The 143,586-nt window shown below is 41.9% G+C and overlaps 2 protein-coding genes and 1 long non-coding RNA gene across 3 annotated transcripts; 1 reads left to right on the forward strand and 2 right to left on the reverse strand.

The window, feature by feature from the left end:
* Nucleotides 1–11,069: 11,069 nt before the first annotated feature.
* On the reverse strand, nucleotides 11,070–113,875 carry LOC120434731 (butyrophilin-like protein 2). Its single transcript, XM_039603042.1, has 5 exons — nucleotides 113,045–113,875; nucleotides 25,642–25,968; nucleotides 19,763–20,089; nucleotides 11,113–11,223; nucleotides 11,070–11,074 (listed from the first exon to the last, which is right to left on the reverse strand). Exons 1-5 carry the CDS (start codon nucleotides 113,394–113,396, stop codon nucleotides 11,070–11,072), a joined length of 1,122 nt encoding a protein of 373 aa, XP_039458976.1. The 5' UTR covers nucleotides 113,397–113,875.
* On the forward strand, nucleotides 23,420–24,907 carry LOC120438496. The gene is made up of 3 exons (XR_005611947.1): nucleotides 23,420–23,445; nucleotides 23,731–23,795; nucleotides 24,160–24,907. It is a non-coding gene; the product is annotated as an uncharacterized LOC120438496 (long non-coding RNA).
* LOC120438478 lies at nucleotides 44,459–52,859 on the reverse strand. The gene is made up of 4 exons (XM_039608880.1): nucleotides 52,699–52,859; nucleotides 46,321–46,671; nucleotides 44,772–45,107; nucleotides 44,459–44,681 (listed from the first exon to the last, which is right to left on the reverse strand). The coding sequence occupies exons 1-4, from the start codon at nucleotides 52,733–52,735 to the stop codon at nucleotides 44,554–44,556; spliced, it is 852 nt and encodes a 283-aa protein (XP_039464814.1). The 5' UTR covers nucleotides 52,736–52,859; the 3' UTR covers nucleotides 44,459–44,553.
* Nucleotides 113,876–143,586: the final 29,711 nt, after the last annotated feature.

The raw sequence follows: 143,586 nt of genomic DNA on the forward strand, positions 1-143,586 counted from the left end.
TATCATCTGGAATAAAACCCTGGGGTTGTTCATCTTTCTCCCAGTTCCTCTCAGCTCTTCTGCTTTGTGTTTTTATATCTCTGCTGTATCACTGAGCCATGGAGGACATTATATTTCTGATGTTTCACCTTCAAAGGGGCGAAGTCATCAAGGACAGATTTCCATGTACATACTGAAATAATCTAAGAGTCCCTGAGATCAGGGCTATGAGGGCAGAGACAGCTAAGAAGCTGCTGCTGACTTTGAGTTTAGACACTGAGATGGATGCAGGTTTGTGAGCAGGAAACAGAAGCAGGGATGGAAGATAAGATCCTCGTGACCACAGACAACCCTGAAATGGCGAACCGGCTTTTTAAATTTATCCACATCTGGTCAGAAAAAAGGTGTTTACAAATCCTGGTTCTAACGACGTCTCACCAGTCATTTTATTTAAAAAACGGCTCTAAACCGGTTTTCTTCTGTATGGGAAAATTTGTGTTTCATGACTGTTCATAAGAGCTTAATTTAATCACACCTCATTTTACGGATCTACATTGGTTTTCCCATCTCTAGGTGATTAGATCATTTTATTTAAAAAAACGACTCTAATCGGGCTTTTCTATCAAGGCTGGCGGGGCGAGCCATGTGGAATTATTAAAGGACCAAAGATGCAGGCACTACTGATGTGAGGAAGCTTTATTTATGGAGGTTGAAAACACAAAAGGCGAGGGTGGCGAGAAACAGAACTGAGAAAACCTAAACTGGGAAAACTAAGCATATAACAAAACTGAAACCTAGAGACACAAACGGAGATGAAGGGAGACGGGGACAGATGTAGGGAAATCACTCAGGATGACGGAGGGGAATAACGCAGACAAACCAGCAACTAATGATGGCCCGCTTGAAGCTGACGCTCCGGAGCGTGTGTCGAAAAAAACAACACACTGGTTCAGAAGCACCGTGTCGAAGCTTGATTCGTTTAGCCAAAGTCACGTGACCAGTGATGTCCGAAGCTTCATTTCGCACGTAACTGCTTCGGCACCTGATTCAAATAGATATAAGGAAGTGAATCATTCATGGGATTTGTGGATTGTTTTGATGGTGAGTGTAGATAACAGTAATGTTATCTTTGTCCATACTGCCTGCCGTTGCTGCTGTTACGGAGGGTTCCAGCAGGTGTCGCTGTGGTTCTCTCTCGGTTATGTGTACTTCCTGTTACGAGTGTACGAATGTTCATGTTGGCTGCTAATAAATGCCTGGCATACAGTTACAGCAGACTGATTATTATAAGCAAACCTACAGTGAGAGATAGCAAACCACTGATCGTTCTATTGAGAGAAACAGAGCCAGGGAGGAAAATGGGAGGTTTTGTGGTGTGTGGGAGTATTTTGAGTTGATTTTGGTCAATTTATTTTATCTGAAGAAGTGGAAAACTTGAAATGTCCAAAATCATCTTTTCATAATGTAAATATCATTGCAGTAAATGACTTTAGAAACACTTCCATTTGACTTAAAGCTAATAAAAACAAAAAAATGTATTTTAAAGTATACGTAAATTAAATTGCTGCACATTTTAGAAAATCATTTTGTTTCTTTTTAGGTGATAGTCTGTAGGACCCAGGAAGACTGTATACCTGCATATCTACCAACTTGCAGTGCAGTTTCTGCACTCCAGCCTCTTCTGTTCCATGCAAGAGGATTTTCTCTCAGGCAGGAGAAATTATCTCCAAGAAAAAAAAACAGACTAAGCCATCGCACAGTAAAACAAATTCTCTTATTAAATAATATAAACTGAAAAAAGGGCTACCTTAAATGGATCATGTTTTTACTTTGCAAGTTCATGAGTAGGGTTTTGATTATCGACTTTCTGATTCGATTCTAAATTGAATAAAGTCATATTGATTCATTAAAATCCTGAATCGATTTTGAAATATAAATTTATTTTTGCCTGAAACGCTACAATCTCAGGTTAAACCTCACAAAATTTCCTCAAACACCAAACAGCTAAAACAGTAAATGAGAGCAGGTTTACGGATTCTACATAAAAACGTAAACACAGAGCGTTTACGTTACGGTTGTAATATAAAGCAACGCATCAGAATCAGATTTTGATGCGTCGGCGGGTCTACGCTCTGTGTTTAACTCTTTTTTTTCCCCGCTAGATTCTGCAGCTGCAGGTTTCATCACTCTCCCAAAAAATTGACTGAACCTCCAGCAAAAGAAGATCCAAACCACATTTCACATTTCGCTTCAGATAAACATCGTCATGAATTCCCTCTTACCTTTTCTGTTTTGCTTCCACCACGAAAAAATCACACTTCATGCACAGCTCTCTCTCTCTCAGTGTACTTCAAGAACTGTCTCCCATCTACAAATCTCTGTTTTCTGCATTTTTCGCTTGCTTATTACCCACCGGTCTACAGTTATGTACTGACATCCGACAACGAAGTCTCATTTCTGCTGTTCAATACTGAAGAAATTTAAACTTTTTACAATCATGCGAAACTGCAAAATGCTTAGCTGTGTCTCTAATTAAACCTCTGTAACTTTGCTCTCCTTTACTTCAGCAGCATCAGGTAATGTTCACATGTTGATTCATGGTTTTCTTCTTTTTTGGTTCTACTGCAGAATATTTTTAAGGAGGTTTCTTTGCTATGAAAAGCCAGGCCATGTTTTTCTGTTTTATTCTGAGTTACTTTGAAACAAAGGCATCTGCTGTGATGTTTACACCTCTGATTAAGTCTCACAAGTGTCAGCTTTCTTTTTATAGATATAAAAATATGGATATATACTGATAAATGATCAGAATTATAATATTTCTGACTGTCTGAGGCAAAACTTTCCCGATTCAAATCGAACTGAATCGAATTGTGGATCGAATAAATATGATTCTAGAAACCAGTGACGATACCCAGCCCTACTCAGCCCCCCTAAGCATTTTCACTTTCCAGTTCCCAATCAATCCTACCCCTAGGTCAAAAATATGTATAGGAAAATTGGCCTAATATAATATTTTTCATAAACATACCTGTCCAGCTGTCCAGTGATTATTTGCATAAGTACATGGAGGCAGGACCTCACAGCAGAAGCATACTCCATAATGTGATGTACATTATCATATGTATATTATATATACTTCTCACTTATTGTATTTACCAACATCAAGAAGTCATAAGCAAAGAAAGACCACACCATGGTGCATGTTTAATTAAGGAAAGTATATTGATAAAAATTATGTATTAAGCAAATAAACATAACAATTTTTTCAGCCCCCCCCCAAATTACATGTTCAAAGCAACGCAACGGTGGCCCAATATCAAACAGAACTCCACTCTGTAGAGTGAGCAGTGATAATGAAGCAGTCCATTTTATTTTGTAGATTCAAGCTGCTCTTCATAATTTTTGCCACCAGATGTCACCAGAGAGGACTGTGTTGAAAAGCTTCGAGTAATGAACCGTTTTTCAATACAAGCTTCAGTGCTTCAGAAAGCTTCATTTGGCCATCACTACCAGCAACTAACAGAGGCAGACACAGAGGAATAACGAGGGAATGAGACACAGAAGGAGGGCACAGCTGGGAGTAATCAGACATGAAGAGACAGGGGCCGTTTCTCAATTCTCAAGTACGCGAGTACGTACTCGTGTTCTCGGTGAGTACGTACCCGCCGAGAACGCGAGCACGGACTCGCGATTTGTACAACTGGAACACCTGCGTACGTGATGATGTCACAGGTCCGGAGTTTTTACTGCCGTCCCCTCTTAATTTAACTGTGAGTAACATGTTAACATGTAACAATACGATAGACAGCTGCTGGGGTTTCTTTAACCTGAGTAGTGAGAAGACCGCGAGCGGGGGGGTTGAAAACGATGTGCCGGGAGTCCGCTGTTGAGTTTTGGACGAAATGCATTCTGGGATATTTAGCTGTACCAAGTCCACACCGATGCATGCTCGATAAAACGGGCGGAGCGAGAACACATCCGGGACTTTTTCGCGTTCTCGGCTTGATGCGTACTTCGAATTGGAACAGTACTTGGTCTCCGACTGATGACGTATCACGAGTACACGAGAACGCAAGTACGCACAAGTACGCATATTGAGAAACGCCCAGGGGAAACGTAACCTGGACACACTGACATCAGACACGGACCTTCAAAGTAAAACGGGAAACTCACACACACAAAGACACAGACTCAGATACGCGGGCTTAACACAGACCTGACTACACTAGAGGGGATACACGGAACCAAAACGTAAGAAAAAACAAAGATACATCAAGAAATCAAAGATTAACAATACAGAACAGAAAACACTGGGTCACAGACCCAGGACTGTGACATTTTCTTCTTTATGGGAAAATTCATGACTGTTCATAAGGGTTTAATTTAATCAGACCTCATTTACGGATTCGTTACTCATCACGAGGAGATCCGATCATTGTATAGAGATTGACAGATCACGTGACTTTCGCACATTGCATGCCAGGTACTCGTGGCAAAACAATCAAAGCAATGCATCAAACGCAAGCATTTGCAGCACCGCAAAACGTTCATTCTCCGGTTCCAATACCTTCTTGCTTTTTCTTTGTCCCCCCAAAAAGTTATGTACAAAACGAAGGAAAACAATGCCGGTCCGTACAAAGACAGACTTGATGAAAAGTCAAAGAAAAGATATGAGGAAAAAATCAAACGAGTGAAAGCGTTAGACCCTTACGAGCACACACAGTGGACGTTAGCGTGCTGCCCAACTTTTACCACGCTCATATTTATAATTATACGGTTCTTGGAGTGAGTGCATACACTCATGAAGTTTAGTAACTTCAGCTCACTGCAACAAGCCCAAGTACAGTTTACCGACGGATGGGTACAGGACCTTGAAATGCACCATGTAGAACGAAAGACCATGCACAAACAAAGGCAAATTTACCAGTCTCACAAATCATCTTCATAAATACACAATCGTTAACCGTTTATTAATAGGACCTTTAAGCTCAACGGTAATTAATTAGTAGTGGAAATAATTTCTGGTAGGCATTACAGAAATGTAGCAGTGACAATAATATTGTATGCTGTAATTGTACTGGGCAATATGTGATACAAAACAACTGTTTTATCCTGTGAATAAAAGTATATGTTTTTGTCAATGTACCATGGCAATAACAGAAGCGAAACGCAATATTCTGTCAGGACAATTCACTATTTATGCACAATAAACACGGGAGCATAGCGCGACAATTTCTGTTCAGCGCCGGACTTGCTTGTAACTTATATCACCAATTATGTTATGAAAAATGACGTATTAACTACTACAAAACACTGACCTTTGTGGGAATGCTTGGAGCAGACTAACATGTGAGCTGGAGTGTTCTGGGACGTTATATTTGGTCTTTGAATGGCTGCAATCCAGGCCATCCATCGCCTCTTTGTTACTTCGGAAACATGGCTCGAACAATTTCTCTTCAACGACGTAATCCGATAACAACCGATCTCTTTACCCGTTGGCTTCCTGTTGCTGTCATGCGACCGGCTTTTGCAGTTAATAATACAACAGCTTCTTGCCATTTTTTGTGTTTCTTTTTATCGCTGTGTGACTGATTTCAATTGAAAGCCTGCGTGCGCTAGTACCTCTTGCCATGAGTTCCCAGAATCCTTTGCGGTTTTACCCCTGAATGACGTCACATTTTCAATCTCTATTAAAAAAATCGGGATTTCAGAATGGTGATCCAAGAGGGAGACAGAGCACGTCAGTTTTTAAACGCAGCAGAATACCGCAAGTAATATTCACCCTATAGAAATAAAACACTGTTGCGACACTTCTAAAAAACCCAACATACCCTTCTTTATTTTGTCTATGTAGAAAGCAGGGTTTGTTTCAACCGAAGGTTTCATTGTGTTACCGCGCCAGATCCGCAGTCCCGAACCGTAGTAAGGAAACCTCTGGCAGTTACTTGAAGGTTCCATGACTGGCTCGTAGCCGGTGTTGTGCCAAAAAGTGATTGTCTGCCAAAAACTGATTTCCGGTATTTGCCAAAAACTGATTGCTTGTATTTAAACTGCTATATGTGAAACATATGTCAAATGTTTCCCTCATGAGTGATATCACGTCATATTGAGCCACAAACAACATTCCTGTAACAAGGTAGAAGCCGCAATCAGTTTTTGGCAGTGAGTTTATGTATCCTTTATGCAGGGCCGGCCCGTGGCATAGGCCGTATAGGCAAATGCTAAGGGCGCCGTCCATCAGGGGGCGCCACGCCAGTGCCACAAATGTTGAAAAAAAAAAAAAAAAGTTGGTACTATTATTTCTAAATACAAAAAATAATCCCACGTTAATTAAAATGCAAAGTAAAGCTTATTTAATAGAAATATTATTTGTTACAACATTACGCCCCCCGCACGGTACGGTGCCCCTCTCCTTCCCGTATCATGGTTCCTTTTGGACGTCACCACATCAAAAAATCAACACAAGATGTCAAAACGGCCAAAACTGTCAGGTGCCCAGGGAAGAAAAAAGAGAAAAGAAGAGGAGGAGAAACGAGAAAAAGACAGAGGTAGGTAACGTTAGCCTACATGAAATTATTTGTCTGAATGTGATAGTAACCTAAATTTTTAGCATTAAGCTAATGTTACATGATTCGCTAATTGCTAATCAATAAATAGCTAGTTAACTGTTTTAACGGCAGTTAATATTGTGGAGGGGGCTAAATTGTTATGGAAAATAATAATGTAACGTTAGGTAATTACAGTACTCCCACCTTTCCCACCATTCCTCATTTGTATTCATCTTTTAAGCAGGTGTTTTTTGTTTACATTGTTATTGCCTTCTGGTTAGCTAACGTTTACCCTGCAGGTAATAGTCACTTTTCCACCCCTGTATATATTATAGTTGTAAGCCTAATTGTTAAAGTGCACATCATTAATGTTAATTAAGCAATATCTCATGAGAGGAATGCTGTTTTTAATATGAGCACTGCTGTGATTCGGTCAAAGATAATCATAACATAACATTCTCATATGACATTATACTGTTACTTTGCATTCTGCTATTCAGCATTTCACTGTAATGATGACAATAAATTGAATCTAATCTAATTTGCATATCAGTTAACATCATACATATATCTCTTTGGTTTTTCATTTATATTATATCATTTCATTTTATTCCTGGAATCATATGTTTTTATTATTAGACTTTAATACTCAGTGGTGTCACATACTCCTCTCTTCAGATGCACTGTTGAAGTTTCTAAATCCCACCCTGGGCCATCTACCACATCTACCGCTGCTGCCTCCACTTCAGCAGCACAACCCACCAGTGATGCAGCATCAGCAGCACAACCCAGCCATGATGCAGCAGCATCAAGCGGTCTTTCTGTTGCCTCCACCTCTGCAGCACAACCCAGCAGTGATGCAGCAGCATCAAGCGGTCTTCCTGCTGCACCAATAGACCCTGCTGACTGGCCTTCTGCTTTAACTGAAAAGGTACGAACAGAGTTAGTTCACAGAGGTCCATTTGTAATTGATAGTGACTTCACATTCCCGAAACAGAAAGACAGACGAAGGTGTCAGCATGATTATTTTAACAGACTCTTAATCATGTGAGTATGTGAGTAAACTCATGCAGTCGCCTCCATGCAGCTAGATGTGGCTGTCGACTTGCTGAAGAAAACCAAAGATTCCCTCACCAGCTACAGAAACACTGGATTTTCTGATGCACAGACAACGGCAAAGGAGATGTGTGAAGAAATGAATGTGGAGGCTGAACTCAAACAAAAGCGATTGAGAACCACCAAAAGGCACTTGGTTATGAGTCTCCAGATGAGCCCATACAAGATGCACTTAAAAATGGAAACCACATTTTTAATGTGGTAGTGGATACAGCCATCTCTTCACTTGATGAGAGATTTCAGAACCTTGGAGAGGTGAATGACAAGTTTGGAGTACTCCTCAATTTCCACAACTTACAAAAAGAAGAGCTGCTACAGCAGTGCCAAACACTGAGTACTACTCTGACCCATGACAGCCAGCCGGACATTAATGGCACAGAACTTGCAATGGAAATGTAGAATTTCCCACCATTGCCATCAAAGAACATGACAAACATGGAACTCTTGACCTTCCTGCATGAGAGAAGCTGGCAGAAATTTACCCCAACATGTGGGTTGCTCTGAGAATCTTTGCCACTCTTCCTGTTACAGTGGCTGCTGCTGAAAGAAGCTTCTCTAAGCTCAAACTCATTAAAACCTACCTGAGATCTACTATGATGCAAGAACGTCTCAGTGGACTTTCCATCATAAGCATAAATCATGTGGTCTCAAATCAGTTGTCATATGATGATGTTGTAGATGACTTTGCTGCAAGAAAGACTAGGAGAGTAAGGCTGTAGCAGGTGATGTGAGGTTGATGAGGGGTGGTGTACAGTAATTTGTAAGTCATTCTAGTTAATGCAGTATTAAAAAGCACAACGAGAGAACTCTGTAGGATCCCCTTTTTGTAATATAGTTGTTAAAGTCATACTGGTTTATTTAATATCTTGTTTTGTGCAGTGCCTTATTTATATTGTATTTTTAATTTATTTTATCCAACTTGTTGATACGTTTTATTGTGTTTATGTATGTAAAATTTATTGTATTTCATATATTCATTTTTTATTTTTTGTATTCATTTATTTATTCATATATTTTTTTATCTTGTTAATTATTCTGATTGTGATTTTGCTTTCTTTAAGTAAAAAAAAAAGGTCAAAGACAAAGCTATTCGGTTTCTTGTGAGTACATACACTACACTGCCGATGTAGGGGGGCGCCACCTAAAATCTTGCCTAGGGCGCCAGTGAAAAATGACAATCTGGACAAATGAAAAAATCCACACTTTTTCTTCTTTGAGTCAGTTCCTGAAGAGGGTCTTATATCTGCCAGACTCCCAGAAACTCAGTGTGTTCAAGAGTGAGCTGACAGTCAGAGTTCCTTCAGTCTCAGCGTGATCCAACCATATTTGTGTGATCAGCATCACAGAGGATTCAGCTGCTTTAAATGGGACAGTGTGAGTAAATAACAGGGACTAGAAAGAGAGAGCAGAGTTCTCCTCAGTAACACCAGGATACCTGACCCCTCTGAGTCTCGCTTCCCGCCTCCATCATTTAGTGACGGCCTTCTCTACCATGTCTGTGCCGAGCGCTTTGGTCAGGGCCAAACCTTGTGTAACCATGGCAACTACAACATGACAGCATCCAGAGAGAAACTTGTGAGCCCACGACTACATTAGATGTTTGCTCTGCTGATCCAGCCAGCCCCTACCTGGCTTTAGTCATATGGGATAAAACGGTGGGGCCAGAGGTGGAAGTAACAAAGTACAAATACTCTGTTACTGTACTTAAGTAGGATTTTCAGGTATCTGTACTTTCTACTCCTTACATGTTCAAACAGGCTGGTTACTTTAGGTTTAACACATTTGAGGGGAGTTATTATTTCATCAGTGCGAGTCTTCAAACATCAAAGTGATTTGAGCCTAAACAGAAACACATGAAAGGAAATCCTGTTCATTTATTAATCACATAAAAAGAGACCAAAGAGTCAAACTGTGAGTCACAGTCAGGGCTTAAAGTGGGCCATGTTTTTATTTGATATGTTTTTGGGACGACACCTGAACGACTGCAGGTGTCTGTAAGTTGTGTTAGCGCTACTTTAGCATCTAGCTAGCCCTGCTGAAGAGGAGCGAGCATAAAGGGAGGAACGTTTTTGAAGTGTCAGCTAATTTCAAATGCAGCGTTTCTATCAGCTCAACAAACATCAGCAAACACACAAACTGTTTGTGTGCAGTTTGTCTCACAGTGTGTTGCAGCTAAAGGTCCAGCTGCTGTATTTCACAGGGAGAGAAAAGAAAGAAAAGAAAAGCTGCTGTAGGAGAGGAACCCAAGCTTTGGCATCGCTCTGAAAACTGTCGCTGATCCTTTTACTCGCTGGCTTTCAAATAAAAGCTGAAATGAAATTTGTGGCGTTTGCAGGATCTAATCAATCACACAGGATCAGGGGATAAGACAGCAGAGCAGCTGATTTTACACCTGAAGATAAAACTGTAATATTAGAAACATATGAAGATATTACACACACAATACAGACTGCAGCTCAGACAGCTGCTGGAGACAGATGTGTGTGTGTGTGTGTGTGTGTGTGTGTGTGTGTGTGTGTGTGTGTGTGTGTGTGTGTGTGTGAGAGAGAGTACTTTAACTCCTTTATTTCACACAGACAGCTTCAGCATTTGTTCTGCTTTCTCTGCTTTTATTTGAATGTAACAAAAAAAACACGAATTTAGAATTTACGCAAACGTGTTTACAGGCTGACTTTAATGTGTTTCTACACATGCTTGTCCTCTGGTCATGTGGTTTGTAGGAAGGCTCCTCTTCCTCAGAGGATCCACCTGTGCTTCCTCTCCTCTCTCCTCCACCTGTTACAGTGAGGGAACGTCCTCCATGATGGAGGAGCTGCTGGAAAGTGCTGAGAGTTTCCTCCAGAGTGAGACCTCTGTCACAGTTCAGAGGATCTACGGCAGCAGAGACCTTCATGGACACTAAAAGTCTCAAACACACAACAACAACATCACACTGACTCCACTCTGACATCACTGATCAATAATCAAAGAACACACAGATCAAACTGATTGATCAGCCATCAGAGGAGTCGGATCAATGGAGCTGCTTCTGTTCCTGATGTCCCCTGTTTGATCCTGGACCTGAACTCTCCCTGCAGAGGAGACACAAGACAGTCAGAGAGACACACACACACACACATGTCTGGTTTGCTATCCTCGTGGGGACATCCCATTGACATAATGCTTTCCCTAGCCCCTTACCCTAACCCTAACCATCAAAAATGAATGCACACACAGAGAAACAAATAACAAAAGAAAGAAAGAAACAAACCTTTAACTTTGAGCAGCACTGTGTTCCATCTGATGATGTCTGCCTTCCTCAAAAATAAACATCTGTATCTCCCACTGTCTCTCTCTGTGGGGTGTTTCAGGGTCAGACTGAGGTCTCCAGTTTTCAGCAGGTCTTCATTCATCTTCGTTCGGTCTCTGTAAACCTGGTGCTGTTTGTCAGGCTGGTCAGAGCCGTTCTTATACACGTGGAGAATATTGCCTAAAAATTTATTTTCCCTCCACCTCACTTTAGCATCTTCAGGCAGGTTTTGTGTGGTTCTGAAGGGCAGCTGGACAGACTCCGCCCCCTCCTCCACCTCCACCTGACAGACTGAGAGGACAACAAACACAACATGAGCTGTACAACGTGTGATTGGTGTTGACAGAGCAGCATCATGTGACTCTTGTTCTGCACTAAATGAAGCGATGGAGTGGCGCCTCCTTCAGGCAGAGAAACAGCTCATGGAGAGAAATAATTATTAGAGCAAAAACAAGAGTGGAGCTGCAAATAAGGCCGAGAGGAACGCTGCAGAAAACTGTTCATGTGTGAATTCATCACTTCATAGATTTATTTGAGCACTAAAATCAGAGCTGCTTCTATTTCTAATATGACAGCTGTACATTAGAGCTGGAACACTTTAAATGTGAGCCATAAAACATGATACTCTACAAGTGCATTCAGCTCTGACACTGTCACATCATGAAGGAGACGTGGAAATCACTTTGTTACACAAATCAAAGTCAAATCAATTCTATTGATGGAATATTGTGTGATCAATAGACTGATCAGTTTCTAATCTGTCATCTATCAGCTGGAAATCCAGCAGTGTCAAACAGACTTGGCAGCAGATTAGGACCAAACACAAACACATTGAGACTTTTTCTTCATCAGCAGTTGCAGGTAAATTGCAGCAACAATGCGACTCAGACAGTTTCTCTATAACTGCAGGGCTTCCTGCGCTGCTGTTAGTCAGATACGGATCAACAGGTTGTGGATAGAAAGCAGATTCCTTCAGCAGAGGATCCATATCACACTTGAAGCATGTCGTCGGGAAAACAATCAGTGAAAATGGGACACTTTGAGCCAATTTGAGCCTCAAACTCTGAACATAACCTGCTGCAGACCAGCTGATGTGTTCAGTTACCATGGTGAGGAATTTCACAATAAAGGAGGCGACGCTCTGTCTTTTCCGGCCCGACGCTCTGGGACATTTTAGACAAGTTTCCTGGCAGAATACGATCCCGTCCGGAGGCCGACACCATCCTTATCCACATGGGCACAAACCGGATTCCAAACAGCGCTCCCACTTCCTCAAACTGGACTTTGTGTGTCTTTGTGAGGCTGTGAAACAAGCCCACCGGAGTGTTTGTATCTGCGGCCCCACTCCCACCTGTGGCCGTGGGGCGTTTGGGCGGCTGCTCGGCCTCCACACCTGGCTCTCCTCTGTGTGTGACTCCCACAGCCTGGGCTTTAGAGACAACTTCGATGTTTTCTGGGACAGGAGGCATCTTTCTGCAGCAGATGGGCTCCACTTCAACCAATCAGGAGCCAGATACTCTCTGCTAATATATAATATGGAGTCCAGCGTGCAGGAAACACTCCATCAAGTACCTGTCCACACCTGCCCACACCTGCTGACCGCTCCGTCACTGACTGACGTCCCCCAGGTCCTAGTCCCTATCATCTCAGTTCCACTCTAAACACTAATACATGTTCAGCTGGACTCGGAGCCTCTGGAGACATTTTGGATATTCCAGTCATAATAACTAACAGGACAGTTTGTGCAAGGTGGAGAAAATCTGCTGCATCATCCCATTGATGAAGCATTCAGCTCCACCCTACAGTTTCTCTGCTGCCTCCATCCACCTTGGTTCACTTTGCTCTTCTTAATGTTGGAGCTCTGAATAGTCAGGCTTTTATTCTGAAGGATTTTACAACTTCCCCTCAGCTTGATTTGATGTTTTGAACAGAAACATGATGAAATCTGGAGAGGACTGTCTAGTCTGTGAACTCTGACCCCACATATGATTGTTTCAGTCAGCCCAGAGAAAGTGGCTGGGTGGGTGGAGCTTTGGCTTCAAATGCTCCCCTATTAAGGTGGATGAAGGGTGTAGTTTGGAGGTGCTGCTTGTTAAAGTGTGAAACAGCTGCTATCTGTGCAGGTATCTCCGCCCTCCTAAGACTCCATCAGAGTTGGAGCTGAACTCTCAGATGTTTCCTGCTCCATGGTTCTTATGTGTGATCACATGATCTGAGCTGCTGATTTTAAGATCCATGTTGATGATCTTACTGACTCATTTGCCACAGAGTTCCTCAGTACAGTAAATTCATTGGTTTCAAACAGCGTGTTGTTGGCCTACATATAACTGTGGGCTTCAGTATGAACTCCAGGCTTTGAGCTGATGTGTTTCTATCTGATCATTGATGGATTCTGTTTGAGATCATTTTCCAAGTGATCAAGCAAAAGAAGCTGTGTCAGTACGCTGATGCTCTTTTCATGAGGAAACAGGAGAAACATGTTCATCAGTGTTTCCTACCACCACTGGTATTCCTCCTCCTCACACACACAAACACTCTGAATGATCTGAACCTCCTTTGTACATCCACTTTAGATTCAACTGCACCTTTTAAGATCAGGACTAAACGTGGTGCTCGCTCGCTGCCCTGGATTCACAAAGACATTCACAGTCTGAAAAGACAATGCCGGAGGGCAGAAAGGAGACGGAAGAAGGTGAATCTTCAGCTCCGTCATCAAGAAATGAAAGCATGAACGACTGCTTTCAATGAACAGGTGAACGAGGCGCGAGGGCGGCTATTTCTCTCCTTTAATTCATTCTAATAAGCACAGCCCAGAGCTCTTTGGAGCTCAGTGGAGCGTCTTTGAAATCCTGCAAGTTTTCATCAGATTACGGCATCGAGTGAGGAACGTCTTCACTTTCTAAACTTTCTGAAAGATCAAATGAATGAGAGGAAATCCAAAGCAGCAGCTCCTGATTCTTTTCTTGATGTCCCCGACCCCAGCCACAATATCTGATCTTCTTTTCTGCCAGTCTCTGTGGAGGAGCTTTGAAGGACTGTGGCACAACTGAAACGCTCATCAAGCTGTGTAGATATGATTCCTCCAAAGTTCCTGAGTGAAGTTTGGGATGTCCCTGCCCTCGGCTGCTTCCAATAATGAACACTTGTCTGTCCTCTGGCTGTGTCCCAGAATACTTAAAGACAGCCTGTGTGCAAGCACTCATCAAAGATCCAGCCTCCATCCTTCTGACTACAACAATTACAGAGCCAGCTCAAGTTTCCTTTTAGAGCAGAACTTTTGGAGAACACTGTCTGTCTGAAGCTTCTTGAAGCGTTACGTCCATGCTAGAACTCCACTTTGACTCTGACTGTGGATCCTGCTGAAGCTTCTCCAAATAGTGGAGAAATGAAGACCTCCACAAGATCAGCAGACCCAGCTCAACAATGTCTGCAGGTGCTAACAGGTCAATCTTTGAGACGCTGAATGTTCCCAGTTTCCTGCTGTGAAACTAGAAGTGATGACTATTATTGTAACAGCACTACAGCTGGAACTGCTGACAGGGCTGGAGATGAACTGGATTCTGATTTCAGTCACAGTTTTGGCTTTCAGTCGTCATCAAAACACTTTGTTTCATTCATGTTGCTCTGAAGCTTTCCTTTCTTCTCATTGATGTGTTATGAACCAATCACAGCCCTTTCCTTTACAGCGCTCTGCTTTCACCCCTCCCTAAAAGCCCAAATTCACTCTCAGTTGAGTTCAGCTGGAGCCAAGATGACACAGAGAGCCTTTGGTCCATGAGATCTATCTAGGAGACATCAGTAACATCAGGTTTGTGTGAGCCGTCCTGTAGAACGCTTACATACAGCTGCTTCTGTCTCTGATCTCTGAGTATCTCTCAGCTTCAGCTGGGACTCCACCCAGGTGTTGGTTGGTTGTTGGCACAGGTGTAGAGCTGCTGCAGTGACTCACAGCTGCTTTCATCCAGTTTCAATTCAATGGTGACTTTAAGCGTGTTTCATGTATGAAAGCCAATAAAGACAGAATGAGTGGTCAGAGGTGTCATAATGAGATTCATGGTCAGATTTACTAACAGTTCAAAAGCTGCTGTCTGAATTTACTAAAGAGCTGCAGGTCAGTCTGGGACTGAAACACGAGGAGCAAACTGGTGCCATGCTGCAGTCACAAACATGAGCTGATGGCTGATCTACCAGCAACGTCCTGCTTTATATACAAACATGCAGCCAATCATGACTCTGTCAGAGCAGCCAATCAGAGGAAAGCAGCAGATGAGGGAGTGTGAGGCAGAGAGTGATGGAACAACCAGAATAATCCACAGTAAGCTCAGGTTTCACTGATGAGTTTCTCTGTGGAAACAGTTCAGGTCAATGAGAGGAGGCTGAAGGAGGATCAATATGTTTGTGATATCAGGGAGAACTCTGCTGATAGAAGCTGCTGGGACTGTGTGAGGTCCTGAGGACTGAGACTCAGGTGGAGCTCAGGATTGATCAGAGGAGAGCTGCATGATTACAAAGTGAACTGTGAGGATCAGCTGACTGTACATGAACATGATTTAGCATCAGATCTGATCAGTTACACACTCTGATAACATCTCCCCCTCTCTGTGCAAATACATGAACACTGCTAGAAGCAACAATCACAACCACATCAGGATCAATCACATTTTGATTGCTTTTTGTGTTCCATTGAGAACAATCTGCAGTAAAGTGTGCGTCACAGACCTGATTTATTTCAACACTTTACTCCAAACTTTGAAAGTGAAACTCCTACAAACACATATGAAATAATCCAGCCACAGAAACTGTCCACAGCTTTCAGTCTCCACATTTACTGTGAACCGCTGCAGGAAACCCTGACAGCAGCTTTTTAGCTCCACAGCAGGTTTAGCTCTGGTGCAGAGTGTTAGTGACTCTGCCCGTGGACACAGTTATTTCTGCAGGTGACCTTGTTACAGGTGGATTTGGAGGAGATTCCCTTTCAGAGCACTCAAAGCTTTGTGGCAGGGAGTTTACTGCAGACTGCAGCATGTTTAATACCAAGCATGATGTGAGCCTGATGTGGCTGATAGCTGCTTCTAGCAGTCTTCATGTATGTGGAATGAGAGGGAGATGTTATCAGGACCAGTTGCTGATTGGACGTCTCAAAGCTGTGAGCGCAGTGCTGAAACTTTGGCTCTGTCCTGTAGCTCTTCACTCAGTCCTCACCCTGAGTGTTTAGAGCCCAGCCCCACATATTCCTGCTCCTCAGGAATTCTGGGATTTGGAGGAAACACAGCTAAACTGACCTGAAACTAACACGGAGGTCAAGGGGGAGGAGCCACAATACAAGCTGCATCCAGCCAATGGGTGCACTGTTGAGCCTGAGCCCATGGATGTGCAGAGGGTCCCATGTTTAGTCCCATTTGTAGAAATGTGTCCATAATGAAGACAAATGCAGTCACACAGCTCTGCAACAGCACAAATCACTTTGATGGAGTTTGTTTGTGCTGCTCTCAGATCTGTACAACACTGACATGTGTGTCAACATGCTGCAGACTCACAAAGATGTGCCGTGTTAGCTTCATGTGTCCATCTGACACTATATTATAGTGACTTGAAGAAATCCCTGCAGCATCACATGCAGAACAAACAGAGGCCACGTGTGGCACAGTTCCTGTAACGGGATGAATCCGTGGATGTGTCGGGATCTGACGCTGAATCATGTTGCTGTTCTTTTCCACATGGTACAGGTCAGCTGTTCCACACAGATTTCAGCTTTCTAGAAGAGTTAGTCTGGAATAAAGCAGCTCTCCTCTGGACCAATCCTGCCTCCAGCTGAGCCGTCACACACACACATTCACACACAGTCCCAGCAGTTTGTAGCACAGCAGTGATCCTTCTATCAGAAACATGCTGCTTCTCCTTCATCCTCCTCTCATTGATCTGAATCAGCTGTTTTCACAGAGAAACGCTGCACAAATCCTTCACTCCACTATTTCTGTCAGCAGATGACTCGCTCTATCATGGCTGCTGCTCCTTTTCACTCATTTGTGCTTTGAATCAAATCTGTTTCTCATCATCACCATGAACAGGCTGCTCATCAATCAGCACATTAGCTGTAGATCAGCTGCACACTGATGAAGATGCTCAGACAGACGGGCACACAGAGGACTTTATGATCTGTTCTTACATTCAGTCCAACATGGATCATTTCAGAGTCCAATCATCTCTGGAAACTTGTGCTTACATGGCACACGGTGCGCTGGGCTACTTCAACAAATAGCACTACACCTCTGGTTGTCAGCTTCATCTCTCCATCGCTCTCCCGTGGCTACAGTACAAGTGAGCTGACACATCCATCAGTGGAGACTGTGGGCCAGTAAGGAGCAGCAGCTGCCTGCAACATGGGCTTTACATTGAAAACAGCCACAAGTCTGGGCCTAACCACGCCTTTGGACTTCTTCTTCATTTCCATGAGAGTTACATTTCAGGAGTTCCCCTGGAAAAGAGCCATTTTGAAAGCTGTTTGCTGACTTCATCAATAATCTGCTTCAATCATCCAGATGAGAATCCTGAGAATGGAGCAGCCCTGATAGCAGCTCATAGGATCACAGTGTTTTCATTCAGCTGATTGATTTCACAGGTTAGGAGGTGAACAATCTAACTGTGCTCCTCCTTCCACCTTTGGACCACTCATTTAGTGACAGCCAGGATTTGACAATCAGCTGTGACACAGGAAAACATGAGGTGGGAAACTCTGGAGAAGATTTGCTTTTCTCTACAGGGGAGGCTCGCACATCTAATCTGCTCACAATCACTCAACTCACTTCAACAACATGCTGACTCAGTCATTTCTGCACGTTTCCTCATGTTACAGCCCTGACTTCAGTTCAGCTGAGGAGGAGATGAGGGAGGAGAGAGCAGTGGTGGAGGAGGCAGATAAGGAAGAAGAGGAGGAGAAGATCCAAAGAGGAGGCAGGGGAGAGGCTCAGGAACAGTTAGGATCAGAGACTTTGAGCCATCATGGACTCCCACTCCTTCCATCCAGCCCTGTGTGGATCAGCAGCTCCAAAATGTCTGCTCACTCATGTTCTTACTGTCTGTGCTCTTCTTTCATTTCACTCATTATATATGAACGGCTCCTAAATCACACTGGATATGGATTTTCTGTCCATCCACACTAATTCTCTTCATTCTCACCTGATTGTTTGGATGCTCTTTGATAGCACATTGAAAATCCTCACAGTGACTTCTATTGCCACACTGACTGGACAAATACAAAGTTGAAGGCTTCATGTGTTTGGCACCAATAATACTTTGGTAGGTCTGAATTGTGTTTTGAACCATCTCTCAGGACCAAAGTCTTTTTGCTTCATTCACAAAGAGCTGAAGGCTTTTTACCTCACAGTTTGTCCTCTGATATTATTGGATGATGGACTATGGAAAACACAAATGTGCACTTCTTAATGGCTCATATGTGCTGTGAAAGAGCTCTTTGTCATCTTGAAGCCTTTTCAATAGTTTTTCTTTGGCTGTTTGTAAAGTTTTCTGTGTGAACTCTCAGGAATCTGGAGCAGTCTAATAGAAGTCTACTGGGGTATAGAGGGAGGAGCTTCTGTCAGACTCTTTCTGATGAGGAACTGAAGCCGCTCTCACGGTCTCATCAAATCCATCAGACTCTGCTGAGAAAAACAGTCATGTGACCTCTCAGAACAAACAGCCTGTTAGTTTCCTGCTGCCTCCATCACTCACTTTCATTCACTCTCAATCACACTAACATGTTAAAGCAGCGCTATAGCTCACCTGGCTGAGCAGGTGGACTGAAGGCGGGGCTTACTACAGGTGCCTGTGTGTCCCTCACTCTCTCCCACTTTCCTGTCTACTCTCTGCACCTATATAATAAAGGCAAAAATGCCTCCAATAGAAATCTTTGCAAACACAAAGTCCCACAGCAGCCCGTGTTCTCCTGCTAAAATGAGAGTTTTTGTCAGTGGAGTCTGGTGGCTTTAACCACACAAACATTACAGCTGCGCTCAAATATCACAAAGAGCTGTGACAGCAGAGAAACACATGAAAATCCTCCAAATATCAATCTAGAAATAGAAATCTGTCCACTGTGGGACATGTGAGGCTGACATTAATATGTCTTAAAGTGGGAGATGAAGAAATGATTCCAGGGCCCAAATCATTGAGACAAACATCAATCCACACTTCACTTTGTTTCATGTCTCTAAAGTGGGAATATTTCAGTGTGATGAACAAACGGCCTCCAACAAATAAAGCTGATTTTCTTTTCCTGTCTTTTCTCCAGCGGCCTCAGCTTCTTCCTCTTTCCCTGTCTTCTTCTGCAGACGCTCCTCTGTAGCTTTAAGCTGTTTCTCTTTACAAGGAGAGCTACAAACCTTTGCATCCAGCCACAAACACCCCATGGGCTCCTCTGGATCATCACACTCATCATTTTCACAATAAAAGCCTCATATTTATGGCTGCTCCACCCTGACATGTGACAACATCCAAATGACTGGATCAAAGTGTTTGAATGATCTCAGCAGCTTTAAAACTATTGATATTTATACATTTACATTGATTTGGACTAAACTAACAAAACTATTGATTTGATCCAAACTCAAATCATGCCAGAGGCTTTATTTTGAAGTTAGGATCATTTTTAATGGTCTTCTTAGTCTGTTCATTTAAACACACAGTTGCTCCGCCTGACATTTTTGGCTTTTAGATCAAAACATCAAAGAATTTATTTTATTTGAATGAACTGAAAATAGATTCAAACTAAAAGCTTTTAGAGAATAAACTCCTACATGACCTCTGACCTTTGACCTGTATCTACAGCACTGACCTCTGACTTTCAGCTCCACCTTTCTCTTCAGCAGGATGTTTCCCTCCCTGCTGTAGACGGTGCAGGTGTAGGTCCTGTTGTCTCCATCTGTGGGATATTTCAGGGTCAGACTGAGGTCTCCAGTTTTCAGCAGGTCTTCATTCATCTTCGTTCGGTCTTTGTAAGCCTGGTGCTGTTTGTGAGGCTGGTCAGAGCCGTTCTTATACACGTGAACCTTCCTGCTGCCTCTGTCCTTCCACTCCACTTTAGCGTCTTCAGGCAGGTGAAGTGTGGTGTTGAAGGGCAGCTGGACAGACTCCACCCCTGAATCCACCTCCACCTGGGGGACTGAGAGGACAACAAAGCACAACATGAGCTTGGATGGAGACATTTGTGTTGACTCTAACAGGCTGAATGCTGCTGCTTCACTGGGAGCTCACTGTTAGATAGAAAGTGGTCAGTGTGAAGAGGAGACGCAGCAGAAAGATGAAGACTGACAGGAAGAAAGCAGTGAACAGACTGTTGGAGCTGCTGTTAGTGGGACAGGACTTTATTCAGTCTCTGAGGACCAGATTTGACTTGATGAAGCAGAGAAACACAGTCTGAGTGTTTCTGTCACACTCACTTCATCACACAGCTCAGTTTGACAACATTTGGAAGAATTTGATAGAAGCCTTCCTTTAGTAAAAGCACCAATAAAACACCATGAAAACACCTCACTACACACAAAACTGCAGTACTGGCAAATTGGACATAAAGTATGAAAAGTCAAAGTACTTATTGTGCAGAAAAATGTTCCCATCAGTGTCTATGGATCAATATTACTGCTGCACATGTTTAAGGCTGAGCTCATTTCAAATCCTTTCTATTGTGTTGAATCTGCAGTAATGCATCATATTCTATATCCAGCCACACTGTAGCCGTCTGTCTGCATTGTAATCAGGCTGCAATGTAGGGAAGTGTCTACAAAGAAGCTCCAGCTGAAAGGATTTACAGCAGGTTAGTGTGATGACAGATAGAGGTGTAAATGTACTGACATGTAAAGAGTGTGTTGAGAAGGTGGAAGAGTGACGTGTGAGCAGTAGGATGGCTTCATGACAAGAACAAGCACTTCAGATGTACAGAGAAGGTCAGGAGGAGCTGCACTGTTTCTGTGTGCATGCAAACAATGGTTGGTGCAGTACATGTATGAGGACAGAGAGACAGTGGGAAGGTTTGCAGTAGCAGGGAAAGATGGGTTCCTGCTGGGGCTGGGATTACATCAGAAATCCACTCTAAGCCCCTTCTTGTTAGCAGTGCTGATGGACAGGCTGGCAGATGAGCTCAGGCAGGAGTCTCAGCAGCTCTGTTTGCTGAGGACATTGTGATCTGTAGTGAGAGCAATAAGCAGGTGGGTGGAGGAGAGCCTGGAGAGGTGGAGGTATGCTCTGAAGAGAAGAGGAAGGAAAGACAGAATACATGTGTGTGAAGAAGCTGCAGATACGACAGTGAAGATGAAGGAGTCGAGGTGGTGATGGTAGATCAGTTTAAATACATGAAGTCCTCCATACAAAGCAGCAAAGTCCAAAAGAAGTGAAGTGACAGTACAGGCAGGATGGAGTGGGTGCACACATGTATCAGGTGTGATCTGTGACAGGAGGACAGCAGCTAAAGTCAATATGAAGCTTTACAGCCTAGTGAGGCTGTGATGATGATTTGGAGACATGACACTGTTAGGTAATAAATGTATCATCTTAAATGTTTATTTTGCTGATTATATTGTTTTCAACCAGAGTGAAACTAAGTTCAGACAGGTTGCCCTGGCAACAGACCTTAGAAAGGGGAAGTTATTGCAAGCTGCACAGGAAGTTTTAGTGCACAGCCATATTAATAAACCAGACACAGAAAAGAGGAACTGAGTAGAAGTTTGTTTGTAATGAAACTGTGTTTGACGTGTTTAACGTCAAGATGGAGTATATAAATATAACTAGCCTTCCTGTTTGATTTTTAGACCTGAGGTTGTGTTCGTGTGTTCGAGTCTCCATATTCCGGAATATGTAAAATTAAAGATCATTTTAAAGTAAAAGACCACTTTTGAGCCGTGTCTTTTTCGCCGTAAAGAATCTAAAGAACTGGATTTAATACTTGGTGCCAGTGACCCGGATTCTTGTGCGGCTGAGGGGACTAATTTGGACCTTAAGGTACGATCTGATATGAGGTGGACAACAGACCGGTCTAAAAGATTTATAGGTAAGCGCAAGCCTGTTGAAAATTGTGCACATTGGATGAATTCTAAATTAGTTGTCCACTGAATTGATGATTGTTACCATTAAAGTGGCTCACTAGTGGAAATTAGATTTAATTGTAAAATCTGTTAAGTAGATTTTCACTAGTGACATGTCCATGATAATTTTGGGTAATTAGAAATAAAGAAAAGTAAAGTTTGGGGATATTTGATGAAAGCGCATTGTTGTTAATATTGAGGTGGATTTTTAATTGTTGCGGCGTATGTTTGAAGTTGGTGTGTTATACTTGTTGATTGTGACGTCAGCCAAGAAAAGAGATATTAGATTAGGGTATTTGGTCAGGGAATTTTATTCCCACATTGATTATAGGGTGCGCCCCGGACATCAGATAACAAACTGGTGGTTAGAGTCCACAGTGATGTTTCTAGAATTATTTAAATTGTAGGACTGAGACGGCATTTCTCTAGGGGTGCAAAATGTTCTGAGGGTTATGCCTCCACTCTGTTCCGGACGCGGAGCATTGTCCTCCGGCGAGAGGGTTAATTCAGTTGGCTGCTGCGACAACTGGGGACGGTCGTTAATGGCTAGTGGTCAAGCACCACTTTACTTGCACCGTTTGACTGACAGGGCGGGGTCCTGGCCGTGACCATTCAACGTGACTGACAGGTGAGCTTTAAGTAAAGCTGTAAGGCGCAAGTGGGATACTTAGACGGTGGAGGTGGAGCTTCCTGTCTAGCTGCGGGAAGCGGTTATAAATTAAGATAGGACTTAGTAATCGGGCCACTGTCCCGGACAGATAACGGCTATAAATGACCAGCAAGGTGGGCGAACCTGGGCTAAGATACTTTTAAATTAGTCGAAACGGTAGGATGACTAGTACTAGAGGAAGATGAAGTGAAGATGTGATATGGTAATATATATATGGTATGGTAAAGGAAATAATTTATCTTGGCAGTTACTGGCAGTCTTTTGTTATATATAAATGTGTGAATGTATAAATGAAGTGTAAAATTGTCATTTGGATGAATGATTAAAGGTGCACATTGTTTTGAGAGAAAAGGCGGTGTCTGTGAGACGATGATGAAAGTATTGTGTGGATGATGCTAGAAAACTGAACTGAAAGAATGGTGATGTGTGTGCGGAAAATTGTTAATAGTCCTGATGTCTGAAAGAACTCTGCTGAAGATGCTGAAGATTGTGATGTGAGTGCTTGCAAAAACCAAAGAGCTTAGTATATTTAAAAGTGTGTGCATGAAATAAGGGTGTATTGTTTTTAGATGAAGACTTAGTAGAACTAAAGAGGGTTTATAAACTGTATGTAACAGAGTTAGAAAATAGCTTAATGAATTTCCTCAAAATTGATGTGCTTTGTGAATAGTTGGAGCCACCTGGTGGACAAATACCGCAACTGCAACTGTTAAGGTTCCAAATTGCTGCACAGCGCATGCCTCAGCAAAGGAAAATACTCCCAAGCTGGTGGTAGGTGCTTGTGAGCGACACTGTTGTCAATTGTGTATGTGTATTAATGAAAACATTCTTATAGTGGTAATTGTCAACATGTATTTTGATTGTAAGTAGTACTAGCATGTATCCTGAAAGTTACAGGCATTTTGATGCATGGGTAGTAACTTTAATCACGAGTAGCATTTTTAGTTAGCATGCTAAGCTAAGCTAATACTCGTTAGCTAGTTGGGTGCTTTTTGACTTGCACTCAGCTCTAATGTTTCTCTGTGTGATTGTAATTGTTCTAATTCTTTTTAACAGAACTGAATGTTGCAGTTGCTTTGCACACTGTTAATGACGACTGTGTGCTGTTTTCTCTGTACCAGGTAGGCGCTGTTAAGTATAAGTTTTAATCGATGCTGTTGTATAGGGAAAAAAATGATGAACAATGATGATTGTTTTATAATAGAAAAGCTGTTTTATATGTTATTGTTGTTGTTGGTTAGGAAAAAGGAGAAAAATAAATAAATAAATAATACTGCTACTATACGATCACAGGTTTGGTTTCAGCTAGAACTTTTAAAAGAAAGACTTTGTTGATGTTGTGTTGTATAAATATATCTTAGTCATTTGTTAAGTGTTATGTTTGAAAAGAAAAAAAAAGGAAAATACTCCCAAGCTGGTGAACTGAATGTTGCAGTTGCTTTGCACACTGTTAATGACGACTGTGTGCTGTTTTCTCTGTACCAGTTGCCAGAATAAAGAGGGAGCCCAGAGTAAGGGCAAGTCCAGCGTTGCAGTGCCGTCCTTCCTACATGGGCATATCACACCACTTGCACGATAGACTCACAGAACAGCAACAGCTACATGTAAATATAAAAAACAAGAGTTTGATTAATCTGTAGAAACAGGAAAGAGAAACAGAAAAATACTGCGCTGCTGTGTGTGTGAGAGGAACTTTGCATGCCCATAGAAGGAAACTGGTTGATGTGTGTAGTGTGAAATCAGAGAGAAAAGCTCAGAAATAAAGAGAAAGGTTGGTTAAAGCAAAGAGAGGCACTGGCAGCATTTAAGACACTAAACAAGAGAAACAGATCAGAGAACATCAGACTGAATAAGTGGAATAAAGTGAAACAGAGAACTAACGCTCCCTAAGAATGGAGCTGTCAGAGGAAGAGAGCAGCAAACTGAAAGTCTCTGTTAGCTGCAGAGCTCTGAAACTTCACACAGCTTTGGATGATAACATGGAGAAAGGATGTGGAGATTTTCACAGATCTGCTAGAAATCATCTTCTAGTTATTGTGACTCAGATATGACTGATTATAGACGAGGACCAAAGAAGGTTTTTACTGAGATTTGAACTGACTTAGCTTAGCCTGTGTTTTAGCCACATGCTAAACAAACACATGTTCAGAAACTAGAAGATGTTACCTTTCAGATGAAGTCTCACACATGAACTTTGCTCCTACAGTTCATCTGCTGAAGCTTTTACATTTGGCTGGAAATCAAAACAGCCACAAACATGAGACATGCTAACACTGTAACATTATTGGATGGAGCCCACTGAGACTGAACCACCATCATGAGTCTGACCTCTGACCTTTGACCTGTATCTACAGCACTGACCTCTGACTTTCAGCTCCACCTTTCTCTTCAGCAGGATGTTTCCCTCCCTGTTGTAGACGGTGCAGGTGTAGGTCCAGTTGTCTCCATATGTGGGGTGTTTCAGGGTCAGACTGAGGTCTCCAGTTTTCAGCAGGTCTTCATTCATCTTCGTTCGGTCTCTGTAAACCTGGTGCTGTTCTTCAGGATGGTCAGAGCCGTTCTCATACACGTGGACCTTCCTGTAATTGTCCTTCCACTCCACTTTAGCGTCTTCAGGCAGGTGAAGTGTGGTGCTGAAGGGCAGCTGGACAGACTCCACCCCTGAATCCACCTCCACCTGGGGGACTGAGAGGACAACAAAGCACAACATGAACTTGGATGGAGACATTTGTGTTGACTCTAACAGGCTGAATGCTGCTGCTTCACTGGGAGCTCACTGTTAGATAGAAAGTGGTCAGTGTGAAGAGGAGACGCAGCTCCTGCTTCTCAGGAATTCTGGGATTTGGATGAAACACAGCTAAATTGACCTAAAGCTATCAAGGAGGTCAAGGGGGAGGAGCCACAATACAAGCTGCATCCAGCCAGTGGGTGCACTGTTGACCTTTGACCTGAATCTACAGCACTGACCTTTGACTTTCAGCACCACTTCCTTCTTGATCAGGATCTTCTTCCTGTTGTTGTAGGCGGTGCAGGTGTAGGTGTCTGTGTCCCAGTCTGTGGGGTATTTCAGGGTCAGACTGAGGTCTCCAGTTTTCAGCAGGTTTCTCCTCAGCTCTGTTCGGCCTCTGTAACTGTGGTCCTGGTCTTCAGGCCAGTCAGAGCCGTTCTGATACACGTGGACCTTCTTGGAGCTTTTGACCATCCACTCCACCTTTGTGTCTCTGGGCAGGTGAATTGTAGTTTTGCAGGGCAGCTGGATAGACTTCACCTCTGTAACCACCTCCACCTGGGGGACTGAGATGCAGAGGAGGAGGAAGAGTTTGTGTAAGAGAAGCAGGATGAGGAGAAAGAACTGTGATAGAGTTTTTACTTATTAATGAAATCACAATCTTAGAGAAAATAAATGGAAAAATAAAAGTATGGGCGCTGATTTATGCACAGCTCTCTGAAGCTCCACCACAGCATTTCATCAGGCGAAGGTCTGGACTGTTGAAACACCTGCATTCTTTTGTTTTTCAACCAGTTTGGTGGACTTACAGAATGGTTTAAATTATAATTATGAGAAACAGCCACTGAAAAGTGCTCGGGGACATGGCATTAGCCAAAGTTGTGTGAGATGGGAGTTTGCTCATTATTTGTAAAAATGCAGAACAAAAAAAAAAGCTCTAAAACTACAAGTATTGTGCAAAAGAGAAGTACTGGAAAGGAAGACTGTTGGAGAGAAAAGTGGAGCAAGAGGAGGGATTTCTGGGATTCCTGTGGGAGAAAATCTGGAAGAAGTGAAGAAAGTAATTAGAGAAGGAGACTTTACAGGCTTAAGTTGACTGCAGGCTTTCAGCAATGGAGAGAAGGTGCACAGTACATTTGTTTTACTGGAATTTAAAGATGAAGTGCTCCCTGATAAAGTTATGATGGGCTATATGAGTTTGTATGTTGTAACTAGGGATGGACCGATCCGATATTACGTATCGGTCCAATACTGACCTAAATTACTGGATTGAAATAAAAGGAGAAATAAAAAATGTAATCTGATCCATTAACTACCACAAAAGCACGTCACAAAACTTGTGACATGGCGTAACCGAGCTCACGACACGATAGAGCGGCTGAGGCGTGCGAGACCTGTCGGCGGTCTGGTTGAGCATTTGGAGCCTCGCTGCGTGCTTCAAACCGGCATTTAATGAGGAGGATGTGAGATGAAAACCAGCACAAAGAGACTTTAAAATGGTTGTCATGGTGATTCTACTGTAGATACACTAACAATCATCCTAGATCATTGGGGAGGAAGGATAGTTTGGTGTGGGGACTTCAACTCACATAGCACTTTATGGGGGAATCAGGATGACAGTAATGGGATTAGTAGCAGGAATAATTGAGGATAAGGAGTTTAAATACTGGATCAGGTACACAGGTGGATTTTATGAGGGGATAAGGTATCAGCAGCTGATTTTACATTGGTTTCTCAGTCTCTGGCTGGAATTTGCTGGTATTGAAATTTTAAAAATATTTTATATTTTTACATTTTTGAAAGAAACGGGTATTTCAAAAAGAATCTAATGGTGGTACGGTAGAGTCTGATCCTTACTCCAGTCTACAAGGTGGCTGCAGTGCACCTAGAAGCTGTTTGCCAACCGGTATAAAAAAGAAGAAGCAGCAGCCTCACAGTGCCTTTCCAAAATGTTCAATACATCCTGTCAGTAGAAATTACTTCTTCTATGGTCCATGGTCTGTGACCCAGTGTTTACATTTTGGGTGGTGGGTTAATTTATATTCTAAGGTTTAGTGTCTATTTCGTAGTTCTGGTTCTTTTAGCTGTTTTTCTGCTTGTGTTATATTTGTGGTTTCTGGTCTTTAGGTTCTGTTCCCATTAGGGCTGCACGATTTTGCAAAAAATGAGAATCACGATTTTTTTGCTTAGAATTGAGATCACGATTCTCTCACGATTTTCTTTTCCAATATAAATATTTATAGCACTTATTAACTGCACATCAACTTCGTAACAGTTGAAACTGAACATAAAAACAATAAATAAACATAAAAACAATAAATGCCTCACATTTTGTCGTTGCCGCAAAATGTTGTACTGCTTGAAATTCCGTCTCCACTGTTGCTCGACACTGCGTGTATAGAGCAGGTAGTGCAACAATAGAAAAATAGTTGCGGGACGGCACTGTGTAGCGTTTGTCTAGGGCAGGGGTCAGCAACCTTTAACACCCAAAGAGCCATTTGGACGCGATTTCCACACGAAAGAAAACTCTGGGAGCCGCAAATACTTTTTGACATCTAAAATGAACATAACACTGTATATATTGTTTTTTTTTAACCTTTATGCTTTGTGTGAACAACTGAGGTGTGTTGCTTAAATGCATGAAGTGCTACAGAGAAAATTACATTTTATTTATGTAATTAACACATTTTGAACTTTGCCAAATTCTACCTAAGTATGTATTTTACCTGGTTAATGTGTGTGGCGGGGCGTGGACTGCAGCGCTGCTGCAGGGGAGGCGGATGCACCTTAGCGGTACCCGCAATCACGCCTCGCCGCCTTAACGTTTGTGCCACCTACGCTGTTGTGTTGGTGTGTGTCGGGCTGCGAGCTTTAACACCGGCTGTATGCGTAAAGCAACCGTGTGTGAAAAGTGGTCAATAAAAAGATGCTGAAAAGCGTGTTCATGGAAACATAGTCGGGTCTGCCGTGATATGTTTACAATGGGACTTCCGCTCCTGAACGTCTGTGCACAGCGTCTGTTGTACGATCGGGGCTGTACGAAGTCACTTTCATCTTTACGCACGACTGTAAGCTGTCGTCTGTGAGGCGTGAACGTGTTTGTTTTTGGAGAACAGCTGCTGACATAATGTGGATCCGAAGATCCATAATTGGCCTACCTGGGGTTGGCGGGCGTTTCAAGGGTATATAGGCTTCCGCAAGTGTGACGCTTATTTTGATCGTCGTCAAAACTAATAGAATATAATTTTATATTTATATTTCAATATCACAATAATCTTCCAATTTAGAACTACGAGTTAAAAAAAGAACTAACATAAATAAAATAGACTTTAGCTAATTACTTACAAAAAATTATTTATTTCCCCAAACCACGCGGAGCCGTAGAAGGACTAAAGATCCGCATGCGGCTCCAGAGCCGCAGGTTGCCGACCCCTGGTCTAGGGTGTTGATCATTTTCCTAAATCCTTCGTTTTGCACAGTGTTGATGGGAGCCATATCTTTGGTCAGGTGATAAGTAATAGCCTCCGTAATTTCTTTGTGCCTGCGGGAGTTCGACATGTATAGGGAAGCGCTGTATAAGGTTCCCGTTATTGATGTTAGGGTGGTTGACCGGGACAGATTTTCTCCTGTCACTTTCTCGTCATCCCTGACGTGTTCTCCGTTGTTTCTTTCCTGCCAATTTGAGCATCACACGGCACAGCTTCTGTATCACGTGGTATAAGGCTCCGCCCTTGTCATTTGTTGAGCAGGAAGAGTGAGCGCTTGTTTTCATGCAGGTTATGTCCCGGATCAAAATGCGGTACAATCGTCGTCGTCTTTTTTTTTTTTTTTTTAAATCGTTGTCATTTGGAAATGAGATCGCACGTAAGTATGAATCGAGATCGCGATTTTTCTAACGATTAATCGTGCAGCCCTAGTTCCCATGCCTCCTCTGTTCCACATTTGTCACTCCTGTCTCCATGTCCCTTTTCTGTCTCCTCTGTCTGTCTTAATCCCATGCCTGTTTCTCCCTCAGTCCCAGTGTCAAGCCTGTGTGTCTTAGTCTGTGTCTCAGTGTTTTCTCTCGTCCTGGGTTCAGTGCGTTTCGTTTTCCTTCCCCTGCCTTGTTAAGTTTAGCTCAATTCCACTGCTGAGAGTAAAGAGACCTTTCTAACTGTCATTCATGGCCCCGAGTCTGTAAATAAAATGCCTGAGTGTCACATGTCTGCTGGTAATCTGAGTGTGTTTTTCCCATCTGTAAACCTGAGTCAAGTAGCCACCGGCCTCGTTTTCTGAAGATGATTATTGTAAGAGAGCAAATGCTGTGATTTCTGTTTTTGAGCCTGGGAATAGTAAAGACGTGTGTTCAGTTCCAGAGTTAGCAAGGACTGAAACTGTGTTTACTGCTCCAAAGTTTAAGCGCAGTAATGAGTGGGTTTCTGTGCAGCTAAGCAACGACGTGGTGTCTTTTAAGGCTGATGAAGTCTCAGTGTGTTGTTGCATTTTTCTATTCCTGAGCCAATCCTGAGCCCACCCCCTGTGTTAATGACACCACCCATCTCAAGACTATTAGGTGTGCTGGTCAAAGAGCTAATTCAGAGACTGTAAATTTTCCACATCAACCTGCACTTCCTCAGGATTGTTTTGCTCGGCCTCCCGGTCGACGCCCTAAACCGTTTCATTTCCACCACCGGCCACATTGTTGGCCTCCTAAACTGCTAGTCCCTTGTTTTGGGTTCTTGAGAGTCCTCCTTACAGGCCCACTTCCACTTGCCCGGGTCAGGTTTAACTGTGTTTTTGTTTGGTCAAGTTGTTTTTTGGGTGGTCATGGTCCAACCTCTGCCTGCCACACACGGATACAACAACTTCTGCAAATTTTGAAGTTACACTTTGATTTAAGTTCAACATGATATCACAAAGTTCATGGTTCACAGGAGTTCATGGTTAACTCACAAAACAAGCCACATCATCAGCCCTCCATCACCGTGCAGGAACCTTTTCATGATATGCTAATTTTTTGAGATAGGAATTTTTGGGTTTTCATGAGCTGTATGCCAAAATCATCAATATTAAAACAATAAAAGGCTTGAACTACTTCAGTTGTGTGTAATGAATCTAAAATATATGAAAGTCTAATGTTTATCAGTACATTACAGAAAATAATGAACTTTATCACAATATGCTAATTTTTTGAGAAGGACCTGTAGATATAATCCAGCTGATGTGGGAGAACTACATATGACACTTTAATGCAGCCATGAATCTGACTGATTTCTTTCCATTTTCAAAGGTTGATGCATCAGTTAAAGTCCTTAAAAAGCTCAGAAATAAAGCGAAAGGTTGGTTAAAGCAAAGAGAGGCACTGGCAGCATTTAAGACACTAAACAAGAGAAACAGATCAGAGAACATCAGACTGAATAAGTGGAATAAAGTGAAACAGGGAACTAACGCTCCCTAAGAATGGAGCTGTCAGAGGAAGAGAGCAGCAAACTGAAAGTCTCTGTTAGCTGCAGAGCTCTGAAACTTCACATAGCTTTGGATGATAACATGGAGAAAGGATGTGGAGATTTTCACAGTTCTGCTAGAAATCATCTTCTAGTTATTGTGACTCAGATATGACTGATTATAGATGAGGACCAAAGAAGGTTTTTACTGAGATTTGAACTGACTTAGCTTAGCCTGTGTTTTAGCCACATGCTAAACAAACACATGTTCAGAAACTAGAAGATGTTACCTTTCAGATGAAGTCTCACACATGAACTTTGCTCCTACAGTTCATCTGCTGAAGCTTTTACATTTGGCTGGAAATCAAATAAAAACCAAAACAGCCACAAACATCAGACATGCTAAGGCAAGGCAAGGCAAGTTTATTTATATAGCACAATTCAACAACAAGGTGCTTCAAAGTGCTTTACAGAGACATTAAAAACAAAAACAAATAAAAAGCATGATTCAAATTTGATTAAAGCAAGCAAGCAAGCAAACAAAACAGTATATAAAATCAAATATCAAAACAGTAGATAAAATCAGTAGTTAAAAAGTAGGTTTTGAAATTTAAACTTAAGTGTGGATTTGGTGCTTTATTCAAATGCAGCTGAGAATAGGTGAGTCTTCAACCTGGATTTAAATAAACTGAGTGTTTCAGCTGATCTGAGGCTTTCTGGGAGTTTGTTCCAGATATAAGGAGCATAAAAGCTGAATGCAGCTTCTCCGTGTCTGGTTCTGACTCTGGGGACTGATAACAGACCGGATCCAGATGACCTGAGGGATCTGGAAGGTTCATACTGGGTCAGGAGGTCACTGATGTATTTCGGTCCTAAACCATTCAGAGCTTTATAGACCAGCATCAGAACTTTAAAGTCTATCCTCTGACGGACAGGCAGCCAGTGTAAAGACCTCAGAGCTGGACTGATGTGGTCCATTTTTTTGGTCTTAGTGAGGACTCTAGCAGCAGAGTTCTGAATGAGCTGTAGTTGTCTGACTGATTTTTTAGGTAGACCTGTAAAGATGCTGTTACAGTAATCAAGCCTACTAAAGATGAATGCATGGACTAGTTTTTCCAGGTCCTGTTGAGACATCACATCTTTTATCCTTGAAATATTCTTGAGGTGATAGTAAGCTGATTTTGTTATTGTCTTAATGTGTTTTTCTAAGTTTAGGTCTGCATCCATCACTACACCCAAATTTCTCGCCTGGTTTGTGGTTTTTATTTGTATAGATTGAATTGTGGCACAACCAGTCATTAATTTCCTCAATGCATTTACCAAGAGCCTGTACAGGGCCTCGGTCTCCTGGTGACATTGTGATATATATTTGTGTGTCATCTGCATAGCTATGATAGTTTATTTTGTTGTTCTTTATAATCTGTGCCAGTGGGAGCATGTAAATGTTAAACAGAAGGGGTCCCAAGATGGAACCTTGGGGAACTCCACATGTGATACTTGTCTGCTCAGATGTGAAGTTACCTATTGATACAAAGTATTTTCCTGTTTCCTGAACCAGTTTAGTACAGTTCCTGAAAGACCTCCCCAGTTCTCCAGTCGTTTGAGTAACATGTTGTGGTCAACTGTATCAAATGCTGCACTGAGATCCAGTAAAACTAAGACTGACATTTTTCCACTGTCTGTATTCAGACATATGTCATTAAACACTTTGGTCAGAGCGGTTTCAGTGCTGTGGTTCTGTCTAAAACCTGACTGAAAGGCGGCATAGCAGTTATTCTGTTTTAAAAAGTAATTGAGCTGTTGCGAAACTGCTTTTTCAATAATCTTACTTAAAAATGGGAGATTTGAGATCGGCCTGTAGTTATTCATTTGTGTCTTGTCAAGATTGTCCTTTTTCAGTATAGGTTTAATTACAGCAGTTTTTAGTGATTCTGGAAACACACCTGACATTAAAGAAAAGTTGACGATCTGTAACAGGTCTGACTCCAAAGTCTTTGTGACCTTTTTGAAAAAACTTGTTGGCAGGACATCTAAACAGCAAGAGGAGGAGTTCAGTTGACCTAAGATGTCCTCCAGGTCTTTGCTGTTAATAGGGTGAAACTGTTTGATGGTGTTTAAACAGTTTTCGGTGGACACAGTACATTTCCTGGATCTGCTGTTGATGTATTAATTGGTTGTCTAATCTTTTGGATTTTTTCTGTGAAGAATTTGGCAAAGTCATTGCAGGCCATGGTTGAATGAAGTTCAGCTGCCACTGACACAGGAGGGTTTGTTAGCCTGTCAACTGTAGAAAATAAGACCCAGCGTTATGACTGTTTTTGGTGATGATGTCAGAGAAGTAGGACCTCCTTGCACTCCTCAGTTGTAAGTTATAATTGTGAAGTTTCTCTTTATAGATGTCATAATGAACCTGGAGGTTTGTTTTTTTCTCCATCTGCGCTCAGCTTTCCTACACTCTATTTTTTCATTTTTCACCAGTGTGGAGTTTCTCCATGGAGACTTTTTCCTTCCAGAGATAACCTTCACCTTAATGGGAGCAATAGTGTCCATTACATTTAACATTTTAGCATTGAAGCTATTGACGAGCTCATTGACTGAACCTCTGGACAGGTCAGGTGTTAATGGGAAGACCTGGTTAAAGATCTCACTACTGTGTTCAGTTATACACCGTTTTGTGATCACTGCTGTTGATATATTTGTGTGGGCTGAGATTTTACTTTCAAAGAAAACACAGTAATGGTCAGACAGGCCCACATCAGACACAGTAACGTTTGAAATGCTCAGGCCCTTGGAGATCAGTAGGTCAAGAGTGTGTCCTCTATTATGTGTGGCCTCTGTTACGTGCTGAGTCAGCCCAAAGTTGCCCAGAGTGTTACTCAGGTCTTTAGTCCCTTTGTCCTGAGGGTTGTCCACATGGATGTTAAAATCCCCAACAATAATTACACAGTCGAAATCAACACAGATCACAGACAGCAGTTCACTGAGGTCATTAAAAAAGTCTGTGCAGTGTTTGGGAGGCCTGTAAACATTAAGAAACATAACTTTGGATGGGGCCTGCAGCTGTAAAGCCACATATTCAAAAGACTGAAAACTTCCAGGAGATAGCTGCTTACATTGAAATGATTCATTAAATAAGACAGCAACCCCTCCTCCTCTCCTGCTCACCTTGGCCTCACTGATAAAACTGTAGTTAGGAGGGGTCGACTCGATGAGAACAGCTCCACTGTTACTTTGGTCCAACCAAGTTTCAGTTAAAAACATAAAATCAAGGCTGTGCTCGGTGATTAAATCATTAATTAAAAATGTTTTCCCAGCTAAAGATCTAACGTTTAATAAAGCCAACTTAAGTGTTTTTACAGGTATTATTTGCCCCCTCGTGTTTGGGAGCAGTCTGTGGCACACAAGGTATGTTTACTATATTTAAAGATCTTTTAGAGTGCAGCTCTCTGTGTTTTGACCAGGCCACATGTCTCCTTCTGTCACCTAAAAGTACAGAAATTTTAAAACCTTCTAATAAACAGGGTCCCAGCTTCTCCTGGGAAAAGTCACCACTGCCATAATCCTCGCAGCCCGGACCCTCCACACATCACACATCAGACTGCGGAGACAGGGCATGAAGGTGGTAAGGAGGAACTAAGGGGGGCGAGGCTGGGCAATGTAACTTTGATTGCTCTGTTGAGGGCGGGGCCCGATGGCGAACCTTTGGCCAATCTGGTGGGGGGTTTATGGGGGACAAAAAGGGACTGGGCCGGGGGGCAGATCTGAGCCCAGCATTGACCCGCTCCATCATCTCCTCAGTGAATTTCAGGTGTGGGGAGGAGGGAGAAAGGGAGGGGGAGGAGGGTGATGGCCTGTCAGGGGTTTGGGGAACTGGGGAAGGTCATGGTCCCTGGTCCTGGTCGTTGGTGTTGTTGAGAGAGTTGGAGGCGAGTAGGGACCCCTCTTCTTGCCTCAGATGTCTCTCTTTTCTGAGGCTCTTCCCGGGTGGGGGCAGATGGAGCTCCTCCTCAAGGTTTCTGCTGGGCTTTGTCTGTTCTTGGAGTACTGTTTGTTCCTCTTTATGAGATAACTCCTCGTTTATCTCAGCCTTGGCACCAAGCACAGATGGATGACGTACGGAATAAAACAAGTTGGAGGTGAACAGTTTCACCCCAGACTTGTTAAAATTAAATCCATTTGCTTTAAACAGATGCCTGCATTCCCAAAAAATATTAAAGTTGTTGATAAAATGCACTGAGTGGTCAGTACATGCTGATATGAGCCATTTATTCAGTGCAAACAACCTGCTGAATCTCTCGTCTCCTCCTCTGACGGGCGGTACAGGTCCACTGATGAATACAGCTGCATTCAGAGAGTTTACAGTGTTTAATAATCCAGTAAAGTCCCGTTTCAGAACCTCCGACTGTTGTTTGGACACATCGTTTGACCCTGTATGCAGAACAATGTTTGTCACGGTTGGATATTCATCTGCAATTTGAAGAATTCTCTCCTTTAGGTTGTTGACCATATCCTTAGGAAAGCAGAGGACTTTAGTGTTCTTACCGCACATCCTTTGTACATCCTTTACGGCAGAGTCACCTACAATCAGAGTTTCAGGCCTAGCCTTTAGCTTTCCCTGTGGCCTTTCAACAGATTTTCAGACCTTACTTCGCTACTTTTAGATGGATGGTTGTCCGATATAGATCCAGGGTCCTTTGATAGTGGAGCAAATCTGTTCTGCAGTTTCACATTCAGTTGTTTTGGAGGTTTGTTGTTAACCTTCCTATTCACGGTTGTCCAGTCCTGTTTCCTCCCGTATACAGGGGTAGAAGAGCTTCTCTGTCTCGTAGGAAGTGAAGGCCAGTCGGTTTCAGAGATTTCAGCTCGCTGTGCTCTGCCTGTGATACGTCGTCCCCCTTCCAGGAGACATGATTTATGTCTTGGTTTTGCACCAAGACAGTCCAAGGGGGGATTATCGCTTGAGGATTTATAATAATGCACAGAGTCTACTTTCTTGGTCATGTTATCTGTGCTCCTTAGCTGTGTATTAGCTTGCTCATCGCCATTGTTTTGAATCAAAGGCAAGGTTGTTTCATTTCCGCACAGTCCATTTACCTCCACGTTTACTTCTAAGCGATGAATTTTTGTCTCCAGTACTGCAATCTTCTGCAGGAGGCTGTGGTAGTCATCTGTGGAGAGGGAAGGCATCTTGTTGCTAGTTAGCCTAGCGGTTAGCACCTTTCCAGGCTATTGAGGCTGTTTGGTGCCCAGACGCTGTAATCAGGCTTCAGCTGTGTCTAGGCCACAGACACACGGAGCGCTGAGGATAAGGTAACTATAAAAATGTTGCTGTTTCTGTTAAGAACACTTTAGTCCTAATGATCTATAAGTGTCCAGAAGCTCTCGCAGGTAAGCTCATACAGAAAAAAGGGAAAAAAATCAGCATAAAAATCAATAAAAGAAGCAAAGCATTTAAAGAGCAAAGAGAGGAAGCGTCCACACTCACAAAAGGGGGAGGAGGAACCTCCCCCTTTTGTGAACACTGTAACACTATTGGATGGAGCCCACTGAGACTGAACCACCATCACTGACCTCTGACCTTTGACCTGTATCTACAGCACTGACCTCTGACTTTCAGCTCCACTTGTTTCTCCATCAGGACGTTTCCCTCCCTGCTGTAGACGGTGCAGGTGTAGGTGGAGTTGTCTCCATCTGTGGGGTGTTTCAGGGTCAGACTGAGGTCTCCAGGTTCCAGTAAGTTTCTCTTCATCTTTGTTTGGTTCTTGTATTTATCGTCCTGTTCTTCAGGCTGGTCAGAGCCGTTCTCATACACGTGGACCTTCCTGTTGTCTTTGTCCTTCCACTCCACTTTAGCATCTTTAGGCAGAGAAACTGTGGTTTTGCAGATCAGCTGGACAGACTCCACCCCTGAATCCACCCCCACCCAGGGGACTGAGAGGACAACAAAGCACAACATGAGTGTCAAGAGATTTATTCTAAATAACACTTCTTCAGCTGAGAGTCAGAGAAGAGAAACGCACACTGCAGTTAGTTTACTTGCAAGCAAGGGCAGTCACAGCACCTGCACAGAAGTGAGAGACTCGCGCCCTGCCACTGCCCTGGTCTTTATTTATACATCATTGGGTGAGTGTGTGTGTGTGTGTGTGTGGGGGGGGGGGGGGTCAGAGTGTGACCCCATAAAGACTTCCCTAAACCTGCTGGTCTGGAAGTCCAGCAGTTCATCTAAACAAAAGGCACTTAGTAGAGCAGGGCGATATGACCAAAAATATTTATCACGATATACATTTGAAAATTTGCGATAACGATATAACTGACGATATAATTGACACTAGACAAAATACTTTACAACTCCACAACTTTATTAGTGCAAAAAAACCCCATCAATGTATTTTCACTTAAACAAGCAGCTGTTTTTTTATGTGCAATAAAGTTATATAAAAATGTAACAGTGCAAATTCCTGCTGACAGTTTAACCAAAAGGCATTTCCAGTGGAAATTGGCCGACATATCCTCAGCATAACCATGTATAATATCCACAAAACTTAAAAAGAGGTTATACACACACAATACGGTAATATTATGTTGAAGCACAGTACGTATCACTCCATGAGGCGCCTCGCGCACGATAGCCGTAATGCTCCGACAATCCATCAAGCCGTGCGGCTTCGGTAGCTTAGCAAAGTCGTACTAAAACATTTGACAGATTTTTGGCGCCGTGTACCACATAAAATCGTTTCGAGGTCAGTAAACACAACCAGAATTCATACATAAGGCACACGGGATTATAAGGGGCACTGCCGATTTTCAGAAAAATCAAAGGATTGATTTTAAGTGTGCCGTATTATCCAAACAACACGGTAATAACGACGGCCCACTAGCATGCGCTACCAAAAATAGTGCTTTGTTGTGTATCTGACGGACGAAAGCTAAACCAGTTCCACACCACTGAAGTTGCAGCATTTTTACAAACCAGATCTGGTTCATCCGTTTCATTTAACGATCTAGTTTCGCTCTTCTCATTCTGCGTCGCCGCCATGTGCGTATGTAAACATAGGCACTGCGCATGCGCGTTTTACCCACATTCTATCGCGATATTTCATTTTCCTATCGTTGCCCAACATTATACCGGTATTACCGTGAACGGTATGATATAGCCCAGCCCTAGCACTTAGCCTAAAACAGACATAGATACGTTTATCCTACCATAAAACAATAAGAGAATGTATGCCCTTTTCCCATGCTCCCAGGATGTGGGTTTGAATGCCAGAACACTCTGGAATGCACCCAAAGCCTTTTGCAGCCTACTAAAGATCACACATCCTATCACTACACAATCTATTATACACCTCTAAGCATATATGGAAACTTATATCATTAAAAGATTATACTGACTACTAAGTACAATTTTCCATTGACAATGAGCTGTAGTAACATTTATAATAATCATCTGATGGCCTCCTTACAGTAAACTTATCTCTGTACTGCACCTCAGTGCTGCATTTGATAGACCAGAAAACGCTGACAATAAAGCAATTATGCTGCGGTTGTGGTTTCTGTCATATCCATCTCATAGATTCATGAGGATTCTTCCTCACTTACAAAAGTTAGTCGTGGAGTTCCAAAAGGTTCTGTACTGGGACCAGCTCTATTCACATTATAAATCTTTCTCTTAGGCATAATATAAGAAAACACTGTAACACTATTTTCACTGATATGCAGATGAAACCCAGCTTTATTAATCTATGATAAAAGAGAAGAGTTAAAGTACCAGCATGTCTTAAAGTCAACAACCTTGATGACCTCCAGTTTTTTTTAAATTCATACATAATTGAGGTTCTTGTACTTGACCATTAAAACCTGAGAAACAGGGTGATCAATGACTGACACAAAAGGAGGAACATTTACTGAAGCTGCTGCAACATTTACTGTCAGCACATGTTTCCATGTCAGCCTGCTGTTTACCACCACAGAAGAAGAACAGCTTGTCCACATGCAGCCTCTGTGTCAGATCAATGCAGTGAAGCACACACACTGTTTAGTAAAGTCATGTTGTGGAGCTGTTTCACTGATCAATGACTGAGTCTGAAGGAGGTTTTCTGACTTCTGGAACAAACCTGGAAGTTTCTCTTCAGCTCTCTGTATCAGCTGTTTGTAACTGTTACGTCCCTCTGCAGCCCCTAATCTCCTCAGTATGTTCAGCTGGTGCTAATTGGCCACACCTAGTCAGGTGTGGATAAAAGCATACTTGAGGCAGGCTTTCAGAAAGCTCACTTGTCGCCCCTTCCTGGAACAGCTTCACGGAAGGCGGAGAAGGAGACGCGGGAAGTTTGAAGGTGGACGTTACATACGGATTGAGTGGATTGATTGGTTTTTGGACTTTGGACTACGGACTAGGATCACGGATTGTGGCAGTTGGCATAAACTGGTATGTGACTGGATGGAATGGCGTCTCTGGTAGATGAGGACGATGATATGGATTTTGGTGACTGGACCCCGGTGGCTGGAGGGGGAAGATCAGGAAGAGGGAGAAGCAGGAGAGAGGGCGCGGGTTTGGTTGGGTCACAGACGAGTAAAAGGAGTTTGGAAGAGAACAGCTCGGATGAAGGGTCCAGGGTCGTGAGGAAGAAGACGGTAAGGGAGGAATTTAGGATAATTTTGAAATTCAGGAGGGAGGATGAGGGAATGCAGTTGAGCCCAATAGCGGTTTCCAGGGAATTGAAAAAGAAGTTTGGAGAGGTTCTTCTAGCTAAGGTTCTAAGGGATGGGAATTTGCTGGTTGTGGTCAAGTCAGAAGAACAGAAACACAAGGTGTTGAGTACTGAAAGTATTTGCAAAAAGATAGTACAAGAGAGACAGGTATTGGGAGACAGTAAAGTGACCAGAGGGGTGATTTCTGGTATCCCAGTAGAAGAGGATTTGGAGAAATTAAAGCGGTGTATTCAGGGGGGCGAGGTCAGCAGAGTAAAGCGACTGTTAAAAACTGTTAATGGGGAAAAGGTTAGTAGTTTGTCAGTTTTGTTGGAGTTTGAAGGTACTGTGTTGCCGGACAGGGTTAACATAGGGTGCATGAGCTTTCCTGTGAGAGTTTTTGTGCCACCGCCCCTTAGGTGCTATAAATGTCAGAGATATGGACACATTGCTGTAGTCTGTAAGGGGAAGCAGAAGTGTCCCAAGTGTGGGGGTGAGCACAGATTTGAGGAGTGTGGAGATAATGTTCTGGACAAATGCAGTAACTGTGGGAAGCAGCATAGGGTGAGTTTTGGAGGCTGTGAGGTAAGGAAGAAGGCCGTGGAGGTTGAGCAGGTCAAGGTTACTCACAACATAAGTTATGCTGAGGCAGTCAGGAGGGTTCAGAGGGGTGGAGATGGTCCGGGAAAAGATCAGACAGGGTTATCCCCGGAAGTTGTTAGTGTGCATAGAACTTACCCAGGATTGACAATGGAGAAGTTGTTTTTGTTCATTGCATATGTCATAAACTGTTCGGATCAAGTGAAGCATAAGATGGAGAAAAACCAAATAATAGTGAAGGGGGCAGAGAGGTTTTTCGGGATTAAGGACATATCCTGGGAGAACATGAATAAAAGACTTGGAGGGGAAGGGAGAGCAGAAGGATCAGGGGAGAGGGCGTTTTGATTATTTTACAATGGAATGCTAGAAGTTTGATCGCTAATGGTCAAGAGTTTAAAGGATTTGTTGAAAAATGCAAAGAGAAACCAGATATAATCTGTGTACAGGAGTCATGGCTGAAGCCTAATTTGGATTTTGTTATCAAAGGGTATGATGGTGTTCGGAGGGATAGGAAGGAGGGTAATGGCGGAGGTTGTGTAACATTTGTGAAACGAGAGGTTCAATATAGAGTGGTAGCAATTGGTAAGCTGTTAGAGTATATAGTATTGGAAATTTGGGGGGGACTTGGGAGCATTAGAGTGGTAAATTTTTATAATCCAGGTGGCAAGCTAATAGAAGTGGCAGAACTGGATGCGTATTTAAGGTGGAAAGTGATTTGATGTGGGGACTTTAATGCTAACAGTTCTTTATGGGGCTATAGTTGTGATCGGAATGGGGAAGTGATTGAGGGGTTGTTGGATTTGAAGAGTTATGTGTGTTTGAACGATGGGAGTGGTACTAGGGTTGATGTTAGAACAGGGATTGAATCGGCTATTGATCTAACGTTAGTGTCCGATTCATTAGCAGGATTATGTTCATGGGAGGTAATGAAACTTATGACAATAGGGAGTGATCATTATCCTATAAAGATTGAGGTGAGGCTGACCATTGAGAGACAGGTTACTGGGGGAGTGAAGAGATGGTGTTTTAGTGAGGTTAATTGGGATGTATTTAAGGTTCTCAGTGAACAGGAATTTCAAAAGGTTGATATGAATGTAGGGGTGGACGATTTGAATGACTCAATTTGTAGAGCCATTTTAGTGGCGGCAAGCAGGGTGATCAAGAGAAAAGGGAGTAGTGGGAAAAGGAAGATTGTGCCATGGTGGACAACGGAGTGTGATAAGGTGATTAAATGTCGTAATAAGGCTTTTAAGAAATTGAAGGGTAATCTTAGCTATCAGAATCTTGTTGAATTTAAGCAGTTGCAAGCCAAGGTAAGAAGAATGATTAAAAGTGCAAAGAGGGACTTCTGGAGGGGTTTTTGTAATTCAGTGGGGAGGGAGACGAAAATTCATAGTGTATGGGCAATGATTAGGAGGATGAATGGTTTAAAAAGGGAGTATGGTTATCCAATCTTGAAGATTGACGAAGTAACAGCAGTGAAGGATGAAGAAAAGGCTAACATGCTGGCAAAAGCGTTCGTTGAAATCCATAGCACAGGGAATGTTAGTGAAGAAGGGCGTAGGGGGAAGGACAGGACAATTATGGAGAATAGAGATTTGTTGGATATGGTGGAGGATACGGATGATCTTTTGAATATACCTTTTACTAAGTCTGAGTTACATCGAGTGCTCCGGAAATATAAGTTAACACAGCCAGGAAAGGATCAGGTGTGCTATATTATGTTGGATCATCTGAGCGAGTCAGCCAAAGAACAGTTAGTGGGGTTGTATAATAGGGTTTGGGAGGGTGGGATGCTGCCACAAAGTTGGAAAGAGGCTGTGGTGGTGCCTATATGTAAGCCAGGGAGGGATGGTACCAAGCCAGGTAATTATAGACCGATAGCTTTAACATCACATATTTGTAAAGTTATGGAGAGTATGATTAATGAGAGATTGATGTATTATGTAGAAAGCAGAGGGTTTATATCTAAATATCAAAGTGGATTTAGAAGGGGGCGATGTACTATGGATCCAATATTGTGTTTAGAGCATGAAATTAGGAGGGCTCAAATAAATAAACAGTGTGTGGTGGCAGTGTTTTTCGATTTAGAGAAGGCTTACGATATGTTGTGGAGGGACGGTTTGTTGATTAAAATCCGTAAATTGGGTATTACGGGGCGGATGTATAGGTGGATTTTAGATTTTCTAAAGGGTAGGCAGATACAAGTGAGGATTGGAAAGACTTATTCGGAGCGGTTTTCTGTAGAGAACGGGACTCCACAGGGGAGCATAGTGAGTCCTTTGTTATTTTCTATAATGATTAATGACGTGTTTAATGACATAGAGGGTGGGGTGGGATGTTCACTTTTTGCTGATGATGGAGCCTTATGGAGGAGAGGAAGGAATGTTGGTTTTATTGTAAAGAAGTTACAGGAAGCGGTTGGTAAAGTGGAAGAATGGTCGTATAGGTGGGGATTCAAGTTTTCAGTTGATAAGACTAAGACAATGTTTTTTACAAGGAAGAGGGTTAATGAGGAAATTAAACTGAAGCTATATGGCATAGGATTAGAAAGAGTGAGAAAATTTAAGTTTCTGGGGTTGTGGCTTGATGAGAGGTTAACTTGGGGTGCGCACGTTCAGGAATTGGTGGATAAGTGTAAAAAAGTTTTGAACATTTTGAGGTGTTTGGTTGGGACGGATTGGGGAGCGGATAGGGAGTCCCTGAGGGCTATATACACTGGATTGGTAAGGTCAACGTTAGATTATGGTTGTGTGGCATATAATTCGGCAGCAGACACTTCTCTTAGCAAGCTAGATTTGATTCAGTATCAGGTGTTGAGACTTTGTACAGGGGCATTTAGGACAACTCCCACTGTAGCCTTGCAGGTGGAAATGGGGGGAAATGCCACTAGGGTTGAGGAGGGACCAGCTTACATTGACATATTGGGCAAACTTACAGGGTCAGGAGCCGGGTCATCCTACATTAGATGTACTTAGACCTTGCTGGGAGAAGGGCAGGAGAGAGTTAAAGAGCTTTGGATGGGTGGTGGGGGGGAAGAGCAAGGGATCTTAAATTGGATCACTTGGACATATGTCGGCGAGTGCCGAGGCCTGCAATCCCTCCATGGATACTTCCTGAAGCAGCTGTAGATTTTTCTTTGTTGCGCCAGAAGAGTAAGGACGGGGCAGGCGGTCTAGACTCGAATATGGTTCAGGGTTTCATAGATCAGTATTATGGGTATGTGCAGGTATACACGGATGCTTCAAAGAATCCAGCTAGTCAAGTGGGGGTGGCAGTAGTAATTCTGGACTTTATGGTTAAAATAGGGAAGAGGATTAATAATGGATTGTCTGTGTTTACAGGAGAAATGATAGCGATTCTATTAGCAGTGCAGTGGGTGGAAGATTTGAGGCCATTGAAAACAATTATTTGTTCGGATTCCAGTGCAGCCTTGGTTAGCCTACAGAATGGTCATTCGAAAGGTAGGTCAGACATTTTATTAGAGGTTCAGCAAACTCTTTACAGGATACATATGATGGGTCTATCGGTAGTGTTTGTATGGGTCCCGGCTCACTATGGGGTAAGGGGGAATGAAGCAGCGGACAGGTTAGCAAAGGAAGCCACTAATCATGAGACAGTTGATCTGGCGGTGAATTTTGGTCAGGAGGAAGTAAAGAGTATTATTAAGATAGAAATGAGGGGTAGATGGCAGAAACAGTGGGAAGAAGACAGGAGGGGAAGGTGGTTATATAAAATTCAAAGGAGGGTCGGAGTGAGGAGAGCCACAAGAAGGAGTAGGCGAGAGGAGGTGGTGGTGTCAAGACTGAGATTTGGGCATACGGGTTTGAATTCCATACTGTTCTTGATAGGGAAACATGCCTCAGGGAAATGTGATTATTGTGGAGCGGATGAAACCTTGGAGCATGTTATTTTGCAGTGTCGGAATTATACGGTAGAGAGGAGACGGTTGGTCCAAAATCTCAGTAGCATTGCTATGAAACTTGATCTTGTAGGGTTGCTACGGAAGGAGTCGGGGGATAAATGTTATCAGGCATTGTTTCAGTTTTTGAGAGAAGGAAGGTTGTTTGGGAGGATATGAAGTGGGGTTTTTTTTTTCTTTTCTTTTTTTTCTTTTTTGAGCGTGATTTCTGTCCACACTCCATACCAGTGGTGGCGGTGATGCACCATGCAGTTGTTTGCCAACCGCCAATAATACGTAAAAGAAGAAGAAGAAGAAGCTCACTTGTCTTTGCCTTGGTGGCACCAGCCATTTTAGCCAACCTGCTATGCCATTTTAAGATAAAACCTCTTCACACTAACACTCTGGTATTCATCTCCTTTTTTATGGTGCGGCCTTTGAGGGTCGTAACAGTAACTCTCAACTCTTTTGGCTTCTGGAACAAGTTTGTGTGAGCCACAGTCAAGGAGCCACCAGAGGACACCTGCTAACCATCGGCATTATGGGTAGTGTAGTAGGAGACACTCACCTGACATGAAATAGTGCCGGAAATGAAATAAAAGACCTCCAGAAACCACAAGAACCACCAGGAGAACCAGAAGAGCTTTGGCCCAGGATGGAAATGGTTCTGTGGAGAAATAAAAAAACAAAAAAACAAAAAAACTTTTGAATGTTGACCAAACATCCTGTACTGACCTCATTTGTCTTCATCCCTGACCTTTGACATGGTGCAGCACCACTTTCTGTCTCAGGATATCTTCGTCCCTGTAGATGGTGCAGATGTATCCTCCACTGTCTCTCTGTGTGGGGTATTTCAGGGTCAGACTGAGGTCTCCAGTTTTCAGCAGGTCTTTGTTCATCATCGTTCGGTTTCTGTAAAAACTCTCCTGGTCATCAAGGTGGTCTCTTCTGTTTGGATACACATGGACCACCATCAGTTCAGGATCAGAGTGAGCCCACTCCACTGTGGTGTCCTCAGGCAGGTCAGGTGTTGTTTTGCAGGGCAGGATGACAAACTCTGACCCTTCAATGACTTTCACCTCCACCTTCTGGTCTGAGAGGACAATAAACCACAGTATCAGTTACTGATGGTAACTGAAGTATAGCTGAGTATCTACAGTCCTGGCCTCTGACTCTGTCCTGTAACAGTCATCATAGATAATAATGTTCTCTGGCTCTTTGCGTTTGTAACTAAAGTCGAACTAATGAGAGGTTTCTACAGTTACTGTAGCCTCCCTGTGGAGCACACACACATCTGCACATTAATTCTGTGTAAAAAGGAAAAAACAATCAGCAACGTGACAAACTGAACCAACAGAACCAGGATCAGGGAGGAGCAGCTATCTGAGAGACTGGCTGTGGGTGAACAGGGGATAGAAGAGAAACAGGAGCGCACACAGAACGTGCAGCAGTGCTGTGTCAACACATGAGTAAAGAAGTCATCCAGCAGCATGAGCCTATAGTTATGGGATGGGTCACCAGGGTCTCCTAATCCAGCCCTATAAGCGTAAAAACTATCATCTCTATCAAAACAGGAAAGTTTGGAGTCTAATCTTAGAAGTAGAGAGGGTGTCTGGGATCTTTTGCTCATCCTCCTGAAAGGTTTCATAAAACATTCACTGCATCTTTCTCTGGCACAGCCAGTCCACTGAAAAACATCCTTTCTATTTATTTATTTTTTACAAAGGTCTCTCAAAGAAGTAAATACTGCGTGGTGTGTATAATGAACTTACAGGAAAGATTATGTTTGATAAATGTAAGAGATAAAAACTTAAATTCACAGCAGCAAAAGCTCTGCAGTCCCCTCACTGTTACCTGAACCACACTATGATTTACACTACATATCCTAACACAGCAGTTATTAACCTGAGAGTCTCACTAGCATCAGGACCAGCTGGATGAAACATGATGATCTCTGCTGCACTTCTAAAAGCTCTGTCTGTGTTTCATAGCAGCTCCTCCAGTCTGAGTCTGTACAACATCAGGACACTTCCTGCTGTTCTGGCAGCTGCAGTTAGAGAGCTCATGTTCTCCACTTTGTACAGTGTGTAAATTTTGTGAGTGTAAACCTCCACATGCAGTAAAGACTCCAGCTGTTGTAGCAGTGAGGTCCTGTTTCCACTGAGGTTAGCTCTGAGCTACATGTTGCTGCTGGTTTCTTCAGGTTAGTCACACCAATTTAGAAAACCTGAAGTTTGAATTCTTACTCTGATATGTCACATAGATAACAGGCTGGAGTCTCTAACCCACCCAGAGTTGTGACTGACCTTTGACCTGCAGCTGTACATCTCTCAGTCTCCGTTCTTCTCTCCCATCACTGATGGAACAGGTGTAGTTGCCACTGTCAGTCTTTGTTGGTTTTCTCAGAGTGAGACTGAAGTCTGAAGTGTCCAGAGCATCAGACCTCATCGATGTGCGTCCGCTGTAACGCTGGTTTTGTCCCGTAAGATCATTTCCTCCTTCTCGTCGTAGGTGGACAGATTTGGGATCAAGATCAGAGCGAGTCCACATCACTGTGGGGTCATCCTCAGGTATAAAATCTGAGTACTGACAGGGAAGCAGGACAGATCTTTCCCCCTCATTCACCTCCACCACCACAGCCAGGGCATGCTGGGAAACTGAGGATACAAACAAATTATCTGCATGCATGTGTTTGTCTCAGGCTACGTCCACACTAGCCCGGATAAATTTGAAAATGGCGTTTTTGTCTGAAAACGCGTCCACACTAGCGTTTTCAGTCGTTTTCAAAGAGCTGCACGTCCACATTAAAACAGCCGAAAACGCTCACGCTGCAGTTCCGCGCATGCGTGAAACGCAAGATGATTTGACCTGCGTCATTTCCCTCTGCCGTAATTACTAGCTAGTAATTATGACAAAATTGAAGACTATTCGACTCAAGTACAGACACGCAGTAGACTCCAGAAAAAGAAGCGGGCCTGGAAGAGTAGTACTGCTGTACTTTGAACTCTGTGAGCAGATCTGAGGTGGTTCTCCAGCTGTCGCTGCCATAAACGGTGGCATCGAAACGAGCGATATACACGACCACAGCAGCACCACCGATAGCAGTTGTCCGCGGTCAGGCTCACATGAAAGCACTTCTCCTTCGCCCAGTACTTTGGCTCCATCTCCAGCTACAAGCAGTCGGGACTCCGACACAGCTCATAACACTTGCACTAAAGCTGAGGAGACAGACATTCGAGAGAATGGAAGCTGCAAACAGAGTTTTCCGAGAACATTGGCAGGATGACCTCGAGCATTAAAAAACTCCCAAATTCAGTTATGGAGGTATTTCTTCTAATGAGACAATCAATGGCCCAGACTCCATTTGCTGCAGCTGCGCCACGACTATCACATCACAGGGCACAACCTCAGCAGCATGGTTATTTCTATGCTCCAGTTGTATCCTCTGCCCCCTCTTCTACAGCAACCAGACCAACTACACCAGAGTGCCCTGAAGATAATCGTCCGTTTTCATACACTGGGTATCTTTACTCCGACACAATAAATGCCGTTAAACAGAGCATTTCTTGGTTATTGTCATGTTTAAGCCTGTCTTGTAACCAATGGGTACAATGGGTAAAGCTGTTTTATGGCCATTTGTGGTAATGCCCCTTTTTCTTTTCTTCATGTTTTCTGACAGATGTTTATATTTCACATACAGGTTATAGTTTCACATATAGCTAAAAAGTGTATTTTTCAATAATAAAACGTCAACGATACGTATTTATTTACCTCTGCTGCATATGGTGATGTCCATCAGAGATAAAGTTCACAGTAAATGATGAATGTCTATTAACCAAATACAGTTTAATTAGTTAGGATATGGTTGTTACAGGACTGAATGAACAATTTCTAGTGGCATAACAATTTAGATATAGTTTCATGTTCACAGCAAACTGTACATAGAACAATCAGGAAGTAAAGGTCAATCACACATGCTCAAGGTCATCCTAACAATATTTTGCTCACTAATTTTTGACTTGAGTATATAATGTGTGTAGTATATTATCACAGTCGCAATTTTTTGTTATGCTAATGTTTTTCATACCAAGTCAAAAAACATGTCATTGTGAATGACAAACAGCACTTGGTGGCATTATCTTTCAAAATAAAAAAAATAAAAAATAACAATCATTCAGGGGTCCAGGAAACTTGGTAAACACATTTCTCACTCGTCTTTCCTCAGTTTCATTGCTGTTCGTATATTGTGGTGCTGTGTTGATGGCTGGAAGTCTCTGTCATACTGGACAGCTGCAGCAACAGTTTGGTCAGGTATGAGTTCCCTATTACCTTCACAAAAGTTATGCAAAACAAAACAGGCATTGATGACGAATGGAAGGTCATCCACATTCATGTCCATCGCCCTCCGTAGTGCTCCAAATCGGCCTTTTAAACGTCCAAAGGAGCACTTGATCACCATTCTGCATTTACACGATGACAACCCAAAATACTGTTCCTGAGGAGTAGCTCCTCCACTAGCATACTCTTTCATAACATAGGGCAGCAGGGGGTATGCCGGGTCACCGAGAAAAACAGATTACTTTTGGACAAGAAGGAATCTTGCCGTCTCTCAAGTAGGCACTGATGTTAGAATTAGCAAATATGCGGGCATCATAAACGCTTCCAGGCCACTTAATAACAACATCCATGAATGTGTATTTGTGATCACAGGTAGCCTGTACATTGAGTATTTGCTTTTCGTGTTAATGTAGTCTGTGGAGTTTGCTGAAGGCTGTTTTATCTCGATATGTGTACAGTCAATAGCTCCTAGACACTGCAGCATGTCATGTGTTGCATAGAAGTTTGTTACAAGTGTCGGTACCTCACATTCAGTGAATGGCAGGGAAACGTACTTGGGTCCCAGGTGAAACGTGATAGCCCTGCACACTTCTCTGATTATTTCAGACACAGTTTATCTGGCTAATCCAAACGCATTCGCGAATGTATGCGTGTTCGAGAGCGTTTTCAAAACGCTGATTTTTCCTTGAGCGAAAACGCCATCTCAGTGTGGACAGGAGGCCAAAATAGAGAGAAAACGTATTAGTGTGGACGTAGCCTCAGAGTCCACATTTATCAGCAGGATCCAAATTATGAAACATGTAAATAAACCACAAGACAAGGATTTCATCTGAAATGCAACAGTTTGACTTTAGTTGGTGATTATTCCAACCTGGCTGGATCTTAAAGAGCAACACCCCTCCCCCACATTGGACAATAGAGATTGAAAATGTGACGTCATTCTGGGGTAAAACCGCAAAGGATTCTGGGAACACGTGGCAAGCAGTACTAGCGCACGCAGGCTTTCACATGAAAACAGTCACACAGCGATAAAAAGAAACAAAAAATTGCAAGAAGCTGTTGTATTATTAACTGCAATAGCCGTTCGCATGACAGCCACGGGAAGCCGACGGGTAAAGAGATCGTTTTTTTTATCGGATTATGTCGTGGAAGAGAAATTGTTCAGCTATTGAGCTGGTGGGTAACAGACGTCTCTGAAAACGTCGGAGCACAACACAAATATGTGGTGTCTTGATAAACTGAGCAGACTTTTGAAGTTTACACAGCTACATTTTTGCCTTAAAATACATTAAAACTTTTTCTTTGTGACCCAGAAAGAATAATAAGAATAATACTAAAACTAAGTAGCTGCCTCCATTGTTGGAAACTGGAATGGGCTGGGCCACGCTATGAATTCTGGGATAGGTTGGGCCACGAAGGGTACACCCAACCCATCCTTCAAATTCGGGGAAATAAAGGATGCATTTGTTGACCACATTTGGAGGAGTCTACGAATTCGGACAGCCTTCATCGCGTCCCTGTGACGTAATCAGCCTTCAAATGCGGCCTCGGGAGGATGCAGCCTATGAATTTGGACACCCCCAGTACGCCCATATTGCGGTCTAAATCAATCAGAGATAGTCAGGGGCGGGATCTCTCTGATTGGCCGTGGGACAGATATTCGTGCAGTTCTACGTGTGTGTAAATTTAAAAGTGCAGGTGGATAGAGGGAGGTGAGTAGCTTGAATAACGCAATATCAATTCATTAAAATCCTGAATCGATTTTTAAATATAAATGTATTTTGCCAGAAACGCCAGAATCTCAGGTCAAAGCTCACAAAACTATTTCAACAACCACCAAACAGTAAATGAGAGCATGTACACGGATTCCACACAAAGATGTAAATACAGAGCGCGGACCCAACGCATCAGAATCAGTGAGATGTTGGCTTTCTCACCCGATGGCACGTACAAGGACACGCCGTTGGGGCTGAAAGCCGACAGCTCACTGATTCTGCTCCATCGGCAGGTCCGCCCTGAGTCTTTACATTTTTTTTGTGCAGATTTTTTGTGCAGATTCTGAGCTGCAGGTTTTTTCTTTCTCCAACCAAAATTGATAGAACCAGCAGCAAAAGATCAAAACTAAGCTTCACATTTGGTAAACATCGTCACGACTTCCCTCTTAGTTTTGCTGTTTTGTTTCCACCACGATAAAATCACACTTCATGCACAGCTCTCTCTCTCTCTCTCTTTTTCTCTCTCTCTCCCTCTGTCAGTGTACTTCAACAACAGTTCCCATCTCAAATCTGTTTTCTGCATTATTCATTTGATTATTACCCACCATCATGTACAACACTGATGGCCGCTGTTTTTTTTTTCCTCCAAAAATGACCTCCAACAACAAAGCCTCATTTCTGCTGTTTATTGCAGAATATTTTTAAGGTTATCTGCTATAAAAAGCCAGGCCAGGAAAATCTCCTTCATGTTTTTCTGTGTTTTATCCTCAGTTACTTTGACACAAAGGCATCTGCTGTGATGCTCACACCTCACATTTGATTTCCATGTGTGACGACTGCAAGTGTCCAGAGTGAGGACAGACTGAGGGACCCACTGCTGCACATCATCTGTGAGGCTTTGCACCCTGATGATCCACCAGGACAAACTCAGCAGTGTGTGAGGAAGAGGAGGAGGAAGAGCCAGCAGCAGCTGACAGATGGAGAGAATAGACAGACTGTTCCCTGTTTGTGAAGGACTGCTAGAAAAGTTTAACATAATTAATTGTCTGTCCTGAATCAGTCTTATTAGGTAATGTTCAAATAATGTTATCATCCCAGTGTTTTCAGAGTGGGAGAAAGTACTCAGGGCCTTCAAGTTACACACTATGAAAGGCAGCAACAAGTTTAATATTCAGAAACCTAAAGTATGTATCAGCAGCAGAATGGAGCTAAAAATAAATGTTTGTTTCAGTTCTATGAAGCTTTGAGTATTTTGGATTAGTAGTACTGCTGTGTTTGTTGCATCATATTGCTGTAATTGTTTATATGCTTTATATATTCTGAAGTAAGTTGATCTATAGCGTTACATCATATTCTCAGTAGCGGTTTTAGATACGGGCGACACGGGCGGTTGCCCGGGGCGGCATCGTGGTGGAGGGGCGGCATCACGGGCATCGGCAAAAAATAACAATTAAAAAATAAAAAAAACATCATGCCAGCGCATATTGGGGATGGCATAGGCACCGATCGGTTTTCTATTGCCCATTTGCTGGGGGAGCCCTCCGTTTGCAGGGTGCGCCTGCTACTTGCAGCACAGGGAGGAGAGGGCGGGGCGGCGGGGGGATTCTCTGACCGGCTGGAGCAGCATCTAATAACCAACTCGCAAAATAAAAAAAAATAAAAACAAACACGAAAACACCAGACATTATGATACAGACTTATAATTTGCACCGATGTTTTTCTACACACAAAAAGTGAGCGCGAGAGCCCTCGGTGCGCCTGCTCGCTGCTGAAGTCAAAGTAAACTTTATTGTCATCTCCGTTACATACATTCCAGTACATAGAGAGACGAGACGACGAGGCTCCAGTTACAGAAGTGCAAGTAAACGAACAATAAATAGTTAAGAGTAAAAACATTAATATACACTTTAGGACTCGGGGTAAAGGGATCAATAACAATTTAAAATGTATATTTTATATTTTGTTGATTTAAAGAGGGAGTGTTCGCCCAGGGCGCCAAACAGGCTAGGACCGCCACTGCATATTCTATAAGGATGTTATGTGTTTGCATACTTTCTGCCCAGTTTGACCCATTTAGCAGAAGTCAGCCTGTTTAAGGCTCTGATATCTATTCTGTATGACTTAAAGCAGTTATGACATGGTCTGATTTTCTCACCCAATAAAGGAATATTTCATATATCAGTCTGATCTTCATTCTATCAGAAATGGTTATCACAGCTCGTACATTTTCTTTTTACACATGTATGTAAGCATTGAGCCAAATTTAGTAATGCCAACATACTGAAAGAACAATATTTGTCTCTTATATATAATACATCTGTATATACACTGTCAGAGATACTTTTCCTTGAGTGATGATTTAAGGTGATAGGAAATATAAATGACTGCAACTTGAATCTTTGACCCAGAGTTCAAGCTCACTGCTGTTATATATATATGTATAGATATATATGTATATATATATATATATATATATATATATATATATATATATATATATATATATATATATATATATATATATATATAGAGAGAGAGAGAGATATATACATATATATCTATATATATATAGATATATATGTACTTCAAGCTGCAAACCCTGAATTGGGACACAGGCAGAGACTTTCTTACCGTTCACGAGGAGCAGGAACACCACCAGCGTCTTCATCCTCCTTTAAAAACAACTCAGACCCACACAAAGTCCCGTTAAGTCCTCGATCCCACACCTGGACACAGCAACTCATGTGTTAAACCGAAAGCAAGCTTTATGCGTTAACAAGAAGTCTCCGTGTGTAGCATCTCCGACTAAGTGGGGCGGGTACTCCGAAGTGCGACAAGGGCGGAAGTGAGAGCCTTGTGAATGGGACGGTCTAGACTCCGTCGCGCTGCTCACTAACTAACCGCGAGAAACATTTCACACAGCATTGTTTGACAGAAATGAAGGAGAAAAACGTTTTTTCGTTGGTTCGTTTTTTTTCATGACATCACTTTGATTAGTTGAGTATCTGAGGCTGAGACCACAGGACTGTAAAACATGATAGTTGGGCTTCATTTCTGTACTGAACAGTCATTTCAAGATTAGTTAGTAAATAACAATTAGCTAATGTTGTTCATGAGACTGAAATCATCTCACTGTGGTAATGTAAATATAATATGGCCAATATTATATGTATTGTCATATATATATATATTACAGGATATATTACAGCAGTGAGCTTGAAATCTGTGTCAAGTTGCAGTTATTTATATTTCCTATCACCTTCACTCAAAGACAAGTATCTTTGACAGTGATCTGTTAAATATTTTATACATTAGACACAAATATTTTTCTTTTAATATGCATTACTAAATCTGTCTGAATACTTACAAATATGTGTAAAAAGAAAATGTACGAGCTGTGATAACTGTTTCTGATAGAATGAAGATCAGACTGATATATGAAATATTCCTTTATTGGGTGAGAAAATCAGAGCATGTCATAACTGCTTTAAGTCATACAGAATAGATATCAGAGCCTTAAACAGGCTGACTTCTGCTAAATGGGTCAAACTGGGCAGAAAATAACTTGAAGGCCCTGAGTACTTTCTCCCACACTGAAAACACTGGAATTATGAAATTATTTGAACATTACCTAATAAGACTGATTCAGGACAGAGAATTAGTTATGTTAAACTTTTCTAGCAGTCCTTCACAAACAGGGAACAGTCTGTCTATTCAAGGCACCCAAAGTGCTTTACAATTCCACTATTCATTCACTCTCACATTCACACACTGGTGGAGACAAGCTACGGTTGTAGCCACATGTGCCCTGGGGCAGACTGACAGAAGCGAGGCTGGTACAGATGGTACAGTGGACACATGTGTGACTCATGTGATTAAAGCATCTTTCTTTCAGCTTAACGAGTGAACCGTCAGCTCGTTCAAACACACGTTAAAGTCCGTTTGGCTCGACACCACCGAACAGAGGCAGCAATATAACATAGCTAACATTAACAGTGCAGTGAATCTGGGCACGGTGCTTTTTTTTTTTTTTTTTTTTTACTCAGGATTATTTTTACACATACAAGGAGATGAGTGGGCGGCCTGTATGAAATTCTTTGCACGGTACTCTATAGGTTACAAGCAATAGAAAGTCCTTCTTTTCTTTATTACAAGCACTGGTGTAGCTTGCCTCCACCAGTGTGTGGATGTGAGAGTGAATAAATGGCGGAATGGTAAATTTGAGACAATGTTTATGTGAAGCAAAATGTGAAGCGTAGTTTGGATCTTCTTTTGCTGCTGGTTCAGGGAATTTGGTTGGATGTCGGCTTTCAGTCCTGACGGTGTGTCCATGTTCGTGTCGGGTGAGAAAGCCGACATCTTACTGATTCTGATGTGTCGGGTCCGCTCTTTGTGTTTTCATCTTTGTGTGAAACTGTTTACCTGCTCTCATTTGCTTGTTTCAGCGGTTTGGTGGTCGTTAAAGTAGTTTTGTGAGGTTTAACCTGAGATTCTGGAATTTCAGGCAATGAAGAAATTTATATTTAAAAATCAATTCAGGATTTTAATGAATCATTTCGATTTATTCAAACTAGAATTGATTTTAATCGGAAAATTCATAATCAAAACCCACTACTAAGTGGTACAACTGGTGTTTCTGCCCTTTCAGATGGTGACCAATGTCTGTTGTAGTTACTTTTTATATAGAATTATAATACTGATTATTCAAACTGTGTTTACAGTGTGATTTCTTTGGTACAGTCCTGAGAGACGTAGAAAATATTTCCTGCACATTTGTAAGCTCTCTGCTTCTGATAAAGAACTTTGCAAATGTAGAAGTTAAAGTTTTGTTTGATGTCTGAGTTTCAATCTTCAAACCCACAAAATACTTTTAGTATATTTAAGCAGTAAAAGTCTAAGCAAGCTAAAGTAACAGAGGCCAAATCTTTAAATACACATATTAATGATCAGAATCAGATTCTGATTCTAATGATGTAATGAAACATGGATCAATTAATTTTATTTGAATGTTAATTTTAATTCGAAAGAAGGTTTGCGCATATATTTTATTTGTGAAAAACAAAAAGCTGCTTGACAGAAAGTGTGTATTTAATAGATGTGTGAGTGTGAGAGACTTTGAGAAAGAGAGACTGTGAGTGTGTGTATGAGCACTGAAAAAAAAACTGTAGAAAAACGGAAAATGGTAATTTTCTGCTGGTACATTTTCTATTTTTTTTTAAGTTGACGGACTTTTCTGTAAATGATGAAATGGAAATGTCTGTAGATTTACAGCATACTCTCTGTACTATTTACAGACATTTCCTTCAGCTATAAAACAGAAAAGTCAGTTTATTCACAGGATATTTTCTGTATCATTAATAGATAGGTTTTTTTTTTTGTTAATAGAAAATTGAAATTTGTGTTTATATTACTATTTCTAAGCACTTCTTTTCACTGTAACTGATTAAATATTGTTGTTTATATCCTTAAACGTACATTTCAATGCAATTACAACCATTTGCTCAAAAACTCATAAAACTTTTTTAAATTAATTTGTGCTTCATACACAACAACATTGGTACAATTAATGTTAAATATTATTTTATTCTCCTCAACTCAAAAACTAAACTAAAATATAACAACAGCATCCATCTCATCATAAAACAACTAAACATCTAATAAATGAACAAAGAAACTCACAAACTTTTAAATTTGTGCATTTTTATTTCCTTGAAATCAGGTTGCCCTCATGTAAATGTATTTATTTACATTCATTCAAGTGGCTCCAAAGTACGATATGTTCACATTTAATAATATCCAGATCTGTAGCTGCCGTCATAGGCAACTCTCGCATTTAAGTTCATTTTATTGGAGTTAAGGTTAAAACAATTAGTAGTTGAAATATTAAGAAATAATAAATAAACAGTAATTCATGTTTGTTGATTAGATTTATATGTTTAAATGTGTTATTTGTACTAACTGTGCAATTAGATAGGAACCTTTTCTATAGTTCCGTCTGTTGTTGCTAGGAGGGCATTTTTGTTGGCTGACACACTCAGCAAGCTAATTAAGAGACAAGCCGCGAGGTTTGCACGTCTACAGAAAGATAAATAAAAGAGTGCCTTTTTGGACTACCCCACGACGTAAAGATGAAAGTTTTATTCCCTTTGAGTGAGGCCAATGAGGTAAATGTTTTATTTTGTTTATTATCGTTGTATGTAAATACGCTAGCGTTGCGTGATATTTCAGTGCAATTACCGCAGTGTGAGGTGTAATGTGTATTTTATTGATCCTTTTGTTGGAATGTTTCGTCATATATAATGCTTAAGGACTTTATTAAGAATATTCATTTAAGTTTGTATTTCTTTTTAGTTCTGACGGCATTGTATCGGCTGTGGTTGGACATCATTACATGTTAAGGCATGTCGAAGAATCCTCCTGTCTGAAATAAATGTCAGTTTAAACGCAAAGAGCAAGTTGAGCTTTATTAAGACTCGAGGGGAGTAACAAGATCACTGCCTTGTGGTAGTTTTGCCTCAGCCAAACAGTTAAGGTGTGGTTTACATCCATGTCTGTCCACTTATGATGCAGTTTAAACATGTAGTCAGTTACAGCCAAACACCTTTGATTAAGGATTACATTTACTTCGTCAATGAAGTGAATGTAATTCACATTTGTGTGAACATTTGTCTGAGATGAACTCTTTGGGCTCTTTACCTTACAATATAACGTGCTTTGAGTCAAGATTTGTTGACTGTTTAAGTGATGCTACATGAATAAAGCTGAACAGACCTAAAGAAGGTGTTCCTGAAATTTGGGTTTATTAGAACAGGACGGATGGACGAGCACAGCCCTCTCAGCACAGGGCTGACAGGACTTTTCCACATATGATAAATAAAACACAAATGGATTAATACTGTTCCAAACTTAAAGATAAAAGTGCATTTACTGGACTTGTTTTGTCAGCTCTTGCTTTTCAAAGACAGTGAGGAGCAAAGTACAAGTAGAAGAGTTTGTTCTGATGAAGAGTTAAATGTAAACAGCAGCGTACTGAATAAAGATCTGTGTCCACGAATCCTCAGCAGTGACAACACTTAAACATCATAGTTCAAAATCCTTAATGCACAGAGGAAAAAGTTTGACATATTTCACGCCCACTAAATATTAGAGAAGCCCCTGAAAACCAGCTCACGGTTACTTCCCAAGCAAAAACCTCTGCTTGTGCCCACAGAGCCTAAATCACAACAAATAAGACAATAATAAGACAAATGACTACAAAGTGACATTATTCTGAGGAAAAAAAGAGGAACAAAAAGACATTTTAAAAAGGTTGTTGTTTGTTGCTGTTTATGTTTAAGGTAAAAAAAAAAAAAGAATAAAAATACAAAGGATTGTACTGTTTACGGCAATATTTTTCATGGTTGTGATGGTCACTGTAGCGGCTATATTAATAATTTCTTAAACTTCTCTCTTTCTCTTATATTTAAAATGACAACACTATGGTCGGACAAGTGACTGTTTTGTTAGCAACAACGACGGTAAAACCATCGCGTGGCTCCGCCATCCGCTTGTTTATTTTAGACATAAAACTTTCACAATAAAGCTCATGATCCTGACTTTTCAAAATAAACTGAAATGATATACATTATTCTCAAACATCAAATTTCAGAATATGCATCAAACAAATGACCTCTGTTGGGATTTCAGATTCCCTCCTGGATCCTTTGATCCTGACCTGGTACAAGAAACTCGAAACAGAACAATTCAGTTCAGCAATTCTTTATTTCACCATGTACATAGGGGATGTGCACAGCATAACAGCCTAAGCAGATCCGAGGGGCGGTCCCTGGATCTGTTACATTTATACTTCTTTCAGAGTTCCTCATTCAGCATCAGATTATCCTGTTTTTCTTAGTGTGTTGTTGCTCCCTTCTTCATGCACAGTTTCAATAAAAACACCTCCTTGTAGAGTTATCTGCCCCAAATTCTATTTCTATTTTCCCTGCACATACCCTCATTTCCTCTATGTGTGGGTGGCCTCTGAATGAACTCTCTGTGCACCTTAAGCTTTGCTGCTAAGTTCTGCTTTCCCTACTATGCTGGTCTGTCTTTCTCTGTTTCTCCTGAGGTGTTAGATGCTTATTAACAGAGGTGGGACCAAGTCATTGTTTTCCAAGTCTCAAGTAAGTCTCAAGTCTTTATCCTCAAGTCACAAGTCAAGTCTCAAGTAATGTCAGGCAAGTCAGAGTCAAGTCTCAAGTCATTGGTGTAAAAGTCCGAGTAAAGTCACAAGTCTGAAACTTTGAATTTCAAGTCCTTTCGACTCTTAAAAAAAGAAAGAAAAAAAAAACAAGAAAAAAGAATGTTGTAGTTATATGCTAAATGTAAATATTAGACCATGTAATTTTTCAATCTGTTTTTCTCAACACATGACGAAATAGTGAACTTGGAAAATATACACAAATTGTGAAATTGCACCTGTATAAAATGCAGCTCAATTAAACTTAGCTCCAAGAATAATTTTCACCGACAGTTCTGAGATAAGCTGCATGTTATTCTTGGATGCGCTTGTAGGACCGGCTTTAAAATCACATGACAAAAATATCATACACATTAAAAAAAACTGTATCACCAACGTAGCCTGGACAACATTTGCTAGTTAGATGAAGTCAGCTATCTCATCGTAGCAAAAGAGAAGCACCACCTACTGTTCTTTATGCAACTTCAACTGTCGGAGAAAGTTGGAAGTTGTTCCATCTCTGTGATTCTCTTCTTGCATGTTTTGCATATTGCATTTCGGTTTTTTGTTGACTACTTCATAGTTTATGTAGCTGAAAAAAGATAACTCCTTGCAGCATTTTTGAGCGTTTTTTTTTTTCTTTTTTTAAAAAAAAAATCTGGTTAATTTCATTGGCTGTGCTACAGCTCACGCACACATACGTACGGAGTGTGGTTTGAATAAATGAATTGAATTAATGGTGCACACGTTCTATATAATATGCGTGTTAAATTTTATATTTGGGGTGAAATATCAAGTCTTTTCAAGTAAACCGGTTCAAGTCCAATTCAAGTCCCAGGTCATTGGTGTAAAAGTCCAAGTCACAAGTCTTAGGACATTTTTTCAAGTCAAGTCTAAAGCAGGGGCGATTCTAGGATCAGAGCTTTGGGGGTGCTGAGCACCCAGAGAGCTGCCCAGCCAGGCAAGATAAACCTGTCTCTGTCAGTCCCTGCATCCTTAAATGTTGTCCCGAGTTCTCTCTTTGGTGCATTTAAACCCATGTTCTTCCCTGTCTTCGTCATCTGTTGTCTTCGTCTCAGTTATCAGTCATCATAATTTTACCATCTCTGTGCAAGTCTGCAAATTTCTTTATTAAATCATAAGATTCTTAAATTCATCAAGTCTCTCTGTGCCTGGGTCCTCGTCACAAAACATGACATCATTGTTTTGTACATTTTAACACAATTTAACCCCCACATTTGTGAAAGAAAAGCAAAACACTTTTTTGAAAAGTCTGTAACAAAACCATCAAATCTGATAAAGTTTATTTAAATGCTGCTAAAGAAGAATGGGTTGGAATAGAAAAAATACATATTCTAACCTTAATTACTGGGGGAGAAAAATGAATGATGCTCATAGTTAGTAAAAAGTAAACTGAGTGCATTTTTTGGATAGAGATTCACTTTTAATGTGTATGTATAATATAATACAGATACATAAAAATACTCCCAAAACAGAATAAGTTATTACAAATAAATTATTACAACATATTAATAAAAAATATATAAAAATAGAGGCAACTTTGCCTGTGGTACAGTGTATACAATGTATGTAAAAATCTTTACTGAAGATACTAATTTTACTTATTTAATAATAATAATTTTGTGTTGTAAGATTTATGACTTTCATGCTTTCATAGTGGTACTTAGGAGAGCTTGACATTTTTATCAGGTGGTACACACTGTAAAAAGTTTGAGAAACACTGATAAGTGTATGTGTGCTTTTGGAAAACATTTAAAGCTGCAGTACAGAATCTTTGAAACAAGCTTAAAACATTTTTAGAATATAAACAGAGCATCTGCTTCTCTTTACAGTTCCTCACTCCACCAGGGCTGTTTGGCACTTTCTGATAGTGTGCAAATGTGGTGCACGTACTGCAGCAGTCATACAGACAACTGGACGGTCCAAAAGTTGGCCTACCTATTACTGGCTGAGGTTTTAGTAGAATTGTGGCTGAACCACATAAAAATATATCATTAATTTTAATCTCCCCAATCAATTATAATGTTATGTTGGAATGTTGTTAAAGAGGGTCAAAAATGTTTCAACACAGTTTGTTTTGCAGATTCTGTATAGCAGCTTTAATATAGGGAGAACACAACTTCCTGATTGTATGAGTAAAATCAGTTTTTTTCTCTTTGTCAGTTTAATAGTTTCTGTTTTGCCTGTCACTGTTCCCTGTCTGTTTTCTTACCTGGTTCTTCCTGACCTTGTACTTTCTCCTCACGTTCCCGTCTTTCCTCTCTCCCTCTTTGGACTGACAATCATACACAAATAGATTCAATTAGATGAAAAATTACATTAATGTGAAAAAAATTCTATTAAGATCACTAACAAAAAGTCCTCTCTCAGTGTATTTTCAACCAAAAGGCAAATAACCAAACCACATGAACATCTAATAAAAGATATAAACATTGAAACACTGATCCAACGTTATTCTTGATTAACGGATCATTTGATTTTACACTTTACATTTTACCTGAATGTGGCTCCTTTTTTTGAAAAAACTTCCTATCCATTCATATCCATTATGAACCTGGCTGTCTCTCTGCACACACACACACACACACACACACACACACACACACACACACACACACACACACACACACACAACAGGAGTTATAAGGTTAATGGGCATTCAGTCAGTTAGCTAGTTAGTATCCATTTCAAACAGGACAGCGGTAACAACAGCAGGCTACGGACAATTTTAAGTATTAGATTTTAAATAGGCTGTATACATTTCAATGGGAGCAACAGGACGGTCAAATGTCGCTGAATTTACTACAGAGTAGGACGGATTGTAGAGTAGCAAACATTGACGGAAAACACGTTTTCAACACTGCAGGTTACCTGGTGTAATGTTTTTCAGCTAAAAAGAAACATGGTCTGACTCCTACCTAACTATATAAAGAGTAACGGAAGGTTAAATGCAGCCAACATGTCCTGTTTTAAGCCAGGCACTTACACCTCCGCTCCGCTGCGTCTCAGCCACCATCGCTCCGGCAGCAAGAGCCAGTGTTGCCAACTCCTCAGTATTGAAAATCGCTATTGGCTGTCCTAAAAGTCGCTAGAAGTCGCTAAATGACGTCATCGCCTAATTTGCATAATTGGTCATGCTAATGTAATTATAACCTATGTTGTTGGAGAGAGAAATAACATTGTGGAAGAGACATAAAGTGAATAAAAAACGTCCTAAATGCATTTAGAATTGATTTAGAACTACAAATTAAATTTCTTTTAGCAATTATTGTGTTTTTTTAATGTCACAATTCCAACCCTGCACCTTTATCCGGGCTTGGATCGGCAAAAGTGACCCAAAATTGGGACTCTGGGAGAGTTACTTTGTGTGTGTGTTTATAAGTAGTGTTAAAGCTTGTGATCCACAAAACATCATAACAGTAAAAGAAGAACTGGCTGCGGTACAGTCAGTGCGGGAGCGGCGGCTTCGCTCATGCGTGATTCATTTGCAGTTTGGACGCATAGGTGTGAACATCGTCTGCCCTGATAGCAGCTGGGGGAGGACTATCCTCCGCCCGTGAGCACCCGCTGCTTGTTGAGAGTAAAAATGATACGCGCTTTCACGTCAAAAACGCGTCATAAATAAGTCTCCAATAACACCAGAAAAAGTCGCCAGATTTGTCGCTAGTCGCTTTTTAGAAAAAAAAAGTCGCTAAGGGGGTCTGAAAACTCGCTAAATATAGCGACAAAGTCGCTAAGTTGGCAACACTGGCAAGAGCGCTAGCCTAGAGCCAGAGTAGGGGAGAGGCGAGCTGGAACAAACCATTTTGGGAGGGGGGGTTATCTATACTTTTGTTTTTAAAATGTTACGTCTCAAACAAGTACAGTACTGTATGCTTTTTATATTTGTAGTAGTGTGTCACACAAACAGCAAATATTGTCAAAAAAAGTAAGAAATCTTTGGGGGTGCTTTGATTCATTTTGGGGGTGCTGAAGCACCCCCAAAAATGGGCTAAAATCGCCCCTGGTCTAAAGTCATAAAATTAATGACTCGAGTCTGACTCCAGTCCAAGTCATGTGACTCGAGTCCACACCTCTGCTTATTAATGCTTGTTTTGCACCCTTCTCTTGTAAATGCTATTTTCTGCCTGATTACTTCTCTCTTCGAGCTACACAGAAACTTACCCTCACGAAAAGGCCTGACCTAAAGATGACCCTCTCATACTTTAATGCAACAACATTCTTTTGCAAATGTTTTATAATGCAACAAGCTAATGTTATCAAGCTATATAAGAATTCCACAATACCTCAAATAAAAACATGAAGTAACTATAAACGGCGCTTACAGTTACCACGTGGATGAAGGCACAGAGAATACCAGCATGGCCAGTGAAGATGAGGCAGAACCAGGTAGCTCCAAACAGAAAATGACAAAGTGACACCAGAGGCTGGAGAAGAGCAAGCATAAAGTGACACGTTGTGTGTGCACACTTTCTCCTTGTTCACTGGTTCTCAGTTGTTCAGTTACTACAGGAACTGCAGCAGTTGGGGTTAACGTGTCGCTCCTCCATCTCAGCCATTGAGACTAGTCGCAATTTATTCTGAGGAAAAAAAAGAGGAACAAAAGACGTTTTAAAAGTTTGTTTTTGTTGCTGTTGTTTATGTTTAAGGTAGAAAAATGAATAAATATACAAAGAATTAGGGCTGTGCGATATGACGATATATACAGTGGCTTGCAAAAGTATTCAGCCCCCTTGAACTTTTCCACATTTTATCACATTACAGCCACAAACATGAATCAATTTTATTGGAATTCCACGTGAAAGACCAATACAAAGTGGTGTACACGTGAGAAGTGGAACAAAAATCATACATGATTCCAAACATTTTTTACAAATAAATAACTGAGAAGTGGGGTGTGCGTAATTATTCAGCCCCCTGAGTCAATACTTTGTAGAACCACCTTTTGCTGCAATTCCAGCTGCCAGTCTTTTAGGGTTTGTCTCTACCAGCTTTGCACATCTACAGACTGAAATCTTTGCCCATTCTTCTTTGCAAAACAGCTCCAGCTCAGTCAGATTAGATGGACAGTGTTTGTGAGCAGCAGTTTTCAGATCTTGCCACAGATTCTCGATTGGATTTAGATCTGGACTTTGACTGGGCCATTCTAACACATGGATATGTTTTGTTTTAAACCATTCCATTGTTGCCCTGGCTTTATGTTTAGGGTCGTTGTCCTGCTGGAAGGTGAACCTCCACCCCAGTCTCAAGTCTTTTGCAGACTCCAAGAGGTTTTCTTCCAAGATTGCCTTGTATTTGGCTCCATCCATCTTCCCATCAACTCTGACCAGCTTCCCTGTCCCTGCTGAAGAGAAGCACCCCCAGAGCATGATGCTGCCACCACCATATTTGACAGTGGGGATGGTGTGTTCAGAGTGATGTGCAGTGTTAGTTTTCCGCCACACATAGCGTTTTGCATTTAGGCCAAAAAGTTCCATTTTGGTCTCATCTGACCAGAGCACCTTCTTCCACATGTTTGCTGTGTCCCCCACATGGCTTGTGGCAAACTGCAAACGGGACTTCTTATGGTTTTCTGTTAACAATGGCTTTCTTCTTGCCACTCTTCCATAAAGGCCAACTTTGTGCAGTGCATGACTAATAGTTGTCCTATGGACAGATTCCCCCACCTGAGCTGTAGATCTCTGCAGCTCGTCCAGAGTCACCATGGGCCTCTTGGCTGCATTTCTGATCAGCGCTCTCCTTGTTCGGACTGTGAGTTTAGGTGGACGGCCTTGTCTTGGTAGGTTTACAGTTGTGCCATACTCCTTCCATTTCTGAATGATCGCTTGAACAGTGCTCCGTGGGATGTTCAAGGCTTGGGAAATCTTTTTGTAGCCTAAGCCTGCTTTAAATTTCTCAGTAACTTTATCCCTGACCTGTCTGGTGTGTTCTTTGGACTTCATGGTTTTGTTGCTCCCAATATTCTCTTAGACAACCTCTGAGGCCGTCACAGAGCAGCTCTATTTGTACTGACATTAGATTACACACAGGTGCACTCTATTTAGTCATTAGCACTCATCAAGCAATGTCTATGGGCAACTGACTGCACTCAGACCAAAGGGGGCTGAATAATTACGCACACCCCACTTTGTAGTTATTTATTTGTAAAAAATGTTTGGAATCATGCAGTAGCGGTTTTAGATACGGGCGGGCGACAAAAAAAAAAAAAAAAAAAAAAAAGAAATAAAATAAAAATATAAATATGAGCGTGGTAAAAGTTGGGCAGCACGCTAACGTCCACTGTGTGTGCTCGTGTTACGGGTCCCAAAGATGAAGACCACGATGACAAATATGTTACCTGTAAAAGCAGGTGAAGAGCGGAGTATATATATATATATATATATATATATATATATATATATATATATATATATATATATATATATATATATATATATATATATATATATATATATATATATATATATCTTTCAAGTTTTTAGTTGGATGTCAAACATATGAAAGACTCTGAAGCATATTTATATAGCAAAATTCACAATGGTATAACCATGCTAAATAAAAGATGCCCAAGCTTGCACCAATGCACTCAAATGCAGGCCTTTGAACTGTGTGTTAATAAGTACATGAAGTATGCTGAAAAACTCTGTATCCATAATTTCTGAATCTGAATCTTGTTTTTAATGTAGCACCTGTTTTTTTTTCACGAACTGCAGATGATGAAATCCTCTTTATTTGAGAAAGTGTTCTCAAACTATTGTTGTTCATACTTACTGAGTTCCCTATCTACTTCTTTACTATTTGAACAAGACAAGTATCGTAGATTTAAAGACATCTTAATTGAAGCAAAGACGAAAATTTGGAATGAATTTTATGTGACTGTTCATATTAAATCCAACAAAGACTGAAAATTCAAAAGATGCAGCAATCCTTTGTATTAATGATCTCTCTCTCTCTCTCTCTCTCTCTCTCTCTCTCTCTGTGCGCGTATATGCGTGTGTGTGCATGCTCGCAGAAGGAAGGTCATGACAGGAGCTTTTTGAATGCATTTCCAAACAGCTTTTTACAAGAAGTGTAGTTCATACATTGGAATAGATGTCTTCTTCTTTATACTTTATAAATATGAAACTCCAAAGCTATTTCCAGGGGCAAGAATGATGATGTTAGATTCTGTTTTAAATCAGGTTGTGATCTTAAAGCCACTGCACTGATTTTAGAGTAATGTGCAACAGTTGTGATGTCAATTAGAATTCCAAACTGCCCTTTTCTCCAGTGAGGGTTATGGTGAATTTTAAGTTGTTCTTTTGTGTGATTACACACTGCCCATCACAGGCCCCCTAGTAAACTGTACAGCAGAAGTTTCAGTTCACTTTTATCTATATTTCAACAAATTACAACATCAGTCACCTGGTAGTGAGACTGTTAGTCACACAAATGGTGGACAGAAAGTAATTTTTGAATTTAGAAAAAATAAAATGACTCAATTAACATTTATGGTTTTATTTATTATTACACCTTTTGTTCAGTGCTCTTACATCTATGACAAACTGTGTATGGACTGTATGGGGGACTGTACCTTAACTGTTAAGCTCACCTTTTTTATCATATGATGTCTGTGTGCATTACTTACATAATATCAGCATGGCAAGGAGTCTATGACTTCTGTGTTTTTCTCAAAGAAAAGACAGAAAACTTCACAATATGTGAAGTTACAGCACAGCTTCTCCAAATGTGTGCTTCTGTTTTACTCAGGGTGCTTTTAGAGCATCTACATAAGCTCATGTACTCAAATACAATCAGTAAGTGTACTTTAACATTTGATTTCCGATCGAGTCTTGCTTAGATCATGTGAACTATTTCATGGACCTTTTTTTTGTATTATGCATCAAACTCACGCAAATCAGTTGTAATTTATTTGAACAAATCTAGGGAGAAGCAACTCCTTTTTTTAGCTTCTATGATGCACATACTTCTCACACCGATGTTAATGTTCTCAAAGTTAACATGTCTCATGTCACCATCTTGAATTTCTAAAACACAGCCTCGGCATATTCCCTGTAGACTCTCAGATAGAAACACCAATGATCTAGATATTCACAAATTTCATCAGGCCATCTTTAACGTCCTACGTTTTCCTGTTTTTATGTTTTACATAAAAAACTTCAAATTTTTATATTTTCAAATGAAAGCAAAGCGACATGGAAAGATATTTTTCTTTAATGATGTTGCTGCAGCAATCTCAAATACTAATTATTCTGGGATTTTTATTGTCAAACTATAGGATTTTCCAAATACGTGTGGAGTAAAATGACCATTCTCTGATGATGCAAATGTTGTAAACCAAGAATCATTCAGGATTAACAACACAAACTGTTTCGATAGCAGAAACAGTCTGTCTTATAGTTCTCACGCGTTACTGCTAGTTTTACAAACACATTCTTCTCCACGTCTGTTTACGTGGTTTTTATGAAACTGATTTCAATAGTACAACAAACGTCTAACACTTCTTTGCTCTCCAGTGTAAATGCAAGAATTGCAAGAAACTGTCACAATTTAACACTTAATGCCATAAACAGAGTTGATCCATGTTTCTATGAACACTGCTTCATATATCAACAGCACTGAAAATCACTTTTTTTAAGTGCTGTAGAACATGATCTCTCTCACTCTCTGTATCTCTAAAAAAAAAAAAAAAAAAAACCAAGAACAACAAACTTGACAAAAGGATATTTGGTATGGAGACTAGGGGAAGCCAGGAATCGAAACACCAACCTTCCAATCAGTGGATGACCTGCTCTACCGCCTGAGCTACAGCCACCCCATGGCTAAACATATGTCCACTTCTCTTTTACTGCAAACCTACTGATTGGAAAACGTGTCACGCTGGAAGTTTTCATCCTATCCACCTACCAAAAAAACTGTTTACCTGTAAGCCAACATATTAGACTTAAAAAATTTGTGAAATTCCTGAACAATACGATTTGTGGAATAACAGTAGCACAAGAAGTTTTAATAGTACTAGTATTGTGCAACAACCAGACTTCAAGAGCGATCACTCTTCTGGCTTGCAAATGGTGAAAAATCCACAGGATGACTTGGGTGCCTCCTCAACATTTAAAGGAGGCAGCTGGGGACCCCAGCTGCCTCCTTTAAATGTAGAGTATTTGCAGCTCTACTGTGAGCCCCTCAGGAATAACCACCCTCCTGCCTCTGAGGGAGAGCCCAACCACCCTTCAGAGGAAGCTCTTTTCTGCTGTATCAGCAAGCTCATTCTTTTAGTCACTGTCCAGAGCTCGAGGCCATGAGGAACATAGACTGGCTGACGAATCAGCAGCTTTGCTTTCACGCTCAGCTCCATCTTCACCACAACAGATCAGCACAGCTGTGTGTTCTGGTGAGCCTGTCTACATCTGGCCAGCATCACACACTAGTTCAGGCTCCTTTCCCATCAGACAGGTGACTCTCCCTGTTCCTATCCGGTTGTTCAGTCTGACGTCACTGGCCGTGTCTGGGCCTAAACTCTGCTGCAGGTCCATATATCAAACGATCACTGTGGCATTACTGAGAGTTAAAACACTGTCTAAAGTCTTTCATCTTTAATAAAATGATCAGCGTTCTTCTCTACCAGGTGTAACAATTGAGTTTAACATCCAGGCATCCATGAAAACGGAATTTATGACATTTAACAGAGTTAGAAGTTAGCAGGAAGTTAGCTCGCTAGCTTCCATCTAAATACAATATAGCATGTCCTGACTGCAGGGGTTTAGAAACAAATTCAAACGTACAGCTCTGCTGTCACTTCCAACATAAATGAAGACAGAAAACTAAACAGCAGTGACGTTTGTAGGGTTACTGAAGTTTGGCTAGCTGGTATATAACGATGTGCTACGTGACCGCTAGCGACACAGCTATGTTAGCATAATATAAACAAGCTAACTTTTTTTCCACTCGATAAAAGTTAACGTGAGTGTTCTCAGTGGTCAGGAACAAATGTAATCGCATGGCAGGATGCTGTAAACGGACCAAACTTCAACCAGGAGAACAACTGAGATAATCCATCCACAATACGAGGTTAGTTATTCATATACTGCTGCATGGGCTGTGCTGTAGTTACATCGTAAGGTTTTAAAAACTGAGCTTAAATAAATGATTAGCGGTAATAAAAGCCGAGGGAGGTCAACGGTGATCACTGAATGTTTTTAGGAGCTTTTTGAGATTAAATAGAAGAAAATACAAAGCATTAAACATGTTAACAACACAAAAGCCATATTAAACGCAGACTACTTTAGGCCCGGAAGTAGGATTCGTCGCGTCATCACTGAACAACCGGATAGCCAGATTTGTCAACTTGGATTGGACCACCCTGATCACAACCCAATCCACAAAGCACCAAAATGCTACAGCAATTGATAACTGAGTAATCCGTTCATTATTCCATCGATTAATGAAGTTATCAGATATAAAATACTTTTGTCTAATTATTGAGAAATAATAAATCTTCCAAAGAGAAGAAACACGGGTGTTTCAGAATGAACTGGTTTACATTTTAGAAGTTGCAAAATTTTAAAGTTGAACTAAAACAACGTCTGTCCAAAAGCCCAGCTAAACCCATCATTGTATTTACGTGTTTACAAGTTAAAAAAAAAACCAAAAAAACATTTTCTTAAATGCAAAAATATGTCATTAATCTTAAGTACAGTCAAAGTCAAATACAACAAAGTGTACATGTGACCTAAACATGAACCTTTACTCTGTAAATGTAAAGTAGCTCTTACTTCTCTGTTACTTCTGTCTTGGACTCTCACAGTGCACACATCATTACATTTGTATTTTGTACAGTGCATTAATTTAAATCATCACACACTGTGATGTGAGCACAGATTGATCTGCATTCAGTTTCTTACCATTTATGAGGAGCAGGATCATCAGCAACATCTTCATCCTCCTGTAAAAACATCAAAGAAACACAAAGTCCTAATAACCTAAAGCTTCAGCTTGTCTGTATATCTGTGATAAGAAACGATTATTCATCTAAGTGTAGGGTCACTGAAATCATCATCAGTGTCCTCATTGATAACCCAGAGTTGACTGTGTTTAATAAATAATGTGTCAGAATTATTTCAGAGTTTAGTTTAAGAATAGTTTTAAGTTTTGTAATTTAAACTGGCCTGTTTGAAACAACTCTTAGAAATCCCTGTGATGTTCCTGTAAAGGGTCCATTTGTTTGCCACTGGCCTTTTCAGAAGCGCCATGTAGTGAGACACACAGAGTAACAAGGTCATACATGTTTATTTACTTGGATGGAAGTAAAAGCAAACACAATGAACGTCTATGTGAGTGCTCGCCGGGGCATTTCTGCCACTTTGATTGATACACTTGTTCCAACATCATCCTGGGAACAGATGTGTGTGTGTGTGTGTGTGTGTGTGTGTGTGTGTGTGTGTGTGTGACGCTCTTACACAAACGGTTCAGTCACGTATACTCGTACATGATGCTACCTGTGCTCTGGATCACAGACAGCAGAGGAAACACAACAAAACCTGAGAGAAAGACAGATTAGAGAGACGTTCCTTCAGCTTACTGTAGAGACTGTTGCATAACGTTAATCATGTTTCTGTCAGATAAGCTCTAAAATCCTGAAACAGGGCTGAGCTCAGTCACAGTACAGGACACTACAAACACGACAGCTTTGTCTGATGTGATGATTTGCTCTTGATTGACAACAGATAATGTCACCGCTAGCACCCACGTGACTCCCGTTACACATCACCATAGCAACCAAACAAATGAAAACCCAGTGATCATTAAAATTCAATACATTTAATTATGGCTCCTAGAAGGAGAAACGAGCAAAAGATACAGGTAAGCAGATGTGTCATTGGATAATGGCAGGTCATGTATCCTAAAACATTAAGAATCAGAATACTTTATTAATCCCTGTGGGTTACAGTTCCTCCAAGAAAATATGGTAAAAATAGTAACAGTAACAGACTAAACTCCAAACAATATATACAATAATATAATATTAATTAGTCAGTGTCAATTGTTGATTTGTCCTGTTGTAATTGTATGACGAATTATGTCTGTTTAGGAGCCGTTTCCATACTATGCATACTCTCTCTCTTCATATGTGTGGGTGTTGTGTGTGTGTGTGTGTGTGTGTGTGTGTGTGTGTGGGGGGGCAGAGGAGTGTTCGCCCAGGGCGCCAAACAGGCTAGGACCGCCACTGACTCCACCCACAACTCAGCATAGTGACATTCAAACATTCACATCCAACACATGTAAAGCCTTCAAACGTCATCTGCTAATGTTTCTGTTTATTCTATGATTATTTTAAAATGAGCTCACAGCCACCTGTCGTCCTGCTGAGCTCCACCAAGGGGCCACTTTAAGGACCTGTCAGATAATCTTATTAGTCAATCATTATCTTATCATTTTACAATTCTCTTTAAACTTTCAGCAACAGCCGTTTAACTTCAGTGGTCCTCAGAATGTCTTTGATATCCAGGAGTTTTACCCACGTCCAGTGAAAAATGACAATCTGGACAAATGAAAAAATCCACACTTTTTCTTCTTTGAGTCGGTTCCTGAAGAGGGTCTTATATCTGCCAGACTCCCAGAAACTCAGTGTGTTCAAGAGTGAGCTGACAGTCAGAGTTCCTTCAGTCTCAGCGTGATCCAACCATATTTGTGTGAACAGCATCACAGAGGATTCAGCTGCTTTAAATGGGACAGTGTCAGTAAATAACAGGGACTAGAAAGAGAGAGCAGAGTTCGCCTCAGTAACACCAGGATACCTGACCCCCTCTGAGTCTCGCTTCCCCGCCTCCATCATTTAGTGACGGCCTTCTCTACCATGTCTGTGCTGAGCGCTTTGGTCAGGGCCAAACCTTGTGTAACCATGGCAACTACAACATGACAGCATCCAGAGAGAAACTTGTGAGCCCACGACTACATTAGATGTTTGGCTGCTGAATCCAGCCAGCCCCTACCTGGCTTTAGTCATATGGGATAAAACTGTAGGGCCAGAGGTGGAAGTAACAAAGTACAAATACTCTGTTACTGTACTTAAGTAGGATTTACAGGTATCTGTACTTTCTACTCCTTACATGTTCAAACAGGCTGGTTACTTTAGGTTTAACACATTTGAGGGGAGTGTCCCGAATTCTTTAATGTTGGGCTGAGAAAAAACAACCAAATACTCAGAGGAGGTCCAGTTAACAACACTTCTTTATTAAGCACATATATGTGGGAGATGTACACAACGCCACCATCCGCGTAGATCTCAAAGAGGAAGCACTTAGATACACAGTTTTATATGTCAGGGTTCACGCCCCTTCATGCGTAAGCAGATAACATAACATGCATCAGTTACAGTTAGTGACACTTAGACATAATTCCTTTTTTGATAATTTTCTATAACACTAAAGCTATCCCAGCTGTCTGTTTCCTGTTGTTCTCGCTTTCTTCATACTCGTATATCCCTTCTACATCCTGTCCTAACCGTTGCTGAGCAGGCACGTATGCAAGTTACAAGCAGAATGCTTCTTCTAAGGCCCTGTGCTTTGCACGTTCAATAGCTTCTAGATTAACATGTCACTAATTCAAAGCCCTGTCATATAATGATATATTTTCCACAGGAGTTATTATTTCATCAGTGCGAGTCTTCAAACATCAAAGTGATTTGAGCCTAAACAGAAACACATGAAAGGAAATCCTGTTCATTTATTAATCACATAAAAAGAGACCAAAGAGTCAAACTGTGAGTCACAGTCAGGGCTTAAAGTGGCCCATGTTTTTATTTGATATGTTTTTGGGACAACACCTGAACGACTGCAGGTGTCTGTAAGTCAGAGGTTCCCAAAGTGTGGGGCCCGCCCCCTGGGGGGGCGCAGAGCCATTGCAGGGGGGGCGCGGTATGAAAAGAAAAAAAAAAAAGAAAGCTTGGACGCTGCTAGCATAATGGACAAGTTTTTGATGGGGCTCCCACACAAACGCAAAGCAGGAGATGAAGCATCGCCAAATATGTTTCCAAACCAACTTCCTTCCAAGCCAAAGACTAGAAAATATGGTGAAGCATGTCTTCCCTTTGGCTTCACCTGCACAAGTGCCAAGGTAGGTCACCCCTGCAAAATTAGTTTTCCCTGCGTCGGGAGCAGCGCTGGGCTCTCCAAATCACGGACTAACAGTATCCCACATTCTTGATTTTTAGTTCACAAACACTTCTTGTAATAACTAACTACTCCTGACATTTTGGAGATGTTAGCTCTTTATACAGTAAAGTTACAGTGAGATACAAATAATATCAGGCTGATCCTGCGTAATTTGTTCCCCCCGGTTCAAATCACGGACTAACAGTATCCCACAGCTGTTTTTGTTTTTGAACCCATTTTGCACAGAGAGGCATTTTTTGTTTTAAATGATCTCCGTTTTCGGTGAATCGCAACGCCGTTTACGTGTGAACGAAAGGCCCAAACGCATAGAAACAGCTGCGTTTTCAAAAATACCGTGTAGGTGTGGACGTAGCGTAAAAGAGTTAGTAGTATATTTTATTACTACCTGTAATTTATTGCCGTTTACTTGTATTTGCTTAATTGTTTACTAAATGTTTGAGGTGTGAAATAAACCGCAATGGAGTTTGTAAACAAAATATGGGTGTGTGTGTTTGGAGGATGTGTTTGTGCGGGGGGGCCTGGCAAAAAAAAAGTTTGGGAACCACTGCTGTAAGTTGTGTTAGCGCTACTTTAGCATCTAGCTAGCCCTGCTGAAGAGGAGCAAGCATAAAGGGAGGTGTGAGTAAATACACCTCCCTTTTTAAAATGAGCTCACAGCCACAGGGTACTCCGGAACTGCGCTCTGGAGTACGCGCAGTTCGCGTGCTACGTACGGTGCATACGAGAAGTGCGGAAGTGAGAGGCTTGTGAAATGGGACGGTTCAGCCTTCGTCGCTGCTCAGGTTGCCTAGCAACCATGATACTAACTGCGAGAAACGTTTCATACAGCATTGTTTTACAGAAATGAAGGAGAAAAAATGTTTTTTTGTTCGTTATTTTTTTTTAATGACATTACTTTGATTCGTTTAGTATCTGAGGCTGAGACCACGGGACTGTAAAAACATGATTGTTGGGCTTCATTTCTGTACTGAACAGTCACTTCAAGATTAGTTAGTAAATACAGGGCTCTAGAGTGCGACCAAATTTTTCAGTGGTGCGACTAAAAAAAAATATTTGGTCGCACCGGTGCGACCAAATATTTTCGGGTAAGAAAAAAAAAAAATCTCTGCAACTCTCCCGTGTGGTCAACAACAGACACACATTATGCCCCTATCGTGGACTAAACCAATCAGAGATAGTCAGGGGCGGGACCTCTGTGATTGGCCGTGGTCCAGTTGAAAGTGCAGGTGGAAGAGAGAGGTGAGTAGCTTGAATAAAGCGATATCAATTCATTAATGGATTCCACACAAAGACGTAAACACAGAGCGGAGCTGACGCATCAGAATCAGCTTTGTCTTTCTCGGCTTTCTCACCCCACGGCCCGAACACGGACACGCTGTAGGAGCTTAGCGATTCTGATGCGTCGGGTCCGCGCTGTGTTTCCGTCTTTTTTGCGCTAGATTCTGAGCTGCAGGTTTTGTCTCTCCAACCAAAATTCGCCGAGCCAGCAGCAAAAGAAGCAGCAAACTACGCTTCACATTTGATCAATGTCGTCATGAATTCACTCTTACTTTTCTTGTTTTGCTTCCACTACGATAAAAATCACACTTCATGCACAGCTCTCTCTCTCTCCCTCTCCCTCTCTGTACTTCAAGAACAGTTTCCCGTCTCAAATCTCTGTTTTCTGCATTATTCATTCGCTTATTACCCACCAGTCTACCGTTGTTTACAGCGCTGTCGGCCGCTGTCTTTTCTTTTCTTTTTCTTTTCTTTTTCTTTTTTTCACTTAAATGACCTCGGACAAGAAAGCCTAATTTCTGCTGTTCAATACTGAAGAAATTTAAACTTCTTAAAATTATGCAAAATTGCAGAATATTTTTAAGGTTATCTGCTATAAAACGCCAGACCAGGAAAATCTCCATCATGTTTTTGTGTTTTATTCTCAGTTACTTTGACACAAAGGCATCTGCTGTGATGTTCACACCTCTCATGACGTCTCATGTGTATCAGTACTGATAAATGATCAGAATTATAATATTTCTGACTGTCTGAGGCTAAATTGACTCGAATCAGGACTTTGAGAACCGGAATCAAATGAATTATAGAAATCAGTGATGATACCCAGCCCTAGTGAGCAGCCTAGGCCTGACAGAAGTGGATGTAGCTGTGGGTAATAAGAAAAGATGAAAAGAACTATTGATAACTTTTGTGTTAAGTTAAGGACTGATCCATCTGAAATTCATAGCCAGCTCTGACACGGTGCCATCAATCTTTGAATGCTGACAAAACAGCAGTGTATCCAGAAAACACATTATATGCTGCAATAAATGCACTGCCCAAGTGTCCCCTCTCCCCACTGCCTTTCAGCAGCAGGCAGCAGCAAACAGGTCATCAGAGGAGCCAAGATGATGATTAAGTTTAACATTTTCTACAATATTGACAAAGCAATTTATTAAGCACAAGTTTGTTAGTTAATAATGTAGAAATGTATATTGTCTGTATGGACTTCCCCCCAAAGAAAGTGCACATGTAAAACTGCGGTGTTAAGCGATGCGGTTGAAAAATTTGAGTGCGCCTAACTTTTGTGCGGGTACGCCTAAATTTTTAAAGTTAGGCGTACCGGTGCGCCCATGTCAAAAAGTTAGTCTAGAGCCCTGAAATAACAATTAGCTGATGTTGTTCATGAGACTAAAGTCATCTCACTGTTGTAATATAAATATAATACGGCCAATATTATATTTATTGTCAGATTATTATGATATATCTATTTATATTGATATCTATATCTATCTCTTTATCTATATACCTATTCTCTATCTCTATATCTATCTATCTCTCTCTCCCTCTATGTATATGTAAGGCAGTGACTGGAATAAGTCACAAGGTATCGCTGTTGAGCTGCATATACATTGTAGATTTAAGCAATTTTGACCAATTGTCCTCTGCAGGACACCGTAGTTCAGATTTCTCGTTCGCGCAGGCGCCATCTTGGTTCAGTGTTTACTGTGAATTGCAAAGGTAAGCACTGTCAGTGGTGTACTGCAATGGTTTTGTTTAAAAATAAGTGTTCCACTGTGTAAAATGGCGATTTGCTAAGCATATATTGTGTTTATTGAGAGGTTCATGTACTGTCTGATGAGAGTACGAGGAGTTTGTGTGCGTGTTTCATTTTGTAATATCTGCCGCGATTTCGGGCTACATTTCTGCTTGTTAGCAGAGCACTCATTTGGGCAAAGTAATGCAAGATGAAGCATTAGCTCTTCAGCTACAGTTTGCTGGTAGTCCTGCTATGTTAATTTTGTGTCATACACGTTCCTGAGACCGAAGAATTTTGTAAGGATGCCTTGACTACATGATTATTTTTGTTTAATGTGGTTTTTTTTTATATTTGTTGTTGGCTTTCACTATGTGTTGATAATCATGCAGTGTTTACTGTGATTTGCAAAGGCCCAGCAGCAGAGTTGGAGTGGTGTTTGCCCCAGCATCTAAATAAACGGCGCGGTCCGAGCCACAAATTGAACGCCTGTGTCCGACTGGTCTCTCTACTGTGCACCCCAATCCAACACAAACTTACACAACGCAGAGTCCAGGGTGTAGGGAGGCCCCTGCACTGGTTGGGTTACATCTTTGGTGCCATGACCCGGATTTGTGGCACTTCGAGACCGAAGAGAAAGCTATGCCGACACCCCCCCCAGATACGCTGCTGCAGTAAGAGGTGTCGCCATCTGACGGGGTACTGAACTAAGTTACAACTGCCTGTGCAGCTGTATTACTGGGACATTCATCTCCCCAGGCATATCCTTTGAAAGTGGAATCTAGGGGTGGTTGCATTTGAGGGTTTTGGAAAAAAAAAAAAAAAAGACTCAGAGACTTGAATTGTAGTGAGACTTTTAAATGATGTTCCCTGTCTATAATGATAATCATTGAATACGGTGAAGCAATTGCTGCTGATTTGTGTCATTCACAACCTCTGTGCTGAAGATAGTTGTTTAACTGCACTCTGAGTTTAATGCTGTTTTTTGTGAATTCTTTTTTGCGTTATGAGATGATAGTTGTCATACATCTGTGATGTGTTCTATTTTACTAGAAATAGATTGTACTTACTCACAGTTAAGCATACTACAAGTAACCCACACACATTTTCTGATGCAGCTAAATTAGAGATACAGGACAGTGAAAATCATGAGAGACTATGCAGACACTCCAAAGAGGGCACAGCCTCACCTTTTGAATGAAGGGGCAACAGCTAGCGCCAGTACAGTGGACCAACAGTCATCAGTGAAGTCGAAGCTAGTCACCCAGTTCCCCAGCTTCACTGGCCAGCAGTTACAGTACCACAGCCCAATCAGGGACCTCACCGACTCTGGGCTGAGCACACAACAGACCCCACCACCAACCATGCTTTCACCCCAGACTGATCTTGGTGTGGCTCCGGCTCATGCGCCACCAATGCCAGCCTATGGAGGCCAAATGCAGGTGCCCTCACACCTATCTGAAATTCGCCCAAGTTCAGTGCCAACCAATCAGACAAGCCAGTCCAACCACAGCCCTCTAACTACAGCCCCTCCAGTGTTTCAGCCAGATGTCCAGATAACTATGCCCCCTGCTCTTTCCCCTCAGGCCAGTGTCCATGGGCCCACTGCTACACCAGCACCCCATGTTGCCTCATATCCCAACTACCCAGCGGTGCAAATTACCCAGCAGCCCACCCTGAACCAATCACTTAACACTCCTTACCCAACGATGACTGTTCCATCTAGCTCCCAAGCATACACCAGCTATCTGTATTCCACACCTGCCCCCCAAGCCACCATGCCAAGCTCCCTAACACTGCAAGGAGTGGGCATAATGAAGTTGAAAGCATGGGCTGACCCCCCATTTGCCCCACATGCCACTAGCGGCTGTCCATGACCCTCGAGCTCCCCTCCATTCTTCTGCTATAAGCTCCAACACAGTCATGACCCCACGGGGCGATCATGGCTCAAGAGTTGGGAGTTCGCCTTGTAATCGGAAGATTGCCGGTTCGAGCCCCGGCTTGGACAGTCTCGGTCGTTGTGTCCTTGGGCAAGACACTTCACCCGTTGCCTACTGGTGGTGGTCAGAGGGCCCGGTGGCGCCAGTGTCCGGCAGCCTCACCTCTGTCATTGCGCCCCAGGGTGGCTGTGGCTACAATGTAGCTTGCCATCACCAGTGTGTGAATGGATGGATGACTGGTTGTGTAAAGTGCTTTGGGGTCCTTAGGGACTAGAAAGGCCATTTACCATTTACCATCTTTAACACGACCCATGGAGGTTTTACAGCCCCATCCGGCACCCATGCCTCAATGCACGTACCAACCTCATGTATGCCTTAGATCCCCATGTTAGTGCATACCCAGGTATACCCCCCAGCAGGTGCATACCTCTCTAAGTGCTCCTGGCGGGGCTGCAGCCAGCGCTAACCCCCCACTTGCTGCCTATGCTGGTTTTATACAGATTCATCAAGTGAAAAATGTCCAAGCTTTCACTGGTAGTGCTGACAGCAAGGTGCTTGTAGAGGACTGGATTTGTGACATGCAGCATCTTCTTGAGGCAATAGAGCTCCCCATTCACCTCCACTTTTCCACAGTGGTGCGTCACCTAACTGGTGAAGCCCGAAAGCTGGTCCTGAATCTACCTCTCCATGACCAAACACCCGAAAGGGCATTCGAAGAACTGAGAGCAGAGTACGGTGACACACAGAGCTCCTCAGATCTACTGGCTGACTTCTATGAGCGTGTTCAGAGGTCTGGGGAGTCTGCCTGTTCATATGCTATAGCACTGGAGGCAACCCTGCAAGCCATGGAAGAAAACCAAAGAGGAGGCAAGCCTTTCCTTGACCGTGACAGTAAACTCACCCGGCAGTTCATACGGGGACTTAATGATGAGGATGTGTATGCAAGGATCTCGCCAATAAAGTCCCGGCTTTTGAGTTTCCGTGAGCTGCAGGCTGAGCTCCGAAATTTAACGAAAGAAACTAAAAGATTCCAGCCTCAAAACAAGTCAAAGAAAACTTATGCCCAGGTACAAGTCGCATCAGAGTGTAGTGTGAATGTGAAAGCAGAAAAGGCTAAACATTCCTCAGAGTGGTCAGAGCTAGCAGAGATGGTCAAGAAATTAGCATTGAGCCAGGAGGAGCAGATGGCCAAGTTGACCCATCTTGAATCGAGAATTGCTGCTCCATCCTCTGCCACCCCTCTGAGATTCCAACCACCTCCTGGGGCTACAACCCCAATGTCAGTGGTCACATGCTACTGGTGTGGGAAGCAAGGACATATAGCCCGGGTTTGCAGAGCAGTGCTCCCAGGGCCTGATCAGACATGGGCACACGATCCTCAGCCTGTGACCCCCATGGAGGGAAACACTTACTCAGCTCAGCCTTTAAACAGATAGAGCCCATGGTCATCGGGGCAACCATGGACGATCAGCAAGTCCCCACACTGCAGGTGAACAAAACTGATGAAGGAGAGAGCACTCCCCTAGTGGGTCCCAGGAATGAGGGGGAAGTGGAAGTCAACGGAATGAAGTGCAGGGCACTCATCGACTCTGGCTCCCAGATAACCAGTATTACGCATCAGTACTGGCGCAGCCACCCCACCCTCCATAAACAAAAGCTACAGCCCTCTAAGATACCCATAGAAGGTGCAGGTGGCCAGAGTGTCACCTACCATGGTGTGCTACGCATCAACCTGAAATTGTTGGGGAGAGAGTTTAAGGGTGTGCCTGCTTTTGTTGTCACTAACACAGAGTACCGCTCCTCTGTTCCCCTGCTTGTGGGAACTAATGTCCTCCGTGCCTCCAGAAGCCACCTCCAGGCAACCTACGGCCAGCAGTTCCTTCTCCAGGTCAAGGAGACTCACCCGGAGTGGTACACCTCCCTGCTAGAGCTTGGGAGCACTGAACAGTGTGATATGGATGACACAGTGGGCCCCGTTATTTACACTGGCCATAAGGTACACATTCCAGCAGGTAAAGAGATGGATTTAACGTGCAAAGTAAAAGCTGGACCACAAAGAAAGACTTATACAGCCCTTATTGAAGGCCACCCCTCCCTGCGGCTCAGCCAAGACATCCTGGTCGTCAGAGTTCTTGCTGATGTAAAGAAAGGATGTGCCCCGGTAAGAGTGTTTAACCTTTCCCAGCATGCTATCACTATCAAGCCTCACACGCATCTGGCCAAGGCGTCTCTGGTGGAAAGCATTGTGGACTTTTCAGACAAGATGCAGGGCAGTCATCGTGCCAGTGGAGGCAGAGAAGCATGCCTAGGTATGGACCACGTGGTGGCAAGTCAGGAAGTGGATTTAAGTGGAGCAGACGTCGAGAACGAGCACCAGCGTTCCCTCCTTAAAGAGCTTGTGGAAAGCAACGTAGGTGTGTTCTCACAGCATCCCATGGATTATGGCCATACAAAGACCGTGCAACACGAAATTCCTCTGGTCGACTCCAAGCCATTTCGACTGCCTTACCGTAAGATCCCCCCATCACAGTGGCAAGATGTGAGAAAGTTGCTGACAGAAATAGAGGCAGCAGGAGTTATCAGGCCCAGCAAAAGTCCATATGCTTCACCTGTCGTGATCGTAACCAAGAAAGATGGATCACTATAAGGTTGTTTATTGCCTACAGGAAACTGAACTCCTGTAGCACGAGAGATGCTTTTCCTCTCCCTAGAATAGAGGAAGCCCTGGAGGCTCTAGGGCAGGCAAGATACTTCTCCACCCTTGACCTCACTTTTGGTTATTGGCAGGTAGAGGTGGCGGAGCACGACAAACACAAGACAGCATTCAGCACCCCTATGGGGCTGTTTGAAGCAAATCGAATGCCCTTTGGACTGCAGAATGCTCCCTCCACCTTTCAGAGACTCATGACCTGCTGCTTTGGCGATTTGAACTTCACCCACCTTCTAATCTATCTTGATGACCTCATCATATTCTCCAAAACCTTTGATGAGCATCTGGAAAGACTGCAGCTGGTGTTCGATCGGCTTCGGGAGCATGGCTTGAAGTTAAAGCCTTCTAAATGCCAGCTTGTGAGAAAGGAGGTTCAGTATTTGGGTCACTTGGTGTCTGCTGAGGGGATCCGGACAGACCCAGAGAAGATCAGCAGGGTGAAAAACTGGGTGAGGCCCACAAACCGCAAAGAAGTGTTGCAATTCCTGGGATTTGCTGGATACTATAGGTGGTATGTAAGTGGGTACTCTACCCTAGCTGCTCCCCTGTACCGCCTAACTGCTGGTGACCCCAGAAAGAAAAAGAGAGGGGGAAAGAAAAGCCTGGCCACCGATCCACCTTTTGTGTGGACAGATGAATGCGAGAAGGCATTTCAGACCCTGAAAGAAAAGCTGACAGCTGCTCCAGTGCTGGGATATCCTGATTATAGCTTGCCTTTTGTTCTGCAGACGGACGCCTCAGGGGAAGGTCTGGGTGCCGTTCTAGCTCAGGTCCAAGGGGGAGCTGAGAGGGTCATAGCCTTTGCCAGCAGAGGTTTGAGCCCAGCAGAGACAAGGTATCCTGCACACAAACTCGAGTTCCTTGCTCTCAAATGGGCAGTCTCAGACAAATTCTATGACCACCTCTATGGGCGTAGGTTCTCTGTCCAGACAGACAATAACCCTCTTAAGTATGTTATGTCCTCAGCAAAGCTGGATGCCACAGGCCAGCGGTGGGTGTCCAGGCTGGCTGCTTTTGATTTCGATGTCCAGTATCGAAGGGGACAGAGCAACACAAACGCTGATGCCCTCTCTCGCATGTCTAACCAGGAGGTCATGCACATCCTACAGACATGCCCTCAGTGGGTGGGTGTCGACGAACAGGGGCATGGTGTGAGACAGGCTACCCAGAATACTCAAAGCCTCACTGGCCATGGCACGTCTGCAGGGGAGGAACTTGAACTCGGCCCCCCTACATCCACTGAGCCCTACAGGGATGTGGGGATGGAATCCCTGCCCACCATGACCAAGCAGGAGATCCGTGCAGGGCAGAAAAAAGACCTTGTTATTGGCCCTGTCTTGCACTATAAGAGTATGAACCAGAAACCAAGCGAGCAGATCAGTGGTGAAGGGCACGGCCGCCTTCTCTTAAAGGAGTGGAGAAGGTTAGTGGTAAGGGATGGCATCCTGCACCGCTGCATCCAAGACAGCCAAAGGGGAGTAGTTGAGCAATTAGTGCTACCAGAGGATTTGTGTATGTCAGTCAAGACTGCTCTCCACGATGACTCAGGCCACCTTGGTTTTGAGAGGACATTGCACATGATAAGGGAGAGATTTTATTGACCACGGATGTTTCAGGAAATCAAGGCTTGGTGCGAGCAATGTGAGAGGTGCTGCCTTAGAAAAACTCCAACAGGGGTCAGAGGCCCCCTGGTCAGTATCCACAGCAGTGCCCCCTTGGAGCTAGTTTGTGTGGATTTTTTGACCCTTGAGAAATCAAAAGGTGGTATCGAAAATGTCCTCGTGGTCACTGACCATTTCTCACGCTATGCGCAAGCATACCCCACTAAAGACCAAAGAGCCAGCACAGTGGCTAAGGTGCTGAATAGAAACTTTTTCTGTCGGTTTGGCTTCCCTGCAAAATTGCATGCAGACCAAGGGCGCAATTTTGAAAGTGCTGTGGTGAAGGAGCTTTGTAAATGTACCGGCATCACTAAGACCCAAACCACGCCCTATTACCCACAGGGCAACGGGACAACTGAATGGTTTAACCGCACCCTCATGAACATGCTGGGGATGCTAGAACCTCACCTGAAGCCCCGGTGGCACGAATATGTGGATGCAATGACACATGCCTATAACTGCACCCGCCATGATTCGACAGGGTACACACCATACTACTTGATGTTTGGCAGGCATCCCCGGCTCCCTGTCGACTTGGTTTTTGGGCTGTCAGCCACTAATGGGTCGGGTGGATATAGCGAGTATGTCCAGACCCTGCATGACTGCCTGTCACAGGCTTATGCACGGGCTAATCAGGCCTCTCGCCAGGCTAAGGGTCACCAGAAAAGATACTATGACCGACAAGCAAAGAGTCAAAGCTTCAGCCCGGGTGACAGAGTCCTTGTTAAAGTGTGTCATGTGGAGGGGCGAAGCAAACTAGGAGACAAGTGGGAGTCACGTCCATACATTGTGGTGAAGAAACAGCCAGACATGCCGGTGTATGTGGTGCGATCGGAAAATGGTGATATGGAGAGAGTGGTCCACCGCAACTTACTCACACAGTGTATGTTTCTTCCCGTGGAGCAGGTGGGAGAGGAGACAAGGGAGGAAATGGAGCTTGACATGGAGGAGAGCTGGGAGATAGAGGACAGTGGAAAGCAGGCTGGTGAAGTAATCAGACAGGAGGAAGAGTCGGACACGATCGAGGACAGGGAGGCTGATGGACTGGAAGGAGGTGTGGAGGGAGTTTCACCTGAAACAGCAAATGGAGCACTTGCCCCCACAGGACCAGAGGAAAGGGACACAGGGGCAGGACAAGAGAGTGAAGAATGGAGGCGAAATGAAATTGCCAGGGGCACCCACTCACCTCCCAGACCCAGTGAACCAAGGAGGAACTTGCCGAGGAGTTGGCATCCCCCAAAGAGACTGACTTATGGGTCAAGAGTTATTGAACCAGGGGAGGATCAGAAGAAGATAGAAAGGGGAAGCTGTGGCAGAGGGCAAAAGCAAGAAGGGCTGCAGGACACATGTAGGATGACACAGCCAGTGTACCCATACTAATAGGATACACACATAGACATTTTCGCATTACACTGCACATCTTCCCACACCGTTATTCTTTTATACATAGTGAGACTGTTCTGTTTGATGACTGGGACGCCATCACTTAAAGGAGGGGCGGATGTAAGGCAGTGACTGGAATAAGTCACAAGGTGTCGCTGTTGAGCTGCATATACATTGTAGATTTAAGCAATTTTGACCATTTGTCCTCTGCAGGAAACCGTAGTTCAGATTTCTCGTTCGCGCAGGTTCAGTGTTTACTGTGATTTGCAAAGGTAAGCACTGTCCGTGGTGTACTGGTTTTGTTTAAAAATAAGTGTTTCACTGTGTAAAATGGTGATTTGCTAAGCATATATTGTGTTTATTGAGAGGTTCATGTACTGTCTGATGAGAGTACGAGGAGTTTGTGTGCGTGTTTCATTTTGTAATATCTGCCGCGATTTCGGGCTACATTTCCGCTTATTAGCAGAGCACTCATTTGGGCAAAGTAATGCAAGATGAAGCATTAGCTCCTCAGCTACAGTTTGCTGGTAGTCCTGCTAGTTTTGTGTCATACACATTCCTGAGACCGAAGAATTTTGTAAGGATGCCTTGACTACATGATTATTTTTGTTTAATGTGGTTTTTTTTTATATTTGTTGTTGGCTTTCACTATGTGTTGATAATCACGCAGTGTTTACTGTGATTTGCAAAGGGCCAGCAGCAGAGTTGGAGTGGTGTTTGCCCCAGCATCTAAATAAACGGCGCGGTCCGAGCCACAAATTGAACGCCTGTGTCCAACTGGTCTCTCTACTGTGCACCCCAATCCAACACAAACTTACACAACGCAGAGTCCAGGTTGTAGGGAGGCCCCTGCACTGGTTGGGTTACATACATATATATTACAGCAGTGAGCTTGAACTCTGTGTCAAAGATTCAAGTTGCATTTATTTATATTTCCTATCACTTTAAATCTTCACTCAAAGACAAGTATCTTTGACAGTATATATACAGATTCATTTAATTTGTTGGCATTACTAAATTTGGCTCAGTGCTTACATATGTGTAAAAAGAAAATGTACGAGCTGTGAAAACTGTTTCTGATAGAATGAAGAGTAGAGTGATATATTAAATATATCAGTCTATACCATGAAAATATATGCCGTCCAATAGTTGACCTTAATCTTACAAAGAATGTGATGATTTTATGGATAATTAAAGTCAGTCATATATCCACAAACACAACAAGCTGAAAGTCAGTGATGCTGCTCGGTTTGCAGTCCTGAATATGACGGCACAAGCAGGATTCACTGCACTGTTAATGTTAGCTATGTTATATTGCTGCCTCTGTTCGGTGGTGTCGAGCTAAACGGACTTTAACGTGTGTTTGAACGAGCTGACGGTTCACTCGTTAAGCTGAAAGAAAGATGCTTTAATCACAGGAGTCACACATGTGTCCACTGGACCATCTGGAACTCTTCTTGTTTAGCACTCGTAATAACACAAACACTAAATCCTCCTTCTCTTGTGCTGTTTTGTAGCAGTGTGTACACCTGAGACTGTCACCTGTCTGTCTGTCCTGCACTCTCTCTCTCTTTCTTTCTCTCTGATTGTGGAATAAAAGTATGAACATGTATTTATAAGTTACACTTGTGTTTGAATCCTGCAGCTTATCACACATTTGATTTCCATGTGTGACAACTGCAAGTGTCCAGAGTGAGGACAGACTGAGGGACCCACTGCTGCACATCATCTGTGAGGCTTTGCACCCCTGATGATCCACCAGGACAAACTCAGCAGTGTGTGAGGAAGAGGAGGAGCAAGAGCCAGCAGCAGCTGACAGATGGAGAGAATAGACAGACTGTTCCCTGTTTGTGAAGGACTGCTAGGAAAGTTTAACATAACTAATTGTCTGTCCTGAATCAGTCTTATTAGGTAATGTTCAAATAATGTTATCATCCCAGTGTTTTCAGTGTGGGAGAAAGTACTCAGGGCCTTCAAGTTACACACACTATGAAAGGCAGCAACAAGTTTAATGTTCAGAAACCTAAAGTATGTATCAGCAGCAGAATGGAGCTAAAAATAAATGTTTGTTTCAGTTCTATGAAGCTTTGAGTATTTTGGATTAGTAGCACTGCTGTGTTTGTTGCATCATATTGCTGTAATTGTTTATATGCTTTATATATTCTGAGCTAAGTTGATCTATAGTGTTACATCATATTCTATAAGGATGTTATGTGTTTGTAGACTTTCTGCCCAGTTTGACCCATTTAGCAGAAGTCGGCCTGTTTAAGGCTCTGATATCTATTCTGTATGACTTAAAGCAGTTATGACATGGTCTGATTTTCTCACCCAATAAAGGAATATTTAATATATCAGTCTACTCTTCATTCTATCAGAAACAGTTATCACAGCTCGTACATTTCCTTTTTACACATATATGTAAGCATTGAGCCAAATTTAGTAATGCCAACAAATTAACAGAACAATATTTGTCTCTATAATACATCTATATATACACGGTCAAAGGTAGGGATGGGTATCGAAAACCGGTTCTTGTTGAGAACCGGTTCCCACTGTTTCAATTCATTGGAATCGTTTGCCATTTTTGCAAACGATTCCCTTATCATTCAGTCGCCCGAATGACGTCACCACGTTGCGGAGCGTCGGAGCGTACCTGGCAGGAAACACGGCGCCTAAGCGGCTCAAACACTTAAAAGTTTGGTTATACTTTACGAGAACGGATGACAACAGGGCAACTTGCAATACTTGCAAAGTAGATATTTCATTTAAGCGAGGAAACACTACGAATATGCAAAAGCATTTGCTCACAAAACACGCGATAACCTTAAATGAATGTCGTGTTTTTAACTCCACTCTGGACTCGTGAATCTCAACCCAGCAGCAGCGGTAACGTTTGCACGTCCTCTCCCGTTAATGCGGCAGGTAAATAATCAACTAACAGTGCATATTATGTTAGCGCGATCTGCCTTATTACAAAACCTGCCATTACTGTGCGCTGCATTTAGGTGACCGTGATGAGAGAGACAGACAGTCTGGCTGGCGCTCGCTGGCAGTTGTCGCTGCAGTCCACCGGTAGCGTCTCTTTTCAGGCCCGAATGTCACCGAGCAGTGACTAAGTTTGTGGTAAAAACCTTGCAGCCATTTGCCACAGCAGATGGTAAGTGAATGTGTTTAATTGTAGGCAGGGACATTACTGAATATTCTTGTGTAATTGCTACAGAATAATTTATGTTATACTTTGTTATTGCTACAGAAGAATATTTATTTTATTATTTTACATTTACAATTTTCCCCGGGGACCCTGTGACACCCCATTGAAGAGCTATAGGCTGGATCTCTTAAGATCTCACTGTTGGGTTTATAAGGCCATGTTACTCCTAAATTTCTATCTTGTTCAAAGAGAAGATATAAAACAAAATTCTAAGCTAATCGACCTTAGTGTTCTCCTTTTTAAAAATAAGAATCGATAAGAGAATCGATAAAGAATCGAATCGTTAAACAGAATCGAAAATGGAATCGGAATCGTTAAAATCTTATCAATACCCATCCCTAGTCAGAGATACTTGTCTTTGAGTGAAGATTTAAGGTGATAGGAAATATAAATAACTGCAACTTGAATTTTTACTGAACCTCAGTATTTGACATGGAGTTCAAGTTCACTGCTGTAATAACTAATAATGATTAATATAATAATAAATATAATATTGGCCATATTATATTTACATTACCAAAGTGAGATGACTTTAGTCTCATGAACAACATTAGTTAGTAAATAACAATTAGCTAATCTTAAAATGACTGTTCAGTACAGAAATGAAGCCCAACAATCATGTTTCACAGTCCTGTGGTCTCAGCCTCAGATACTCAACTAATCACACAAAGCTCATGTAAAAACAAACAAACAAATGAACAACATATGTTCTCCTTCATTTCTGTCAAACAATGCTGTATGAAACGTACCAGCTGTTAGTATCATGGTTGCTAGGCAACCTGGGCAGCGCGATGGAGGCTAGACCGTCCCATTTCACAAGCCTCGCAGTTCCGGCCTTAGCGGCCTTTGTGGATCATTAAGGCTGCAGACCCTGAATTTGGATACAGCCTAAAAGTCTCAAAAACACAACAACAACATCACACTGACTCCACTCTGATATCACTGATCAATAATCAAAGAACACACAGATCAAACTGATTGATCAGCCATCTGAGAAGTCAGATCAATGGAGCTGCTTCTGTTACTGATGTCCCTTGTTTGATCCTGGACCTGAACTCTCCCTGCAGAGGAGACACAAGACAGTCACACACACAAAAATGTTGGTTGTTGCTAACTTAGTGGGGATATCTAATTGAAATAATGTTTTCGCTAGCCACTTATCCTAACGATCAAACCGTGACCCAAACCCTAACTATAACCCAACTGTAACCCTGACACCAAAACCACATTTTGAGTCTGAAAAATGTCTTCAGACTCATGAGGATTTCGGTCTGAAGGACCCACGAGGACAACTACAGTAAATTTAAAATTTTGTTTCCCACAAAGATACAAAAAACAGGTACAGTAAGACACACAGAAACTCGAATAAACACAGACATACAAACCTCTGACTGTGAGCTTCACTTTTTCGCTTCTAATCACGCCATTCCTCGTGACGTCACATTTGTATTTTCCACTGTCTCTCTCTGTGGGGTGTTGCAGGGTCAGACTGAGGTCTCCAGTTTTCAGCAGGTCTTCATTCATCTTCGTTCGGTCTCTGTAATCCTGGTGCTGTTCTTCAGGCTGGTCAGAGCCGTTCTCGTACACGTGGACCATCATGAATCCAGGTTCAATGCGCTCCCACTCCACTCTACTATCTTCAGGCAGGTTTTCTGTTGTTTTGCAGGGCAGTTGGACAGACTCCGCCCCCTCCTCCACCTCCACCTGACAGACTGAGAGGACATATATTTATATAAATGCATATTTAACACAGAGCTGACCTCCATCACATTGCTGGAACAAAAACTGCTTAAACTACACATTTATTCTTCTCTTGAAAGTAAGACAAGTTTCCTGGCAGAATACGATCCCGTCTGGAGGCCGACACCATCCTTATCCACATGGGCACAAACCGGATTCCAAACAGTGCTTGTCTGTCCTCTGGCTGTGTCCCAGAATACTTAAAGACAGCCTGTGTGCAAGCACTCATCAAAGATCCAGCCTCCATCCTTCTGACTACAACAATTACAGAGCCAGCTCAAAGTTTCCTTTTAGAGCAGAACTTTTGGAGAACACTGTCTGTCTGAAGCTTCTTGAAGCGTTACGTCCATGCTAGAACTCCACTTTGACTCTGACTGTGGATCCTGCTGAAGCTTCTCCAAATAGTGGAGAAATGAAGACCTCCACAAGATCAGCAGACCCAGCTCAACAATGTCTGCAGGTGCTAACAGGTCAATCTTTGAGACGCTGAATGTTCCCAGTTTCCTGCTGTGAAACTAGAAGTGATGACTATTATTGTAACAGCACTACAGCTGGAACTGCTGACAGGGCTGGAGATGAACTGGATTCTGATTCCAGTCACAGTTTTGGCTTTCAGTCGTCATCAAAACACTTTGTTTCATTCATGTTGCTCTGAAGCTTTCCTTTCTTCTCACTGACGTGTTATGAACCAATCACAGCCCTTTCCTTTACAGCGCTCTGCTTTCACCCCTCCCTAAAAGCCCAAATTCACTCTCAGTTGAGTTCAGCTGGAGCCAAGATGACACAGAGAGCCTTTGGTCCATGAGATCTATCTAGGAGACATCAGTAACATCAGGTTTGTGTGAGCCGTCCTGTAGAACGCTTACATACAGCTGCTTCTGTCTCTGATCTCTGAGTATCTCTCAGCTTCAGCTGGGACTCCACCCAGGTGTTGGTTGGTTGTTGGCACAGGTGTAGAGCTGCTGCAGTGACTCACAGCTGCTTTCATCCAGTTTAAATTCAATGGTGACTTTAAGCGTGTTTCATGTATGAAAGCCAATAAAGACAGAATGAGTGGTCAGAGGTGTCATAATGAGATTCATGGTCAGATTTACTAACAGTTCAAAAGCTGCTGTCTGAATTGACTAAAGAGCTGCAGGTCAGTCTGGGACTGAAACACGAGGAGCAAACTGGTGCCATGCTGCAGTCACAAACATGAGCTGATGGCTGATCTACCAGCAACGTGCTGCTTTATATACAAACATGCAGCCAATCATGACTCTGTCAGAGCAGCCAATCAGAGGAAAGCAGCAGATGAGGGAGTGTGAGGCAGAGAGTGATGGAGCAACCAGAATAATCCACAGTAAGCTCAGGTTTCACTGATGAGTTTCTCTGTGGAAACAGTTCAGATCAATGAGAGGAGGCTGAAGGAGGATCAATATGTTTGTGATATCAGGGAGAACTCTGCTGATAGAAGCTGCTGGGACTGTGTGAGGTCCTGAGGACTGAGACTCAGGTGGAGCTCAGGATTGATCAGAGGAGAGCTGCATGATTACAAAGTGAACTGTGAGGATCAGCTGACTGTACATGAACATGATTTAGCATCAGATCTGATCAGTTACACACTCTGATAACATCTCCCCCTCTCTGTGCAAATACAATGCACAATCAATAATCAAAGAACACACAGATCAAACTGATTGATCAGCCATCAGAGAAGTCAGAACATTGGAGCTGCTTCTGTTACTGATGTCCCCTGTTTGATCCTGGACCTGAACTCTCCCTGCAGAGGAGACACAAGACAGTCAGACGCACACACAAATGTTGGGTGTTGCTAACTTAGTAGGGATATCTAATTGACATAATGCTTTCGCTAGCCACTTATCCTAACCATCAAACCCTGACCCAAACCCTAACTATAACCCAACTGTAACCCTGACGCTAAAACCGCATTTTGAGTCTGAAAAATGTCTTCAGACTCATGGGGATTTTGGTCTGAAGGACTCACGAGGACAACCACAGTAAATTTAAAATTTTGTTTCCCACAAAGATGACTGTGACAGGAAGATGGCCCCTTTGCTCAGCTTGACGTCTACTACGTTGTATTGTATTTTATGCTTTTATATCAGCCCTGACGTTTAATATATGGAGCTATGCTGCTGTGATTTACGACCGTTCTTCCTTGCTCCACATCAAAGAGTCTATGGAACATCTTTATGATGATTGGGACAGTTATAGAAAAACTTTCCCCCCACCATTTGTGCACTCTTCCACCTCACCGGATTACTTCTTGCTATCTGCGAAATGTGCCCTAAGCAATTCAAAGAAGAAATCGAGGAAACGAGGCTGTAGGGCCGGCATCCAGGTACACATCAGACGAGCCTACAGATCGGAGATTTCCCGACTCGTCTGGAGGCATCCCCGGTTTCTGCTGCCAGTTACCCTTCCGGATTTGGTTGGAAACACGTACTTGCAGCCACTACAGCGTGGATCCTGCCCATCTGATGCTCTGGATTTTGCCGATTATCTCCCCACCGCTGTGCCCTCACAGCCTGCATCGCACAACCGGTGGTTGGTCCCGCCGGTTCCGTGGCGCTGCTGGAGACCTCGCGTGCGGACATGGTGTTTGCTGTCAGTTCCACTCCGACAAGCTGATGGGAAACCTGCGCTGCCAGCTTTTAATTGGATTGCGCTCTTGAACGCCCACTCCATCGCAAACAAATCCTTCTCTCTGAATGAGCTCTTCACAGGGAAAAACCTGGACTTTCTGTTTCTCACTGAAACATGGCAGAGGGATGGCGAGTTTATTCACCTAAACCAACTGCGTCCTGCAGACTGCTCTTACTTGGGCGCCCCCTGTTTAGGTCGCCGTGGTGGAGGACTGGCTGTTGTCTTTAAGGACAGTTTCACCTGCAGAGGTATGCAAACTGAAAAGTATTCTTCTTTTGAGTCGCAAACATCTAAGGTGGGCTCTACGAACATCTTTTATTGTGTTTTATTGTTTTAGTCTATCGCCCTCCTGGCCCTGCTACTGAGTTCTTAAAGGATTTTATGGACTTCTTATCTTCTATTATCAAGCTGGAGAAAGTTTTAATTCTTGGGGATTTTAACATTCATATTGATGATGCGTGTCTCCGGTCCAACCCATTTAAAAGGCCATACCTTGGACCTTGTTTTTTCCTTGGGCCTCAACATTGGCAATGTGATTGCTGAGGATGTACGTTTGAGTGATCATAATTGTATCTTCGTTGAACTCAATTTTAGCTCTAAATAAACACCTGTGAAGTTAAAAACTCATAGACGCATAATAACTGAGACTACTGCTGAGAGGTTCTCCAAGGCTCAAAAAACCCAACCTGGACCCAACACTACTTCAAAATTTAAGACCTATCTCCAAACTCCCATTTATGTCAAAACTCCTTGAGAAGGCAGTAGCTGTCCACCTTACAGCATACTTGGAGAAATATAACATCCATGACCGTTTTCAATCTGGGTTGCGTAAATTGCATTCCACTGAGACAGCACTACTGAAAGTTACTAATGATATTATGATGTCAGCAGACTCCGGAGAATACACAGTCCTAGTCTTGTTAGACCTTACCTCAGCCTTTGATACAGTCAACCATACCATCCTGATAAACAGACTGAGAGACCTGGTTGGGATGTCTGGCTCTGTTCTAGACTGGTGTTCATCTTATATATCTGAAAGGGGTTTTAGTGTGTCTGCAAACCAGATCATGTGGGAATCTACAGAGTTGTTGTGTGGAGTTCCTCAGGGCTCTGTGCTGGGACCTATTCTGTTTTTAATATACATTCTTCCTTTAAGCCAGATAATACAGCAGTTTCCTGAAGTATCTTATCATCTTTTTGCTGACGATATTCAGCTATATTATTCCTTTAAGCCTGCTGAAGCTCATAAGCTCTCCAATCTGATTGACTGTTTAACCAACATTAAACAATGGTTGAACAATAATTGCTTACAGCTAAACCCAGCCAAAACAGAAACTTTGATTATTGCACCAGGCAGTGCAATACCCGATATTAAACGGCGACTGGGTGACTTAGGTTCCTCACAGAAACATAACCTTAGAAACCTGGGTGTTATTTTTGATGAAGCTTTTTCTTTGGAGGGATATTTAAATCAGATAGTAAGAACCTGCTTTTTTTCACTTGAGGAACATTTCTAAACTTAGATCCATCGTGTCAACAAGTGAACTTGAGATGATAATACATGCTTTTATCTCTACAAGACTTGACTACTGTAACAGCCTGTTTACTTGTCTAAACAAGAAAGGGTTAGCCCGCCTACAGGTTGTTTAAAACTCTGCAGCGAAGCTACTGACCCGCTCGAACAAGGGTGCTCATATGACCCCTGTTTTAAGGTCGCTGCACTGGCTACCAATCAGATTCAGGTTCCATTTTAAAATTCTAGTTTTAACTTTTAGAGCATTACAGAGACAGCCCCCCCCTCCCCCCCCTTACATTGCTGATGTGATTCGTACACATACCTCCACTCGTAACCTGAGGTCATCAAACCAAAACCTTTTAGTGGTCCCCCACACTCGTTTTAAAACCCGAGGGTCCGATCTTTCCAAGCTGTTGCACCCAGACTGTGGAATGCACTTCCTCTATTTCTACGGGGTTTGGACTCAGTGGAGACCTTCAAAAAGCAGCTAAAGACATTTTTATTTCAAAAAGCTTTTAATTAGACCAGGGTTTTTATCATGTATTTTATGACTGTATTATGTTTTTACCTTGTAAAGCACTTTGTGACATATGTCTGTGAAAGGTGCTATATAAATAAACTTTACTTACTTAAGATACAAAAAACAGGTACAGTAAGACACACAGAAACTCGAATAAACACACAGACATACACACCTTTGACTGTGAGGTGCACTTTTTTCCTTCTAATCACGCCATTCCTTGTGACGTCACATCTGTATTCTCCACTGTCTCTCTCTGTGGGGTGTTGCAGGGTCAGACTGAGGTCTCCAGTTTTCAGCAGGTCTTCATTCATCTTCGTTCGGTCTCTGTAAACCTGGTCCTGACTGTGAGGCTGGTGAGAGCCGTTCTCGTACACGTGGACCATCATGAGTCCAGGTTCAATGCGCTCCCACTCCACTCTACTATCTTCAGGCAGGTTTTCTGTTGTTTTGCAGGGCAGTTGGACAGACTCCGCCCCCTCCTCCACCTCCACCTGACAGACTGAGAGGACATATATTTATATAAATGCATATTTAACACAGAGCTGACCTCCATCACATTGCTGGAACAAAAACTGCTTAAACTACACATTTATTCTTCTCTTGAAAGTGAGACAAGTTTCCTGGCAGAATACGATCCCGTCTGGAGGCCGACACCATCCTTATCCACATGGGCACAACCCGGATTCCAAACAGTGCTTGTCTGTCCGCTGGCTGTGTCCCAGACTTGTTCACGTGCCCAGCAACAAGGTGTGGGTGGGGTGTTTGCCCGCTCTCTCCGCCTCCTCCTCTCTTGCCACTCCTACCCCGTCTGTCTCTCTCACTCTCCTCTCTCTCCCCAGGACAGCTGTTTTTGATTAGCCTCGTTTGCCACCTGAATCCAGTCAGCAATCACCTCTGAGGCTATTTAAGCTGGGGATGCGCTGTGAGCAAGGGTGGTTTTCCCCCTCTGTGGCTCTACGCATTTTTTTGCTAGGTTTTGGGACAGACAGCCTCCTTGCGAGTAGTGAGTAGATGGGCTTTTGGGCCCTGGAAGTGTCTCCCTTATTTGTTTGGTAGTTTTTTCTTTTGTTGCTGCGAGTGTTTCCTTTGTTTCTTTGGCATTATTGGTAAAACGGCGTTGCCGGATCTTTAAGTTAACGTCATTTGTAATAAAACTATATTATTATAGAACAACTCTGTCTGTTTTCGTTTTCATTCTGTTTCTGGACTAATTTGTTACTGGTCCCCTCACTCGCATGCCTAGACCCTTTCGGGGGGAACGTAACACTATTGATTTGATCCAAACTCAAATGATGCCAGAGGCTTTTATTTTGAAGTTAGGATCATGTTTAATGGTCTTCTTAGTCTGTTCATTTAAACACACAGTTGCTCCGCCTGACATTTTTGGCTTTTAGATCAAAACATGAAAGAATTTATTTAATTTGAATGAAATGAAAATAGATTCAAACTAAAAGCTTTTAGAGAATAAACTCCTACATGACCTCTGACCTTTGACCTGTATCTACAGCACTGACCTCTGACTTTCAGCTCCACTTGTTTCTTCAGCAGGATGTTTCCCTCCCTGCTGTAGACGGTGCAGGTGTAGGTCCAGTTGTCTACATCTGTGGGGTATTTCAGGGTCAGACTGAGGTCTCCAGTTTTCAGCAGGTCTTCATTCAATTTCGTTCGGTCTCTGTAAACCTGGTGCTGTTCTTCAGGCTGGTCAGAGCCGTTCTCATACACGTGGACCTTATCATATCCACTGTCCTTCCACTCCACTTTAGCGTCTTCAGGCAGGTGAAGTGTGGTGTTGAAGGGCAGCTGGACAGACTCCACCCCTGAATCCACCTCCACCTGGGGGACTGAGAGGACAACAAAGCACAACATGAGCTTGGATGGAGACATTTGTGTTGACTCTAACAGGCTGAATGCTGCTGCTTCACTGGGAGCTCACTGTTAGATAGAAAGTGGTCAGTGTGAAGAGGAGACGCAGCAGAAAGATGAAGACTGACAGGAAGAAAGCAGTGAACAGACTGTTGGAGCTGCTGTTAGTGGGACAGGACTTTATTCAGTCTCTGAGGACCAGATTTGACTTGATGAAGCAGAGAAACACAGTCTGAGTCAGGCACGTGCAGAGAGGTGGGGGGGCTGGAGGGGCTTGAGCACCCACCCCTTTCCTGATGGGTGCCCAAAGTGCCCTTTTGTTGAAGCAACTTAAAAAAAAAAATAAAAAATTCTTTTAATGTGTGTGGGCGTGCGGAGTCCTGTCTGTGCCCCTCAACAATAATATATACTATTAATCACAGTTTTGCTAAATAAAAGGATCTGGCTTGCATCAGTCACATGATCACATTTAACCAATGATCGCCCTTGACGGCAGAACGCGCTGGTTACGAGCCGGGAATGAGTTCACAAAGAGCACGCGCATTTTTTTGCAGTCCGGAGCTGCAGGAGAAACACAAATTAACTCAGAGACACAGACTTACTATATTTCTTCCATACAGACTGATGTGACAAAACCAGTAAGTAGGTGTACAGCGTACACTGTAGTCTATAGCACACATCAGTATTAGCTTATTACGTACACGTTGGTAAGCTGTCTTGTGGCAACTGACGAACTGAAACAAATGAGCGTGCTGTGTGTGCAACAGCGCGACAAACATTACCTGTCCTTTTATTAACTGCACAAGTAGTGCTGGTCATAGCTGCTGGCTAACTGGGTAAAGGGTAAGTAACTGGGTAAGGCTGTCATGGGTCTGTAGCTCTGTGCACCGTTTTAGGGAACATATTTGGTCAGAGGGCCCGGTGGCGCCAGTGTCCGGCAGCCTCGCCTCTGTCAGTGCGCCCCAGGGTTGCTGTGGCTACAACGTAGCTTGCCATCACCAGTGTGTGAATGTGTGTGTGAATGGGTGAATGACTGGATATGTAAAGCGCTTTGGGGTCCTTAGGGACTAGAAAAGCGCTATATAAATACAGGCCATTTACCATTTACCATTTAGTTTTAAAGTAAGTTACAGGGCTTTTCCTGCCTTTCTGGGGGATTATATTTCACTAAAAACGATCTAATATGCATGTCCACATAATTATGCATTATTATAATATTTTAAAAAACACACACTGTATGTTAAAGAACATACATTAAGAAGCAGATTATATTAGATTTATATTTTAAACAAGACAAAATTTGGATTTTACAGCAGTAAAATTATTGTATCTCTACAGTTTAAAAATGTAATAAGCTTTCCGCCTGCACAGAGTGGATAGTGAAACAAATGGAATCATCATATATACATTATTTCATATTTATTGCTTCCCCCTCCTCATTGCTTTATTATTGTAGCTCTAGTAATAAATAATAATGTAAGGATTCTGGATCAACACCATGATGGAAACATATGCCCACAGTATATACAGTATTCTGAAGAAGGTCTAAAATGTCACTGTGTGTGCATGTGTTTGTTTTATGTATATGGATTTTTTAAATTATTACTCATGATATAACATTGTCCAGACATGCCTGGTAAGGACATGAGGAGGAAACAGTAGGAGCTGTGTGAGGCTACTAAAGGCAGTGCTATAACATTTTTCTGTCATCATTTTATTATAGATTAAGTGCAAGAGTTGTTAGGTGTGGATAATTAGATTATAGTTTATTGCGATAGCAAGTTGTGCCTTGTTCTCAGATAGACAGCAAGTGGATGAAATGAGGGGATGGAAGGAAGAAGAGAAGCAAAGAGTGATTCACAGGCAGAGCCGAGTTTATTTCTCACAGTTTTTTGTTGCCTTATGGTTCCAAGCGCTGTCACCAATCTTTGCATTTTGTTATTATCTTATGACACTTGTTTACTCAGCTACCATCTCTCCTTTGGACTTTTTAATGTCTACAGTCTCAGATCAACACAGGCCTGCCCTCCAGCACTACCAGCAGCAACCCCTCAACAGCAACATTGTACCCATCAGGTAAAACATAGGCTACGTTTGCATTGCCTTGTCGCCACCTCACAACAGTGATGTAGTATGATGCGATCCCATATTAGATTCTTGATGAATGTGTGTTGTTGTTATTCAGCCTGGTTCGATGTGCCCCTTTTTAACTTTGAGCACCCGCCCCTATAAAGGTTTCTGCACGGCCCTGGTCTGAGTGTTTCTGTCACACTCACTTCATCACACAGCTCAGTTTGACAACATTTGGAAGAATTTGATAGAAGCCTTCCTTTAGTAAAAGCACCAATAAAACACCATGAAAACACCTCACTACACACAAAACTGCAGTACTGGCAAATTGGACATAAAGTATGAAAAGTCAAAGTACTTATTGTGCAGAAAAATGTTCCCATCAGTGTCTATGGATCAATATTACTGCTGCACATGTTTAAGGCTGAGCTCATTTCAAATCCTTTCTATTGTGTTGAATCTGCAGTAATGCATCATATTCTATAAAATCATATGTTTGTAGTGGCTGTCCTGTGAGGACCACGTATCTCTAAATAAACAGCTGTTAATGAGCTCACAAACACAGGCCTACAGCTGGATTTGAAAAAGTCCATTCAATAGAAAATCAACAATCACAGCTGGATTCAAAGGCTTGAGCTCTGTGTGACATGGTTACCTGTCAGTATCTACAGGGGATTCAAATATGAAGGAAACATGAAGGTGGTGCATTAGAAAAACTGCTGCTTTCAAGTGCAGAGCAACAAACTATTTGAACTGATCCAACTTTATTAACACAGACAAAGATTTGTGGATCAGCTGCTGTAACATTTGTAATGAGCATTAATATTAATAAGTGTGAGTGAACAGAGCTGCTGAAACAGTGAAACTCTCACTGACTGATGTTACGTGAGGCCTTGTTGGCTCATTGTTAGTTCGCTGCACTGAAACAGGAAAATCCAGCTGTTAGTCATAATGTTTGGGTTTGTAAAGCACTTTATAACTGAGGACAGTGTGGAGGAGAGTCTGTGTGAGTCAGCTGCACCAGTGCTTCATGGTTTGGTGTTTTAACATAAAGTCGTCCCTGTAGATGCTTTTAGTTTCAGTGTCCTTATTTTGCCCTCAGTTATTGGTTCTCACTGTCTCCAGATCAGGTTCAAACACAGAGGAGATCAGGGCTTTGCAGCTGCTCCTAAACTGTGGAACAAAACGCAACATTAGAGACCTTCAACAGCCTCCATCCTCTTCCTCTTCTCCTTATCCCAGCTAACACAGAGAGACACTCACAGCACACAGAGAGGAGTGTCGGGGAAAGGCCCCACTCAGGTGGTGGAAATGACCTCAGGAACTTGTTGCTGTGAGGCAACAATGATCAGCACCACCATACTGTTTGTTTCACTCATGGTTTCTCATTTTATGTTTTGGTTTTAATCTGTTGAATTATTTCAGGACTTTGACTCATTTAAATGTGCATCACTTTGGTCAGCAGCTGTTTCAGTAACACTTTATAACACGACCTGCAAATAAGGCACAAGTAGCCTGTAGTTACCTGTAAGTTTGTGTAACAAGTAGGTTTGTACAGAAAGAATAAAATAATTAGACTGTAAGTACATTTAAGTACAGCGTCAGTCATTTTAAGTGCTGGGTTATTTCATGGGAAATTTCCAGAACAACAAACAATATTCCATCTTTGTACTTTCCGGACGCGGCTCATATTATGGGCGACTCAGCCTCAGCCTAACATCCTGGTATTTTATAGCAAAGGACGCTAAGAAAGGAAATCCAGCCACACTGTAGCCGACTGTCTGCATTGTAATCAGGCTGCAATGTAGGGAAGTGTCTACAAAGAAGCTCCAGCTGAAAGGATTTACAGCAGGTTAGTGTGATGACAGATAGAGGTGTAAATGTACTGACATGTAAAGAGTGTGTTGAGAAGGTGGAAGAGTGACGTGTGAGCAGCAGGATGGCTTCATGACAAGAACAAGCACTTCAGATGTACAGAGAAGGTCAGGAGGAGCTGCACTGTTTCTGTGTGCATGCAAACAATGGTTGGTGCAGTACATGTATGAGGACAGAGAGACAGTGGGAAGGTTTGCAGCAGCAGGGAAAGATGGGAGTAGTAATATACCTGCACTTTTTTTGCCCCCACCACCCCCACCCTGCGCGTTCATGTGAGTGCATGTACACGTGCACCTGCTCTTATACCAGGTACTTTTGCTTGTTCACGTGAGTTCAGGGGTCATGTGAGTTTCATAAGTGTTTAATTTGCGTTTAATTTAATGAAAGCATTATGTGTTTTAATTAAACTGTTTTTAAGGATCGCATAAGTCTCAGCGTTCTGTTATTTAGACATAGATAATTTAATTTAACTAGTTTAGGAGCATTTCACTTTCTTTTGCGCTCCGAAAGAGACAGAGCCTAGTAGTTTTTAAACAGAGTACCACAAATAACATTTATCCCTTTAGAAATAAACTTTTCTTGTGATACTTCTAAAAAACACATATTCTCACCTATCCACAATAGCCCTGTATCGACCCCCCAATGTTCCTTTAATGCAACTATCCCTATAGTTATCTACTAGTCACACAAACATACTGCAACAGTAAGACTCGATGATTAGACATAGGGGTTACAGGTGGGGCCCCAACAGTCAGCAAAACAAGTCATAAAAAACAATAAAGGTTGTTTCCTTAACAAGAGCATCCGAGCACACACACCCTATGTTCACATAGAAAGGTGCACACCCCTAACTATACCTCTATAGTTTCCACCTTTTTCTTTACAACTATGTCAGAGGCCAACTGAAACCAAGTCCACCTATATAAAAACACCCCATCAGACACAGTATTTTCCTCGTCACTTCACAACTGCCGCAAGGTATATCGTTTTAACTTTTTTGGACCCCAGACACAGTGTGAGGTAGTTAGCACCGTCACTGTGCACATCCTTTAATGTGGCCATTGTTAGGGTTCAGAAATTGAAGGAGGAATCCAAAATAATGACCACTGATCTGGCCGGGTGCAATTAGACGAAGATTTAATGAATACACGCAGCGTGGAGCCAATACTGTGCAGATTCAGTATTGAACTGTCTTACAATAGTCAGAACAAAGACTTTATAGGGGTAAAATAGTACAGCCCCCTTCTGTTGCCAGGCAGACTCAAGATCTCCTACGTCAATCCAAAACCACAACTGTTCAGTTAACTTTTGACACAGTTTAAAAAGAACATTGTCTTCGCGTCGAAGCCAGGTGTCTTCCTGTTGTCCCCGGACGCTCGCTTATCTGTCTGGAACATCAGGCACACGTTCTGCACAAACTTTCACATAGGCAGGCACAACTTTGCAGTTGCAAGCAAAACATGATTTAAACTTTCACCTATATGGGTCTATCTAATATGTAGGTGTATGTGTGTCTCGTCCTTAAATGCTCTCTCATCTCACCCGTTGCACTTCTGACCTTTCACCAGAACAGAGGCTTATCCTTACATGTAATACCCTAATTGGAACTATATATGTAATATGTTGAGTAAATGTTTTAATCAAGAGCCTCTACTAAAGGCTTAATCCAAAGATATAGATACATAAAAGATACTAAAGATTCATAACCTACTCAAAATACTTGCACTCAGACTCTGCTTTCGGTTTCACTTCCTACCCTGCACACTCTGCAAACCTGCAGTTTCCTGTCAGCCTGCAACTCAGTCTCTCACCCACTGAAGTCTTCAGTGTAAAAATATAAAAACATTCAAAAGCCTTTAAAATTATAGATTCACCTCAACAGTTTAAAGTGGTTCTTGCTGGACCTGTAATAAAAGCTTAATTGGGTGCCAATATGTTTAAACATCTAAATGCAATATCAATATTAATCATTAATGGAATAGTAATAATGATCATAAAAATAGCCACAAAAATATCTTTCTCCTCCTGACACCATGTAGAAAGCATCGTTTGTTTGGAACACATCAGCAGAGAGGCAGAGAGGCATCGCTGTTCATAAGAGTTTAATTTAATCAAACCTCATTTTACGGATCAACGTGCCTCCTCATCACTAGCCGATTCATCATTTTATTTAAATATCTGAATTTTCGGAATGGTGATCCAAGCGGGACACAGAGGCTGTGAGTTTTAACGCACCAGAATGCAAATATAAATAAAAGCCTGACTATCCCGAGAGCCTAGCTGCAGCGACACCTTTCTTTCAAACAGATACCTGCAGGTGCGTTGGAGCCGACTTTGCTACCCGCTGCCCGCACAGAGCGTTTCTGACAGTCGGGCGTTACTTATGCAAATAGAGAAAAACAACAATACAGCGTGTTTCTCTGCGCCAAGACATCCGCGGTCCTTTCACACGGTATGTCTGTTATACCCAGCGCATAAATGTCTGTATGTCAGCACTGATTATTCAAACCCTGTTTAAAATGTGACACATTTGTTGTCCAAAAACATTTCCTCTAAATTTGCAAAGTTACTGATTTAAAAATATATATTTTCGAATTTTTAGTTGCATGTCAATCATATGATAGACTCTTGAGCATATTTATATAGCTAAATTCACAATGGTATAACCAATGCACTCTAATGCAAGCCTCTGAACTGTATGTTGATAAGTGCATGAAGTATACCTCAGCTTCTTTTTTTTTTTACTTACAAGAAATGAAATTCATACATTGGAATAAATGTATTCTTTTCAACACTTTAAAAATATGAAACTCTAAAGATTTTGAGTTCATGCACATTGTGAAATAAGAATATAAATCTTTGTGTCACAATGATTAAAAACATGTTGTTTATGGGGATAATGTGACAAATCTTTTGTGACCCTATTAATGATCTGTCACAGCCTTTTATGTTCCAAACACCAAAAAAGTCCAAGAAAAGGCCGTGGGTGGCAACGGGAGGCTTGTTTTAGAACGCACTTCTGACTTCATTGTTTAAAAATTATATGGCGTTTATTTCGTGGAAAACTATAAACAAAAATCAACCAAATAACTTCTTACAACTTAAAATTAAACGAAAGTTAACTTAATTTGTTTTCACAACTTCAAAAGTGGTCCAAAAAAATCATTTTTAAACCCTCCCGTCGTCCCATCTGACATTTGGCAAACAAAAAACATCTTTACCACACCCCTCTAGGGTGCTCTTAATCCCTTGAGTAATAGGAGGGTCCATAAGCTAATAAAACAATCACTTTCCAAAAACCAATCAATTTGCATAACAACACTAGGTCAGCATATTCTTCCAACTTTAAAGAAAAAACAAAAATTAATACAAATTGCGTTTTATAAACATTCAACAAAAATGGCCACAACATGATCAGTGGTGATTGAAGAAGAAGCTTGAACCCTGGCTCTGGACATTTTCATGACAAGTGACAGTGCAGACATCTGCTAACGAGAGAACATGTTTTATCATCATAAAGACTGTGACATGAAGCATCGTTAAAGTGTCACTTCAGTAATGTTGACTCATGTTTTTTAATGGATGACTTAAAACACCAAACTCTAATTTCAGTGGTTTATTTTAAGTTTACAGAATATAACATCTGGTAGACGATGAGTTTTACTTCTCACTGTCCGTGTTATGTGTATCTATTTATCATGTATGCTACTTTGCTCTGTAAACTGTAAGTTTCATTGTGTTCATAAAATAAACCAGACTTTCACCGTCTGCATCTTTTACTGTTTTTCTGCTTTTGTTCACTCCAAGTTTGACAAACCCACAGACATCCAGAGTTAACTCGCTAACAATGTGGAGCAGTCTCAGTGTATTTAGCTGCTTTTTCCCTAAACACAACCAACTGAGAGAAACGCTTGTAGTCCTCACTTTGGTCATTTTGAATGTTGAAGGAGATTTGTTCCATAGACACCTTATACTAGTGTTTCCTGCACTTACATCAAACACTACTATGTTCTATTTAAATCCAGATTCCTTTTATAGTTTGCAGTGAAATTTGTTAAACCGTTGCTTAATGGGACAGAAGTACAAGTCACTCTTTTACTAACACATTGTAGATAAGTTTATTGCTGAACCACACAGCTAGCAGTCTCACTCACTCTTTAGGTTTTTGAAGTTTTGTGTGTAATGGTTTAGTCTATCACACCTAACCCTTTTCTTCCCAGTATCACAACAGTATGACTCCCAAAGTACGGCTCAGTAAACAAACAAGGACTCTGAAGTCAGAACAGAAAGATACAGTTGGAAGATGAATGATCATGTTTTTATGATGCATAGTAAAACTACCCCCTCTTCTTCTTCTCTGTTGTTGTTGTTCTTGTGTGTGTGTGTGTGTGTGTGTGTGTGTGTGTGTCTTAGAAGTCAAATAATACATTAGTCATACTTACAAAAAACATTTGAATTTCATTTAGAACTGAGATTCTAAGTTGTAAGCAGAAATCACACGAAGGGAAGCTGCTGCAGCTCTCTCTGGGCTGTACATGACCTCACCATGGTAGTACAACTCTGGTTGTGAGATGCAATTAAACTTTTGCAGCCCTATCCTGAGATCCCTCTGGAAAATTTGTATGTAAAGTCTGGTGTTTGTATTACCATGATAGTTTAATATGTTTACGTCACGGTACATTGTGGGTTAAATATTGCTAGGCGACTAGGAGTGTTGCATTCACAGTCTACACTATGCTGTAGGAATTTCAATTTTTTATTTTTTTAATTAATTAATTAATTTATTTTTTGCATTTTCTCTGCGTTTCTGCCAGGACCACAGGCAGGGCCACTCGCAGGTTGCTTCTGGGCCGCATGTGGCCCGCGAGCCGCTATTTGAATAGGCTTGATTTACACTCTGATATCTTTTATTTTCCATATAGTTTGTTAATCTGTCATTTATCATCGTCTCCATTATGTTACAGATGTTGGACGTTAAAGCCATCGATCTGTCATTTCCTGGTTTTCATGTTGGTAAAATCACTGCTTCCTTCCAGCTCTGTGGAAGTTTCCCACCCTCCCAAACTCTGTGATATGATTCTGATGATTTATCCTGATATAAACCTGATCTTTTCCTGGTGCTGATAGTTTGGATTTCCTGTGTGCCTGATTTCTTTCTGTCTTTGTAAACAGTATATTTCATAAATCATGTGAGTCTTCTACTCGCTGTAATAACTCCTGATTTTCTAGAACTGTGTTTTCTTCACTAATATTATCTGAACTATATCTGTCTTTCACTGCTGTGACTTCAGCAGCCTCCACTGTCACTGCTCCACCCTCCCCTACAGCCGTGCTACAGACCACCACAGATCTTTATCACTCTTTGTTTGTGACCTTCTCTCCTTTCTTCTTCATTGCCTGCGTTGCTGCTTCTAAAACAGCGTTACAAACAGAACAACTTCAATCATCAACACTCACATCAGTTTGTACATTTCCTGCTCACTAACAAATCTGAATGTCCTCCAGTGAGCAGCACTGAAACACCACTTCATCACCCATAGCTGGACTGCCCATGCCCGGTATGCCCGATGGTGATTTTTCGTTTTTATGGGCCGATGATATATATATATATATATATTTTTTTTTTTAACGGTATAAACAATGAAAGGTCAGATGCTGGTCGATGTGTAAAAATAACTCAGTTGTTTTGTGGTGGCTATGGCGGAGCTTCTACAGATTCAGTAATATTAGCAAGTGGTGGAGGCCAGCAGGTGGATGAGGGAAGGGGAGGCAGGAGGAGGAGAGACCCGAGGCGGGGCCGGTCCGCGTGTCAGGTGAACTGAACTTCAGGTAAGAAGTTATGACCTGCAGTCTATCTGGGTCAGATATAAACCAAGTTTAGGTGGAGTTTATTTTCGTTGTGCTGACTTTTTACAGTCAGTTACAATAACTCCTACTGCGTGCTAGCTAGCATGACAGAGTTTCTATACAGCTGGGCGGGTGCTATGATGTTACTGATAGTGAACTTTAATTTATTCATAAGGTTAGTTAGTAGAGTTGCCAACCGTCCCCTAAAAAACGGAATCGTCCCGTGTTCAGAGAAAATATTACGGGTTTCGCATTCAAGGTTAAAAGGAACACAGTTTGTCCCGGACTTCAGCTAGAATGGAAAAAGACACAAAGCTGGAGTTATTCTGTCTTTGCTGCACAGCTGTTTCTTCTTCTCTCATTCTCTCCCCTCCCTCTCCTGTCTCTACTTCAATCATGAAAGTGATCAATGATCAGCTGATCGGCTTTTCTCTCTTGTTTGTTTATCGCCCACTTTGCGCCAGAAAGAGGAAACCAGCGGATGTCGCGCTAAACAACAGCAGCACGTTTAAGCTTGATCAGCTGTTGTTAGAATTTAGTTAATATTAATTTCTAGTATCAGCTGATGTTTGCTGGAGCCACAGCTGTAAAGCTGCTGGTCATGATGTCGGTTTGGATATGTGGTGAGAGGGAAACATGAAGATGAAACCAGGAGATGTCCTTACTGAATCATCAGAGCTGAACAGGTGATGGAGAAACAGGTTTACCTTTTAGGTGACATGAATGAGTTGAAGGGAAGTTATGAGCTGTTTCTGAGAGACAAATAACACCAGCATCCTTTTCTACGTAGCTGACAGCTGGTAACTGTGCAGGGACGGATCTAGCAAAGTGTTGCCAGGGGGCCAGGTAGGGCATTAACGGGGAAAGGGGGGCACAAAGAAATACTTTTCTTTCTTACTCTCATTTAAAAATGTTTTGCTTTTAATAAATAATTATCTGAAGCTTACAACCAAAGATTTTATCTGATTTAAAATATATAGAAATCATAGATATACCAACAAGACAGTGTACATCACTGTCACAAAAATAGATTTTTCCTATAATACCTGGTGGTCTCTAGTCCAGCCCTGTCATCACCCCCTGTATCACTCCTCCACACTCAGCTCTGTCTCATCATTACAGAAGTGAGGTCACTTCCTGCAGGAGTGTCTGTGACTTCCTGCCATCAACAATCAGTCTGAAAGCAGCCTGAGATCAGCTGCTGACTCTGTCCCTGCTCCAATATCTACTCCTGTACAGCTTCTTTAACTTCATTCATTCTTCACTGACTGCTCTGCTCGCTGTGACCATTAAAATCGCCATGTAACAGGGTCATAAATCACATGTTGATGTGATGTCTTAAAGTGGGAGATGAAGAAATGATTCCAGGGCCCAAATCATTGAGACAAACATCAATCCACACTTCACTTTGTTTCATGTCTCTAAAGTGGGAATATTTCAGTGTGATGAACAAACGGCCTCCAACAAATAAAGCTGATTTTCTTTTCCTGTCTTTTCTCCAGCGGCCTCAGCTTCTTCCTCTTTCCCCTGTCTTCTTCTGCAGACGCTCCTCTGTAGCTTCAAGCTGTTTCTCTTTACAAGGAGAGCTACAAACCTTTGCATCCAGCCACAAACACCCCATGGGCTCCTCTGGATCATCACACTCATCATTTTCACAATAAAAGCCTCATATTTATGGCTGCTCCACCCTGACATGTGACAACATCCAAATGACTGGATCAAAGTGTTTGAATGATCTCAGCAGCTTTAAAACTATTGATATTTATACATTTACATTGATTTGGACTAAACTAACAAAACTATTGACTTTAACCCAACCTCAAATCATGCCAGAGGCTTTTATTTTGAAGTTAGGATCATTTTTAACCTCCTAGGACCTGGCGTCCACATATGATATCTACTTACAAGGACATTATACTGCTACTGTTCTATCAAAATTTTAAACGAATATCCTCATATTTGGCTCTTATTTTTCTTAAAAACAAAAATAAGGTAAAAAAAAAAAATCTGGTAATTCTTTGTTTTTATATTCATCGGGCCCCAATATGCCCAAATATCAAAGAGAAATTAAAAATGCATGCCGTGGAAGAGTTCGGGTCTTAGGAAGTTAATGGTCTTCTTAGTCTGTTCATTTAAACACACAGTTGCTCCGCCTGACATTTTTGGCTTTTAGATCAAAACATCAAAGAATTTAATTTATTTAAATGAACTGAAAATAGATTCAAACTAAAAAACTTTTAGACTTTTAGAGAATAAACTCTTACATGACCTCTGACCTTTGACCTGTATCTACAGCACTGACCTCTGACTGTCAGCTCCACTTGTTTCTTCAGCAGGATGTTTCCCTCCCTGCTGTAGACGGTGCAGGTGTAGGTCCAGTTGTCTACATCTGTGGGGTGTTTCAGGGTCAGACTGAGGTCTCCAGTTTTCAGCAGGTCTTCATTCATCTTCGTTCGGTCTCTGTAAACCTGGTGCTGTTCTTCAGGCTGGTCAGAGCCGTTCTCATACACGTGGACCTTCCTGTCCTTTGTGTCCTTCCACTCCACTTTAGCGTCTTCAGGCAGGTGAAGTGTGGTGTTGAAGGGCAGCTGGACAGACTCCACCCCTGAATCCACCTCCACCTGGGGGACTGAGAGGACAACAAAGCACAACATGAGCTTGGATGGAGACATTTGTGTTGACTCTAACAGGCTGAATGCTGCTGCTTCACTGGGAGCTCACTGTTAGATAGAAAGTGGTCAGTGTGAAGAGGAGACGCAGCAGAAAGATGAAGACTGACAGGAAGAAAGCAGTGAACAGACTGTTGGAGCTGCTGTTAGTGGGACAGGACTTTATTCAGTCTCTGAGGACCAGATTTGACTTGATGAAAAATGAAATAAATGGATGGAGCCGACATCACTTTGGTTAAAAGGTACTATGAATGAACTTCACTACTGATGGGCAGGAATATGTTGGGTGCGACTTTACAACTCACAGCTCTGAGAGCATTAAAGAGTCGTTCTGATAAAATCTCTCGTCTCTTTGCAAATACATGAACACTTCTAAAAGCAACCAGTTGCTGATTGGACGTCTCAAAGCTGTGAGCGCAGTGCTGAAACTTTGGCTCTTTCCTGTAGCTCTTCACTCAGTCCTCACCCTGAGTGTTTAGAGCCCAGCCCCACATATTCCTGCTCCTCAGGAATTCTGGGATTTGGAGGAAACACAGCTAAACTGACCTGAAGCTAACACGGAGGTCAAGGGGGAGGAGCCACAATACAAGCTGCATCCAGCCAATGGGTGCACTGTTGACCTTTGACCTGAATCTACAGCACTGACCTTTGACTTTCAGCACCACTTCCTTCTTGATCAGGATCTTCTTCCTGTTGTTGTAGGCGGTGCAGGTGTAGGTGTCTGTGTCCCAGTCTGTGGGGTATTTCAGGGTCAGACTGAGGTCTCCAGTTTTCAGCAGGTTTCTCCTCAGCTCTGTTCGGCCTCTGTAACTCTGGTCCTGGTCTTCAGACCAGTCTGAGCCGTTCTGATACACGTGGACCGTCTTGGAGCTTTTGACCCACTCCACCTCCGTGTCTCTGGGCAGGTGAATTATAGTTTTGCAGGGCAGCTGGACAGATTTCACCTCTGAATCCACCTCCACCTGGGGGACTGAGAGGCAGAGGAGGAGGAAGAGTTTGTATAAGAGGAGCACAATGAGGACTGTGATAGAGTTTTTACTTATTCATGAAATCACAATCTTATAGAAAATAAATGGAAAAATAAAAAGCCTGGGCATCCATTTATGCACAGCTGTCTGAAGCTCCACCACAGCATTTCATCAGGCAGAGATGTGGACCGTTGAAACCAAGGGCGTCGATTTGGCATGGACGGAAGGGACATGTCCCCACCAATATCCAGTGATTATTGAATTGTCCCCACCAATAATTTGATCTCTTCGAGTGAAGAAAAACAAACCCGATAGAAAGAAAAAAAACGATCTGTCAACGTCTCATTCACCCAGCGGTGCAGAAAGAGTTAAATTACGTTCTCTACTGGAGTCCTACATCATGTGACAAATATGGCCAATGTGATTGGCTGTGCCTTTCAGGGAGCTCTGTTTAGTTTTAGCAGCGGCAAGCCTGCGCTGCGAGGACCTGCAAGGAGGAGAGGAGGATGGCAGCAAAAAGGAAGAACCTGGATATAAGAAGTATTGTTCAAAGAAACCTGTAAGTCACTTAAAGTCAAGTTAACTCATAAAATGTGTCCGTCATAATAACGTTACAGGCTATGCTAGCCTTTGGCCCACATCACTCTAAAATTGTATGTAACCATGAATAACGTGTTTTGGAAACTAACTGCACAACAGGCAGCACTATTAGTTACCTCAGTCTCTAATTTCTAATTTTGATTGAAACTGTCAGAGAAAATGGCAGCCTCGAGCAAGCCAGGATATTAGTTTACAGAGGCTGTTAAAATTATATGTCTAATGTTAAAATGTTGGTGACACAATAATTTCATCCTAATGGTACTGACATATTCATAGGGTTTATATCATGAGGTAGTCATGATTTTGCAAATATTCCACCTTGTAGTGCAGTTTGCACAAATTGTTTTAAAAATGTACTCACCCTACAAACATTACTGATGAGTCAAGATCTGCATAAATTGACAGAAACACTGAAGCAGCTCCACATTTTATTCTTATTGTCATGTATGTGCTATTTGTCAGGTGACAGAAGAACCAACACAAAGCTCAGAGAGTAATGGTGATGCAAGATCACAGGTGAAATTGGATGATGACCTGGTGGTTCATGACTGTATTTGAAGCACATGTGTGACTGCATGAATTTGGAATGTCTCACTGTTATTTAGCAGGTGACAGAGGCAGCTCTGCCATGTTGTAGCTCAGAGGTGAAGAGGCGAGGTCGCAGGTGACTGACTGATGATTTGGTGCTATAGATTAACTAGTATTTATTATCATCACAATTGTTAGGCTGCTGATATAAATTGATTCATTAGTGCAGAGGTCCCCAACCCCCGGGCCTCAGACCGGTACCGGTCCGTGAGTCGTTTGGTACCGGGCCGCGAGAGTTGAGGCTCAGGTGTGAAATGTATGGTTTTCAGGGTTTTTATCGGTTTTCAGCGTTATTTTGTTATCGTTTTTATCGTCAACTCGGTTTTCCTGGGTCTTTTCACGTGTGTTATGAATAAATCTTCTTTTTTTCGGTACCGGTACTAGTTTTATTTTGTTGTATTTATCCGCGACACCTTAAAGGCCGGTCCGTGAAAATATTGTCGGGCATAAACCGGTCCGTGGCGCAAAAAAGGTTGGGGACCGCTGCATTAGTGTATATTTGACAAAGAATCTGAATTGACATGTCTCACTTTTTATATGGCACGAATCAATGTGTTATTTTATCAGGTAGCAATATGTCCTAGTGCAGTCAGAGGGGAAGAGCCAGGGCCAAAGGTGAGGCACATCAAGCACATAATAATAATTTTGTGGTAATCTTAGATGAGTAGTTTTATGGACAAAAAAACCACCAGGTCATTCAGTGTTCACTTAGTGCTAATGTATAAGAGATGCTGGTGTACTATAACTGAAGTAATGTTGTCCTTAAAGTCCTTAAAGTCATATTCTTTTATTGTCATGACTGTATTTGAAGCTATTTTTATTTTTGTATGATGCCTGATTTATATGAAATATGGCTGAAGTAAACTAAAGTCTAAAATTCTTAGTCAGTCATTTGTTTAATAGTAATTTAACATTATATAATTCACATATAAAACTATGAATTGTAATTTTAAATGGTTTAAAAGCATGTAGAATAGCATATGTAGGCAAGTATATTGACTTCAGTGGTTGAATCATCTGTCCCCACCAATGCCAAAACCAAATCTACGCCCTTGGTTAACCTTCATTGTTTTGGTTTTTAACCAGTCTGTTGGACAGAATGGTTAAAATTATAATTGTGAGATACAGCCACTGAAAAATCCACTTTAAGCCAAAGGACAGAGATCAGAGATGATGCTTTCTTTAAAAAAAAAAACTTAAATAGCTAGCTAGACGATTTTCTCAGTATTATTTTAGGTCCGTTTAAAAATAAAATAAAAAATAATAAAAACAGGCCACTGTTTTTATTTGTTGCCATATAAATAAAACTGAATAGTTTTATATTCTTTTCATAGCTTTAATTGTGAAACCCTTCAGCCATTAAAATATAAAAAATTAAAGTCAAGATTTGAAAATGTAAAATAAATGGATACAACTTTGCAGTCAGTTTGACCTTCCGAACATTTCATTATCAATATGATTTATCCTTTTAATTCCTTATCGATTCTCATTGACTCCACTTTGAGAGTCACCACCATCTCCAAGCAGCTTATTAGAGACATTACATGCATGCAAATTAATTACATGCTGATTGGTCAAATGTTTGTTTTACAGCCCCACACACCAAAACACATCCCCCTCCTAATGAGGACACACATATGTTTCTCTTAGTATTAGGTATGCACACAAATCAGAGATGGAAACCAGCACAAGGAGACTTTAAAGTGGTTTGTCATGGTGATTCTACTGTAGAAACATGAGCAGGTAGAAACAGAGGCAGCAGCCTGACTGCTCATCAGTTTGTTACCTACTGAAGTTCAGCAGCGGCTCATTTTATCACGGTGCTGGTCTGGGGTCAGCGTTTACTCAGCTTCAACTCTGGGTTCTTGGCTAGCTTAGTGTTAGCATGCTGTCTGTCTGTGTTAACAGTGTGATGCAGTTGTTTCTGTCCTGTAGTCGCCTCCACTTTAACATCGCGCTCTCGTCCTTTTGTGATATAAAAATAAAAGTAAAGTCAGCATCCACGCTGGAGACTGTGCCACTATTTTCCTAGTTCTGGTTCTTTTAGCTGTTTTTCCGCTTGTGTTATATTGTAATTTCTGGTCTTTAGGTTCTGTTCCCATGCCTCCCCTGTGTTCCACGTTTGTCACTCCTGTCTCCATGTTCCTTTTCGGTCTCCTCTGTCTGTCTTGTTTCCATGTCTGTTTCTCCCTTGGCCCCAGTGTCAAGCCTGTGTGTTTTAGTCTGTGTCTCAGTGTGTTTCCTGTTTTCTCTCATCCTGGGTTCAGTGTGTTTAGTTTTCCTTCCCCTGCCTCGTTATGTTAAGCTCAATTCCACTGCTGTGAGTAAAGAGACCTTTCTAACTGTCATTCGTGGCCCTGCGTCGGTAGATAAAATGCCTGAGTGTTCTGAGGTTTCTACTCACAACTCTGAGTGTGTTTTTCCAATCTGTAAACCTGAGTCAACTAGCCACCGGCCTATGTCCTCTGTCTGTGCATTCACCCAAGAGAGGAAATGCTTTGATTTCTGTTTTTTGAGCCTGGGAATAGGGGCAAATGCTTAGCTGGGAATAGTTAAAAAGTGTTTAGTTCCTGAGTTAGCAAGGACTGAAACTGTGTTTACTGCTCCAAAGTTTAACCGGAGTAATGAGTGGGTTTCTGTGCAGCTAAGCAATGATGTGGTGTCTTTTATGGCTGATGTTTTCAAGTCTGAGTGTGTTGTTGCATTTATCTGCTCCTGAGCTGGCCAATCCTGAGCCCACTCTTTGTGTTAATGACACCACCCATCTCAAGACTATTAGGTTTGCTGGTCAAAGAGACTCAGAGAGACTTCAGAGACTGTAAATTTTCCACATCAACCTGCAGGATTGTTTTGCTCCCCAGCCTGTGACACCTAAGACAGATACTCCATTTGGGGCTCAATTAAAGGCCCAGCTTCTCCCTTCACCTGAACCAGTTCCTCGAGGGGAGGGGGGGTCCCAAGGTGAGGGCAGCCAAGGCATCTCCGGCTACCTACCAAGCCACACCAAAGTTGGCTACCTCCCGGGCATGCAGATGCTGGTCACCTACCAAGCTACACCAACACCTGTCGCCTTACAAGCTACCTGAGAGTTGCCAACTCAGTCTTGTCAGTCATCGGCTCCCGAAGTGTCCCGCCTGCACCATTTTTGTCGCCGGCCTTCTGGTCGGCCTCCAGATCTGCTTCGTCTTCATCGCCGCCCTCCTGATCGACGCCCTAAACCGTTTCATCTCCACCACTGGCCACATTGTTGGCCTCCTAAACTGATAGTTCCTTGTTTTGGGCTCTTGAGAGTCCTCCTTACAGGCCCGCTTCCACTTGCTCGGGTCAGGTTTAACTGTGTTTTTATTTTTGTTTTAAGTTGTTTTTTTGTGTGGAGGGGTGGTGGTTTCATGGTCCAACCTCTGCCTGCCAGAGGTGTTTGCTGTGGGAAATGACCACTACTTTGGAATGGTCACAGCTGCTGTGAGCAAGTGGCTGTGATTAGACTGGGATACTTGAAGGCAGGCGTATTTGATTTCACTCATACTGTGGTTCACTTACAGCCCGCACTGCAAACACTGCTGTGATTTTGTCACTCTGTGCAGGTATGTCATATGGTCAGACTGTAAAAGATGACTTAGTCGTGATTGTTGGGGTTTTCTGCTGTCTGTATTATTGTAGGGTCTTTGCATCACAATATGAAGCGACAACTATTGTTGTGATTTGGCGCCATACAAATAAAATTGAATTGTTTCCACTGACCTCTGAACTGGAGCTCCACCTGTTTCTTCAGCAGGATTTTTCTCTCCTTGTTGTAGACGGTGCAGGTGTATTTGCCTGCTTCTCCATCTGTGGGTCTCTCCAGGGTCAGACTGAGGTCTCCAGTTTTCAGCAGATCTTCATTCATCTTTGTTCGGTCTCTGTAAACCTGGTGCTGTTCTTCAGGCCGATAAGAGCCATTCTTATACACGTGGACCTTTTCAAAATTACTGTCCATCCACTCCACTTTAGCGTCTTCAGGGAGGAGACGTGTGGTTTTGCAGGCCAGCTGAACAGACTCCACCCCTGAATCCACCTCCACCTGGGGGACTGAGAGGACAACAAAGGACAACATGAGTTCTACAGACAGAAGCAGCAGCACTAAGAATATTTTCTTTGACTGAAATATTGAACAGAATTAACATTTCAACAAAAAGAGGAAGTAAAATAAAAATGTCAGACTGATACTGATGAATTAAAACTTTGATGTAATGGAAATGGTAAATGTAAAAGCCTGGGTATTATTTCACTGTTTCACTTGTTGTTGTGATAGATTTTATTTATCAGGTACAAACCACTCCTGTAGCTGTCACATTGAAATGTAATTATTATGTGATTGCAATGTTCAAAATTGGTTGTTTAATCTGGTTTCATGTGTGTTATTTCCACCTACTGGTGGACTTGAGAGTTGTGCTTATGGTGCGCATTCTTTTGGCGGATGTTCAATTCAGTGCATATCCTGCCAGAGACTGAGGACTCAAGCCAGAAAGAGCAGGCTGGCCATGTATAAGACGAAAATATGGACACTGTGGACTGAAAGTCCTCGTGGATGTTTGGCAGAAAGGCGCACACGGTATGTTTGTGTATTTTACTTTGTGTACGTTTTATTTGTATTGTAATTTTATTTTGCTGATATAATATCTGTCTTCATTTCTTATTTTACTTTTCCTCTGGAAAAGGTGAAAAATTTTGCTTCATCCAATAAAGCCAAAAATCTGTGTTCTGTTAATTCATGGGAACCTTTTCTTTATGCTTTTATCAGTTAAAGTTTTGAATTGTTTCAAAAACTTTATTGTATGTCATTTAGAATATGATGGCTGCAACAATCACTAAAAGCTACAAGAATGTTCAAATGTGACTCAAAACTGTATAGAAAGGTCAGATAACACCAGACTGGAAGACTCTACATTAACCAGGCTCACAGGTAGCAGGTGAGCTGTAAAAGTAGCATCCATCAAAGGCTCAGTCTTTGCAAGTAAGGAAAGGATGGATTGAGGGTGCTCCAACTGGGGACTCTGTCGTCCTACTGTGAGACTTTAAAAGCTCATGTGGCCAACAACAGTGAGATCTGGAGGGGCGTGATTACTGGAAACAGTCTGTCTGATCTGAACCCGAGCGGTGTTCTGTTACTGGACTTCTGTCCAAACCACAGTGCATCCATAACAAACGCCATATTAGAACATAAGGCCGTCCATGTGGCACCAGGACACTCCAAATGTTCTGGACACTCAGGTGAAGAGAGGGGCTGAGCTGTCGCATGATAAGGTGGTGGAAAGGATGCTGGACAGACTTGGCACTCCTAAACGCAGAGTGAAGGTGCGCTGGGAGCGCCTGGCAGAGGTCCCGGTCCATGAAATACATCCGGCATTCCAAGAGAGACTGGGGATATTGAGTCTGGGGCCGAGGGGGATGACTTGTCTATCACTAGGGATAAGGGCACTGAGGCAGTTAAACAACTTCTTGGTCATCAGGTGGCGGCCTCGAGCTCGCATTGGAGCATTTCCAAACCGAGTGTGAAGCAGCAGGAATCAGAATCAGCACCTCCAAATATCAGCCCAGGGTCCTCAGCTCGAAAAAGGTGGAGTGCTCACTCCGGGACAATTAATTTGTAGTGAGGAATTTAGTCATCCATGGGGGCTCGGAGTAGGAACGCTGCTCCTCCACATCAAAAGGAGCCAGTTGAGGTGGTTCTGGAATGTGACAAGTATGCCCCCTGGGTGCCTCCTGAGTGAGATGTTCTGGGCATGTGCCACCGGGAGGAGGTCCCGAGGTAGACCCAGGATTACTTCTCATTACATTACTTCTCAGTGTCACTTAAGACAGTCTGTTGCTCCTTCAAGGAATGCACCTTCAAACTGTTTTGCGCTGTGAAGAAGCCATACATTGACTCAACTCAGATGGACTGCAGGACTGTGGAACTGTGTGCTGTGATCAGATGAGTCCATATTTCAGCTTGGTTTTTGGGGAAAAAAACAGCTCTCTGTACCAAAGATGAAAAGCTTCCAGTCTGTTATCTGTGAAAAGTGCAAAACCTGTTATGGTCTGGGGATGCATCAGTGTCCATGACATGGCTAAGCTGCATTCATATGAAAGAACCGCTGACTCTGACCCTGAGGATTGTAGACAGACACGAAATTCTTCCCTGGACAGATTATTACTCAATAGGATAATGAAAGATCCCGTTCCGCATGGGCTACAACATTATGACTCCACAGACATCCTGCTGTCAGTCCAGATCCATCTCCTATTGAAAATGTATGGCTCATAATGAAGAGGAGTTTTATATCAGTCTGTGGAGATTCTCAGTCATCCAGGTCGTAGTAATCAAAGGAGCTTGGAAAGAAAGCAACCGGACTTCTTTCACCTCTTATCTAAGAAGCTTCTTCAGTTCTACGAAGGTGGAGAGACCCAGATATTTAAACCCAAGTGGGAGTTGTTCCTTAAGAGGGTGATCCACTATTGATCATGTGACTCATCACATGAGCCTAGGTATGAAAAAGGGTGGGGGTCATTATCAGCATAGGTATTGGGTCAAACCATTGTGAGACCTTGGCTCACCCTATCACAGGGGTGGGCAATTCCAGGCCCCGAGGGCCGGTGTCCCTGCAGGTTTTAGATGTGTCCTTGAACCAACACAGCTGATTTAAATGGCTAAATTAGCTCCTCAACATGTCCTGATGTTCTCCAGAGGCCTGGTAACGAACTAATCATGTGATTCAGGTGTGTTGACCCAAGGTGAGATCTACAACCTGCAGGGACACCGGCCCTTGGGGCCTGGAATTGCCCACCCCTGCCCTATCATGTGACCTATTGAGGTCAATAACTCACACAACAGGGTGAGGCAAGATCTCATAATGATTTCTCACAATGACCAATAGTGGCTCAATGACACTGATAAGGTATACTCCGACTAGGGCTTCAAATCCAGGACTGCACCATTTGGTCTCAGAACTGAAGAAGCTTCTCAGATGAGAGGTGAAAGAAGTCCAGCCCCTTTTCTTTACAAGCTCCTTGGATTTATATCAGCAAATAGTGGAGAGCATTTCCAACTGGAAAGACTACAACATCCTCAGATCAGAATGAGACAGGAGTGAGGAGAAATAAGGCTGAGCCGATCGTCGATCGTTTTTACAAGGGTGATTTATCTATTTATTTGCCCATGAATAAAGTTTGCTAATAATGTTGGTTGAAGCTAACAGAAGCAGTCAACAGAAAAATAATAACACTGTTTTAACTTCACCCTCTTCCAGCTACGAGCAAATGCAGCCTCCACAGAGTTCGCCCAAATATAGCAGCAATTCATTTACTCAAACTCATAACAGAAAGAAAGAAAAGCAGTAGCCCATGTTCAGAAAAAACAAAAACATTATATTTAAATAAAAAAAACCCACAATGCTGGGAAACAAAGAGAAACTGGCTTATTTTTTCACTATAACCGTGTTTACAGGCTGTTCAGTGTTTATGTCTTACACACTCGACCAAACAACAAAGTTAAAAGTTGTTTGGTCCAGTTAAAAACCAAAATGTCTTTTCCAGCGACCATAAAAAAAAAAATCTCTGACGTTAAGTTGAATGTTTTGTGCGATTTGGCACATTTCAAATAAATAAATATATAAATGAATAATCCAAAAAGTAGCTATATTAGTGTGCACTCGCGGAGCAGATACTGCACATGGAGCGGACATTCCCGTACTCCCTCATTATTGCTCTTGGGGACTTTAACAAAGCCAATCTGAGCCAAGAGCTTCCCAAATATAAGCAGTATATTAAATGCCCGACCAGAGAGGAGAGGACATTGGACCATTGTTACAGCACGTTCAGCGGGGCCTGCCGTGCGGTGCCCCGCGCTTCACTCTGACTTTCTGACCACGTCATGGTCCACCTGATCCCCGCGTACAGACAGAGGCTGAAGCTCTCCAAACCTGTCGTGAGGACTAAAAAACTGTGGAGCAACGAGGCTGTGTAGGAGCTTCGCACGTGTTTGGAGTCTACAGACTGGGACACAATGAAGGCTGCTTCTAACAGCTTGGATGAGTTTACGGACACTGTCACCTCCTATATTCACTTCTGTGAGGACAGCATTGTGCCATCACGCACCAGGGTGAGTTATAACAATGACAAACCCTGGTTTACTCCTAAACTCAAAAAGCTGTGGCTGGAAAAGAGAAAGGCGTTCAGAAGCGGAGACAGGGACTGCTACAGAGAGGCCAAGTACACGTTCACTAAAGAAGTGGACATTGCTAAACATCAGCACTCTGAGAAGATGCAGCAGCAGATCTCAGAGAATGACTCGGCCTCTGTGTGGAAAAGTTTTAGGAATATCACCAACTACAAGCCTAAAACCCCCCACTCCACTGATGACTTGCTCTTGGCCAACACCCTTAACGACTTTTACTGCCGTTTTTACGAGCCATCAAACAGCCCTCACACCTCCAACGGCCCCAACAATAGAAACACTTTGGACACTCATTCCCCCACCTCTCCTCCCTCCATAGAGCCATCACCACCATCAAACACTTCACCTACAACACCTCCCTCCACACCCCACACCAAGGAGGATTTCACACCACCTTCTCCCACCACAACTCTTCATATTCATTAAGCAGATGTGAGGAAGCAGTTTAAGAGTCTGAATGCTCGAAAAGCTCCTGGCCCAGACGATGTGTCTCCTGCCACCCTCAGACACTGTGCAAACGAGCTGGCCCCAGTGTTTTCTGGCATTCTCAACTCCTCACTGCAGGCATGTCATGTGCCTGCCTGCTTCAAGTCCTCTACCATAATCCCTGTCCCCAAGAAACCAAGGATCACTGGACTAAATGACTACAGACCTGTGGCTCTGACATCTGTGGTCATGAAGTCATTTGAGCGCCTGGTTCTCTCCTACCTCAAGACCCTCACAGCCCCCCTCCTGGACCCCCTGCAGTTTGCATACAGAGCCAACAGGTCTGTAGACGATGCTATCAACATGGCTCTACACTTCATCTTGCAGCATCTGGACTCCCCAGGAACCTACACCAGGATCCTGTTTGTGGACTTCAGCTCTGCCTTTAACACCATCCTTCCAGACCATCTCCAAGGCAAGCTTTCCCAGATGAATGTGCCTGATCCCATCTGCCGGTGGATCACTGACTTCCTGACGGACAGGAAGCAGCATGTGAGGCTGGGAAAGAATGTCTCGGACTCCCGGACCATCAGCACCGGCTCCCCTCAGGGCTGTGTTCTTTCTCCTCTGCTCTTCTCCCTGTACACCAACTGTGCACCTCCACCCACCAGTCTGTCAAGCTAATCAAGTTTGCAGATGACACCACCATTATTGGACTCATCTCGGATGGGGATGAGTCTGCCTACAGGAGGGAGGTTGAACGTCTGGTGTCCTGGTGCAGCCACAACAACCTGGTGCTGAATGCCCAGAAGACAGTGGAGATTATTGTGGACTTCAGGAAGCACACAGCCCCACTCCCCCCCATCATCCTGACTGACACCCTCATCACCTCTGTGGACTCATTCCGCTTCCTGGGTACCACCATCACCCAGGACCTGAAGTGGGAGCCCACCATCACCTCCGTCATAAAGAAAGCCCAGCAGAGGATGTACTTCCTGAGGCAGCTGAAGAAATTCAACCTGCCAGCACGGACGATGATGCAATTCTACACTGCAATCATCGAGTCCATCCTCACCTCCTCCATCACCGTGTGGTACGCTGGAGCCACTATCAGGGACAAGCAGAGACTGCAGCGTGTTGTGCGCTCTGCTGAGAAGGTGATTGGCTGCAGACTCCCATCTCTGCAGGACCTGTACACCTCAAGGACACTGGGGCGTGCAGCTCGGATCACAGCTGACCCTTGGGCGATCGTGGCTCAAGAGTTGGGAGTTCGCCTTGTAATCGGAAGGTTGCCGGTTCGAGCCCCGGCTTGGACAGTCTCGGTCATTGTGTCCTTGGGCAAGACACTTCACCCGTTGCCTACTGGTGGTGGTCAGAGGGCCCGGTGGCGCCAGTGTTCGGCAGCCTCGCCTCTGTCAGTGCTCCCCAGGGTGGCTGTGGCTACAATGTAGCTTACCATCACCAGTGTGTGAATGTGTGTGTGAATGGGTGGATGACTGGATATGTAAAGCGCTTTGGGGTCCTTAGGGACCAGTAAGGCGCTATATAAATACAGGCCACTTACCATTTACCATTTCTCACCCTGGACACAGTCTGTTTGACCTGCTCCCCTCAGGCAGGAGGCTCCGGTCCATTCGCACCAGAACCTCTCGCCACAAGATCAGCTTCTTCCCCTCTGCTGTTGGACTCAAGAACTGTTCCCACCACTAACACATGACCCTACACTGTGTTCACTGCATCATTCCATGTTTGGCACTGATCACCACCTGCACCCATGTATATATCTATCTACTTAGCACTTTTAATTCTTTAATTCTTATTTTTACGTCTATTTAAGCGTTATATGACAGTATGTTTGCACTAAGTACCGTAGCAATTTCCTAATGTTGTAAACCTGCTCAACATTTGGCAATAAAACCCCTTCTGATTCTGATTCTGATATTAATACTGAAACACAAGAAAAGAAAGTAAAATATTCCCTCCAAAACTTATACATTCTCTGACAGGAGAATTTATAAACATGTTTACTTTATCAGGTTTTAGCAGTGTGCACAGGTGGTTAACAATATTACCAGCTGTGCTTGTGGCTGGTATACACAGATATTTCCGTGCCGTGTGTGACATCAATGGGAAACGTTTTTTATGCATTTTCCACCAAGCCATTGGATCTTCTTCTCCGTCTACGACCTCCTCGCTGAGGTAACAGTCCATTTCTATTTGTGCCTTCTCCTCCAGTGTGCAATTTGGCAATTCGTCAATGTTTGGACTTCTGTGTTTTAAATGCGCAAATCAGTCCGTGCATGATTACACTGCTCCACCCATCAAAAACTCTACGCATGTGCAAATATATCGCCTGTCGTCGGTTATTGGACTGATGATTGTGGGTTGGAAAAGTTTTTTATTTCGCCCAAACTTATGTTGCAGCCATCGAATCCTAAATGTAAAAATATTTACCAGTGTGGAGCATTATGTTTATCTGCTTAACTAAAGATTAGGTTAGATTATTGGGTTGTCATGTATTTAATATATATTGCCGATTATATATTGCTGATTATATTTGCTGATTATATTGCTTTATGTTTAGGCCTTTATTAACCAGAAGAACTAGGTCAAAGGGTGGTAGGTTGCCCTGGCAACAGACCTCAGAAAGGGGAAGTTATTGCAAGCTGCACAGGAAGTTTTAGTGCACAGGCATATTAATAAATCAGACACAGAAAAGAGGAACTGACTAGAAGGAGTTTGTTTGTAATGAAACTGTGTGTGATGTGTGTGACGTCTGAAGTACAAAAATAACACTATGAGACACATGTTGAGCTTGTAGAGTAGAGTTTCTGCAACTGGCTTTTGGGGCTGTGCAGGACTCTCTCTTCCGGAAGATGATTGAAATAAAAGAAATATAAAATGTTTTGACCACTATGAGTCGGGTTTTCTCTATTCTATCATGGGGATCAAAGAATCGGGTTTTAATATTTGGTGTTTCTGTGGAATTATAGGGATTATTTTACATAACCATCATCTTATCATTGCAGTAATTATCATTTCATCAAAGTGTTTATTGAAGTTGCTGGCATTATGTTATAATTTGTATTACAGGGGTTATCATAATCAAATATTAATATGTTTATTATAGGTGCAGTTACAACCACTTAAATCGTTGAGTTAAATCTATAATCTTAAAAGCTTATATGCTGAGTATATTGTTATAGTAAAATGGTAGCTGAGCAAAGGCCTGAATGTATTCAGCTTCTTGTTGCATTTGAGTTTGCCTAGCAACAGGTGACGCAAAGAGGAGGACAAGTCCATGGGGACCTCACCACCATATTTGGATGGATGCCAGAAAGGGGAACTCCTGTCTCTGCAGTTATCTCTTAAGATTGATCAGTGTCTGTAGAAGAGGCAAATAATGTTCTGTACATGCAAATTATGTGCTTGTAAACGCATGAGGGGGCGTCATAATACCCTGATGTTATAAAAGCAATCTGAAGTGTATTTTTGGTTGGGGATTTACAACTGAGGTTTTACAGTTTACATCTCCCCACGCTGCGTGTATTCATTAAAATCAATTGTTTGATTGACCTTTTCTGGACCATGATTGTTTTACTCTCGTCCTCAATTTCGGACCCTTAACATTTGGTGCATTGGCCTGGGTTGAGGGGAGAGACACTTGGAGATTGAGACCGAGAGGGTCCGAGGTGATCGAACGAGCAGACACGAGTCAGTGGTCGAAGTGAGTGGACATAAGTCGGCTTATGCAAAGGTAAGGCACGACCTGTTGAATTATTTCCAAACAGTGCTGGATTGGTTATGACAAAATTAAAAGTCTACTCACTGAAATTACTGATAAATGTCTGCTTTGATTTTGGTGAAGTTTTCATGAGGTTTACCGGTTGAAGTAATGATAAGTTATAAGTAAAGGTACCGGGTTAAAGTCCCAAAGGAAAAGGAAAAAGAGTTAAAGTGAGTTAGAGTCTCACGTAGAAAGTAGGGAATTTGGTGATTTTGTGGGTTAGAGTCCCATTGGTCATTGGCCCTATTCTGTGATGGTCATTTTGTGGGTTAGAGTCCCCTATGTCCACAAGGATAGGTCTGCCTAAATCTTACTCCTGTTTGAGAGTGTAGATTGTGGGTTCAAATTACTCTAAATTTTTCTAGAACGACAGCGGCGTCTGTTAAGAAGCGCATAGCCCGGACGTTGCGATCCCTCCTCGATGTGGACGCACATTGTTGACCTATTGGTAAATAGGATTAGCTCGGTTTGGCTTGACCGTGGGGTACAGGGCATCCTGAAATAAGCTAGTGGTTGGACCACTTTACCGTTTGGAACGGTACTTGCGCTTTTTTGGGTAGCAAAGCTTGGAGCTTGGGCGTTGGACGCTTTTAAATTGAGTTAGGGATTTTAGAGATTAGACCAGAGACAGGTTGGACCTGATACTGGGTAATTGACAATAAAAAACTTGGAGTTTGTCCCTTGGAGGGTTAACTTAAAATTGTCTAAATTGTCTAGGTTTTAATAGGCCTGATAATACTGCAGTTGTAATTATAAAGACGTCTGTGTAAATATATTAAGAGACTTGTCGGAGTCTGTGAGTCAGGCTGGTATTATTTTTAGACTGTGTGTGTGTGTGTGAAAATGCAAATAAGGCAGCTGCAAGGTCTCTAGAGTTTTAGGAAGTTTAGATAGAGACTGTTACACATTGCTGAACGCCTGTTTTGTTTATTACAATATTGTAAGTAAAGTTTTTATTTCTTGCCATGAATGTATGACTGTTTGCTGGGTTTTGAGATAGGATACATAAAATGTTGATACTTATGACCGTTATTTGGGGTCTGAAGACTGAAATTGACTTTGAAATAATTTCATTAATAAATATGTCTGTAAGTGATGTCCCTTTTGGTGTGTTCAAGTAAGATGTTTTAGGATTTTTAGATGGGTTTTGTTTCAGTTTGAGATAATATACACAGTTACGTTTGGGGTTCCTAATGCATTGTTGAGTTTGAGTGATACATATAGGTGTAAGTCGTTTGATGTTTGTTGGGCAAAGGAGGACTTTACAAGACTGTAAGTGGTTTTTCCTTTAGTCCGATAATATATAAGTAGTTAGATTTGACAGACTTGTTTACATTTTGGCTTTATGTTAATATAGGTTGCAACGGGCGCAGAGGAAACACAGTACAACATCTTAAGGGTTTAAAATAATAATAAATAAATGAATGAAGTTTCTTAAGGGTTCTTGTGTGTGTTTTTAGGGATAGTTTTTTGTGGGTTTTTAGGGGGAGTGTGTGTTTGTGTGTGTAAAACGGAGATAACATGAAAAGAGAGGAAATAGAGACTAGAATGTCCTAGAAGGAATAAAATGCAAATTAAGAAGCTGTGAACTGCTTAAACCACAGTTGGTTTCACAAGTACTGCTGCAAACATTGTTGAATGCGTGTGTTTAAGACGCCATTTATGTTTATTAGAGGGTTATAAATAAAGTTTTGAGTTGCTGTAGTGCATGTATAGTAAGTGACTGAATTTTGATAGATGTATATATTTTGAGCCATAAAGGCTGGTGTGTTTTATTTTTCAGTTATGTGTGTGTGGTGAGAAGTTGTGTGTGAGACGATGAGAGGTTTCAGTCTTCCTTTTTCTTTTTTCTTTTTGACTTGCTCTTTCTGATCATGGAAGGCATGTCCAAGATACTCGTATGAAAGCGTATTTTGAGTGATTTTAACTGCGTGAATGCTGTCAGTATTTGATTTGAATGTCTCTGAATGATTTGTCTGAGTGAGTGAAAAAGGGAGAAGTTTGAGAGAAAAGGCAGTGTGTGTGAGATGATTATGAAAGTATTGTGTGAATGATGTGACAAAAAACTGACAAATGCAAAAACTTAGTATATTTAAAAGTGTGTGTGTGAGAAGAGGGTGTATTGTTTTTAGACCAAGACTTAGTAAAACTAAAAGAGGGTTTGTAGACTGTAAATATGAAAAAAAACAAGTGTTTGATTAATTTGTAGAAACAGGAAAAAGAAACAGGAAATACTGTGCTGCTGTGTGTGTGAGAGGAAGGTGTGTGTGTGACTGATGATGTCAGGGGAGCACCCAGAGAAATGGACAGAGTTAAATTCTAAGAAGATGAAGCAAATCGAGGTTTTAAGATAAAAAAAAAATGAATATAATACTAATTGTATGCTCTAGTGTGTCAATACAGGTGGGCGTCTCTCAACTTTGGAACCTTGAGTTCAGCAGCAGAAGAGCAGATTAATAGAATTGGGAGAAAATAAGCCAGGCTTTGGCTCGAAATTGTGCGGCTGGATCTCTCACTTTGTCCCTGAAGCGGAGAAGAAGTTCAAAGGACAGTTAATCGCCTGATGAAGACCGATAGAACATCGTGGACTTGAATACAGCAGGCAAACGACAGTGCCACTGATCCATTAACACTGATGACGACTGACGACCAGCAGCAGCATGTAAGAGTAATGCAAGATGTACTGTGAAAATACAGGCTGGGCAGTTGAACAGTGGGATAAAGAATTGTGGAAGAGCACTGGACATTGAGTGATATTTTGCCATGCTGGGACTTAATCTGAAAGAAAGACTGTAAAGAAACAGAGAAGAAGACAGCAGCTGAGTTGAGACTGTGTTTGCTGGAGCTTTGAAGCACGAACAGGACATTGTGCAGAGAGGGACCAGTGAGAGATGAAGCTGGACGAGTTTGACTGCGAGAATATAGGATATAATTGGATTGAAAATTGAAACCTGAACTCATGAATTGTTTAGGGATGTCCACCATAGCATAACAAAGAGGTAAACATTAGAAAAGGTAAGAATAATGAAAGAAATAATTGTCATTACCTTAATGAATAGAAAACACACATACAAATTGTTACATGTGAGATATTTTTGAAATGAATCAGAAGTGAGATAGTTTGAATCTAAAGCTCAGTGGTGAAATGCATAAATTAAATATGAACATATAGGATGCAATGAAGAAACAGCTTACACGTAGTGTACATTAACATGAATACATAGAAATGCAATGAGAAACTCAATGAATTAATTTAATGAAGAAGCAGCTTACACTCAATTAATGTAAAATGCAAGGAAGAACACGCTTACATGCATGGCATAATTGGTATTTCTGACTAGAGACAGAGAAATGGGTCATTTAAGTACTTGTGGTAATAATGAAAATGTCTTAGTTTTGTTATTTTCAGGGGTAAAGCAGAACCGTACCAACTCTCCACAGCAGCAGTCGGAAGAAAGTTAGAAGTTAACATCACTGGATAAGTTAAGGCAAGTTTCTGGTTGAATTGTTGACAGAATCATGTGTCCATGAACCTGGAAAACAGGCCCTAGCTCCTGGCTGAAGACTAGGAGTGCTTTATTTAAGGTGGGAAATCAAAACAGAGGGTTAGTAATTCGGGGAAAAAGAAAACTGACTGCTTAACTGGAGAATTGGAAAGGTGTCTGACAGACTGCGAAGCCATAGATGCAAAATACCACACACAAACAGAAAATGTATTAACCGTACAAAGACAAGCTCATGAAGCTTGTCTAATCAAAGCTTAATGCATAGAGATATTGATTTAAAACCTGGCTAAGAACATAAGCATATGCAATGAAGATCTGCTTGCTGCTTGTATGAGTGAGAGAATGGTGTGAATGGTTAATAAAATTGATGGAAAGATTTAAAATAGATGGAAAAACACAAGAAAACTATTAAAGCAGTTTTTAAAAGGGTGACTTAGGAGTGCTCTTGCACTGATTGATCAAAGTAAGTGATTAGTATAGAAAGAAAATGAAAATAATTGAATAATATGATAAGTTTAAACATGTATTTCTCTCGTCAAGTTGGCTGTTGAGCTGTGAGTCACTATGCAAATTAGCTCGAGTGAGTGACGACAGAGGAGCTTGCTGTGTGTGTGTGATTGAGGCCTTGAGGAAAGGAAGCAAAGTAGACTGTTCAGAGGTGCAGATTTGGACAGGAAATTTATAATTTAGTGTTGACACATTGTTATAACGTGTTTATATTTTAGGCTGAATCTAAGTATGGTGAAGATACATTGTTGTAAAGGGGACCATTGTTGTGTGTAAAACGGTGCAGTTTGGACAAGGTTTTCAGTGGGTTGAATGGGTGAAATTTAAGATTGTTTGAAATTTTGTGGGGCTGTTGTTTTCATTTTAATAGAGGGAGTTTTGATAAACATGGACATGTCTAAAAGGGCCCATAGTTAATATAACAGTGCACTTAGAAAAAACCTGTCAGGTGATTTTGTTTTGTACTTTGATGAGCTAATAATCAGCTCTCTTTTTTCATTTTTGCTCTAAGCAGGCCTGGAAGAGAGTGAACTGACGGCGCGGACAAATTACCAAGTAAGGATTGCAGCGAGTCAATCCAGTCAAAAGTATAGAGAACCATTTTCCTAAAAAGGAAAACGAAATAAAACAAATGATTGAGCTCATTTTGCTGATGTGGAGCATCTGATGACGTGCGCAGAAGGCTGCAGATCAGCAAAAAATATCATGTGTGAATGCATGTGAGTGAGTGTGACTGGACCAAGGTGGGGATGAATAAAATGTTGACAAACAGGACAAGTGGAAGACTTAATTCTGGGGATGCTGATGTTTGCTTGGAGGGAATTTTTGTTTTATTTACTGGGGTTGGATTATGTTATTACATTATAAAATGCTAAATGCTAAAAGGGAAACATTGTTTGATATAACTCATGTTACTATTAACTGAAGAAACACATGATTGATAACTGTTCTGTTTTAAGTTTTCTTTGTTGTAACACAGACTGGATCATAAATGGGGAGAGTTGAGTATGAAATGTAAAGTATAGGTTTTGTTTCCAGGAAATTCCAAGGATCCAGACTTTTGCATGGAGCAAGGAGTTTGAGAAGATTTGATATGATGATTAAATTGATTTTATTCCTTAAGCACAGGTTTTCAGGGCTGGAGCAGATTTACCGGAGAGGAGGATTGCTGAGCTGTTCTGAGAGATGATATGACTAACCTTTTTCCTTTAATTTCTTAAGCCCGGGTGATGAATTTTGAGTTTTTGAGTTTTTATTTATTTGGACACATCTGGTGTGTCCAAATACAAAGGGGGAATTTAAGAGGTAATTTGAGATGGGTTTTAGGATCATTTTATGACTTTTGGGGTTGTTGATAATTTAGATATGGTAAAACTGAGGCAGAAATTGTTATTTTTAAATAGAGTTATTTTTAAAGTAAAATGAAACTCCCCTGCTTGATTTAAAATAGGCGAGGCCAAAGGCCTGTAGATTTTAACTGTATAGCTCTTAACTTGTAGGGATGGCGTGGAGTGTAATGAATGAATGCAAAACATGCTTACAGACACAAACACGACATAGATTTATTTTATAGGACAAAGGTGGAACACATGGTGCTTTGTTTCTGCTAAGCAACTAGTGAGGCAGACGGTGTTAAAGATAAGTATGTAATAAGTGAACAGGAAACATGTGAGGGTGAGACGGGTGAAACAAAATGTTGTAAATAATGGAAACTTGTGTAACTGGCATTAACAGTAACTTTTGCATGTTAGGTATATGCTTGAAGCAAAAAGAGGTGTAAATCCTGATAGAAATTTTGAAGCGTGCTTTCTAGAGGAGAGGTAGGCTGACATGGGGATGGTGTATATTTTACCCGGGGTGTGTTTAATAAAACTAAAAGCGTTGCTCACACACATAAAGAGTATTGAGATTAAATAAAGTTAATAAAAAGGATAAAGCCCAGAACATGATATTGTGAACCAAGTTTGAATAATTAAAGGAACATTGGATGAACACAGTAGATTAGTGAGGTGTAGCAGAGAGAGGTTTTTGTTTTCTATCTTTTACAGGAGAAGATTTCAGGACCACAGCGACCATAGGGGGGCGAGAATCCTGGAAGCCCCAGACCGAACGGAACCAACCAGAGAAAGGAGAAAAACAGAGCACAAATACACCTAGTTGTTTATGTTACAAAGAAGATCAAAAGCTTGTTAGACATAGGTTATAATGGAAGCATAAAAGGGATGAGAGGAAATTTACATAACATAGAAATCCTGGAACAATTCGTAAATTGCCCAAACACAGTGTTCAGACCGGATATGCGCTACCCGTTAAAGGGGGCGAAGAAATCAGGCCTAAGTTTGAAAAAATGAAATGGGTTAACTCGATAGAGGAGGTTTCCAAAGGTTGAGAAAATAATGTAGGACCTTTTACCAGGAGAAAGCTAATTGTATCTTTTACACTTTACAGTGGGCACTGAGGGAATGTGGGGATTCAGAAATTCTTTTATTCCTATTATATAATCTGCATTATTATGATTGCATTAAGAACATGTTTTACAGCATTGTTTATCAGTAATATTGTTTACAGGGTTCATATTGCATTCAATATGTTTGTCATCACATTCATTCTATTCACAGGTTTAGTTCATTTTATACACATTGCATATCTGTGCTCGTTTAGAGTTGATGTTCTATCCAAGAGGGTTTTAAGCTTCACTGGTGAGAGTGTCCAGGTGATACATGTTGCGGGAAGATGAGAACATAGCAGGTTAATTGCATGCATGCTTACAATACACATAAATCTAGTAGCAGGCCTGAGTGAGGGCCCAAGTGTCTTCTACTTCTTATTTGAGACCTGCGCCAATTCAGTTTACTTAGTGATTGATGACGAGGGTCCATTCCACTAGATTTCCACTAGAGAGGGACCCAGGAAAGGAGCAGAGACCACTTAAGCATGAAGTGTTTTCAAGTGGGAGCTGGCGTTTTTATTATTGGACCACCTAGATGACGTGAGGTTATTGTCTGGTTTGCTGAGTCAGGGGACGGCTAGAGAGGGTCAGAGCGAAGGTAGTGGATCTGGGAATGGTGTAGTGACGTCTTTGGAAGACGTCAAGAGAGGGAATTGTGGAATTATAGGGATTATTTTACATAACCATCATCTTATCATTGCAGTAATTATCATTTCATCAAAGTGTTTATTGAAGTTGCTGGCATTATGTTATAATTTGTATTACAGGGGTTATCATAATCAAATATTAATATGTTTATTATAGGTGCAGTTACAACCACTTAAATCGTTGAGTTAAATCTATAATCTTAAAAGCTTATATGCTGAGTATATTGTTATAGTAAAATGGTAGCTGAGCAAAGGCCTGAATGTATTCAGCTTCTTGTTGCATTTGAGTTTGCCTAGCAACAGGTGACGCAAAGAGGAGGACAAGTCCATGGGGACCTCACCACCATATTTGGATGGATGCCAGAAAGGGGAACTCCTGTCTCTGCAGTTATCTCTTAAGATTGATCAGTGTCTGTAGAAGAGGCAAATAATGTTCTGTACATGCAAATTATGTGCTTGTAAACGCAAGAGGGGGCGTCATAATACCCTGATGTTATAAAAGCAATCTGAAGTGTATTTTTGGTTGGGGATTTACAACTGAGGTTTTACAGTTTACATCTCCCCACGCTGCGTGTATTCATTAAAATCAATTGTTTGATTGACCTTTTCTGGACCATGATTGTTTTACTCTCGTCCTCAATTTCGGACCCTTAACATTTCCGCCCGGTTCTCCTTGCAACAGAGAGAACAAATGTGGCCGAAGGTTGGATCTGATATGATGTGAACAGGAGACCGGTCTAAAAAGATTTAAAGGTAGACACAAACCTGTTCAGAGAAAAAGCAAATTTGTGCATATTGGATGAATTCTAAATTATCTGTTCGCTGAGTTGATGATCTTAACGATTAAATTGGCTCAGTAGTGGTAAAACTGAAGTCTTGAGAATAAAGTAAAGCTTTGAAGTAAGGATAATGAAACTTTGAAAACAACAGTACTGATTTAAAAGGTTACATGGTATTTCATGGTAAAAGAGAAAAGAGACCAATGTGTGTTTAGGATAACACAGGATCATAGGTTATTGGTCATTTTATGGTTTAATAAGTGTCATTTTCAAGTCCAGCGGTGGAAACGGCCCCCCTATTGGAGATGTCCAATAGGAGCTCCGACGTGAGAATATTCCTGGTTAAGCTACCAGCCAAGACTTGGGACCTAGCTAATTATCAGAGGATCATTTTGTGGGACACTTATTTTGTCAGTAGAAAGAGTAATTTCGGACGTGGAAGTCCGACAAAAGGACGCCTTGAGTTGGGCACTCAGGATTTCAGAGAATCGAGTCAGTTGTGATCTTGAGTTTCAATGGTAAATTGATTTTGAAGGAAAATCAATTTTCACTGTGTTGAAGTAATTCTGATGATATTACTGGATGCACTGTGATACAAGTGAAGAATCAGTTGTGTATGTGTGGATATACAATTGTGTTGATATTGATGGATCCGTTGCGGTCCATGTGAAGAAACAAGACTGGGTCTGTTGATATATTTTTCATGAATGTTACTGGATCCGCGGAGGTCCATTTGATGAAGTTCTTGGGCAGATAAATGACAGAAACAGTTTTTGGATTTTGTGGAGAATTTTGAAGCACTGAGGTTGAATTTTCTCTGTGCTTGGTGCGCTGTGAGGACTTATATCACAGTTATAAGTCCAAAGTTTTTTGCCCTGGAGGCCAAGAGTTGTGTGTAGAGAAGAGCATGACTTAGAAAAGGGCATTTATGGTCATATTTTGTCTAATTTGGGGAGAATTGTCCCCTGTGTGTTTATTTCTCTTCTCTTTTAAGAGGACATACGCAGTTACTGGGTGCGGTCTACTTCCCCTTTCTGATTCTAAACAGCATGTTTGATGAAAATAGTCTATCACAAGCATGTTTTGGGTGATTCTTAGTGTGAATGTTGTGAGTACTGGATTTGAGTGATTCTGTGTGATTGTAGCAAAATAATAAATAAGTAATAATAACATTATGTCAAGCAGGAAGTGAACCAGCAAGTCTGAATATAGCTTGTGAGCTTGTGAGAGACGTTGCAACATGAAAACAGAGGAATTAGAGACTGAATGTTACAAATAGAAAAGAGGTCATGAAGATTAGACAGCATCTTGAGCATGTGAGTCTGATTATCATCTTGTCCAAGTTGCTTAGTGTGTAGTAGTTTTTAGAATAGTGAATTAGAAGTGCTCTTGTACAGATTGATCAAAAGAAGTGATTACTGTAGAAAGAAATAAAATAATTCAATAAGGTGGTAATGTTTAAACATGCATTTCTCTTGTCACGGCAACTTCTTGAGAGATGACTCAGTATGCAAATTAGTTGAATGACTGGGGACAGGAAAAGAAAAAAGAGGAACTTAGGTTTCCTGTTTAACTGTATGCGTGAAGCTTGCACTGTAAGAGACACTGTGACTGTGTGGCTTTTAACAAGATTTTCTGTGTATTGAGCAGGTGAAATTATTGTCAGGACCCTGAAGAACTTGTGGCAAAACCTTTCTGTGTTTAAGATTTTTGGGGTTGTTGTTGTAGTGATGGGTTGATTGTGTCGGTTAGGTTTGGGTTGTCTTCTTATTTTAATAGAGGGAGTTTTATTAAACATGGACATGTATTAGAGGGGCCCATTATTTTTGTAACAGTGCACTTAGAGAAAACCTGTCAGGTGATTTTGTTTTGTGCTTTGATGAGCTAATAATCCGCTCTTTTTCTCATTTTTGTTCTAAGCAGGCCTGCATGATTGAATTAACAGCACTGTAAAATTTCCGGGAGAACAAATATAAGGTGAGCTTTTCCAGATTACAACTGGCTGAGGAGAAGGCTACCTGTGGGAACCTGATCAGGTTGTAAGTCCCTGTCTAAAAGGATTGCAGTCAATCCAGTCCAAGAGCATAAAGAACGCTTTTCCTAAAAAACAAAACAAAATAAAACAAATGAATGAGCTCATGTTGCTGACAGTGGAGAATCTGATTATTTGCGCAGGAGTCTCCACTATCAGCAATATCTGTTGTGAATGCGTGTGAGTGAATGTGTGTGAATGGACTGTGACTGGACGGACGATGTGGAGTAAAGGTTGGACCGACTGGACACTGAGATAAAGACTGGACTAAGGATAGAATGAATAAATGTGGACAAACAATTTACCATGCCGGTAAGAGAAAGGGGATGCTTTGCTTTGCTTTGTTTTGCTTTTGGCCGGAGCAGGAGGAGGAGAGAGAACGGAGGGGAGACTGAAGGTTCACATAAGAGTGTGGAGCTGAAGACTTAATCTTTTGGCTGCTAATTTTGGGTCGCTGATGTTTGCTTTAAAAAAGAAAAATGTCTGTTTTATTGACTGGGGTTAGATTATGGTATTACATTATATTGTTGGGAAAATGCCAAATGCTAAAGGGGAGAAAATTTTTGATATAACTCATGTTACCATTAACTGAAGAAACACATGACTTTAAGTTTTCTTTCTTATAACACAGATTGGATCATAAGTGGGGAAAACTGAGTATGAAATGTGAACCACAGGTTAACACACAGGTTTTGTTTCTAGGAAGTTCCAAGGATGCAGGCTCTGGATGAAGCCAGGAGTTCGAAAAGATTTGACATGATGATTAAATTGATTTTATCCCTTAAACACAGGTTTGCAGGCCCGGAGCAAATATACCCGAGAGGAGGATCGCTGAGATGTTTGGAGAAATAATATGACTAACCTTTTTTCTTTTGATTTCCTAAGCTCTGGTGAAGCATTTTCAGTTTGTGACACACAAGAGGTGTCAAAAGGGGGAATTTCAGGTTTAGTTTGAGATAAGGGGTTTTAGGATGATTTTATGACTGGTTGGGTGATTGATAATTTAGGTATGGTAAAACTTATGCATAAGTGATTGCTTATATGCTTAAGGTAACTGATTGAAAATCTCTGACTTGGGTTGGATGTATTTTAGTAGAATAAGCGTTTATAATCATTTTTCATACACACATTGCAATGGTGCTCATAAAGAGTTGTTAAGCACTCACCCTTAAGAAGGTCATAAGTTTCGTTCAGTCACTGATGTTTGCTAAATGTAAAAATATTTACCAGTGTGGAGCATGATGTTTATCTGCTTAACTAAAGATTAGGTTAGATTATTGGGTCTTTACCTAAGAATATAAAGTGTCATGAGGTAACTGTTGTTGTGATTTGGCGTCATATAAACAAAACTGTATTGAATGCTTGAGGAAAAGTTGCTGTGAGCATACAGTGGGTTTTTTTTTTTTTATAGCACACCAGCTAGAAAGTCCCTTTGTATAGGTGAACTCTAGTATAGTCTTAATCATTTTCAGTTATTTTTTTTAATAATAAATTTTTTTTGTTTGTTTTTTTACCTCTGTAGAGAAGTTTCCATGAACATACTCCAAGACCCACAATGGCAGCGACGGCCAGGAAAGCCGGGATCACCCAGGCCCTAGCTGGGAAAGTGTACGGCTCTGTGAGAGACCAAGAACAAAACGAGGTTTACATAAACACAATTATTCTGATCCAAAAAGAGACAGTCTCTTTTTTTCTCTCAGGTTAAAGAATGAAGTCAGCAGTATGGATTTCTTCAGTCAGTCAGAAAACACCTCCACCCAAACTGAAAGAGCAGTGAAGACACCTTCAGTCTGAATAACTCATGTAACAGGAAACTATCAAAGTCAAGTTTCAACTCTACTTTCACTTTTATGAAATGTCATCCTGTTTTAACAAACAGTTCCATCTTTTCAGCTGCTCCAATGACTGATTGACACTCTGAATGAGTCTGACCTTCAAATCATCCCAATCAGGCAGATTCTGAGGATCATGTTCAGACAACCTGACCTTTGACCTGTAGCTGAACATCTGTCAGTGTGGGTTTCTCTCCCGTCACTCTGATGGAGCAGGTGTAGTTGCCGTTGTCAAAGGTGTGGGGTTTCCTCAGAGTGAGGCTGAAGTCTCCAGTCTGCAGAGTCTTCATGGATGTTCGGTCTCTGTAACACTGGTTTTGACCTGTCAGGTTGTCCTTTTTCTGCTGACGCTGGTGGATGGTTGGAGGATTGAGGTCGTAGCGGCTCCACACCACTGTGGTGTTTTCAGATGCACCATTAAACGGACAGGGCAGCAGGACTGACTCCGCCCCCTCGTACACCTCCACGATGAGAGCTTGTCGTGACACTGTGAGGACACAGAGACACAAACATGAATCAGATGTTTGTGTGACCTGTTAGTCACATGACCGCCTGAGATAACCTGCTGAAAAATATTTGATCAGTAAGAGAACCGTGAGGGAAAATGTGGAGAACTGAGAGAACTCTGGAACCTGCAGATACCCCGACACGACGCTCCGTCATGTGGAGGAGTTAACAGTCTTCTCTGCTCTTCTCAGAGTTCTTGTTTTTAATGTTTAACCACTGACCTGTATGTGCAGTGGGTTTTAGGGTGTGTTGCTGACCTTTGACCTGCAGATGTATTTCTCTGAGTGTCACGGGTTGCTCTGAGTATCCACACACAGGACTCCGGAGTTACGTTTTAACAGAGACGGTTTTATTTACAAGTTCTTCACTAAGTGTATTTACAGGCAGTGCGAGGATCGTGCTATTTACAAGACGTGAGAGGCAGGGTTCCAGGTCTCCAGGGAAAACAGGGGAATAACACATGCATTCACTCCCACCTCCAACCAGCCACTCCTTCCACACTCCACACGGGGAAACACGGGGACGGGTCTGGGGAATCTAGGAACACAGAAACACACGTTAACTTCTGAAATGGCAGCACGGGAAACTTCGGCTAAAGATGACACCAGGGCCAACACAGTATGCGACATCTCGTGTGGATGACATCAAGTCCAGCTTCCAACCTGTGCCTAGTAGCCATAGATTCTGTAGATTTGTCCCCATGTTCTAATTAGATTATTTACCTGAATGTGTGGATATAACGGGTGTATTCAAAAGATCATTTATATTTCACCAAAGATTCATCCACTGGTGTTATTTTAAGTTGTCAGTCTTGTTTATGCACATGCCTATTTATATATATATCTATATCTATTAGTGCTGTCAGAGTTAATTTCGTTAAAATGACATTAACTCCATAACCGCAATAACGCACCAAATCTCCGTTAGCGAGTTAGTGCAGATAACCCCGTGCGCGGGGCTGCACGGTGTCAACGCATTAGCACGGTTAGCTCATAAAGGTTGTTGAAGTGTGCATGCAGACGCCCATCCATATGAAGTTGCTGTACTGAATTTGTTTTTATTTTGAACAGTTTTGAGAGAATAAACCTGCCTCAGCTGGCAAAGCGAGAGTCAACTGATGCAGGGAACACGGCAGAGTATCAGGGCAGACTGGCTACAGAACCATGACTAAAATTAATGATATATATTATAAATATTAATATATTATAATATTATGGTATATATCCCTGCCACAGAATGGCAACCTCTTCCCTATAACAGCTGAGATAGCTTCCAGTCCAACTGCGACCCTGAATTGTATTAGCAGAAGAGAATGAATAGATTTTATGTTTTTAGCAATTTATCAACATCAAGATTCTCTAATCAGGTCTAAGCAAAGATGACACAGTAGTGGTTAGAACTGTTTCCTCATAGTAAGAAGGTCCTGGATTTGAATCTATTGGCCAGCTGGGACCTTTGTGTATAGAGTTTGTATTTTCCTCCTGTGCCTGCTGGGTTCTCACTGAGTATTTCAGCTACATTTGCCATCAAAGTAAGTATAAATAAATAATAATACAGCATTTTCAGTGCCATCCAACCAAGCTCAAAGAGATTGGAGTAGATTCCTCCTTTGTTTCCTGGATCACAAACGACAGAAAGGCCACAGTTTGTTTGGTAACTGTGTTTCTGGGACATTAATGAGCAGCACGGGGCTCCACAGGGGACGGTCTTGGATCCATTCCTTTTCACATTGTATACTTCAAATACAACTGTGAGTTCTCCCACATCCACGAATACTCGGAGGACACTGTCATTGTGGGGTATATAAGAAATGCACAAGAATCTGAATACAGTGATCTTGTGATGCCTTCAGTGACCGGAGTCACAAAAACTACCTCATATTAAACACCTGTAAGACAAAGAAAATGAAAGTAGATTTCCAAAGATCCAGGCCTCTTCTCCAGCCTGTAAAAGTTTGTGGGGTGCACATAGAGGTGGCAACAAATATAAATATCTACGTTTACACACTGATAACAAACTAGACGAACAGACGAACTATACAAAAAGGGCCAGAGCCTCTTTTTGTTAATAAAACTAAGATCTTTGCAGTAAAATACTGAAGATGTTCAGTCTGTGGTAGAAAGTGTGCTTCTCAATGTTGCAGTCTGCTGGGGAGGCAGCATAAGGAACAAGGAGACAGGACAAACTAGTTAGGACAGTTCTCTCTGTAACTGGAGCCAGACTGGGCACACTGGGGGAGGTGGTGGAAAGATGCACACTGAAGATGTCAGAGGGCTCCTGAACATCTCTGATCCCCACTTTATGACATCTTTATGAGACAAGAAACCATCAGTACTGGAAGACTCCTCTATCTGTTGTAAAACTGAGAGATACAACAAATCATTCACACACCCAGGCGTTTCAACTTCCATATAAAAAGCAGATGAGCTGTTAATTTCACTCTGGGATCAATTTAGTTATTCTTATTCTAAAGCTGCTGTCTCTCAAACTGCTGTACAGTGCACCACATCTGGTGCTTTATAAAAGCTGTTACAGGCTCCACTGTTAGATTATATGTGATGATAATTGGGAATAAAGTATCTGAATTTCAGGAATGGGATAACTCCTTCCGGTTCTCATTTCCATCCCATTTTCAATTCTTTAACTTCACTTCTATTTAGCACATGGGGATCTGGCAGGCCCAGGAGCCGCCGCCAGTCCCCTTCGAGGCCTTCCCCAAACCGCAGCTAAATTCATGTCCAAGCCATTCACCTTATCTATTAAAACACTGTCAAACCTAAAATGAGGACATGGGCCCAGTGAGTGAAATGTTGACATGAAAAAAGTGGAAACAGGAATTTTCCTTTTAACAGTATTCTGAGGTTATTTAAAGAGTGTCTCATGTTGGTCAATTCAGAAGGCCTTTACTTTGAAATCCAAAATAAGCGTGCCTTGATACTGACAGGGTACTACTAGAGAACTCGGGTGTGTCCGGTGGATCCAAGGTTAGTTAGTCTGTGGACAACAGCAGGTTTGGTTGTAATGGCGATACAAGACTTTAGAAATGTTCATCTTTAAATGTGGATGTTGTTAAATGTTTAATTTGTTATTATTTGTTAATATGGAGTAAATGTGTTAGTATTGGAACCACATTCACTGGCTTTTATTTTGAAGTCTGCTCTGTCAGATGACGTAATCATCATGGTGTGTTGTCCATGTTTAACTGGGCCTGAACAGTGCCCCGCCTGGGATGATCTGATATCCTCGTGTCGGTGTTGTTCCCACATCCACATAATAAATGTTGTTCCAGGTTCAACATGGCAAGTCACCAATCACATTGTTGTGACGTCATACTTTTGCAAGCCAAGCCATTCATTCATTTATGAAATTACAATGTTGCAAGGACAATATATATAATGCTTACCGTTTATTAAAGAACAGTATCCTGAAATGCAAAGAATTCAAATTGCTGGATCGGCGGACAGCAGCGGTTTCTCGCAAGTTAAGTAGTTTTTTTTAAGGCGTTTTTTTCCGAAGGCAAAAGTATGACAATGTGATTGGTCCCTTGCAATGTTGAACCTGGAACAACATTTATTATGATGATGTGGGATCAACACGACATAAGTGTTACTCCCCTCGAGTCTTAATAAAGCTCAACTTGTTCTTTGCATTTTAACTGACATTTATTTCGGACAGGAGGATTCTTCGACATGTCTTAACTAGAGATGGACCGATCCGATATTACGTATCGGTATCGGTCCGATACTGACGTAAATTACTGGATCGGATATCGGAGAGAAATAAAAAATGTAATCCGATCCATTAAATATCAAAAAAGCACCTCACAAAACTTGCGACACGGCGTAACTCGCCTCATAACCGTAGCACGTCGGAGCAGTGTGCGTCACGTGATAGAGCGGCTGTGTGTATTTGTAGCCTCGCTACCAAACCAGCATTTCATCTCCGAGGAAGTTATCCCAGAGAGAAGTAAAGCAAGTGTGTAAGTTCATCTCTGAATGTTTGTAAAGCGTACCTACGTTAAGCTTAACAACCGATATATGGAGCGACTGCCTCTCCCTCCCTCACCTTCCTGCTGCTACTTCAATCGTGAAACTGATCAATGATCAGCTGATCGACTTTTCTGTCGCGAGTCCGTCTCTCTTCTTTGTTTTTGGCCCACTTTGCACCAGAAAGAGGAAACCAGCGGCTGAACAACAGCAGCACGTTTAACCTTGATAAGCTGTTGTTAGAATTTATTGAATATTACTTTCTACACCAGGATCCTTTTCTACGTAGCTGACGGCTGGTAACTGTGCAGGGGCGGATCTAGCAAAGTGTAGCCAGGGGGGCCGATAGGGCATGAACAGGGAAAAGGGGGGCACAAAGACATACTTTTCTTTCTTATTCTCATTTAAAATATCTAGCTTTTAATAAATAATTATCTGAATCTTACACCCAAAGTTTTAATCTGATGTAAAATGTATAGAAGTCCATTACTGTATATAGTTCAATTCAATTCAATTCAATTTTATTTATATAGCGCCAAATCACAACAAAAGTCGCCTCAAGGCGCTTTATATTGTACAGTAGATAGCACAATAATAAATACAGAGAAAAACCCAACAATCATATGACCCCTATGAGCAAGCACTTTGGCGACAGTGGGAAGGAAAAACTCCCTTTAACAGGAAGAAACCTCCGGCAGAACCAGGCTCAAGGAGGGGCGGCCATCTGCTGCGACCGGTTGGGGTGAAAGAAGGAAAACAGGATGAAAGACATGCTGTGGAAGAGAGACAGAGATTAATAACAGATATGATTCGATGCAGAGAGGTCTATTAGCACATAGTGAGTGAGAAAGGTGACTGGAAGGGAAAAACTCAATGCATCATGGGAATCCCCGGCAGCCTACGTCTATTGCAGCATAACTAAGGGAGGATTCAGGGTCACCTGGTCCAGCCCTAACTATATGCTTTAGCAAAAGGAAAGTTTTAAGCCTAATCTTGAAAGTAGAGATAGTGTCTGTCTCCCGAATCCAAACTGGAAGTTGGTTCCACAGAAGAGGGGCCTGAAAACTGAAGGCTCTGCCTCCCATTCTACTTTTAAATACTCTAGGAACAACAAGTAGGCCTGCAGTGTGAGAGCGAAGTGCTCTCTTGCACTGCAGGCCTACTTGTTGTTCCTAGAGTAACTGTTAAGTCTAATATACCTTAGTAAGCTATAGTACTTTTTCCTTTGGGAAGGCTGTGCAGTCTGCAATTCTGTTAAAGAAAGATGTTGAATCTATTTAATTATTCTTGAAAAATAATTTATTTCTGTGCATGTTTTTTTTCACCCTGCATCAAATTAAAGTTGATTACGTCGATTAAGCATCATGAGGTGGAGGGTGGGGGGTGGTTCCCTATTTTTTCTTTTGCTGGGAGTTTGCAACCCTATTAGTTAGGTTGCTTAATATTTCTGCTAAGTACTCTTTAAAATACCAGAATAGGGAGGATGGAGTAGGTTTAAGTTTATTAGATTGATCAGTGTTGCTGAACTATGAAATATTTTGGATGCAGTGTATTTTTTACATACAAGTATAACAGAATAGCTTTAGTGTTATTGTTTATTTAAACTTGAGTATGAACTTATACACAATGCAGCAAGAAATTAAAAAAACAGTTTTATTGATTAAAAAACACTATATCGGATTAATATCGGTATCGGCAGATATCCAAATTTATGATATCGGTATCAGACATAAAAAAGTGGTATCGTGCCATCTCTAGTCTTAACATGTAATGATGTCCAACCACAGCCAATACAATCCCGTCAGAACTAAAAGAAATACAAACTTAAATGAATATTCTTAATAAAGACCTTAAGCATTATATATGATGAAACATTCCACCAAAATGATCAATAAAGTACACATTACACCTCACACTGCGGTAATTGCACTTGAATATCACGCAACACTTGCGTATTTACATACAACGATAATAAACAAAGTAGAACATTTACCTCATGGCCTCACTCAAAGGGAATAAAACTTTCATCTTTACATCGTGGGGAGGTCCAAAAAAGGCACTCTTTCATTTATCTTTCTGTAGACCTGCAAACCTCGCAGCTTGTCTCTTAATTAGCTTCCTGAGTGCTACAGCCCCCAAAAAAATGCCCTCCTAGCAACAACAGATGGAACTTTAGAAAAGGTTCCTATCTAATTGCACAATTAGCACAAATAACATATTTAAACATATAAATCTAATCAACGAAACATGAATTACTATTTATTTGTTATTTATAATTTCTTAATATTTCAACTTATTGTTTCAACCTTAACTATCTAATAAAATGAACTTAAATGCGAGAGTTGCCTATGACGGCAGCTACAACGAGGATATCAGACCGTGCCAGGCGCGAGCCTCCTGAGTCTCTGTGAGAAAATGCAGTGGTGTTCGTGTGTGCTGGGCTCAGAGCTGCTGCATCAGCAGCATTCTCCTCACTCTGCGGCAAGCAGCAGGCACACCTTGCAAACGGAGGGCACAATTACTACACGCAAACGGGCAACAGAAACACGATCGGTCCCTAAAATGTGCTGGCATGATGTAATTGATAAAATAATTAATTAGAAAAAAGCGTGTATCCGTGTGATGAGGCTCAAACTGCGGGTTAAACAGAGAGGTTCTTACCGCTGATTAGGAGCAGAAGCAGCAGCATCTTCACTCTCCTTTAAAGTCCCGTGAAACTCCTGCTCCTCCTCCAGCTGTGACTCTGACAGCAGGTTAGTGTCCGTGTGAGTCAGACGCTCAGTGATGCTGATGGTCTGTGTCAGCTGTTAACGTTTGTGGAGCTCACAGAAACATGAAGCTTCAGCTGCTCTGGCCTCCTCTCTGCTTCTGTTATCTACGCTCACCTGCCACTTTATTAGGTACATCTGCTCAGCCTGTTGGTGCTGTGTCAGTGTTACTGATGGGGCTGTTTGTCACTGGGTCACATGGTCACTGAATCTGGCACCACACAATAATATATTCCAAATACATTTACATTAGGATTGAACCACATGACCTGCTCACATCTCCACTGAGTCTCCTGATATTATTGATCTAATTATCAGTAATTAGGCTGGCATTGATCTGTACATTCAGCTGAAGACAAATTAAAAAATTATCTACAAACTTAATAAGAAATCTAAGAGATGCAGTTTTCAGTTCTTGGGTGCTGTTTTATTTCATGTTCATTATTGTTCTCATACACATGAACCACAGTAATAACACTCACAGCAGTGACTGAAGAGCATCCAGATTCTGCAGCATCTGTGGGAGCCTGCAGAGATCTCACACTGTGAGTGAGGACATCCAGCCAGCATGGAGCTCATTTCAGAGAAGATACTTGTTACCACAAGTTGTAAAGTTTGTGTGCTGTCTTCTGACTTTTTGTTTGTAATTGTTCTCTACCACGACATCCTGTTTACTAAATGTTTCAGGATAAATCTGAATTCATCATCATCATCACACAGTTTAGATAAAGCAGAAAGTAGTTTGAGTCCATCTGATCTCGGACAATATTAGAAATTAAAGCATAAATAAACAGATCAAAAAAGAACAATTCATCAGTAATAATGTGATTTAATTGTTTTGGTTCTTTGTGACTTTACTGTCAGCACAAACTCAGTTTTCCTTCTTCATGAACTCTCCACTGCAGCAGGTTTCTTCCTGTAGTCTCACAAACAGACAGCAGGGTGGAGGTGATGTGAGGGTGGAGGCGTGCTGCTGAGTCCAGCTGCTCATAGATCAGCTCTGTGGAAAGACTTCTACACCCGAGTGCTTCTATCTGAGCCCTCAGCTCAGCCTGATGAAGATCCTTCTCATTGTGGAGATCTCTGACACCAGAGAACAAAAACTATCAAAGTAAAACAGAAAAAACAAATGACACCAACTGATAGATGAGTCTGTGTTTGAATCCTGTGACAACAAGCTTAACGAGTTTAATTACAAGACAAAGTTCACAAAGCAAAGGTTTCCAGTCGGTGGTAGGAGGTAGTAGGAGGTGGAGTTGTTGGTGGAGGTACTGCTTTCAGTTCTACATGGTTAAAGTCTCCAGCCACAGTCACAACCCCCTCTGCTTTGACATTCAGCTGTTCATCATGCAGTACAGCTAACTTAGCTTTAGCCTGTGTGCTATACAAACAGCTTTGAGCAGACAGGCAGAAACCCCCGTGGCGTGTAGACCGCTCTGCATTTTACTGACAGATACTCCAAACCTGTGAGCAGTGTGTTCACATCAGCAGCTGTTCTGTATGTAGACACACAAACCTGCAGCTTTACAGGACGCACACCTGTCCACTCGAACACTGGAGCACCTCTGACTCCACAGCTGTGTGGGGAGTATTGTGATCCAGCCAGCTCTCTGTGATTATTGTTAGACACCTGTCTGTCCTGGTGACATGATTGTCAGCTGCATCATGTCCATTATGTTGATGAGTGACTTGATGAGTTTGTGAGACTCGGTTTGTGGTTTGTGTTTGCATGTAGCTTCACACCATTGCTAGTGGTATAAAGTTTGTGCTGTTTCCTGATATCCACACATGAATCCTTTCTGCACTGAATTAAGCTTTAAGTAACTGAACTCACCAAATACACACAAAGCTGAGGACACACACCACCATCTGTTTTGATTGACCTCACCTGGTTCTTACATATCATGAAGCATACTCAGCACACTCTTCATGTTTTATTCAGACTGGCTCCCTCTTGGATTTGGAGTGCTCTGTTACTTTGTGTTTGCACAGTTCTGCATACTGTCAGTCAGCTGTGACAGCAAGGAAACAAACAGCAGGCTGAAAGAAGCAGAATGACCCTTTAACACATGCTAGGATGATGTGGTGTTCTGGACTCAGTGGATACTAAGAGTGGACTGTGGAGTCCTTGAAGGTCCTGGAGACCAAACTGAACCCTGAATTCAACCTAAAATTAACCTCTATGCCCACGATGGAGTAAGAGGAGCAGGGGGAGGTACCAGCTGGACTGTTTCCCCACAGCTGGACTCACAGGTGAGACACCTGCAGCTTTACTGACACCCAGTGGACGCAGCAGGAAACTGCAGCAGCTCAGACAGTAATTCAAGTGTTTATTCAGGGCTGCTGTGGCTCATTAAAAACTCTGAAACTCAAATAAATGAAGGTCTTCAAATGTCTCATATTATTATTATGAGATTATTATCTTATTATTATTATTATTATTATTATTATTATTATTATCAATACTGTAAAACAAAAAGTTTTTTCATTTTAAATTTATTGGTGAACACTTGAATGAATTTTATTAAACAATGAAATAGTGACATGTTCTACATCCACATCAATCACAATCATAGAAAATGTCAAATAAATGTGCTTGTGTTGTGTCCATGATGATGTTAACAAACAAACTGTGACAGAGCCTCAGACGTGATGAAGAAGCTGAATCAGCAGAAAGAGCAGAGCAGGAAGCAGCATCATCCACACAGGTGTGTCTCAGGTGAGTCCTGCTCCCACACTAAACACATCCACATCATATTAGCATGTGCTAACATGTGCTTCTGCTTTATTTCAGTCTGATATGTTTCCAGTCAACATGTCTGCTGTGTGTCTCTCAGCACTTGCACTAAATCTTGCCGTGTGT

This window comes from Oreochromis aureus, linkage group 3 (genome assembly GCF_013358895.1).
Source record: "Oreochromis aureus strain Israel breed Guangdong linkage group 3, ZZ_aureus, whole genome shotgun sequence".
Taxonomy (NCBI): Eukaryota; Metazoa; Chordata; class Actinopteri; order Cichliformes; family Cichlidae; genus Oreochromis; species Oreochromis aureus.

Excerpts from the sequence above, each read along its gene's own strand:
- LOC120438478 (XM_039608880.1), bottom strand. The coding sequence starts at position 52,735 with ATGAAGACGCTGGTGGTGTTCCTGCTCCTCGTGAACG. Across the intron at positions 46,672-52,698 it reads GTTCCTGCTCCTCGTGAACG|TTTCCCAGCATGCCCTGGCT; the intron begins GTAAGAAAGTCT and ends TTGTATCCTCAG. Across the intron at positions 44,682-44,771 it reads GGTGCTGCACCATGTCAAAG|AACCATTTCCATCCTGGGCC; the intron begins GTCAGGGATGAA and ends ATTTCTCCACAG.
- LOC120434731 (XM_039603042.1), bottom strand. The coding sequence starts at position 113,396 with ATGTTGTCCTTTGTTGTCCTCTCAGTCCCCCAGGTGGAGGTGGATTCA. Across the intron at positions 25,969-113,044 it reads GGTGGAGCTCCAGTTCAGAG|TCCCCCAGGTGGAGGTGGTT; the intron begins GTCAGTGGAAAC and ends TCTGCATCTCAG. Across the intron at positions 11,224-19,762 it reads GGTGGAGCTGAAAGTCAGAG|TCTGTCAGGTGGAGGTGGAG; the intron begins GTCAGTGCTGTA and ends TTGTCCTCTCAG.